Source organism: Clarias gariepinus, chromosome 15, assembly GCF_024256425.1.
Source record: "Clarias gariepinus isolate MV-2021 ecotype Netherlands chromosome 15, CGAR_prim_01v2, whole genome shotgun sequence".
Classification (NCBI taxonomy): domain Eukaryota; kingdom Metazoa; phylum Chordata; class Actinopteri; order Siluriformes; family Clariidae; genus Clarias; species Clarias gariepinus.
Window position 1 is genome coordinate 4062124 of NC_071114.1, and position 144179 is coordinate 4206302.

The following is a 144179-nucleotide window of genomic DNA, read 5'->3' on the forward strand; positions in this document are numbered from 1 at the left end:
GGATGTCAGCTTTCTGGTCACACTGTAACTCTGGATGTCCTTTATGTTTCATCACGTTAAACAGTAAAAGACATTGGTGTGATTATAGATTACAGTCTTTCTTTTGAAGCTCAGGTAGATAATATTACTAGGTAATAATTTGATGATATGATTCTTTCATCTCAGAAATTTCAGCACATGATGCAGAGAAATTAGTTTATGCTTTTATTACTTTGGATTATTTTAACGCACTACTGTCCAGATGTTTTTCTAGGTGCATAAACAAGCTCCAGTTAGGCCAGAATACAGCAAAGTCCTCACTAGAAACGGAAGATCCGAACACATCACCCCTATCTTATCCACACTGCATTGAAATGTTGCATTGATTTTAAAATACTACTTTTGACCTATAAGGTCACTTTCTATGCTCGCTTCGAGGCTGCAGCTAAAGACGCTAGCGATGCTAATGCTAGCGGCGCTAATGGCTGCAGACAGGAAGTCACTGCCAGCACCGGAAGCGCGTTCATCATCACCGAGCATGACGTAAGGAGAGCCTTCAAGAGAGTGAACACCAGGAAAGCAGCAGGACCAGACGGCATCTCAGGCCGTATTCTCAGAGCCTGCGCAGACCAGCTAGCACCTGTGTTCACTGAGATATTCAACATCTCTTTATCTCAGTCGGTGATCCCCACATGCTTCAAAGAGTCCATCATTGTTTCTGTCCCTAAGAAACCTCATCCTGCTTCCCTCAATGATTATCGCCCTGTAGCCCTCACTTCAGTAGTGATGAAGTGCTTTGAACGCCTGGTCATCATTTCTTCACTACCAGACACACTGGACCCACTACAGTTTGCATACCGTCCAAACCGTTCCACGGACGATGCAATCTCACATCTCCTCCATACATCTCTCACTCACCTGGACACTCGGAGGGGGAATTATGTGAAAATGCTCTTCTACATAGACTACAGCTCTGCATTTAATACCATAATTCCCTCCACACTCACCACCAAGCTGGAGCACCTGGGACTCAGCTCATCCATGTGTCAGTGGATCTCCAATTTTCTGACTGGCAGACCACAGGCAGTAAGGATGGGCGGACATGTCTCAGCCTCCATCACTCTCAGTACTGGAGCCCCCCAGGGTTGTGTTCTGAGCCCCCTGCTGTACTCTTTGTACACCTCTGACTGCGTGGCCACTACCAACTCCACCGCCGTCATCAAGTTTGCTGACGACACTGTCGTGGTGGGCCTGATCACCAACAATGATGAGTCGGCCTACCTAGAGGAGATTGTAAATCTGGAGAACTGGTGCCAGAGAAACAATCTCCTCCTGAACGTCAGCAAAACAAAGGAGCTGATAGTGGACTTCTGTACAAAGCAGGAGAGGAACTACCAGACCCCCATCATCAACAGGAGCCCAGTGGAGAGAGTGGACAGCTTCAGATACCTCGGTGTTCACATCACGCAGGACCTGACATGGTCCTGTCACATCAACACCGTGGTAAAAAAGGCCCGGCAGCGTCTCTACCACCTCAGACTTTAGACTGCCCTCCAAGGTGCTCAGGAATTTCTACTCCTGCACCATAGAGAGCATCCTGACGGGAAACATTACGACCTGGTTCGGGAACTGCACCATGCAGGACAGACAAGCTCTACAGAGGGTGGTGCGATCAGCTAAGCGCATCATCCGCATCGAGCTCCCTGACCTGCACTCAATCTACACCAAGCGGTGCTGGACCAAGGCCAGGAAGGTCGTGAAGGATCTCAGCCACCCCAACAACGGACTGTTTACTCTGTTGCGGTCTGGGAAGCGATTCCGCTCCCTGAGGGCCAACACAGACAGACTGAGGAGGAGCTTCTTCCCGCAGGCGATGAGGTCTCTCAACCACAACCACACCACTATGCAAAACTAACACAATATTTTCACAATTCTCACAATCAATCAATCAATCTTTATACATCCATGGACACTATGGACAACTCCACGCACATCACATCTACACTACATGTTTACGTATACATTCTGGACCATTGCACAAAGACACTTTAATAACTATTGCACAAAGTCACTTTTTCTATGCATATTTGCACACCATTATAGTTCTATGTGTACAGTATATTTCTATTTTCAGGTTCTATTTTTTCTAGTTAAATTTTATTTTAATTTTTATTTATTAAAATTTTCTATCATATTTCTTCTATTGATATTTATTACTTATAAGTTTTAATTCTCTTTTTAAGGTCACTGGCGGTCGTGTAAGCATTTCACTACATTTCGTACTGTGTATGACTGTGTATGTGACAAATAAAATTTTAATTTTATTTGAATTTGAATTTAAGGCATTTAAAAAAAAAGTTTAAAGAAGTGTACTCTGGAAATCACACTGATCTTTTACTTAAAGTATATTATTCTATAACATATTTTTGGAAAGTGTACAATAATGATGTATGTTTAAAGTTTTTATATTAACTGATGGTACAATTTTTGTTAGTATATTTGCAATGTACTATAAAAGATTTAAATATATTTGGAATACACAAGTGTATTTTCCCTGCTGGCGTTGTTGCATATACTGCATCACTTAAAGCTCCATCATTGGACAGTTAAGAAATTCACAATAAACTGCAGTCAAAACACTGTCTGCCTAAAGATTTCTAAAGTCTTGCTGGCTTCTTGTGAATTGTCTTTGGATAGGAAGTCACCTTGCTTATCATCATCAATACAAAAAAAGTCAGAAAATGTTTTGTGACTTAATGACGAAACAACAAAATTAATAAACAGATTATACAACTGAATTAATCTGAGATTATTGTGCTGTTGATGTAAACAGAGATCAGTGGAGTGAGAAAATGAATCTATGAATCTTACAGAGCTTGAATTAATCAGATGCTGTCTATGATTTTTATATCAGGTGATGTGATTAATTTGGATGATGATCTAAATCACATAAAAGTAATAAACATTTTAAACAACATTTCTTCTTTACAATTTTAGCAGTGCTTTTTCCATCAGTACATTTAAATTATATGGAATAGGAATTAAATCTTTAATTGTATTTTTTCTCTTTTTCACTTTTGGTATAAGGAGACACATGTTGTTTACGGAATAGTAATAGTTTTCAGAACTATAAAGAATAAAAAATGTCATAATTTACAAACAGCTGCAATAGACATATCTAATAGTTATGCTTTAGCACCGTACTGAAATCATGGGAAACCACAGAGAATGTTTCCTAAAGTGATGTGTCTTCCTTCATACTGTATGTGCGCATTTACTGGCAACCTGAACAAATGCACTGAAATTGTTTGGATGATCATCACCATGGTTTCAAGAAGGTAAGCATGCGAGGCACTTCAGTTGTGATGTAACCAGGGTACGAGTAACCACGTTTGTGAGGTGCAGCAGACGTGTTCGTGTGGGTGTAGGGTCATTAAGTACAAAAGCTTTTGATCAGCATTTACATGCAGCTCGTTGTGTCACACAGCTACTGATTCACCGCAGGATGTTTTACCCCTAATGGAAGAAAGTGGAGGATGGATTATTAGAGATGTTAAACAACTCTCTCTTTGTATCTGACTGTATAAACCAGGCGTACTTTGTAAGGCTGAGTAAGTGTTCATACTGTGTCTAAACATTCACTTAACTCACAGTATTAAGATTAGAATTAGATTAGATTACATTAGATTTCTAGTCTTGTAACATCACATGCAGGCATACAGTATGTCTGGCAAACCAATCAGCCTGTAACATACAATTAATAATCAGTGTTAATTAGTAAATCATCATTAAAAATAAGGAGACATTCAGTAAATGCATCTGTCTTAGAGCATCACATTTTCTCTGGGTGTCCTTTAACGATTTAAGATGTTTCTTTATTCATTTATTTAATATTTTGTATAGAACATTTATACCAGTAGACAATGTCAGAAATGACATAAACAGCCCTATGCAGCTGTATTTCATACAGAAATCCAGATCTCTAATTTAATATATATATATATAGTATATAATAAAATTAGGGCAAAAGTCAGTTTTTTTGTACAAAAATTGCTGTTTATTTTAGCACTTTATTATCACTAAATAGTAGTCAGTTATTACTGCAAACAAACAAACAAATAAATAAATAAACCTTCCAAAAAAATATCTGTCAGCCAGAAAAGAAGAAGGGAAAACAGCATACAGTAAAACCTTGGATTGCGAGTAATGCGGTTTGCGAGTGTTCCGCAAGATGAGCAAAGATTTTTAATAAAATTTTGACTTGGAAAACGCATGTGTATAGCGTGCGTGTATTGTTTCTTTGTGTACACATGCATGTAAAGTGAAAGAAAGACTCATTAGAGGTTAAAAATCCATTTTCTCCCTCTGTGTCGTGTGTGTGTGTGTGTGTGTGTTTTCTCTTATGCGCTGCTAAATGTGTGTGTTATGTGTGCGCGCGCGCGTAATTCGACACTGTGCCGGTTCACACTCTCTCTCTCTCTCTCTCTCTCTTGCCTTTGCAGTTTGTGGTTGTGTGTTTTTGTGTGTGTAAAGCACCCCTCTCTGCTTTACAAACACACACACAAAAACACACACATTAAAGGCTAGAGAGAGAAAGAGAGAGTGTGTGTGAACCGGCACGGTGTCAAATTACGCGTGCGCACACACATAACGCACACACTCCGCAGCACAAGAGAGAGAAAACACAGAAAAGACACACACACACACACACACACCTGCGCGCATAAATCTGTCTGGATTTTTTTTACTTTTTTTAAAGGTAAAGTGCAGGTTAATTTGTTAAAAGTGCAGGCTGTGGAATGAATAATTTGAATTTTCATTATTTCCTACGGAAAAATTTGCTTTGGTTTACGAGTGTTAACTAGTGCTTCTAGAATGAATTATGCTCGTAATTCAGGGTTCCACTGTATATGTAAAAGATTGGGTTTTGCTGCATCAAAAAATAAGAAGGTGTGACATACTTCTCACAAGGACTATGTCTGGTTCTTCAGGATGTTCAGTAAAACTAATTAATTTCCTTATAAAACTACATACATTGTATGTGAGACTAAATTTTAAGCACGTCACACCCATTACTGACTCTTTAATTAATTACTGTTTACTGCTTTTTATAGTATTTTTGTAAATGTTGTGGAAGACATTCTTGTTTTACAGCAGTTATTTGCATGTGCCTAAGTTGTTTGCACAGTATACACACGGAGTAAGTCCATAAATCTTGGAACAAAAAGAAGATTTAGAAATTTGGCTTGTGTACACCACCACATTGAAATTAAATGATATATTTTTCAAGGCGTGAGTCAGGACTTTCAGCTTTAATTCAATGGTTTGACAAAGGTGTGACATTACCCATTCAGGAATTACAGCCATTTTTACACATACCCAAACACAGACACACACACACACACACACACACAAACACACACACACACAAACACACACACACACACACACACACAAACACACACACAAACAAACACACATTTTGGGGGGGCTCATAAATTATTAATTGAATTAATGAATAAATAAATAAACAAACAAACATAATTACAAGCATATTGATGGCATTTAATACTTGGATGAAAATTCTTTGCCTGGAGTCTGGAACCCATAGACATGATGCTTTACCGGACCTTTACTGCAGCTGCCTTCGCGGACATGTGTTATTGTTAATATGTTAGTCTCACTGTATGTCATAACAGTGCCTCCATTCAGACAGATGATGTGGTGTTTTGGATCATCATCTGTCCCTTTCTTTCTCCTTACTTTTATCTTCTCTTATAAGTTCATTTTGGTTTCATCAGTTTGAGGAATATATTTTCTGGTAACGTCTAATCTGCCGTTTCTGTTCTTGAGCATTAGCAAAGGTTTTCTTGTTGGAAAGCATCTGTATTCATTTTATGAAGTTGTCTCTTGCCTGTAGAGTTTGACAATGACTTGCCTACCTCTTCATGAGGGTTCTTGGATAGATGTTGTAAAAGAGATCTGGACTAAATGTTGTGGTCCTTCAGGCCTTTTGCTGTTGTGGAATATAATACCTGAATAGTTAACCCACACATTTTTTTCTAAAACGGTACTCAAATCATGAGTATTTCATTTCAAATTCAATGTAGTGGTGTATGTTGGCCAAATGCGAAATATATTTGTTCCAACATTTATGGTACCTGACTGTATATATTAACCTGCCATAAACAGTGCTTAATTTAAAGTTTATTTAAATCATTATTAAATGATGGTCAGAGTGTCAATAGGGAACCAGTACTGTTTCACAGACCTATGTGACTTTTATTTAAGGTTAAACGTAGCTATAAATGTTGTCCTACAACACAAATAAATCAAAGCCTCTGTTGTGTTTCAAGCCTGGGATAGGAAATGGAATATGTATTGTGATTTATTAACACAAATCCACCGAATAAGTGCAATACAGACAATAACAGGACAAAAACAACATTGATATTATAATATGTTTACTGTGACCAAGAATATAAAGAATTATTAGAAAATAAAAAAGAATATTACACAGATCAGTATTGCACACAATTTTAATATTACATTTATTGATATATGATAAAATTATTATATTAATTTAGTATTTGATTTATATAATATAATATAATATAATATAATATAATATAATATAATATTCCTGGAGTGTGTATATATTTTTTGGACTGACTCCGTATATTCTTAAGGTTTTGTAAAAATTATTAATAATTCCTCTGCAACCAACACAACAGCAAGTGTGAAAATGAGACAATTGATAAGGCAGTTCTATTATACTCTAAAGAACAGACCTTTTATGCACATTTCCTTTATATTAATATTAAACAAAACAGGTGCAGGCTTAAAGCTAAAGACACACACACACATCCATAAGGCAGAAGCCTTTCAGAAGCACTGTATGTGTTACTTTATCTGGGTGCCTGTTCAATTCAGCAGCAACACGATGCAAAAACAGAAACGGGAAAAAACAAACAAATACTAATCTCTTAATCTGGAAACAAAATGTAATAAAATTAACATTTCTTTCAATATTTATCATAAGGGTGATAGTTAAATTATTCTAGTTTGGTAAAAAAAAAACTAACAAAAAAAATATGTATATATCTATATATATATAGATATAAAGATATATAGATAGATATTATAATGTAATAAATAACTTTATAAATTGAATAGAAATTAATAAATTGTTTCTAAATGTAATTTATTTATCTTTATATGTATCCAACATTAGAGATTTAATCATGAAACATTTGATGATACAAATGTAAACACGCATTTCAAATGTTTTGTGCTTTGCCATGTGTGCCATGTTCAGGTGGAAAAGTGTTTACGTAGAACTTCCCAGAAGCTCTGCTTTGGTCTGCTGGCCACAGCTGGAGAAGGACCAGAACCTGAACACTCGCTGGTCTCAGGGTTGCTGGTTCCTCTGGAGACCTGACGACTTGCTGTCACTGTAAAGCTCTGCACAGGGAGTGTTCTTTGTGATGAACTGTTCAGGGTTGCTGTGGGCATGTTTTCCTCACCCCTGGCCCAGGACCGGTGTCCTACCTGCAGCAGGAGCTCCTCCTCATTGGCCATTTGAGGGCTCTGGCTGAGGGTCACGAAGCCATAGGGGGTGGTGATTTTGGGCAGGTGAGGCAGGGACAAGGCTCCTCTGGTGGTAGGGTCAGAGCACTGATCACTTTCCATAAAGACGCACCTGACAGATGTCCGTCTGTGGGTGCTGGGGTCTGAGATGCTCCTGCGGGCTTTTCTCCCAAGCACTGGAGATGAGCTGAAGAGTGAGGATGAGGATGACGAAGTTGAAGAGACAGAGGACAGGAGCTGAAAGTCCTGGGTGAGGGTACATGCCGTGTCTCGTCCTGCCTGTGTCCTCCTGTCCCCTGCTAGCTTGGGAATGGTGAACTGCGGGATCGTGTCCGGTGTCACCACGATGCTGCGCAAAATCTCCCGCCTCCCGCAGGCTGCGGGTCCGACAGAGCACGTAAGCGCGCGCAAACCCGCGGAGCTGTCAGGTCGCGGGTGGAAGGAGAGATCCGGGGAGTCAGGCTCGGTACTGAGGGGTACAACCGGGAGGAACCCAGAGCTCAGTCTGCGCCTCACCGTCTCACTCATCGCAGTTCGGACAGAGAGAGAGAGAGAGAGAGAGATGTTAGAGATCAAAGAAAGCGCGCAGTTACAGATCAAAGTAGCGCGGCAGTGAAGCCCAGAGCGCGCGCTCCAGAATCCCCCGCTTATTTTAAACGTGCGCACTCATGACAAGGCGGAAGCCCTGCCCAAGTCCAGACCTGTCCACATTACGTCATCAGTCTGCTGAGTAAAGACGTCTTCCCTGATGACGTCTGAGCTGTTGTTTACGTACACTACTAAAGTACACTACTAAAGTACACTAGTACAGTACAGTACACTACTACACTACTGCTAGACCCTGGATCTCCTCTCCTCGTCCTACAGCGTCAGTATTTAACCATCAGCTTAACCATGCGCTTTCAGAAACTCCACAGTTTGAACATTACTGTGTTTCAGGGCCGTGCAGAGACGTTTAAAGGGGCGCGTGCTCAAAAGAACAGGCTGAATAACAACAACTCACATTCAATCTTATGTGGAATTACATCATACTGTATGACTGTCATCAGGTGGGGACACATGCCTTACGAGGCATGTCTGGAATATTTATTATATTATTAGTAATAATAAAAAAAAATCTATACACATAAAACACACAAACATGCACATGCAGTGCTTATTAAATGTTTAAACTGTAGAGATACAATAATTTTACTGCTGTAAAATCAGCCTTTTATCTAATTTGAAAATAATCTTATATCATCTGTTACTTAATATATTTTCTTTAAAAACAGTGTTTTTTTTTTTTAAATATCATCCATAATATCCATAATTATGCATTTATTTTAATTCATTTGTTGGTATAGACTATAGTGTGCACTGTAAACCCTATTTACTGTTTTGTTGAAGTCTGCTCTGCACCTTTCAATTAATTTGCCTGCTTCTCCTCCAGCTCCGCACCACCAGCCTGTGGGCACTTTGTGAGCTCGTACCCGGCTCGTAACGAGCGCGCTCTGCCCTCAAGGGCGAGCATTGGTTAATAGCAGTCATGTGACTGATGCAAGCCAGATCCTTTTATTTAGCAAAATTGAGATTAATAGTTACATTTTATTGTTGAGGGGCAAAGACAGGGCTCCATACGCACATACACATAAAAAAAATAGTGGAGAAAAGCCCCCCCGCACGTGATCAATAAAAATACCTGTAAAATTTTATCCTGTTTTTTTTTTTTAACACTGATCAGGAATAATATTTTATATTTATATACACATCCAAAACAGTATCGGTGTTGGTTTTATTAATGTTGTACATAAATTACAAGAAAATGTGTGTCAAAAAAAGTTTATGCAACATAGAGTTGAGCAATCTTCCTTTCCTAAAAAATTAAGTTGTTAACTTTAGCTGTTTTGGAGAGAAGATTTTATATATAGTGTCCGTAACCATGTCAAATTCAGGTTGCAATATCTTAACAACTTTTGCATTTTAAAAAAATCCCCTTATTTATTTTGTGTACACATCAAGCGCGTACACAAGAGACTTGTATAGTAGTTATGAGTCTTGTATACTTTAGTTTTGTATTAAATATCGTTTAATTTACAATATGAAAATAAAAAAATCTGCTATGAAAACATAATAAATAAAAAAGGTAATAAATAAATAAATACATAATAATAGTAATAATTAAAAAATACAAATAATATGTATATATTATTTGTATTAATTTTATTTATATATAATATATAAATATAATATACATAAATGTAACATAACAATATATTATAATAATTCTGCTAGAAAGGTCGTGGACATTTTGAACAGTGCACAGTGTGTGGGGTCTTTTATTGGTCTTGGTCACGTGATTAATTAGCGGCTGTGATTACACAGAGCGCGGTGCTGGGTTCTGATTGGCTGGGCGCTTCTGACTTAAGACTACATGTAAGGCGCTACACGTGTGCGTGTGTAGAGTTAGTTTATCCACGTGTAGCAGCAGTATGACTTCTGAGTGTAGCCACACCGTTGAAGCTGACAGCAGTGAGGGCCAAAAGGCAAGTGTGTGTGTGTGTGTTAGTTCTACTTTCAAGAAGTTTATAACTTTGCAGCAGTTGGGTTAAAACTGCATGGTGTGTTGTTGAAGGCTGTCTGAAGTTAATGTGTGTGTGTGTGTGTGTGTGTGTGTGTGTGTGTGTGTTGATGTCCTCTGACAGGGTAAAGCTGTGGTGAAGAGAGAGGGTGTGCTCGCATCAGTCTTCTGTCGAATTTCACAGTTCTGGCCAATCCGTCTTGTGGTAATTCTGCCAGCAGATGTTTCTAGTAGTCACCTGTTGGTCTGATTGTTTATAGTCTTCTATAACCATCCTTTCCACTCTGAGAAGCTGAGGGGTGATCATTACCTGCTCTTTTTCAGGTGCATGGTTTTCGGGCTGTGTGGTGGTTCTTTGGCTTTTCCAATCCGTCTGAAAAACAAAGTTCTCCCAGTGCACGGCAGTGTCGATCGGGACGGAAGCGTCTAGGCCGACCCACACGTTTGCTGCTTGCCATCCTGCCCCGGCAGCTCCAGAGTGCTCTCGGGTACCCGGTGTGCACCAGCATCGGCTGCTCCGTCTCCCCAGGTGTGCTTCAGGTTTTCTGACTTGTTGCCAACTGCAGCAGTGGAGTTACAATTTTGTGCTATGCTTGTAGTAAGACATGGTGTGTAAGTGTTGTAGACCTTCATGTTCATATGGTCCTGGAAATTTGCTTTCTTTTATTGTAATTTTTAGAACTAGTGTTTTATTTATTTTTTTTTTTGTGCCTTTTAGATGTGCGCTGTTCCCCCACTAAGCCCTGTGGGAAAGGCAGTAAAAGGAAGCAGGATGATATGGATGAGGATGATGATGATGAGCTGGAGCAGCAGTCATGGGTGGAGGCGCTCAACCAGGAGCTGAATGATGAGGACCCGTCTGCTGATCCTGACTACGAAGTACGTGCATTTCTAGCCTTTAGTGTGATCAAGAAGTCAGGTGTGATCAGATGTGGGTTAGCAAAGATTTACAGTGAAGCATAAATTTTGGTACATAAAGTAGAATGCTCTTGGGTCGGGGGGGTTAAATGCATAATGGAGGGGTTTAATGCCTATTTTTATTTTTAAAAATTTGCCCCCGCAGCCCAGTGCAGTGGAGACCGATAGTGAGGAGTATCGGACACACAATGATACTGAGAGCGATATCGAAGTGGAGAAAGGTGTTGTCGTGATCCAGGATTTGGAGACTGTACAGGTTAACCACCACCACCTCAATTTCAGATTCCATAATTTGGATTTGCTTTAGTACTTAAAAAAAAAAAAAGAAAAAAAAAGTTTGAATGTGTGTAATGGAATGCTCTAGTTGAATCTAATCACCTTGTTTTTTCATATTTTAGGAAACTGCCACTGAGGCGAAGTGATGGTAGTGTGGAATGTCTTGCATGTATTTATAAAAGTAATGGTTTTCTTGTAAGTAACTAACTGCCCGGTGTCTTCCTGGTCACTTGGGCTTTTTGTCTTGCCGAGGGCCTCCTGGCTCAACGGATGGTCTGTTTTTGTACTTATTCAGTGTCTTGTATTGATTTTTCAAAAATAAATTATGTTTAATCTAACTTCACTGGGACACAGCAGGTGTTTAAATAAATGCATTTGCATATAGTACTTTTACCTGATTTTCCCCACCCCCAATAAGTAGGAGTTTTTTTTTGTTTTTTATTAGAAATGTATAGAATAAAAATAGTTTAGTGCTGATTACATGCTATTGACGGCTTAATGTGCATCTACTATTAAGTGGTACACCGTGGGCAACAGAAAAGTAGCCCACCTCCAATACCATGTACCCCTAGTCTCATTCTCAATGTGGAATCCATCAGCAGGACAAAACCTTGAGCAACTCTACAAGGAATCAATAAAAGCAGATCTATTTGAAAGTGGTTTTGCTTGACTTGGCAGGAAGCATCCAGGTTCAGTGTCCCACCAAACATCAGTGGGTCTAGTCAAAATTGGTGCAATACAAGGTCATGTTGTCTTCATGCCAGCAGAGGGAGCTCTAATCTGGGGACTTACTTGAGAGCAAGACCATGATCAACTTTGTGTTGGTGTGTAATTCTCATTAGACTAAACTCAGATCTGGGTTTTAGTTACAGCATCTCTTATTAAGTAGACCACCCAGGTCGTCTCCTGTTAACAGAACTGTATTCATGTACTTGGATTTGCTCAGACCTTTTGTGCAGTAGTTAAACATTAACACATTTGTCTTGATGTGAAGTGTTTGTATATACAGTACAGCTCATGTAAAGCTGAGACCTCTTGTTTGTGTTTCCTCTTGATTCTATCAGCAGTTGTCATTTGCTGACATTTAGGGTTAAACACTGTCCAGTGTTTCTTAATAATAGGAAGTGAGTCAAAGGGGCTTTTTTTTCCCCGTGTGTGTGTGGGGGGGTGTTGCCTTGGTGGGAAGTTTAAGTTGAACATGGTGTTATGAGCTGTTGTTTCCGGAGTAATGTCATTTGTTGGTAGTTTGAATACTCACATTTCCTCTGTTTTTGATTTGTGTGTATTGTTCTTTGCTCGTTGAGGCCGAAACAATTTGCCATTGAAATTGCCACAAGTATCCATCAGTGGACACATCACGCCCCTTAACTGACTTTATCGAAGAAAAACACACTTCCTGTTAACCAAACTGTTTTCTACTTCATCTATCTGGTATCAACCAAATTAAGGTTTACATTTTGAGTCTTGGTTTCTTAATTTAAGTTCTTTTCTTTGCCATTGTCTCCTCCAGCTTGTTCATTAGTGATAAACTGACCTACCTCATTCTAAATGATACACTAGATTTATACTACCTTACTACTGTCAATCATAAAAGCACATAAATCCCTTTTGTGGATGGGTGCAGTGTGTCATGCCGTGTAATTTTACACTTTTCATTATGATTCTCTTCTCATTTATGATCAGTTACACATTGGGTTTTCATTCATTTGCATTCTTCCACCCGTACACCCAAGTACACTGGAGCATGTGTACACACCACTTTCTTCCATTCCTCCACCTCAGTTTACTTTTGTCTATTTTTGCTTGTCACATGACATGTTAAATGTTTGTTTAAATAAACAAAACACACTGCATTACAACTTCCTTTACAGTCAAAAGTAATGTATATTAGGCAAATTTTTTTTATTGCCCATAGTGTGTAAGTGCTTGTGCCTTGCAGTGAACTTTGCACTCTGTGCTGTGATAAGGTCCGGGTTTCTTTTGACCCTGTATAAATAGCATAAGGGATTTTCTTCACATGCCATAATAGAATACAGCTTGAGCACTTGTGTAGTCTAAACTCTGCAGGTTACAGATTTAGGGTAAATATTCAGTTCTTGCGTTGTCTTGGTTCCAAAGTATTTAAATTAAATTTATTTCAGAGTATAGTGTGTGCCTAAGGGTAAAAGTTACAAAAAAATACAAAAAATACAAAAAAGCTGTATGGTCTAAATAGTCACTGTCACTACACAGCTTGTTGAATGCACTTGCTTTTTGAAAGAGCCTCCTATCACTCTGTTCAGGCTTCTTCAGGACATTATTCTGAGTGAAATAGTATATTATTGATTTAGGACACTGGAACAAGTGTAAGAGGAAGAAGAACTTGTACAACAGTAACAAGAAGCAGCATTAAACCAGGGCACAGGGGTGAGCAAATTTATTCCACACTCTCTTGTAACATGCAGACTAATTCAACTGAATACAGAATACAAACATCAGGAGTCATGCACACATTAAAAGAGAGAGAGAGAGAAAATAAAACAACCAATACACGTGTAAAATAAGAAAGCAAACAAATTTACTTACATTTGTTGCATGGGAATCATAGCTATAAATATTAAAGTCTAAGGAGCAGTGTGTGGGAATGTGATTGCCTAATGATTTAAAGTGGAAACGTGTCTGACTTTACAGCAGCACTTTCATAAAAACCACTAAAGAATTCACAGGAAAACATCGACGCATGTGGCAGGGAAAAGTTTAGGATTATTTTACTGGTGAAAGAAATGAAGCGTGAATGAGCACGAAGCACTGCGGTGAAGGATTAACTGGGGATTATTCATCGTCTCTTTCGATGCTGTAAGCCATGAAGAAAGCGTCAGGGCGGGACGGGACGAGCGAATGACCCGGTCTCACAATCTCAAAGCCCAGGAAACTGAAGGTCCGCAGCAGCGATGCTGTAAGAAACACAGGAACAGTGAGGCTCTGAGGAAACGCCACACACACACACACACACACTGAGCTAAGAGGAGACGTACTGTACCTCTGTCGTCTCGATTTTTCTGGAAGCAAATAAAAACGTGATCCACCTGAAGTTTCTCTTCAGCAAACTCTAGCAAGAGTGCAAAGCTGAAAAGGACAGGAAGATAAACAAGGCTTTACATTTACATCAAACGTGCACGTTATAGCCTCGAACAAACTGTGAACACACGCATTACACACTGATCCTCATCCTGTCCGTGAAGGTGTCCTTAACCTCCCTGTATGAACTGTTACATTCCCTCCACTAAAACATTTTCCTCCATATAAACACAACACATACTGGTGTCATGAGGTTTGCTCCATGTGTTTGGTCAAAAGCTGCAGCTCTTATATTTGATATTAAAATAAATAAATAAATAAATATAATACACACAGCATTTTACAATAAATGAATAGGACAAATTATGAACCGTGACCTCTTCAATTATTGGCACCCCCTATAAAGGTTAGGGAAAAAAATCCACCTTTTGGTGAAGTAGACCTTACAATAGAATTTAAAGGGGCGTCAGTAATTGTGGCATAAATTTATGTTTCTTTGAATGAATTTACAGTCGAATGTACAATGAGCACCTGCGAATTGTGAAAAACTGAGAAATTTGGATGTGGTCAAAACAATCCCTATAAAAGCAGATAAAAAAAAAAAAGAATCTCCTAAAGAATAAAAAAAAAATAATAAATCTCCCAAGCGCCGTAGAGCTCGCTTTGTGTTCTCTCTACAGAACTAAACAGTTTATACAGTATTATATTTTATATGGAAATTTTGCTGAATTTACTTTAATATAAGTTTTAATGTTCTTAATAATTTGGTGCTAAAACACATAAGATTATATATTGCTGTGGAAAAAGTAAAAAAAAAAAAAAAAAGAGTTTTACATGTTAACGTGTGTATTGCTTGTGTGTTAACTTAAAGACACAAGCTGCAGGTTTTCTCCAGGTGTGTACCAGTGTGTGTGTGTGTGTGTAAACCCCCTTGTGTGAGCACACTCAAGGTTTGTAAGCGGACGAGCTTGGATGCATTATTAGGTCAGGATCTCGTCCACATACATTATTATTGTATTATTATTTCTGTAAACGGTGGACTGCCGTAGATCTCAGTGTTTTATTATTAGTAGCCAAGGCGGACGTTTTCATTTTTAGAGATCAATTAGTCTTTCTTAAAAATTACACACAGGTAGTCCCTGACTTATAAGGTCTGTTCTGGGAGCACAATTGTAGGTCGGACTTGTTCTTTCACGCCTTGAATACGAATATATAATGTAAATCATACCAATCCACTTGACTACATCTCTGTCCTCTTCCCCCACACTGCCATCATGTAGCCAAAAACCATAACCACGTCTAAGTAAATGAATCTCATATGTTAAATGTAATAATTGTCTCTCCATTTTTAAATCACGAGGGGAATCCCAGATGCTATTTTGTCTTAGAGCTGTTTTCCACTGTATTGGACTGTGAACTCTGTTTTGTTGAGAATTTTACGAAATTACGATTATTCACCAATCAGAACAGCTTTATTCTCGTGCTCCCGGATTCACTCACTGAAGACTCATTTCTCCCGCGCGCACACAATATACCAGAGTTTGGACATTTTACACATTCATTCACTAACACATTAAGAAAATTGTATATAATTGTAAATATTGGTATCTGGTGCGCTGCAGTGTCTATTTTTTGTACAATACACTTGTTAGCATCTACAAATGTTCGTGGTCCATTCATATCTGCTGAAATTCCAAACTCAAATTTTTTTTTAAGTCAGTAACTACTTGTACATAAAATAATAAATAAGATAAAACATAAATGACACAGCATCATTTGTGTCTCACCTGTCCTTGCTTCCTTCAGGAAGCGCTCCTGGGGGGATCTCGATGTACAGCCTAACTCCAACCAGCGACCCCCTCCAGACTACAGGCTTGATCTCAGAACTACGCCGCTCGAAAAGCAAAAAACGCACACGGCTGTTTAAAGGTGGAGGCTCCTCGAGGACCAGCAACTGAGTGTCCTATTGAATAGAAGGAATAAGAAAAAAATTCTACAGGAGAATAAACTGTGGAGGGGTCAGCACTTTTCTTTGCTTAATCATTTAACAGACCTTTAGAGCTTAATGTATCCGGCACTGAGTAATAATTACCTTGTGTGCACTTTGCACACAAGTTAAAAAAATCTCATTTTACAGTCAAAAAATAATCATCATTTCTGTTTTTATGTAAATCAGTACAAAGATACTTACCGAATAGAATAACTTAGCTGAAAGATTGTGATCCCTCTGATCGTTCCCTCGCCCACCTGGGATCTTTAGGGGTGGGTGAGGGGCATCAGGAACACCACCGAGGCCCCGGACACGGGTTACTGCAACACCGTGGGCACCTGCTGGGACTGCAAAAGGACAGGACAAACTGTTTGACACAGTACCTGTACTGGGTTAATATCTGTACAAAATTTTACTTGTCACATACACAGTACGATATGCAGTGAATTGCTTACACAAGTGACCTTAAAAGTAAAAGCTTATTAATAAGAAATAAATATAAACAAAAAAAGAAATAGAATAGAAAATAAAATTTACCTAGGTAAAATTTTATAAAAATATTTCTGTACAAATAAAATAAAACGTATTAAATATTAATTCCTATTAAACAGTATGCATCGTTAATAACAGTATATAGGGATTATACTTAATGTGGATGTGCTACACACCTACACACACACACACACGCATAAACAGATGTAAAGACTTCTGGCACACCTACAAAGTATATTAAATTTAACATCTTACAGAGTTTGCGCGCACACACACGTATCTAAACCCCTCCAGCACACCTACACTCATGCTTTTGTTTTTAAACCTGTTATTGCTCATTACTACAGAACACCCTGCAACCCATCATCCAGCTGAATGTCTCTGTTCTGTTAAAGCTGCTATAAAATTCACTGTAAAGTGATCACTAATGCATTTAAAGAAAGTTGCTCCTAGTGGAATACTCCTTATAGTCGGCGTGTGTGTGTGGGTGTGTGTGTGTGTGTGTGTGTGTGTGTTAAGCAGTCAGTGGGAGTCATTTTGGGACAGAGAGTAACACTGTTCACTCTAAGTGACTCAGACTGTGTATTGCGTAACCAGAGATAATAGATGGACGGTTACACTGCTGACACGCGGGTATGAAGCAACAGCTGCACAACAGCACGTATCAACCTAACCCCATCATCAGGGTAGACTAATATCAATGAGGACACCTCACACTGCATCATTCAACCTGCTCAGTTGGGCATGCATGATACACACACGTCTTGAATAATTTTACTTTTTTGTATTAATTAATAAAATAGATCTTTACTCTTAGTGATTGGTAGTTTTTCAGGATGCACACATTCTTAAATGCCTATGTGTATTATTTACCTAATAGTGAAGTCCTGAATGAAAACAAATGTTTATTCAGTCTCAGACAAGGAGTCTCAGTTAACGTTCACTCCAAACATCACAGTGGGGAAACATTCAGGCTGATCTTTCCGGATTTTCACACACAGACACGGAATAAATCTCTAGAGTTTACACAGAATGGTGCAATTCGGTTGAAACAGACAGCTCTGGCTCTGAGTTGACAGGAAGTCTACTCTAATAACCACTCTGAGTATCCGTAGTGAGCAGAAAAGCATCTCAGAATGTGCAGGATTCATGAAGATCAGACCATGTTCCACTCCTCTCAGCCAAGAGCTAAAAACAGGCATCTGAAGCCACACACACATTAAGCCAACCTGGAGAGCTAACAATTGGAAAAGACAATCACCTGCTCTTTTAATAACCTTTAAGCATTTGTGATCTAAAGCTGCAGTGAGCACCGGATCCCTGCTGTCGTTTGAACCTTACATTAAAAGTAAACGTTATTAACTATGTATGATTCCAAGTCACAAAGATTCAATTTTCCCCGTTCTGATGTTTGATGTGAACATTAACCCACGTGATTGACCTGTATTCCCATGATCCTTTGCACTGTGCTGCATGTCACATGACTGGCTAATTAGATACCTACATGAAGAAGCAGGTGTACAGGTGTTCCTATTAGCAAAAAGGCAGTATACTGGGTTATACTATATCATGATACATCATCCGGCCATAAGAGTAAGACAGCTCTAGGCTGCAGTTTTAAAGTTATATATCTCTCTTAAATGTGTGTGTGTCAGATCATTTCTTTTCGTTGGATGATGAAACATTTTAACCACTAAAAAGTACCAACTGCTACCCGCTTTCAGTTATGATGAAATAACAGTTTCTGTCCTACATGATATCTAAGTATTGAAATATCTTTAGCATTTGTTTAAATAAATAATTACCCCCTGACTACAATTTTTGCACACAAATCAGACTTTCACTCGGTGTGTGTTTTTGCTTTCTCAAACTCACTCACACACAATTCACGTTGTATTCCCCAGGTTGCCAGTTCACACCAACAATTTCCCCATCCTAAAACCTTCCCCACTTCCCATGGTAACAGTAACAACATCAGTATAAGAACCTGTACAGTTTTATTTATACAGTAGTCTTATTCTAAAGACTAATGAAAGCATATGAACAAAAAACAGGGGACATCTTAAATGTTTATTTTTCTCTTTAATTTAAAACGATGCGCAGACAGATGTTACTAGTGTTTATCTAAAACATAAAGTGAAATTATATGAGTCTTCCTCTTTTATTGTATTAATCTGAGGAGACAATCAGTGACCACAAACGATGCCATACAATTGTGTGACAGTTATCACACGGCTATAACATTTTACCTCAGCTGGGAGGAAAAATCACCACTATAAATTTTACCTCAGGATTGTGTGACAGTGTCAATTAATTGCTGTTAATTAATCACACAATTAATTTTTCCCTCAGTTTGGTGAAAAAGAAAATTTATATTTACGGTTTTTACCTCACAGCTGTAGAATAATATGACCACTACAAAATTTACCTCTAATTTCTGAGACAATAATCACACAGCTATGAATTTTTCATTTTCGCGTTTTATCGAGGTATCAACCTTAAACCCGTTCCCTTGACAAACACACGGTGTCATACTGAGAACACAATGTTCACAAAATGTTTTAAAAATCTTTACGTAATATGAAAAAAAGTCGACCGGTTAAATTTTCCACATGAATACACTCAGTAATCCTGATTAACTCCTAATGTTAATGTGTGACTCTGAGGCACAGGCTCGGTGTATCGCGTTAGCTCGGCTACCTGTTAGCTAACTCGCGCTAGCTACTCGGCTAATTAGCTTTAACGACACAGACAGCCTGTGATGAGGAAAAACTCTCACACATTATATATAACTTCTTAATTAATTCCGTCAACTTTGAGTTAATCGGCTAATCAGGGCCTGTCATGTGTTCCCCTGTTTCTTGCTGACTAAAGGCCGGGCCTCATCGCCCTCCAGGCCGCAGTGCTAGCGCGCTAGCTCGGGTTAGCATTAGCTACATTAATCAGACCTACCTTTTGATCTCAGGTTTATTGTGGTTTACTTCCACAACTGGCATCTTGGGTATATTTCTCTCCTTTTCTCTGGCAAAACAGTGGCTATTCAGGATCGTCTGGAGGTTGGATTTAACCATCCGGACAGCGTCGGAACACGGAGCTTGTTTATTACGCGACTCGGTGTGTGTTGTGGAGAGGAAGAGAGCAACGGTGTTTATTATAGACGTGTTTATTCCGCCTGAGGCGAGTCTCTCAACACACACACACACACACACTGCACTCTGTACCCGAGCACTACACTCTATTACACAATAACTTACACACACACACAAACGGTATTGGCACAGGTGTCTTGAATAAATATATATATATATATATATATATATATATATATATATATATATATATATAAAGATGATCAGGTGTACCTTACATCATCATCATCATCCATAAACATTGTGCCTGACTGTGTGAGGTACATTAATACACTTAACTTACAGGACAATTCCACACACAATAGGAAAGTTCCAGAAGCTTGACACGAATGAACAGAATGTTAAGTATCTCACAATCGTGAGCGTTGCGACAGTGACCATTATTAAAAAAGCTTCATATAAATAAGATAAAATTTAATTATTTAAAAACAATCTTGCAGCTGAGATGCTGATTAACCACATTTTGTTCTCATTTGTAAAATATCGACAAAATCTGCCTTTTTACCTCACAAAGTTGTGAGAAAATATCACCACTATTAACTTTTACCACACAGTTGTGAGCCAGTATCACATACCTATAATTTTTTTTAACTCACAGTTGCAAGAAAATATATATTAAATATACTATAAAACTATCAAATTTCCCTCACAGTTGTGACTGTATCACATAGCTATAGATTTCATTAATTTGCAAGAAAATATCACCACTATAAATTTTATCTCACAGTTGTATGACAGTGTCACAAAACTATATCTTATACCTTACAATCGTGAGATATTGAGATATAATACACAAATATAAAGTTTACTTAAAAATCGTTTACCTCAAAATGGTGACAGTATCACACAAATATAAATTTAGTTTACAGTTGTGTGACCGTATCACACAGCTATAAATTTAACTTTAAAATTGTTTGACAGTATCACATAGCTAAAAATATACCACAGAGTTGTGAGAAAATATCACCACTATATATACTGTATATTACCCCACGCTTGTGTGACAGTATCACACAGCTATAGATTTTACCTCACGGTTGTGTGACAGTATTTTTTTTAAAGCTATACATTTTAACTCACAGTTGTGTGACTGTATCACAAAGCTATAAATTCTGCCTTAAAATTGTGTGACAATATTACACATCTATTGATTTTATCTCAGAGTTGCAAGAAAATACAGGGTGGTATCAAAAACTTTTGAGACTACTTTTGTAACACGCCCACCGATGGCAGTGCATTGTCCTATGTGAGAGCTGAGAGCTGTGCAACAGGTGACGCTTACCACGTCTGCTATTTCATCAGCAAGTTAGAACAAAGAGCGAACATTAAATTCTTTGTAAATCTTGGCAAGAAGCAGAAGTAACATTGCGTCAAAGTCTGCTAAGAATTCTGTTGGCGTGAGGATGACAGGTCCTTCATGTCGAGGATCATTAACGATGACAAAACTTTGGTGAATGGATACTACCCTAAAACTTATTACCTATAAGTTTTAATTCTCTTTTTAAGGTCACTGGCGGTCGTGTAAGCATTTCACTACATTTCGTACTGTGTATGACTGTGTATGTGACAAATAAAATTTGAATTTGAATTTGAATTTGAGATGAAGCAATAGTCTTCCCAGTGGAACAGCCCATCATCTCCATGAACAAAAAAGGGCGAGGCAGGTCCGCAGCACAACCAAGTGCATGCCTATCGTGTTTTTTAACATTCGCGGCATTGAGAAGTTGTTGCCAGTAGCCAGAGCAAATTGACTTCCAGGTTTTCAGGCGTCTGAGGGAGGATATACGGTGAAAAAAACGAGCTTGTAAACTAATCTCAAAACTTTTTTATTCCCCCTTCTATTACCACTAAACTTTTACCTTACAATTGTGTGACTGTTTTACACAGCTATAAATTTCAGTTCAAAATTTAGTCACAGTATAACACAGCTCCGAATTTTCCCGTAAAATTGTGCGACAGTAATACACAGTATACATTTTACCTCACGGTTTCGTGACAGTATCACACATCTATGAAATCTATCTCATAGTTGTTAGAAAATATCACTACTATACATTTATTTTACAGTTTTTACACAACACGCTATAAAGTTGTTGCTATAAACGTTTGACAGTTTTCTTGCTACGTCAACAATTGAAAACTATAAATTTCACCTCACAGTTTTGTGACAGTATCGACACAGCTATAAAATATTTACCTCAAAGTTGTGATAATGCCACATAGCTCTAAATGTTATCTCAAAAATTATATAGCTACAAATTTTACCTCACAGTTGTGAGACATAATCACATAGCTATAATTTTTACATTTCAGCTGTGAGACAATATCACACAGATATTCATGTTACCTCACAGTTGTGTGACAGTAACACACAGCTATAAATTTTACCTTATGTTTTTATATAATCTTTTCATAGTTAAGAATTTTACCTAAAGAACTACCTAAAGAGCTACCAATTTTATCTTGCATTTGCAAAATATCACTCAACTGTGGTTTTTTTCACTTTACAGATATCACACACAATTGTAATGTTTTGCTTCGTTATTGCAAGACCTGCAGTTGTGATTTATCACAGCATAGCATTTAAAAAAAATCTTGCAATTATGAGTTACATAATTGTAAATTTTATGCAACAGCTAGTAAATATTTCACATTCACAAACATTTATCTCAAAATTACATTGGTACAATTGGAATATTAATTCATATCATAATTGGGTGACTTTTCATTTTACAGTTATAATAAACATAACAGTTGTGCACATGTACATAAGTATTCACACCCTTTGCAAAATTGAGCTCTGGCGCATCCTGTTTCCCCTAATCATCCTGTTTCCTTGAGATGTTTCTGCAGCTTAATTGGAGTCCACTTGTTGTAAATTCAGTTGATTGGACATGATTTGGAAAGGCACACACCTGTCTATATAAGGTCCCACAGTTGACAGTTTATGTCAGAGCACAAACCGAGCATAAAGTCAAAGGAATTGTCTGTAGACCTCTGAGGCAGGATTGTCTCGAGGCACAAATCTGGGGAAGGTTACAGAAAAATTTCTGCTGCTTTGAAGATCCCAATGACACAGTGGCCTTCATCATCCGTAACTGGAAGAAGTTCAAAACCACACAGACTCTTCCGCTGGCCGGCCATCTAAACTGAGCGATCGGGGGAGAAGGGCCTTAGTCAGGGAGACCGATGGTCGCTCTGTCAGAGCTCCAGAGGTCCTCTGTGGAGAGAGGAGAACCTTCCAGAAGGACAACCATCACTGCAGCAATCCACTAATCAGGCCTATATGGTAGAGTGGCCAGAGAGTCTCATCAGAATACACATGCTTCTATAAATATAATACTATAGAAATATTTTTTACACAAACCACCATTTTGTTTATGTTTTGTTTTACAATAGCATTAAAACTAGAATGTTGTTAAATAGGAGTAAAACAATAATGTGTTTATTCTGTTTTAAGGAACCTGACCAGCCACATTTTACTAATGTAAGTGTAAAAGATCTGCTTTTATCTGCAGAGGGGCTCCATCTGTCGCAAACGCTCCTGAATATATTCATTACCTAACAGTAAAGTCCTAAATGAGAACAGTTTTCTATTCAGGTGTCACATTGGCTGACGATCCTTATCCTTATTGGCTGATTTACTTATTTAAATAACACATACTATAAAACAAGTAAAACAAGTTGGCTCATGGATTATAAAAATCAAATAGTATTGAACTCCATCACCTTAATTGCTAGAGACTAATAGTAATGAATTTACCTTTCAAGGTCCCATATTATATTATTTTTACACAAGTTAACAAGGTGTGTCTGTTAAAGTGTGTTAATACTCCAGCTGAAATACCCCTCAGATAATGCAGATTTACCCCGATAATCTGAGAAGTACCCCTCAGATATTCATAGCTCAAGCTCCTCCATTAAAAGGAACAATTCAGTGTCTATGTCAATGAGCTACTGCTGAACCATTCCCCACCCTCAAGCAACAAGCTGGTGAAGGGAGTCCTCTTATATGAGGTCACATTAGCAAAAAAAGATTTGAAAAATTAAAAAAAGAAAAAAAAGCAGGATTTTTTTCCTTCATGTTTTTTTTTTGTACACACACTTGAGATATGCCTAAATGTATAAATGTGACTACAAAGTTAATTTTGCACAATAGGCCTAAAAGGCCTTTAAATAGTCAAACAAAACAAAAGAGTAATGAAGTAATTAAATAAATTATAACACACACATAGTTTAATAGTGTAGCTCAAAGTGTGTTTATGAAACAAGTTTCAATTCTAATATCTACCAGATATGTTTTGTTTATAGACTTTATTTTAAATAAGAAGATAAGGATTTGTAGAAAGAACATACTGGAAATAAAAAATTTTATTACTACATCCAATATTTATATAGAGAGGAAAAGATCACATGGGACAAACCTAAATCTCATTAATAACATGAAACTATTTCTGCCCAGCCAAGCCACACATTACTGTGACCTGCCGCCTTTGATTGTTTTTATAATCTACTTTCAGCTGCTCCTGTCAATCAAAGGACCCATTTCTGATACATAACATGAGCCACTGACAGTCCAAGTTTGCAATATCCACCCTTTTCAAGATCATGCCAGGTTAGTAATGAGTAATTTCAGTACCACAGTGATTAGTACTTCATATGATTTGTATCTATACAGATGCAGATTTCTGCATGCATGTATTTGGAAGTTTTTTTTTAGCTCTGTGCGGTTCAGCCTTAAGTCTATTTTAAGCCATGGTAACGTATTGTAGGTCCTATATTACCGGTTTTAACTGCTGAAAGGTTACGACATCCAGACATACAGTTGAATATTACTAACCCTTCTTTTAAAGTAAATGAATTGATTATGGAAATTAGTTAAGATGAGCTCAGTCTGATGTGTTATGCTAACATTTACTGTGATCCTCCAGGATTAGCTTCAAAGTCTTAGCATTGATATTATTTATTAATATGTTGTCCTGATGTTCATGTTTACTTACTTGTGATTTTACTAGATTGCGCATAATACTGAATATGAGCAATAAAAGTTGTAATATTGTAAAATTAATATTAAAGATTGTTTAAGCAGACTTGTTCTCCAACAGTTAATTAATAGAACTAAAACAAAACAATTATTTTAAGGATTATATAGCTATTTATGAACAAGTGTTATGGGTAAAAGTGGCATTTTTTCCTGCTTCTACACTTACTGGCCACTTCAGCAGGTACACCTGTACTGTTGTGCATTAATGCAGTTACCTGTTCAGCCAATCAGGTGGCAGCAGCAGCTTTTGTCAGTTGAGAACTGGAACCTGAGGTTTATAGTTTGCAAATGCTTACTTAAATTGGATAGTTTACGTAGGTAAAGATTTTGTTGCCCTTTTTTTTTTTTTTTTAAATCTTTGACTCTCCTGAGTAGATTAGCTTGTGTCCTGGATGCTTCCTTGTTGTTTTTTCCCACCATTGTGTACTAACTCTACAGACTGTTGTGCTTGAGAATCCCAGATGATCAGCAAGTAATAAAATAGTCAACAGCCATGCTATATTCAAAATGACTGATGTCAAGTTTTCCCCATTCTGAAATTTGATGTCAGCTGATTGACTGAGAACTGTGGTTCAGTGTTTTCCAATAAAATGGAAAATAAGTTTGCCTTATAGAGAAATATCGCCGGATTCTACCTGTTAAGTCTTTGAGTGAGGTGGAAAACCCATGGAAGGGAATCAGTCTGAACCGCTGCATACTGGTGGCCGTGGCCGTTTTAGTGCTTAGCTCTGCGGCTGAACTAGTTCAAGGTGTGTAATTATTAAATGTGCTGTTCAAGACATTTTCTTCAGGTCTGCCAGGTTATAAGATTAATTGATTGAATTATTTCCTTTTTTTTTCTTATCATGTTTTTAGAGACACTGGAGCCCTTGTTTGAAGTGTCAGAAGAGTCAGATGTCCAGGATGAGGTAATACAAAACTTTTAATCAACTAACTTTAAATTTAAATGTTCATTGGAATAAATTCCCTCTTTTTTTCTGTTCTTTTAATTTTTAGTTTGAAGAATCTTGGTGGGATAGTCTTGCATTTTGGAACTGGGGAGGAGAAGAAGACAATGAAAATAATCAGCTTTATAAACCTGGAGAAAGGCCTGCGCCCAAAGGAGTCAGAAAGAAAGAAATACCTGGGAAACTCCTAAAAGAAAGGAATTAAATGTCGTAATAAAACATCAAAGTGAACTGGAAGGGAACAGAAAAGATAAATAAGTACTCATCATGACTTGAATAATAATATTTTTGTTAATTGCTGATTTCTTCAAATATACAAAACCAATAAATAAAAAATGAGACATTTAGATGCATGTTATCTTGGTACAGTTTATTATATATACTTAAAAGTAGAACGCACAAGCACTCATGACTAAATCAAACATTAATTATTTGGAAAAAAAAGTGTCAACATATTTATTAAGGGCTAGCTTCGGATTGTTGTTGCGTTATTATGGTTGACTTATTCTACATGCAAAACTGGCTTAGCTTAAAGTCTAATAAATACATTGAGTTACTGCATTGGAAGAATTACACAATGATATTGCTCTTGTAAGATTTTTTATATCATTGTACACCTCAGAAAGCGGAAAGTCTTTCCATTACAAATCCAAACACACATGATATTTTACATTCAGAAGAGGTATGTGTCAGCACTCTTGGTTTTGCACAGCTGATATGTTGTCTCGACTGACAGATTGAACGTCTGATCTGCATGTCAAACACTGTAGCAGTAGTTTCTGCATTTTGTATTTTTGAAAAAAATCTGTGCACTTGCAAAAATAAATGAAATATAAGGTAAGACTGTGAGACTTGTTTATTATATACTGTATACTGTAGCATATGTATGTGTGTGTATGTCAGTGTTAATATTATCATTAGCGACATCCACACTCCTTGGCTACCATGTTGGTCTTGTAAGAGACCAGGGTGGAGTCTCGGTGGACCTCGATCACGCACAGGTCCTCGTACGCCACGGGCACACAGCAGAGGGGGCGATTTAGAGGCTGTCCGCTCTGCAAGTGGCTGTTCAGCAGGATGGCATGGTTGTTACCGCTGAACAGAGGGAAACCACATGCTCCTTCACAGTTGTTGATATTGGCTGTGGCAGGATCCAACAGGTACTTCTCCAGAGACACAGTGAAACTCTCCAGGTGACAATGATTAATCCTTGCTGGTTCCTGCTGCCCGGCTCGGGCCGCTCTCTGAGCTCTCTCTACGGCCCAAGCATTAAGCACAGCCTGTAAACCCTTCAGAAGTAATAGGGCTCTGTACTGGACCTCACGTTGGTTCTCCAAACCTTAACAAAAAAGAAATAAGAAAGTTATATTTTAATATATCTAGCCACAAACGTAACTGAACATTTTATAACTCTTAAAAAACAAGAATAAGAGTAAACCAAGCACCTGTACCCGGCTCTGCTCCATCATCAGGAAGTGCACTGAGAACACTAAGAGTCTGCAGTTTATCCATCGCACCACGTCCAACGTCCTCCATCTGCACTTTTGCTAAAGCCTCATCTAGTTTCAATTTCAGCACAGACAGCAATGATGGCTTTAGATCCAGCTCCACTCGGTTGCTCCTCAGTTCCAGGCTTTGGTCAGGAAAGTGGAATAGAACTGTGCTTGACGAATTGACCAGCTCATGAAGAAGAGACTCGCTTGAAAACCTCCCAAGAGGTAAAGAAGGAAGAGAGTGAAGAACACTGGGGCTGATCGCCACGACTTCATCTTGTACAGGCAATGGATTTCCTTGAGGTGATACTTCATTTAAGAACTTCTGTAGTTCACACAAAAAGAGGAACGTTCTGGAAAAGGGCACAGGACAACATCTGGTGATGAAACGCTTGAACCAAAGAAATGCATTTACGAACAATTTATAGCTGCGACATTTCTGTGGAACATACCCATTTGAATGGTTGTCAGATTTCTTTGGAAACAAAAGAACTACTGGACTCTTGGATCTGCTGTTCCTCTTATTCATAATGGTCTGAAATTCAGACAAACCTATTTTCTTTCCTAAAAACAGGGCACACATTTACTAACATTGACTATAGTAGCCCCGAATGAATAGAACAACTTACAATAATTATGCACAGAAAGATATATCATCACCACTGTCATGCTGAACTTCCATCCTCAGTTGTATATTCTCATGACTAGAGCTCTCGGGCTGAACTCCTCTAAGAACCAGGAAGCGTGTTGCCTGAGAAATACACACCATCTGGTAGTAAATGAAAAAAAAAGGAGAAGCAAGTGTCAAAACAGAACATCATGACCATATTGTTATAACGATAATGATAATTACCTGGTTGTTTGGCTGAAGGACATGACTGCTGAATGTGATCTTCAACTCATCTGAGTTGTAGGACTCAATGAAAAACAGCAGCATCATGGAAGCCAGTGTGGTTTGTTCGTATGTCCCAGGCTTTGCAAAATGTAGGGTCAGTGTAAAAGTCCCATCCTCGTCAACACCCCAATGTTCTTTAATAATAATAATAATAATAATAATAATAATAATAATAATATAAAAAAGAAAAAGACAATCTCATACCAATGTCCTTGATGTTTTACTAATATATTCAGTTTATATATATATATATATATATATATATACAGTAGGTTTAAATTAGAGCGCTGTTACCTGATTTGCTGTGCAAACATTCTGGGCCATTCTCTTTCTGCTCCATTTGCATTGTTAGTGATGAAACCTGTTCAGCATCATGTGTACAAAATCCAAACTGTGCTAATCCCTGCTTCACCAGATCTCCGTCTTTTCTCCAGACATTTTGCAAAGTGAGGAAGTCCTCACACAGTGCATCAGGGTGACGCTTCTGCTTCTCCTCAACACATGGCACGTCCTGCAAAAGATGGTGCGATGGAGAAAGTGTAGGGCTGGCAGGCCCTGTAAACACCGTTACAGGTAGAAGCAGCATCAGACAAAAGCACATCATCGCAACCATTTCCTCGTAGTCACAACCGTGTCAAGTGCGTGTTTGGGAAAGGTACTACAATGGACACGAGTTTAATACACAACTTCTGCATTCCTAAAGGAAACACGCTGCCAAAATAGCTTCAGTACCGTGTCCTTGAATGGAGGGATTTTAGTGTGTGCCTAAAGGGGGTTGAAGCAGGCGTGTGAACGTTAGAGGCCTCCTGAAGAAAGATAAAACAAGTCAGACAGACAAAGGTTTACTGTGCCGACACCGGGTGTGTTAAATCAGAAGTTGATAGCAGGAGTTGACAACAGAGAGTAGACATTCCAAAAAATAATCAAGTCAAAACAACAGGCCTTTTTTCTCTACAGGTGCATTAGATCCTTCTGTACATATCATTTCTCACATAACAGAAAACAAACTTGATTCCATTGTTCATTCACTGTCTCATGCTTTTAGAAAATAAATGCACGAGCAAGTCTGATTGGTCTAAGTCAATAATAATAATAATAATAATGATAATAATAAGGTGGTACGATGGCTCAATGTTTGGCACCTTGCACCTCCAGGGTCCAGGCTTAATTCCCACCTCTGGTCTGTGTGCATGGAGTTTGCATGTTCTCCCCTGCTTGGTGGGTTTCCTCTGGGTACTTCGGTTTCCTCCCACAGTTTAAAGACATGAAGTTTGGGCATTCCCAAATTGCCCGTAGTGTGTGTGTGTGTTTGTGTATACCCGAATCATGCCCAAAGTCTCCTGGGATAGAAGACCCAAGCAACCCGCGGCCCTGTACAGGTATAGAAGATAATAATAATAATAATAATAATAATAAAAATAAAAGCATCAGGAATTGTGGGGGCACTGATGCACTTGTTCACTTCTTCCTAAATTTGATGGCATTGCATTGAGCTGTTGCTGAGAGTCACTTTCTCACTTCTCATTTTTAGTTTCCTTCCCAAAATAACGCAAAGCTTGCTGGTTACCACCAGGTCATGGGGCTACTTGTGTTATAGATGTTATTGAAGTGTCCTTTATTTTCAGAGGTGTCAAGTAACAAATTAAAATACTTCGTTACCTCACTTAAGTAGAAATTTTGGGAATCTATACTTTACTGGAGTAATTATTTTTCAGCCGACTTTTTACTTCTACTCCTTACATTTTCACACGATTATCTGTATTTTCTACTCCTTACATCTTAAAAATAGCCTCGTTACTCCCCTTCTTCTCCATGAAACATGTTACCGCTCAGTAGTACACATATATGGTTCTTTAATTTTTTTTGCATTGTACTAAAATGCATTCTTTTTCAATTGTCATATACAGTATCCCAAATCACTATGGCTGTTAAAAATACAACAAAAAAACAACACATTTTTCTTCATTTTTTTAATGAGGTGTTAGTGGAGTATATAGGCCCGTGGCACAGCCTAAGCTTTTATCCTTAATGCTTTTTTTTACCCCTCACGTTACTTTTACTTTTATACTTCAAGTAGTTTTGAAACCAGTACTTTTACACTTTTACTTGAGTAAAAAGCTTGAGTTGATACTTCAACTTCTAAAGAAGTCCTTTTAAACCCTAGTATCTATACTTCTATCCAAGTAATGAATGTGAATACTTTTGACACCACTGTTTGTTTTAAAGAAAACAAGTACTTTTTTGCCTGACCTCCCATGAGACACATTTGTTTGTTTATTTAAGAATTAAAATCCACTCCGAAGTTATGGATCTTCACTTTGGTCTGAATGCATCACATGATTTCTGACATTTATCCTCACGTCCTGGTTGTCATCTTTTCAGGACAAATTAGTTTGGATGTTAAGCACAAACACCAAAAAAGAAAGTTCAAGCAGGTCGCATAATGCTGAAATTCAATTTTTGTGATGTTTTGACAAAACTGCTATTAAAAAGTAATAAAAATAAAAATACAAGTTTTCGTCTATACATTGGTCAGAACTCAGTCTTTCAATGATATCATTATGTTTCATACACTGAAGAACCAGAACAAAACTGTCTGGACAGAATTTAATGAAATTTTGGCAGTTCTTCTGTATTTGCTTGAAGTTAAACCCGCACCATAAATTAAATAAGATGGCTTAGCCATTTAATAACAATAACAACAACAATAACAACAACAATAATGATGACTTCATAACAATAGACTAATTGCATGTAAATCAGAGTTAGTCCAGTTATGAAACACACTTTGCACCAGTTGTCAACAGGGCGACTTCGAGACTAGGTATGCCTCTGTACGATCAGTCAACGGACTGCAGAACACACACAGCCGCAAATATTTTGGAATGATTCAAGGTCTTTGTTCTGGCAAGGCTAAAAAAAAAAAAATGAGACAAAGACCCTAAAGGGGGCAAAAACGCTCAGGGCACGTTATGTATTTCTAAAATAAGAAAGTGAGCTTTAACTGACTTAAAATGGTGAACGAATTGAACATGTCTATTTAGTATGTAGAATAATTACAAAATGACAAGTTTTGGGAGTTTTATTGATGCCATTATAGCTTACAGTTTTTCTCCATTGGTTTGGCTCATTCCTTGAAACAGAAATTACATTCTCAAAACAACATGGACAAACCTCCAAACCACTTGCCAATTGTTCACAACAGAATTGAATTTCTCAATTTCTCATTTCATAAATTGCAAATGTCTAAGTACATCTTTGCAAATGATAAAGTACAGATAGCCTACATTTAGCACAATTCCCAAGTGAATAGATCTTATTGATCTAAACTGATTGTTAATTCTCAGTCTCATGGTTGTTCTCTCCAAAATGTGTCAGCGTCATTTCATTATATAAGTCATTACATGCACAATAGTCTGTTCAATTGTCAGTCACCTACTGACACACAATCCTTGGAACATTTGATTACAGTCAGGTGAAACTAGAACTTGACTAATGCAGGAGGAGTTTCACACATCTCAGATGACCAATCAAACAGTACAGTATGTTTAGTTACCTGACAGGTGCTGCCCATGACTGTGAATGCTGCGGCAGGTCGCCGAGTGCAGCCTAATGTGCCTCGCTCTACAGTCTTCCCCATCATCAGGTATGTAGTCAGTGAATGATGGAATTATATGTTGTATAGGACAGAACACTGCACACTGTATCTAGGATTGGAGGACAACCTTGCCTGGGTGGCAGAGAAAAACTTCTCAATGAACAACAAGAACAAGAGATCTGTAACATGGTGATTCACGTTGAGACAGATCCGCGCTGCAATCCTACAAGATAATGCCATATTCCAAAATGTCAACTCTATAACCATCTCCACAATTGACCTGACATAGAAGATGTCAATGAAGCAAATTTACAGGGTACCATTTGAGAGGAACTCTGATAGAGTGAAAGAGCTGTGGTACCAGTATGTACATGTAAGCCAGTTACTTCCATCATTATAACCTTTTTACAATTAAGCAGTGGTTCCCAAAGTGGTTTTTGGCTTCAGTACCCACTTTACCTGATTTGTGTATCCAGGTCATCCAGGATGAAAGTATTTGATTTATCTGACTTCAACATTTTGCCTAAAAACTGCAGCTTACTATATGATGCAGATATCAGTATAATCCTTATTTTGAGGAATATAACATAAAATAAGAAAAAGGGTTAAAGAGCTGCAATTTGGGCCTCCCATGTAAATCTAATACTGTGGGTTTTACTGTAACATTTCAGTAAGCCTATCATTGATGATTTACCCCCTCTCCTTTCTGTCAAATACCCCATATACTACCTCTGCACAGGGGTACATGTACCCCAGATTTGGAGCCACTGGAGCAGTGGCCTGTAGTTCTCTTTTGGAGAACATAGAACATTCCTATATAATTGTCTGTAACTGTAGTGTATGACTCTTCTGTATGACTGATTTGATGTTTTTTTTTTTCACTATTGTGGAGAATAATGGCATTGGAAGGAAACGAGATCCCTCACATCCTTGTGTTTGTGGATGAAGCTGGCTTCAACCTGGCCAAGGGCCGAAGACGTGGCCGTAATATTATTGGCCCCCGGGCCACAGTGGATGTCCCAGGCCAGAGAGGGGGCAATATAACTATGTGTGCTGCCATATCTGAGAATGGTGTGGCCACTCACATCCCCAGTCTTGGCCCATACAATACACAGAAGCCCCTCATCTTCTTGGACCGCCTTCATTTTGATTTGATCTTGAAAATGAGAGAGGTCTTGTAGGGCCTCACCTACCACAATATATCATTGTATGGGACAATGTGAATTTCCACCGTGGCCCGCTCATCAGGGCCTGAGGATGGTCATGGTGTTCCTACCACCTTACTCTCCTTTCCTCAATCCAATTGAGGAGTTTTTCTCTGCTTGGAGGTAGAGAGTGTATGAGCATCGGGCTCAAAATCAGAGGTCCCTGCTCCATGCAATGGACGCTGCATGTGAAGATCTAACAGGAGAACATTGTAGGGGATGGTTGCGACATTCACGCTGTTTCTTCCCTCGTTGCATCACAAGAGACAATATACACTGTGATGTGGACGAGAATCTGTGGCCACACGGACTGCAGCGTGTGGATGGTCAGGAGGGTGAGGACGGCGGGCAGTGAAGAACTGTTATGAAACTCCAGCTTTATTTATAGCACACTAGTTTTTTGTTTGTGTGTTTATATTACTGTTTATTATGCTGTATACAGTTTCTTTATGCTCTGATATATGGAAGTTACTTTGTGTGTGGTTGATTACCATTTCCTTGGCAGTATGAATGCAATGTGTGACGTCAAACCTTGGAGGCTACTCTTACCCTAAAATCCTCTTTATTTTTTTCAGTTTTATACACAATTGTTTTCTGTTAGCTAGACAAAAACAGTACATTAACCATTGTCAATGAAGGACTGGGCTAAGACTGTACATGAGGGATATTTTAGTGGTCCTTTGCCATAGTGACAAAAAAACATCTAAACATTTTAACTTGCAGTGCTTACACAATGCCAAAGGGACGAAGCATTTTGGGAGCACTGACTGTTTAAATGAGAAGGAAATTTAGTTTTGACACATGAGTGAACTGTTTTGGGGAAGGTATGAGCTGTTGCAGGTGAACCATGGTATTGTGCCGAACCATCCACATTATTTTGGCAAAAGCACCAAGAGTGTTGAGAATGTCCGGTCTGTTTCAAGAAATGAGCCAAAGCAATTGAGCAGGATATTTGCCATTTTTGTGGCACTGACTTTTTATATGGGAAAGGAATTTAGTTTTGATGCATGAGTGAACTGTTTTTGGAGAGATATTAGCTTTTGCAAGTGAGCTATAGCGTTGTGCTAAACTGTAACACTGTTTTGCCAAATGATCTTAGAATTTTGAGAATGTAATTTCTGTATTAGAGAAATGAGCCAAACCAATGGAAAAAAACTGTAAAACCCATGCGGCACAGAATCGTGTCGCCAACATCGCAAAAATGTAGAACTCTCCAAATGAGCATATCATTATTAGGTTATAAAAAATTTCGATCATATGATTACGTGTATTTGTGCTATTTTTTAGACCCATTTTTTTCGTTCAGTCATGTTTGTATAGTTGTATAGTACACTGCCTTGGTTGTGCAAAAAGAAAAAAAAGCAATGTCATGCACAATCATGATCACTATATATGTTAAAAAAAACAGCTAAACAAATTATGGTTAATGCTCCGAGTTTTAAGAGCTAAGAGCTACTATGTGTGCGGTACATGTGGGCCAATTACAGAGAAGCACACAAAATCTTGTATGTTTAAAAAAAATACAAGACAAAAAGTTGTATTAAAATGTTTTAATATTGCCATATATCGAGGATGTCATAGTTAATTAACATTCTTGCATGTACGTTCTCCTGTATTTTGTTTGCCATTTTGGGAAATGATTAATAAGATCCTGACCATGGATGTTTCTGGAAGAATGTACCTCCTCAAATTGGTGTTTAGGAGGCAGTTCATTTGAATGTGATCTTTAAGCTAGAACAGGACATGTGTAAGAATGTTGCTCAACATGGAATATAAAACACTATGACAAATCAAGACAGAAACACATCAAGGCGTTGTATTATTTCTTACTTTATTTTATTTTAATTAGAAACACTTCATTAAGCAATAGAACCAGCACCAACAACAGCAATTAGAACATTGGTGAAGACTTATTGCACCATCATCCTATACTGTTCTATGTGGAGAGTGGAAGTTTGGTCGTTCAACATGAAAGCAATGCAACAGAGTTACTTTTCTTTGACATAGAACTACGATCATTCTTTTCTTTATAACTTAGTGTGAAGAGAAAGTACAGGTAGAGAGGTCACACAAACGTGGTGGGGAGAAAGCTGGGAGACATTAGAAAAGGGGAGAAAATCCTTATCATCTACAAAGAATGCAAGAAAGAACATTGTTTCTCAAAACCCACTCATGCGCGATGTTTATAATCTTTCCCTTTTTATTAGAGACAACCTGTGAGGTCGAACCAGTAAGGCATCTTCCTGAGACTACAGATCTAAACGCATCTTTACATTTTTATACCAACATTACAGACCGAAGTTGCCTTGAAATGTACAAGTCTAATCTTCCATGTACCTGAGTAAATACGTATACACTACCCTAATCTACGGTCATGTTAAGGAGAATTACACGAGCACTTCCACGCATGAAGCTTTAGAGAAGTCCGATATCATTTTCACCCTCGAAAGCTGTAAATAAGAAAGAAACAACACACAAAGCACAACGAGCAAACCTTGTATGGGAGTTGATTAAATCTTGTCTGTATGTAAATATTTAGCTGCACTTCACCTTGTTTAAAGTGTAGGAGAGCACCATTATTCACTGGTCTAAAGTCTATTCAAACTATCAGGAGCTTAAAATTCTAATTAAAAGAACTATATCAATCAAAACACAAACTGGTACAACTAACCTGAACAATGACTACATAATATATAGACAGTGCTGGTAAGATCCTAACCGTAAGCTCTGGCTGTTCTACACGACGTCCTGACATCACAGAGAACTTAACATCTGTAATTTATAACTCTGTACTCTATTCAACATCGCTGTGAGGATAACACAAAGAGAGGAGTAAAGACCCGGCTCTCATTCGTTAGAAACGTTAGCCTATATATATATACACCAAGATCATTTGTGAGATCTTCCTCACTCCGGATTACAGGCTCACACTTGGGAATGTCAGGAGAGTGGTTACAGAGTCCTGGGTTAGGTGTTTGTTTATTTATTTTTTCTTATGGACTAAAACAGATTCACAAACAAAGTTGTATTTGAGTGATCCCACGACACCAGTTACAGCCGCTGTACACAAGCAGGGATGGGCGGTACGATTATATAGCACTGATCTCAATAAACTGTTAGAAGAACTTGATTCCTTTTACTTTACAAACCAACAAGAAGCTGCTAATTTAAATTAAACAGACTGACATAAAAAAAAGCTTTTTATTTTATATACACAGAAAGACGCAGAAGTCTGGATCCATAGGCATGATTTCGTACATAAAATTATAACTTTCTTCTTTTAATCTCATACCAAAGATGGCTTTGATTGAAGAAGGGACAGAAACAGACCAAGCACCCTTTAAGGTTTCAGATACTTTGTGAGAATCTAAAGTCAGACTGTCCTAATTGTCAGACAGACATTTCTTTTAATACATATTTTCCTCACATATTTCAAATTAATTTCCCGAAATTTTCGTTTCTAGTCTGTGAAGGACCATTGTTAAAAGCGCTACATAAATTAAAAACTTTATTTTATTTCACATCTGAGCAGTTGAGGGTTCAGGGCCTTGCTCAAGAGCCCAACAGTGGCAACGTGGTGTTTGAACCTGAGATCTTCCGAACCGTAGTCCAATGCCTTAACCACTGAGCTACCCTGGCCCCCAGACCTGATACATTAAGAAACAATCTTGCATTTAGGATATAAACCCATGAAGTCCCATGAAGTCAAAAGAATTTGAAGAATTTGAGCGTTTGCTGTAATTTACACTTCTACATGCATTTCTGCCAACAGATCCAGACCTTTAGGCCTCCCTGGGTGTGTATTTTTATAATTACATTTTTCCATGACATACACAGTGAGGGCTAACAAGCATTCAGACAGTTTCCCATGTTTCTTAAAGCGCAGACGCTCCGATTAATGATCAGGAAGTTCAAGTAAATAAACTGAAGTTTCCAACTTCTGAAATTTGCACACAAGCATTTGAACTAATCAGAAATCTTTAAGAATGAAATAGACAACTCTTTAGCATTTATTCAGCTCATCATGTTGGGAAAAAGTAAAGTATGTTGTGTAATCTCAGGAACGCCATAACCACAGTGAAGTACGGTGGTGGGAGCGGCGTGCATGGCGGTACTGAGACATTAGTCTTAGTGAGGATTTGATCTCATTAGATATCAAATTGAATCTGGGGAGATGATGGAGATTTGAACAAGATAATGACCTGAAACAATATACAATATCTCAGGGACACCCAACATGGCTTAATCAGGGCACTGACTTTGCATACTGTTGGGAGTATTATGAAAATATTATGCAAGTTCATCAAAGCAAATTTTGAGAAACTGAAAAGACATTTGCCCCAAAAAAATTTAACTACTTCTTACTGTAGAAAGATGTAATTGCTAATATCAATGCTTATTAACTGTGTACTGTTATATGTGTGAAGAAAGAGTTTTTTAAGTCGATGGTCCAGTACTATCCTTCCATTCATTTCAGATATCTCTTTAGTTGCTTTGTGTATGCAGACCAAGTTGAAAACCTCAACAAAAAAAAGTTTTTTTTTTTTTTTTACCAGACAGTGTGTATGTGCACTTGATGTATATTAAATAAGAGTCTGAATGCTTGTTCTGTCACTGTACATCCTGTAACACCTACTTTTGTGTATAAGAAATGCTATTGAGAATCATGATACATTTCTGTCATATCGCCCAACCCTGCTGTAAGCTGTGCCTATGAAAGATGACCTTTCACCCCGTGAAAAAGCTCTAAACGCTGGAAGCAGGGTGGACAAAAGGCTTTGGCTGTGAGGAGGCCAAACGCCAGCACCGGTGGAGACAGAACCCCCACTTTACAGCTCAAGTAAGAATTCAGTTGTTAAAAAAAAAAAGAATTATAAATAAACGCTTCGGATCAATGTAGCGTCTGATTGCTTTTCACTTGGTGCTACATAACGCGAGGTCCCGGTCAACAGAAGCACCCAAGAATCTGTCTCTTATACGATGTTCATAATATAAATAGGCACAGTCCAGAGTTAGATTGTAGCACCATGTTTTTTTCTTTCTTTTTTTATCTTTCTTGCCATGTACACACACACACACACACACACACAAACGAGTTAAACTAATTATGCAGTACGTTAACACAAAATGAACAAAAACAATCACAACAGAAATGATAAATATTTGAAATTATATACAATTAAACATTGAGAGTTACTTCCATTCACAGTACAAAACGCTTAAAAATGCGGCAGTTGCACAGTAGATTTTTTTTGTTTTTGTTTTTTTGCAATGTTACATTTTTACCAGTGTTTGAAGATTTTTTTTTCAATTATGCGTGTATGTGTGGTTTTCCTACTTGCAGAGAGCACCACGACATTAATGATGTGCATTATCCAAAAGCAGATACTAGCACCTTTCTGAGCAAAAGTGTTTTTCAGCACCACGAATCTTTATTTGTCTCAGAAGAAAAAGGAAAAAAAAAAAAAAAAAAAAAAAAATCACCTGATTTAATTAAATCATGTCCAACTCTGAGCTCTAACTTTACAGGTCTAGGCATCGTTAAGAAATATCAGATTAAAAACAATGAAATTATCTCATCTGTTGTTTTTTTGTTCTTAAATGATAACCTATTCTATTATACATTAATACACTTCTCTTTAAAAGCCTTATTGAGGTTTTGTTAAATACATTTGTGCTTTTGCCACTGTGTTGATGAGTTTTCATATATAAAAAAAAAAAAACCCAAAACAACGCACGAGTTTCCTCACTTGTTTGTAGTGAACAGTCTTCTACCCAGTGTAAATGTAAAGGAATATATAAGCACATAATGCAGCAAATACTGCAGCTTCAAATGGTTTCAATCATGATGCTATTACAGTTTTCCGTTTTTTTTCATAATCACATTTTCATGTTCAAGTCTATATTCCCACATTTACCTCTAAAAAGAAGGTGAGTCGTAATAATCCAGGCAACGTTCAAAGGCTAAGACACAGTGCTGAGCTTCAGCACTGAGCAAAATGTCCAATAAGTTTAAAGTTTAAATGCTCAGCTGATGCTTTAATTTTACTGGACTAAAAAAAATAAAAAATAAAAAAAAACATTTTTACAGATTCCAAACACAATACGAAAATCGAACCTCCCCATCCGCTAAGGCGTTGTTTAAACACACAATTAAACTGATGATGAAAAGCGTATTCACTTTTGTCAGTGCCTCCCTTTCAGAACTTTAACTGGACTTGTGTTGAGTGGTCCTGACCTGTTTGTTTATTTGTGTGTGTGTATGTGTGTGTGTACACGCATGTGTTTCTGTAAGATGCGCCGGTGTCATGCTCTGACACCGCCGGGTGGCTTTAACTAACGTCGGAGCACCGGTGATGGAGAGTCCAATGGTCTACACCTTCTCCATTGCATAGGTTTGCATTGGGTTGAGGTAGATTAGCTTCAGTTACCTGTAATGATAAAGGGCACATGAGAAGGTGAACGATAAATCGACACGCCAGTAAAAACACACGAACACCCACAGGAACATGCAAATAATCTGACGAGCAGCTTCGACACACAAAAGCAAAAGCACATACCTTGTTCAGACTGCGGCAAAAGCTTGGCAGGTACCATACAGCAGCTCCTAATTATAAATTCCCCCAAAGTTCTGACACCCTCCCTCCCTCCCCGTGTGCTCATGGCACCGCTATCTGGGCCGAGCAGTGTAGGGCACCTGCATACCCAGAGTCCTCCAGGAGGTCACCATCCCACTGCTGCTACCTCCTCCACCACCGCCGCCGCTGCTTGAAGAAGGCAGGTAGGGCAGTGTAAAGGGCCGAGACAAAGAGGAGGCAGCGGGAGTGGTCGTGATACAGGTGACAGGAGCAGGAGAGGGGGATGAAGAGGAGGCAGCGGGCACATGTAGCGTTTGGAGGGAAACGGGTTGCTTCCTTTCTGAGCATGGCGGGGAGGGCTGGAGAGGAGCGGAGGAAGAGGAGGAAGTGTTGAGAAGGGGAGGAGGGGGAGGTAGGGAAAGCGCGGGAGGGGAGGGAGTATGCAGGACAGTCTGCGTGCGGCCATATTGGGCCAGGAACAAGGCCCCGGCTTTGGAGTCCAGATTCCTCTGCTGCGAGGAGGAGTGGCTGTGCTGGGAACTGGGGGGCGCAGACTGTTGAGAGGACACTGAAGGCGTCATGTGGTGAAAAATCCCTGTGGCAGAGTGTCGAGAGGACATAGAGGGAGAGAAAAGATGGAAGCAGAGGATGAGGTAGAGGGGTAGGGAGAGGGCGAGAAAGAGAGAGAGAGAGAGAGACAGAGATTGGGTGGACAAAAAGATGGGATGGGGGAGTGGGTTGGAGTCAGAGACAGGTAATCAGCCAGGCTGTGCATAAGCAGCAAGCAAGTTAAAAACACGCTCAAAGCAATGAGGCATAACACTGCTGACCCAACTCTGATACTTAACATGGAGTCTCCAAAGGGCCTGGGTTCAAAATAGGCGCCTTTGAGTGCAATAAATTAAGAGAGCTGGGCTGCCAGAGGAATGTCTCAAACCAAAACAAGCCATGCAGACATGACAAACACCCCAAGAAAAGTCACGGTCAGGTGAAAATACAGAACTCACAAGAAGAAAGTTTGTGTGCACTTTTTTTTTTTTTAATCAAACCATTTTTAAACCAATGCTTCATTACCTTGAATAGCTTTTAATTACACCATTATAACATTATATTATTTTAATTACCTCCTTATAAGGAGTTTTTTTTAAGTAGTTTTAAAGCAGTTCTGTTTAACACATCTGCTGTGATGTTCTTTGTGGTTTTCTGAGGGTGTGTCACTTTCAACACAATGAGCTAATGGATCAATGGCACACAGAGCAAAGGGGCGAGAACAATACTGCTTGTCTTTCACTTACCTCATAACCTTTAAGGGCCTGCAAAACTATTAGGACAAATCAAACTCCCTGGGGGGAAAAACAAAACAAACACAAAGAACAGCTCACCTCCTGCAGCGCCCCCTGCCAGTCCAGCACTAGAAAAGCTGCCCAGCACAGAGTGACCGTTGACCAATCGTGGAGGTCCGCTGGTGGCCGGGTTGGGAGCCTGCGCTCCGAATAAAGACTGCAAGACCGAGGTTCCGCCCAGAGGGAAATACTGCCCCACGGAGGACGCAGAGGAAACTGCAGTGGCTCTACCCGCTTTCCCACACAGGAGGCCTCCGCCAGCTGCAGCAGAGATGAAGAGGTTCTGGCTGGTTAGACTACCGATGGCCTTCAGCTCCCACTCCCGTGCCTTTTGTTTAGGAAACGATTCCCTGGATTTGTCCAGACCCAGGAAGGGTTTAGGGTTCCCGTAATGCTCGCTCCGGTCCCGGTCTGCTCTCCTCTGCGGTTTCTGCTCAGAGTCGGAGTCTGGGCCACAGGACATGCCACCACAGAAAGGAGAGCTGCTTTGGCGGAGGTCTGGAGGCGTGGGCTTGGGGTCAGAGATGGGTGAAAAGGTCGACTTCCATTTACTGGAGGAAGATGAGACATCACTGCTCACGCTACTGGCTCCTGATTTACGGCCTTGTGAACCTGAAAACGGAGATCATAGACAAGGCAGGATAACGTTTCGTGAACATGGAAGATAAACCCGAAAAGATTTAAATCTAAATGTATGAAACAGCACCAGTGCTACAAGTTAATACATTTTATTTATTTTAGCTATTAGCTTTTTATTTTTTCCTTCATAGAATCTTGTGTAATACAGTCAACTCCCAAAATTGACGGGGTTATGTTGCCGGAGCACCTGCAAATTGTAAAAAAGCGCAAATTTTGGATGTGTGCCTATTTTTTAAGTTTAAACCCTAAATATGCTCCTCAAACATTTAAATATATATATTTTTAAAGCGGCATGTAAAGGTAAACAGATGTTACCGCTACTGTATATGTACTGTAATTCGTACAAGCGTGCTTTCTTTGGTATGTGCGGTCGTTATTTAGTTGGTATTAGTACTGTGAGATAAATACTGTAATATTTCACTGTATTTAACCGCATTTTCCTCTACAGTTGTTTTGTGTTCTCTTCACAGTACAAAAAAATGTATACAGAATTATATTTAATATGGAAATGTAGCGGAATTTATGTTAATATTTATGTTACAATAAGTAAATTATATTGTTCTTAATAGTTTAGCGTTAAAACGTATAAAAAGTTATATATTGCAACAAAAAAGCTAAATAAAATTTGCAGAGGATATTTGCAGGTTCCGTGAACAATTATTAGTTATGACTCTGAAACCGTGACTTTGTGGGGGTCGACTGTATTAACGTGTACTATTACAGTACATCAGAGGCTCCCCCCTTACCCCTCTCACCATCTCGGCTCTCCAGAGAAATTGTTGCAATTTTTCTTTCAATTCTAAATAAAAAATAAATAAATAAAAAAAAGAGGAAAAATATGTTCAGTGAAGAAGATCTAACTTTGAGATTGTTAAGAAAAAAATTAATAAAAAATACTCAGCACATCGGTAAATCTTACCGTAAGGAGCTGCTGTCTGCTGGATATCCGGTCTCCTCATCGTCTGAGCTGAGATTGGATAAGTCACGGTTGGAGCCATTGATCTCCAGAGGGCGCTCTCTCTTCAGTACTGGCGGCTGGTCCAGGTCCGTCTCACACGGGCTGCCACCCGTCTGCTCCGGAGACGATATGGCCGAGATTTCCAGAGGCTGATTGATGTTGTTTACCTGGAAGTCAATTAAAGTTTTAATTAATCACCTCACACTGAAACTGGCAATGCAATTCATGGATAAAAATAAATAAATAAAAACTTATAGTGCCCGTTTGAGCCGTCTACTCACCATGGTGTTAATATTAAGTGGGGAACCTGAGGAGTAGTTAATCCCAGGGAATGATCTCTTTTTTGGAGATCCACTTGCTGGAATCAGGCTGGAGGAGCTGCGTTTCCGGCGACCTCTCTTGCGTCCCTCTGAGCCGTGAGAGCCGGGTGAGTGATGGTGGTGGTGGTGATGGTGGTGGCTGTTGTGATGCTTGCCCTGCTTAGATGATCCATGATGAGGACGCGAGCCACCTACGGAAGAGGAGGATGACGACGTCGAGGACGAGGAAGAGAAGAACATGTGGCGACGAGCCTCGCTGTCTAGAGTCTCGGGATCGGATTCAAGGGCGTGATGCTGGTGCCCCTCATCAGGAAGACGAGGCGGTCTGTCTGCGTACTGCAGCACTCCTCCGGTGCTCAGCAGAGGGCTGGAGCCAGATCCACGCGACTGAAGACCCAGCAGGGGGTTGCTGTGGGGTGGAGGGGACATGGAGTTGCAGTCTTGATCACACATCGCAGAGTGGGAGCCGTTCATCAACCCTGAAAACAGACGGAATGATAGATAAGATACATACTCTCACACAAAGTCCAAACAAAAATGAAATAGAAAGAGGAACAAGAGCACACACATACCCGAGTTAGGTGTTAGAGGCTGCTTGTTTTGCCCTGCTGCCTGCTCTCTACTTGACATAGGACTCGGCGTATTCCTCTGTAACAATACATCATTTTAAATATAATTTTATAATATACACACAGACACACACACACACACTTCAGGAAAACATTCCAGTGACTGAATAACTAATTATATTATTATATTAATATATTATTTATCATGCCAATTATAAATGTTAAAAAGGATAAGTATTTTAATACTACATTTATTTCTACATGTTATAAATGGATATACATGATAAAATTATTAATATTATATAAATCATACTATTTTTCTTTTCCTAAAGTGTGTATACATTTTTTGGGTCTGACTCTCGTCCCTTATATAACCATATATTAAACATGCAAAAAGGGCAACTGTGTAAACAAGAACCTGTAAAACTACAAGCAACTTATGAGTACGAGAATAATTTCTAAACTCATTCTAGACATTTAACCAAATGCGCTAAATTGAACTGTATAATGAAAAAAAAAAAGGGATGAAAAAATCTGCTGCGTTATGGACTGACATATTTCACTTGGTAAATTGAGAATATCTTGAGAGACAACTCACATTATATAAGTGTATATTTAATATCAGTAAACTATTTATAAATTAAGATTACACTTAAAACTGCTGAAAATGCTCTTTAATCAGGAGAATTAAATATGAGCAACAGGAGCACAGAGATGTGTTGTCGTGATAGACAGAAGTGAGAACATGCCCTGAATACTGGTGTTTGTACTCCAGATCCTAGTGCAAATGCTTTTTGCTTTACTTGGGAGATGTACACTTTATGGTCTTATTATTATTATTGATATAAGACACACACAAAAAAAACACACCAGCCTCTCTGCACGGCTGGGCAGCACTACACTGGCCAGTGGGATGCTGACAGGAAGTTTGCTGGGATGTACAGTGCTGAGTGGAATGCTGATCGGGAGACTGGTTATACTGTCACCTGGACCAGCTGGGCTCTTGTCCTTATTCACCTGAAAAATTACATAAAACAATATCATCATCAATCTATGAGGATGCACACAGATATGTGTCAAACTCTAACAATCAATCAAAACATTACATTACAGCTGTCAAGCACATTTATAAATGTCAAACATGTCCTGCGAATCCTCTTAGGTAAATCTAGGAGCTGTTTCAAACACTTTAAAAGCATGGTCTGCTAACAAACCATATATAGGAATGAGACAAATGAAGCTATAAAAAGCAGTCGTCTCTGCTGTTAGAGCACCATCTTTATCCTTCAGCCTAGCAGCAGCAGACAACTCTACACTCCAACAGTCTCATAATGAGTATGTATTCTCTGTCTAAGGGACTAATAAATCACTTGTTGCTCTCGAAGATGTACTGAGAAGCATTCGTGTTTACGGAACAAACAAATACGATGTGGTTATAGGCAACCCGGACCACCTCTGAAGGAGGGTGGAGCAAATGGCTCACAAAGCATCTTCCGAGGCGACCTGTACTTTGTGCTCCCTCCTGATCTGATTTCTCTGGTCTAAACAGGAGGTAAGAGTAAGTGCGCACTGCACAGCAAGCAGCCTGTGATGTCGACAACAGCGTCTGGGGAGTTTTAAGGTTGTTTATATGTTGTGAGTACAGGTAGTCCCCGACTTACAAACTTTCTGTTCCGACAAAGTGAGTCTCATACACCTTAGACACGAATATACAATGTAAGGCATAATCCACTTGACTAAATCTGTCCCCCTTTTTCACCACACTGCAATCATGTGGTCAAAAAACATAAATCGCATTTAAGGAAATTAATCTCTCAGTGAAATGTTCTCTCTGCACCTTCCCATCGCCAGGGGAATCCCAAACGCCAATGGACTGCGGACTCTGTTTTGTTGAGGATTTTCCGAAATTAGGATAATTACCATCAGGGCAGCTTTGCAGGACAGACATTTTCCATTATCGCGCTCCTGACCTGATTCATTGAAACTGGTGGGGCCGACTCATTTCTCACGCACACGTACAATATACAGTTTATATTATACGTGATATTGGATTACGAGCATAATTCATTCCAGAAGTGGGCTTAACACACACAAAACACTCGTAAACCAAATAAAATTTTCCCATAAGAAATAATGGAAACAAATTATTCATTACACAGCCCCAAAAAATAAATACATAAACATAATTAACACAAATATTAAGTAAAAATAAAAAGATTAACCTACACTATATAAAAAAAAAAAAAAAAAAGTAAAAATAGATCCCGACAGATAAGTGTTTCTATTTGGGCGCGCAGGCGCTGTATATACATGTGTGTGTGTAGCTTAAGTAAGAAGCCCCTCCGCCACTCTCCCTTCTTGTCTTACATACTTACCCTTTCTCTATTCTTTTCTCACAAACACGTGCACACAACGAAAACACATACACTTAATTGAGCGACACACTAATGGAATCACTGCTGTAAAGTAAAAATAAAACAAATTAACCTGCACTTTACCTTTGAAAAGAATTGCGACAGAGCAGTGTTTCTGTGTAGAGCGGACACAAAGAGCAGGCTGATACAGAGAAAGAAAATGGATCTTTAACCTCTCTAATGAGTCTTGCATTTGTTTTACACGCGCGCTGTACACACACGCATACAGACACAAAATAAAATATGTTTTGACACACACACACACGGTCACAGCGTTATAGGAACCAATCCACGCGTGCATGGATGTTAATTATACCAGTGAGACTCTAAGTCAAAATTTATTAAAAAATCTTTGCTCGTCTTGCAGAACACGCACAAACTGTGTTACTTGCAATCCGAGGTTCCACTGTACAGACTTTAGACATTCTATACATTTACCTACACAGTGAAAATATCGGTATCTGGTGCACTGCTGTGTCTATTTTTTTGTACAATACACATGAGCCACTTCTGTGGTCCGTGCGTATCTGAGGAAAATCGTAACAGAAATGTTCTTAAGTCGGGGACTACCTGTAATCCATAAAGGCTGCAATGTAGCTAAATGGGACTGGATTGTAATGTACATATACCTGCACCAATGGTGTTTGGATGGTGTTTTAACTTCCAAGTGTCCCTTATTTCTTTGTGCACCTGAAGGAAGTGTCGGTTTCATCCAGTTTACAGTATTTGACGAGCAACAGAGCTTTTAACCTGCTTCTTTACCAGCTGCCTCTACACAGCAGTGACTAGTGCGTGTGTTACATAAGCAGTCTATACAATCCCTTATACACACACAACCTGTACACAGACACACTTACTCTCTCTACACCTTTGAGTGCGTTCGTTTGTTGAGTTTCTGGTATACTTGGTGAGGAGCAGCCCAGTTTCAAAGTTGGAGAGGAAACGACACCAGCGTCACCCCTGAAAAGGCAGAACAGGACATTAAACCAGGTAAACCTGATCGCGAACTCGTAACCCCACAGCTACAGCAAAGAAGTGAAATCTGACCTGTGGATGGTGCTGAGCGCCCTGGCCTGGCCTATAGAGGAGTCCTGGTTGAGGTGCCTGCGCAGGGCAATCTTGGCTGGTGAAAAGCGTGTGTAGTCAGGCAGGGGCTGCCCTAAAGGCCTGCTCCGAGGTTCTGGAGTAGGGGGAACAATCTCGTGCTCGGGTGAGATCGGCAGGTAGTGAGAGAGAAGCTCGTTCTTGCCATTGAAGCAGTTGATGGTGCCTCCGCGCTCATAGCTAGGAGACGCTGTGCCGTTCATAGACAGCTCGGGGCTAAGGCCATTCAGCTCAGCCAGTTTGGGGGTGTTAGTGTCAGGTGGGGGGCGGGGCTCTAGACTAGGGATGTTCTTGCGGTATGGAGAGTCTTTACATGGGCTGTAGGAGGACTTGAGCTGCAGAAGCTCCTGTTGTCTTTGGCTTTTCTCCAGCTCAACTATGCTAATCTGTCAGGAAGGAAGAAGTTGTGCAGTGAAGCGCAAGAAATAATAATCAAACATGCCATTTTTTTGTACACATTTTCATCTGGTATTCATGTTTTATTTACTAATTCATTACAGAATTTATACTTAAGCATTTATCGCTGGTGCATATTGTAAATTCTGCATCTACCTGAAGTTCTAGACAGTGGCGCTGCTTCTCAGAGATCTGTCTACGCAGAGCAGCCTTTTCCTTTAAAAGGGACTCGAGACACAGAGACCCCCAGTCCAGTTTCAGTTCTTCACAGCGAGCCTTCAGCTACATCAGAATGAATGAGACAGCATTTCGCAAGAGGGTAAAAATAAATAAATAAATAAATAAAGAGTTTTACAGTGTTTATTATCTAAATCTGACAGAATACAGATGGCTTTTCATAAGCATCACTGTGACTCACGAGTAGCACACTCTGGTCTTTAAGCTCAGTCATATCTTTCTCCAGCTGCTTGGTCTGCTCTTTCAGCTGCATATTATGCGCCAATATCTCTTTCTGCGCCTGCTCCAGGTCCTCGACGGTCACTGCTTTTACCCCCAGCTGTAAGACAAAGTGATAAATACTGAAATGAAAGAATGAAGATTGATATGAGCCACGCTATTAGGCAAAGAGTTAGCAGTGCCTTGGTAAGTTTACATTTTAGGTGTTGTATTCTTACCTCCTCTAATTTGCCCTGAAACTGTTCCCTGATCCTCTCCTTCTCTGCGTCACAGACGCTTGACAGGCGCTGGGCTTGACCCGACAGTTCAGTGTTTCTGAGCTATGAGATATACAGAAAAAAGGAACTTAGTACTGGATTAACGTCAAAATATCATCAGAGCCACAATGTTGAGTTATCGATGAGCTAAAGTATAATATGGGGATCAGTGAAGTGTTGTACCCTCTCTCTCTCCAGAGCTTGCTGTATGCTTGTCTGATACTGTGGTGTCTTCATATAGGACAAAAACTGCATGTACTGGACTTTGAAATTATCTGGAACAGGAAAGATCAGGAACTTGTTAGCTTGTGCACAAGATGATGTACTGCTATACAATTGGAAAGACAATATATACTTATATATAAGGGCCAGGGGTAGCTCAGTGGTTAAGGCATTGGTCTACGGTTCGGTAGATCCCAGGTTCAAACCCCACAACCACCAAGTTGCCACTGTTGGGCCCTTGAGCAAGGCCCTTAATATATGAGCTAAGCTATTGGGCAAAGAGTCTTTCCCTCTGATTATATATATATATATATATATATATATATACACACACACACACATACACATTTATATACGGCTGGGGGGCGTGGCCATGCCAGAGTCAGGTAAGCGGGAAATGATTGACACCTGACAAGAATGTGGATAATTACTGACACTGTGTTGCCGTGAGTCGGGATTTTATTTCCAGTTCTCCTAAATAAACATTGTTTTAATCAAAATTCTCTTTCACACACAAATTTTCCATATTCTCCTCAGGTACCTTTTCCCACTTACCTTAACTTTCCCACTTAACACATCACTTCTCTTGACCACGCCCATTCACCACAGAACATTTCAACAGAACTCCATAACTGCGATTCACCACCCTTAAGCTTTAATTAATAGTTATATTTTACTGCAGTTACTTTGTTACATTGTTTTATCAGAAAATGTCAGTAAAATACATATTTTTAATCATATTTATTGTCTTAACTGTCAATTCCCAAATGCACAAACAACCTCAAGCTCAGAAATTTAAAAGTTGATCGCCAGAGAAGAGCTAATGAGTTAATTGTGCCATTTGTAATCCAGTATGTGTATAATGTAAAAAAAATGTATATATGCACATACAGAGTCAGGCAAAAAATTTATACACTATTTAAAAACTTAAATTATTGCTATACGTTATATACGGATATATGATAATTATGATAATATTATATTAATATAATAAACATCATACTATTTTTCTTTTTTGGTGGAATCTTTATTAAAAAAAAATATTTTTTTAAACTACATATAAAAGGTTTTTACCCAGTAGAGTCTGCAGGCCCGCAGGAACGGAGCTGAGCATCAGCTGGCCAGGTGTGTAATGCTGAACTTTAGGAGGTAGCTGGTAGTAGGGACTTTGAGGCGATTTGTATCCATCTGTAAGAAAACATCACGAGGGAAAACGTCAAGATCAACCTAAATGTTTTGGAGATAAAATGTAGATTGAGGCAGCTGGTGCAAACCTACCCTGAGGAGGTGCTGCTGAGACAGTCTTGGCATGAAGTAGATCTAGAGCACTCTGATTTTTCTTGGTCTTGCGTTCGGTGGCTGCTGCCATGATGGACTTCTTGGGGCGCCCGCGCTTCCTGTTGCTCAGCTTGCGGCCCTTGGCCATCAGCTTGGCACGACGAGGTTTAGGTGATGACTTTACAGGTACCAGTGCCCCCGAGGTGTCCTCCTCACCACCTGACTCCTGTAAGGAAAACCAAAAAAGGAGTTGAGACAGTGTGGACAGTGGGCACAGAAGAATGCGATGACACCCGACCGACAAGGTATCATTTGTGTGATGATGGTGTGAATAATGTGTGGGTTACAAATGTCTGATCTCCTGTTGGTGTAAATAAATACTGAAAACCTATATAAATAAATCCAAAAAAGTATAACAAAGGCATAACTTGTACAATCCTCAGTGTTTGTTCTTGTTACGTTCCCTCGTGTATTTGTTTTTTCTTGTATCTGTTTCTTGTCTCCTCTCTCTAAAGTATACTGTAGGTTCAGCACAGTGGTTGTCCGGGGTTCGCCAATCCTCCAATGAAACCAGACCTGTCGTTATAAAAGAGGCGGGGCTCCCTTGACTTGCCGTCAGTCGTCCTGCTTTCCGGCCAGCGGGCGGCTGTCCATTTTGTGTTGACTGCGCTTTGGTTTTGTGGTGAATTTAAGCCTGCCGTGTTTAGTCTGTATTCTGTCTTCGGTGGCTATCAGTTAGCCTGATCTTGCTTTAGCTTGTTTAAACCTTCGAACACTCGAGACGTATGAAACGCCTGCTACTGAATGACGTTTGTAACGAACCTTAAGCACTGCTTTGCCTTGATTAATCCAGCTTTATTGTTCTTTAAGTCTGGCTAAAATACCCAAGAGAACGGAGACAGGTAAACTGGTAACTTAGGATTTAGTTCTTTGTTAATAGCAGGTAAGGAGTGACCACCATCTTTGTATTTTTGTTTTATTAGTTAGAGTAGTTTAGTTTGGGCGCCGCATGCGCCGAAGCTCCCGGTTTCTTTTCTACATTTTTGTTTGGTAGTTAGAGTATTTGGGTTGGGGTTTAGTTATCAGAATTTCTTTTGCTTTTGATAATTTCTTTGTTTTGGTGTCACTCAGTTTTCTCCTTTCTCTTTAATTTCTTTCGTTTTACATCTTTGAAATTGGTTAAAATAAAATTGCTTTTATCTTTATTCACTTGCCTCACGACTCTCCTTCATGGTTTGCCCCTGTGGCAAAACATCTCACTTAAATGTTACAGATCATCCCCATTAACATCTAACACGTAACATTTAATTGGTGGCAGCGGTGGGATTTCCATTTTTGTGAGGATCTAATAGTCAAGGGATGAATTTTGTGAGATGCATTGTTGCTGGGGTAACAAATGAGTGTCCGTGAGGTAAGCAGGTGAAACGCAGCAGGGCTTAAATTAAATAATAATAATTTTAAGCACGGTTGACTTTGAGCTTGCTTGTTTAAATAAAGTAAGAAAATGGCTGATTTTGATTTAAATAGTTTTATTAGTAAGCCGACGAGTGAGCAACTGAATAGGTGCAGAAAGGACGATTTAATTTGTATTGCTGAGCACTTTAATATCAAGGTTAATCGGCAGCAGCTGAAACGGGAGATTAAAAGTATTGTGAGGAACGGATTGGTGGAGCGCGGTGTCCTTGCGTTGGCTGGTGGAGTAGAGCAAGACTCGCTCAGCGACGACGTGCCCTCTCTTGTTTGTGGCGGGGAGGAAGCGGGCGAAATAGCTGAGGTGGAGGAATTCAAAGCCAAAGCTGTGTTGCCGCCCTTCGATCCACTTTCTCCTGCCCTGTCGGGTTCTGGTGATGGAGCGCGTCTTAAAGTGCGTCTGGCTAGGATCCAGATGGAAGAGCACACAAGGGTAGCTGAACGTCAAGCTGAGCTGGACTTGCAGCTAAATATCCGTCGTCTAGAAATTGAGGCGGACACGCAGATCAAGTTGCGTGAGCTCGAGTTAAGAATGGCCAAGGACGCACAAGCCCCTATACCTGCTGCTCCCATAGTTCCCACTCCGTTACCTGTTTCTCCTGCGCGAGCAGTCTCTTCCGTGCCATTGACTTCTGTGCCGACTGTTTCTTCTGCACCTGTTCAGCCTGCCCCTGTAACAAGCGCTCATGTTGATTTAAGCCTAGGAGTGTCCAGGAGAGCATTCGATGTAAGTAAAAACATTGCTCTCATACCACAGTTTAGAGAGATTGAAGTTGACTCGTATTTTAATGTGTTTGAGCGAATTGCTTCGGCTTTGAATTGGCCTAGAGATGTGTGGTCTTTGTTGCTACAATGTAAATTATCGGGGAAAGCTCAGGAAGTGTGTGCTGTTTTATCGTTAGAGGATAGTTTAGATTATGATGTTGTTAAAACTGCTATCTTAAGAGCTTATGAATTGGTACCCGAAGCATATCGACAGAGATTTAGGGGTTATAAAAAAGGTTCGAGTCAGACTTTCGTTGAGTTTGCCAGGGAAAAATCTTTGCTCTTTGATAAATGGTGTATGGCGAGTAAAGTTACAGAATTTCAGACATTACGTGAATTAATTCTACTTGAAGAATTCAAAACTTGTATACGAATTCGGAACGAATGGCAGTCTATTTAAATGAACAGAAAGTAAGCTCACTGGCAAGCGCGTCTGTTCTCGCTGATGAGTTCGCGTTGACTCATAAAACTGTTTTTATTGCCCGTACTGACAAAATTCCCTCTGTTGCTTCCGTTTCAAAGGATCAGTCAAAAGTTAAACCTTTTGTTACGAAAGGCAGAGAAGAGAGACAATGTTTTTATTGCCACAAGCCCGGTCATGTAATTGCTGATTGCCTTGCGTTAAAACGCAAGTCTCAAATAAATCCTCCTAAAAATGTTGGGTTGGTAAAGACCGTTGACGTGACTAAACATCATGATACCGTAGATGCAGGTTTCCAGCCTTTTTTAATGGAAGGATTAATTTCTGCTGATCAGTTTACGGAGCCGGCTAAAGTGACGATGTTGCGTGATACAGGTGCCATGCAAACCATCGTGGCTAAAAACGCGTTTCCTTTCTCTGATCAGACCTTTTGCGGCAGTTATGTGTTGGTACGAGGTATTGGAATGAACACTGTTAAGGTTCCTTTGCATCAGATCTACTTGCGCTCTGAGTTGTACAACGGAATGATTAAGGTTGGTGTGCGGGAAACCTTGCCTGTGTGTGGGGTACAATTTATCCTCGGTAATGATGTGGCTGGTGGCAAGGTTATTCCTTTCTTAGAAGTGTGTGAAAAACCCGAAATTGTTGATCTGTCTGATGAAATGTTTGAAAAATTTCCGGAAGTTTTTCCTGTCTGTGTCGTGACTCGAGCCCAGGCTCGGAAGCTTGCTGACGCCGACGATTTAGCTAGTACTTTTATGGCATCTTTGGAGCACGGTACTTTAGTGTCTGATGAGGTTAAGTCAGATAAAAAGCCGGAGTTAATGTTGGATGATGTAAAATTGCCGATGACTCGAGAAAATATCGTGGCCGCTCAAAAAGCTGACGTTACGTTGCGTAAATGTTTTTCTTCTGTTGTCTCGTCGGAGATAGCCGGGGAAAGAAAAAGTGCTTACTATATGGATAACGGACTGTTGATGCGTAGGTGGTGCAATGACGTCGCGGAGGATTTTGAATGGTCTACCGTTGAACAGATCGTTGTTCCTGCGTGTTATAGACAAGCGGTACTTTCGTAAGCCCATGACCATGTCTTGTCTGGACACCTAGGCATTAAGAAAACATACCAGCGTATTTTAAAACATTTTGTGTGCCCCAGATTGAGATCTGATGTAACGAAATACTGTAAAACCTGTCACACATGTCAGTTTGCAGGGAAGCCGAATCAAGTCATTCCGCGCGCGCCGCTCGTTCCTATACCTGTGATGGGCGAACCGTTCGAAAGTGTCATCGTCGATTGCGTTGGGCCTTTGCCCAAGACTAGATCGGGCAACCAATATCTGTTGACCATAATGTGTGTCGCAACACGTTTTCCAGAGGCGGTCCCTTTGCGTAAAATCACCGCTCCTGTAATTACTCGTGCACTTGTGAAATTTTTTTCAATGTTTGGATTACCAAGAGTTGTACAGACCGATCGAGGTACCAATTTTTTATCAAAGCTTTTTGCTCAAGTATTAACAACTCTAAAGATTTCACATAAAATTGCAAGTGCCTATCATCCAGAAACCCAAGGGGGTTCTGGAACGATTTCATCAGACACTAAAATCTATGCTTCGTAAGTATTGCATGGAGACTAGCAAAGATTGGGACGAAGGCACACCCTTGGTTTTGTTTGCCGTTAGAGAAGCAGTCCAAGAAAGCTTGGGGTTTAGTCCTGCTGACCTAGTTTTTGGACACACGGTGAGGGGTCCTTTAAAAATGCTTAAGGAAGACATGTGTTCGAAAATCACTTTTACCATGCCGGTGTTGGACTATGTGAGTAAATTTCGTGAACGCTTACATCACGCTTGTGAATTAGCAAATGAGTCTTTAGGTAAGGCTCAAGTCGTCATGAAAAATCAGTTTGATCGTACTGCTGTTGTTCGGCACTTTAAGGAAGGAGACCAAGTGCTTGTTTTTCTGCCTATTGTTGGTTCCACTTTGTCTGCACGTTTTTCAGGTCCCTATGAAGTGATGAAGAAGCTGAGCGACACTGATTATGTAATCCGAACGCCTGATCGCAGGAAAAAATCTCGTGTGTGTCATGTCAATATGCTCAAGGCATACTGTGCTAGAGACTCCTCCCCAACAACCGTGAGTACAAATGACTCTGAAAGTGTCAATCTTTCTAGTGTTGCACTTACGTGTGGTGTCAACATTGATCATCTTGATGACGAAGATGAGGGGGTAATTGTTCGTCACACTTATCAGCAGTGTGCTAGACTTAAAAACTCTGAGGTTTTAGCTAAACTAAGTTCTTCTCTGTTTCATCTTTCAGATTCTCAGAAAGATGATGTTGAACTGTTAATTCATGCATTTCCTTCATTATTCCATGATGTCCCTACTCGTACGACAGTATTGCAACACGATATCGATGTAGGTAGTGCTACCCCGATTAAGCAACATGCTTATAGAGTAAACACAGTGAAACGGGCTGTTATGAAGGATGAAGTTGCATATTTGCTTGATAATAATTTAGCAAAGCCCAGCTGTAGTCCATGGAGTTCACCGTGTTTACTCGTAAGCAAGGGTGATGGGTCTGCTAGATTTTGCACCGATTATCGCAAGGTAAATGCTGTGACTACACCTGATTGTTTTCCGTTGCCTCGCATGGAGGACTGTATTGATACTCTTGGCTCTGCCCAGTTTGTAAGTAAACTAGATCTGCTGAAGGGTTACTGGCAGGTGCCCCTAACAGCTCGTGCTTCCGATATCTCTGCGTTTGTGACACCCGATAGCTTTGCGCAGTATTGTGTAATGGCTTTTGGTATGCGGAATGCTCCCGCAACATTTCAAAGACTTGTAAATATGGTACTTTCTGGGGTTCCAAACTGTAATGCCTACTTGGATGATCTTGTAATTTATTCATCTGATTGGATTGATCACATATCCAGTCTGAAAGAGGTTTTTGCGCGCCTGGCTGATGCTTCCCTTACGTTAAATCTTGCAAAATGTGAGTTTGGGCAGGCTACAATTACATATCTAGGAAGAGAAGTTGGGCAAGGACAAGTCAAACCTGTGGAGGCAAAAGTAACTGCTGTTGCAGAATTTCCCGTCCCTGCTTCACGCAAGGAACTGCGTCGGTTCTTGGGAATGGCGGGTTACTATAGAAATTTTTGTAAAAATTTCTCTACTGTTGTGAATCCGCTTACGTCTCTCCTTAGTCCTTCGTGTCCATTTAGATGGAACGCTGCGTGTCAGAATGCTTTCGACAATGTGAAAGCGATGTTGTGCAACGCACCTGTCCTCATTGCTCCAGAATTTTTCTAAACCCTTTATTTTAGAGATTGATGCAAGCTTGGTTGGAGCGGGTGCTGTACTGATCCAGGAGGATGCTTGTGGAATAGAACATCCTGTGTGTTTCTTCTCACGTAAGTTCAACAAACACCAGTTGAACTACTCCACCATTGAGAAAGAGACACTGGCCCTTCTAATGGCTTTGCAGTATTTCGATGTGTACATTAGCTCAAGCAGCATGCCTGTATCAGTGTTTACAGATCATAATCCTTTGGTGTTTTTGGCGCGTATGTATAACCAAAACCAACGGTTAATGCGCTGGTCGTTAATTGTACAAGGCTACAATTTGGTGATTATACACAAAAGGGGGCCAGAAAACATAATTGCTGACGCCTTATCAAGATCTTGGGTAAGTGCATAAATTGATTTAGTTATAAAAAAAACAAACAAAGAAAAAAAAAAAACACTTTTTGATGATGTGCGTTTGTTTTCTTTGTTTTCTTTAAGGGGGGAGGTGTTACGTTCCCTCGTGTATTTGTTGTTTTTTCTTGTATCTGTTTCTTGTCTCCTCTCTCTAAAGTATACTGTAGGTTCAGCACAGTGGTTGTCCGGGGTTCGCCAATCCTCCAATGAAACCAGACCTGTCGTTATAAAAGAGGCGGGGCTCCCTTGACTTGCCGTCAGTCGTCCTGCTTTCCGGCCAGCGGGCGGCTGTCCATTTTGTGTTGACTGCGCTTTGGTTTTGTGGTGAATTTAAGCCTGCTGTGTTTAGTCTGTATTCTGTCTTCGGTGGCTATCAGTTAGCCTGATCTTGCTTTAGCTTGTTTAAACCTTCGAACACTCGAGACGTATGAAACGCCTGCTACTGAATGACGTTTGTAACGAACCTTAAGCACTGCTTTGCCTTGATTAATCCAGCTTTATTGTTCTTTAAGTCTGGCTAAAATACCCAAGAGAACGGAGACAGGTAAACTGGTAACTTAGGATTTAGTTCTTTGTTAATAGCAGGTAAGGAGTGACCACCATCTTTGTATTTTTGTTTTATTAGTTAGAGTAGTTTAGTTTGGGCGCCGCATGCGCCGAAGCTCCCGGTTTCTTTTCTACATTTTTGTTTGGTAGTTAGAGTATTTGGGTTGGGGTTTAGTTATCAGAATTTCTTTTGCTTTTGATAATTTCTTTGTTTTGGTGTCACTCAGTTTTCTCCTTTCTCTTTAATTTCTTTCGTTTTACATCTTTGAAATTGGTTAAAATAAAATTGCTTTTATCTTTATTCACTTGCCTCACGACTCTCCTTCATGGTTTGCCCCTGTGGCAAAACATCTCACTTAAATGTTACAGATCATCCCCATTAACATCTAACACGTAACAGTTCTTCATTCTGTTGATTATTATTACTGCTTCCCTCTAGAATCTCTAATCTGAAAAAAGACTTTACTCAGGCAGCAGTGATTTGATGACCCACCTTGTGCTCCTTTGGCTTGGTTGGGGTGGTGTTGCTACTTTTACTGTCCTTGTTCTCCTTCTGTTGACGCCGTTTCACTGCTTCTTGCTCCTCCTAGTATCATGTTGGGGGGAAGAAAAAAAAAGATGATCATGTATCATAATTCGTTCACCCATTTGTTTTGCTTTTACTTTCGAAAGAAAACAGATTTATGTTCACTTACCCTGAGTTTAGGATTTTTAAGACTAGAAAAATAGTTTTCAAGCTGTAAACAGAACAAAAACAGCAATCGTTAAAAAAAATTAAATAAACATGTCTACACTACAGATAGTTCCTATCTAATGGTTATACTTAAAACCTTATCTGATGGTTCCACTTAAGACTAGATAAATGTCTAAGAGCAGAACATCAATTAAACAGACAAAATAACAGCACTCACTATGGTACGGTCTATTGTATGCAGATAGTAGGAAACTGGCTTCCCCGTCCAAGACACCGAGCCTCTCAGTGGAGAAAGTTCGACAACGCGCATTATTGTGCCGATATCTGTACGAGAGAACAGCACACAGTCTTGAAGGTGGTGCAGAACGTTGTAGAGTGAAGTGACGGTCTGAATGAGACCGAATTTAAAACATACCGCTCAAGTTTCGACTGTTGATTCTAAAGTTGAGAGGTGCAAAAGGTTTTGAGGATACAATTTTTCCACCTGAAACGGCAGATAAACACAGGGTTAAACACAAACTGACCATCATCTCCAACGGCACAGGGGTAGACAAGGTACATGTTTATTATTTAGACCACAATGTGGGTTTCTGTGCAAACAAAACATGCAAAATAAAGGCAAGTGGTTTCACAGAAACTTAAATGCTAGCTGGATAAATAAGCACAAGGAATACAGCCTGAGCTAAACTTATCTGCTACAACTCGCTAACTAAGACTTAGTAATGCACATTTTAACACACTTTTCTAACACATGGTCTACATTTTGCACATCTGGAACTTTGTACAGACATGTTCTGCTCATGACCGGACATTGTATTCCCATTTCAATTCTATTTTACTTTATTACTTGTACATAGTGTAAATTTTACAGCTAAAAACTTTTCTATATAATTTTTATTATTATATTCTTATCTCATATTCTTTATTTGAATACTCTTTTTATTTTTAGGTCATGCATATCATACTGTGTATTACTGTGTTTTTGATTAAATTTATCCTCGTCTAACGAGCTTTCTTGCTTGGGAAAAAGTCACCAAGGTGTTGTTCAATGTTTCTCTCCTTGGGTCACGTGTAAAAGATAGAGTCTGTCCACCTTGTCTCAGCAGGTTTAACCGAGTTTCACTTGAACCTCGTGGCACAAACCTCTGATTTTTATGTAATATATTAGAGTTACGGCATTGAGTTGTGCCACCGTAAAGTCAGTAAGGTGTTAGTTTTTCTTAAGATTTCAGAAAAACCAGCTTGTCCTGAAGGCTTGGGCTGGTGAGGTGTCCACCACTACTACATTATAGGAAGCAAACAACTCAATCTGTCATTTGTTGTTCCCCTAATCATAAAGGGATAAAGAGTCATTAAAGGATTAAAAACAAGACCAGCCAAGTGAGCCTGTGAGGATCCACCTCCTTTATTACATACCTTCCTTCATGTTGGCAAATCGTTCCTTCAGCTGGTGATCCACCTCTGGACCAAAGGCAAAGTTATTCACAAAAATAACACTGCAAGAGAACAAATGCAATAATTTTACTATAGTGTTACTCTAATTAAAATCACATTTTTAAGAGTTCACAAATATGTTGTAACCTTTAACATTCTATCCATCCATCCATCTTTTTATATCTATCTATCTATCTATCTATCTATCTATCTATCTATCTATATATATATATATATATATATATTTATTTATTTATTTATTTATTTATTTTTAACAGAGACACTTACCTTGTGTTTGCTATCCTTTCCCTCCAGTCTTCAGACAGAAAGTCTCCTCTCTCCAGCTATGGAAAAGCAGAAAAAAAAAGCTTCCTGTGAAATGCCACGAACTGTTTCCATGCAAGGTCGCTTAGATTTCTCATCTTTCACTACAGAATGAGTGGATAAGGAACAATGGACTAGACCTGACAATGAAAATATGGCTTCTGTCTTTGTCTCAAAATGTGTACGACAATCTTGTGATTTTGCTAAAATGGAGTGCTTCTAAAGAAACCTGCCTTAGCCTGGCCAGTGAACCCTGAAAAAAAATCTCATGAAAGAGAGAGAGAAAAAAAATAAATTTAAGTCATGATATGATGTGTAATGAGAAACTCCAGAGCAAGAGCAGAGCAGAAGAGTTTACATGACAAAGAGCAAGTACCTGTGGAGAGCAGAACTCAAAGATAACTATTTGAAAGTTTAATGGTTTGCAGGTTACTGTTAGTGACACCTACTGATGCAATTTTTTGGCAACTGGCAACAAAATTGAATAGAAAACTCAGACTATTCTCAATTGTGCATAATGGTAAGAAAACATGGCACATCAAGTAGGGCTAGGACAAGGTGTAATTTCTTCTATAACCAAAGATTTTAATAAATCATCAAGTGCAAAATGATCCTGCTGCAAAACATCCATGAAACAAGTTAGTTCCTGTTATCATTCATGTTACTTTGTTTATGTTACAACACTTACTTTATCTCAGTCTTAAAAAAAATATATAGCTTTCCATAATACAAAAAGATAATTTGAGCATCCATGGAATGCGCTGGACAAACAACTGGAGGCCCCACATTGTCACTTACAGCAAGTTAAATATCTGCTACTACCCGTCCTGGCACAACCTCTCATTCGTGGTGGAAGGGTTTTGATGTTTGGTGGCACAATCTCAAATGGTTTTAATGTTAACTGTTTTAATAACATTAATGTTATTTCTTTTATACACACTTATGTACTAACTAAATTTAAGTGCTTCATTATACATGAACTGCTTTAGATGGTTATAAATAGCCTGTATACCTCAAAACACATGGCAAAATCTTCGCCTATAAAGTTGTGCCCTTGATTTATATATGTATATGTTTTTGTTTTTTAGAGTTGTGGTTTGGTTCATGCAACACTACCCCTCCATGCATGCTAAACGTGCAAGTGTGAACACAGAGCATATGCTGCCCGGATATGTTGACAAGCACACGGTCGCAGAAGTGTAACTCATTTCCTGAAGCCTGACACCAACTTACTGTATACTCTCCATGCTTTTTCCCGTACCACTTCATCCACCTTTTGAATTCTCGGTCCATTGCCTGCAAGTAAAAATAAATAAATAAACAAATAAATAGGTTAATGTGTCAGTGCATGCCAAAAATATGCACCATTACTACCCCAATACCGCAACTGTCGAGACATGTCAGGCCAGGTTCACAGAAAAATTTCTGGCTCCGCTATACATGGCGCTCCAGAGTTGCCAGAGATCTTGACCCCTTCTGCCCTCCAGACATGTCTGAAACATCTGATGCCCCAATTTTGGTTAGATTTTTCTTTACACGGAGGTCCACTTGACCATAAAGATGGTCTTGGACTTGTTTTATTGTCGCACTGATTCGATAACACCAAATTAACAATGGGTTCCTTGTCGAGGCCGTTTCTTTCATCTCATGAAGTTGTTCCTTAACCACCTTCTCCCTCGGCTTGCTCATCAGGGACAGATCTGATAGTAATAATTTACACTTCCTTTACATTTTCAACTCCTTACATTTTTTCCAATTCATATCCATTTTATAAAAATTTTGTAAAGCTACTTTGCAACAAAGTCCATTGTAAAAAGTGCTATCTAAATAAAAGTGAATTGAACTGAAGATTTACTAGATCACATGACTGTTTTCCAATCCTAAATGAGTCAGGGGTCATGATAACCTCGGATACTTGTTCTTGCAAAAAAAAGGAGAGTAATCTGATGTGGTCTTCTCCTGTTCGATGCTTTTGTGCTCGCCACGACAGTGACGGCGATCGTGTCTTTCCACGTTCTGATACTCCACGTGCCGACTGGATAAGCAGGTGTTCCTTATAAAGTTCCCCAAATAAGCAGGTGTTCCTTATAAAATGGCCGGTGAATGTATAAACTGTCCATCTCACTCTGCCTTTATCCTCCATTTATACACAGTTAAATCTATACAAACAAAATGAAGTTAAAAAACATAGTGCTCTGTACCTCTGCGTACGTTGCTGGAATCTCGGCCTTCTCCACACCATAGTAGTGCTTACAGTTAGTAGCTGCAGCCACCTGAAGGACCACCTGGCCAACACCTGCAAATCAGTCATTTAGTCAGATGGTCTTTCCAGGTAAAAACAATGCAGTACTTCACTCTTTTATGCGTACAGCACGCTGTATGTTACTAACTTAGGAAAAAATAGGAAATTTAAACTGAATTCACATAATTTAAACTATGCACATATACCAAATACCCAAATAACAAAATCTTAGGAATGTTTGGTTTTAAAAGTGACATCACTAGAGCCGACCGCTGCCCACTTTTATGTTTACACCAGCTGAGAAGAGCATAAATATGGACTCGCCATGCTGTGTATTATTTCCACTGGAATGCAAGTTCCTCAAAATATTTGGTAAAACCAAAACCATGGTTGTTTTTCCAGTTTATATACACAGAAGACACTGAATGATATAAATTAGTGCTGTTTAGACTTGGTCTTACTGTCCTAAATATGAACTGACCATAGACATGAATGTGTACCCATCTGTTCGACCATAACTGGTACTACACTACGGCTGTGCGATTAATCGACTTTCAGTGAAACGGATTTTTTTATTTTGTCTTCCAACATTTTAAAAACAAGACAATCAAGATTAAACTATTATTGTGCGACAATCATTTACACAATCATTTTTCTCATTGTTATAAATCTTGCTTTTTCGTTCGTCCCTGGCTGAAAGTTAGTGATGACTGGCTGTGGCTGATCCCTGACCAGTACAGATCTCTCAGCTTCAGTAGGCATGCGTCTAAAGCATGGTTTATTTTATTTAAGGCATCGTAGTGCAAGAGTTTTAGAAATTATTTCCGATATATCCACATGCTCAGACTTGTATTTTCGTGATTGCTCACTCACGCTCTCCTGTCAATCATCAGTGCTTGTCTTAGGTCGCCAAATAATTCTGCGCACTCAGAAATAGCTCCAGCAGGCCGAATATTATCAGTATTAAAACGCACAGTTTAAATAATAGCTTAATTATATAATGAAGACACTTAAATAAAATTTAAGTTAGCCTAGAATTTTATAATCTGCCCCAAATTATTTTTCAGCCAAAAACAAAAAAAAACCCTATTACCATTATTATTATTAGTAGTAGTATTTATTTATTCATTTTATTTACTATTGTTTATGATTAGTACCTGAAACTGTACTTTAAATTAACACTGGCATACAGTATTAAATATTTAATCTGACAATAAAACTCTAAAAATCTGAAGGTTTTTATAAGAAATTATGATCAGTTTTGCTCTCTAAGGCCACGGATGGCTCATCAGGATTCAGAGCAGTGATCTCTCAAACACAGGATTAGACTGTTTTACACTATTAGTTCATCTTTTTAAATTCAGTATCAGTTTTAAACTAAAACACCCTGCACAGTCTAGCTTATAGTTTAGCATGAAACTAACTCACCGCTGCCCAGGTCCACAAAAGTGTCCTCCTCCATCATCTCAATCTCATCAATGATCTGAGCCACCAGGTCGAATGAAGTCTCTCCGTACACCTCCGGAGAGAAGGGCTCATAGTTGTTTAGCTTCTCCGGGTCCGTTACGGAGTGATTGTAGACCTGCTGCAGGATGTGTCGGAGCAGGCCGTTCGAAGGCCTTTTATTCAGTTTCATCGGCTGAGTTGTACCTTTCCACTGCGACCATAAACACACAAAGCTATGACAATTTACACGACCACTGATGAGCTTCTTCACACAGTGCTGACTTGACGATTAGAGCTGTGAATCACTGCTGATTCGATTCAATGTGATTTGTTGTGATTTTTTCGATTCGATTACGTTCAATAGCTTTAAAGTTTGCTGTCTGGTTTATATTTTCTTAAGAATACGTAAGATATCTAATGAGCATGTGATCGCAGTGTAACTTGTGTTGTTTGTTTAAATCTTATGCCTTGGACAAACTGGTAATATTTATTTCTTGCCAATCGTTTGCTCCACACTCCAGTCCAGTAGGGGGCGGTATTGCACCAACAACACACAAAAAAAGACGCAGCAATACTCTGGCAAAACGTTATCTGCTAAACCTGCAGCAAATCTTTGAGGGATTTATAAATTTTAGATCATTTAATGTTTGTATATGACACTTTTTCAATTATTAGTTAATCAATTCAAAATTGAAAACTGACCAAAAAAAGATTGATCAAATTGCGAAATCGATTAAAATCGCACAGCTCTATAAATGATAAAGGAGAAGCTGTGTGTGTGTGTGTGTGTGTGTGTGTGTGTGTGTAAGAAAAGAGACCCTAGGCTAGAGCTGTTGCTTGCTAGGGAAAGGTGGAAAGATTGTTCAGACCGAGGGCTGAGGGACGGCTCGATTATTAGATCAGTATTATCAGATACGTGACATCAGAATCCAAGCTGTCAGGACAGAATATTTAATCGGCCACGTAAACACCTGAGTCAACTCACCAGCTGGTGGATGCTGTCAATAGCTCTGTTGTACTTGTCACATAGTCTCTGCATACTCTCAAAACTACAGAAAAAAAAACAGACTTATTTCAAACACTTTATTCCATTTCACGACTACAGAAATGCTCAAAATCGAAACGAAAGAAAATCCATTTTAAGGTTACATTTAATAAAAATTTGTTAATGTCTATAAAATAAATGAAAGGTTGTAAATGTACAATAATTACAATAATAATTACTCAAAGTTTTTTTTATTTATATATATATATATTTTTTACATGATTCATTCTGAACATACACAGCTTGATGCGAGAACCTGTTTACACACTGAATAATTCAATGTGAAGGTGAAAATCACACCACAAAGCTGCCTCACGATGCAGGGCCATACACTCAATCCTGACTGCCAATGATTACTAATTTTATCTGATCTTTGCCCAATTTTTGCTGCTTCAAATTACTAGCAGTCTCCAAATTTTACTGGATGAACACTCCACCCAGAATCAACCAACCAACACGTTACCTGGAGACTTAAAAACATGAAACTTTCAATAATATTCCAAGATCTTGCCAGTCTAATCTCTCTGCTGTTAACAAATTTAAACTAAAATTTAAAAAAAGGGTGTGGTGCATAAAAAAAAAAAACAATTAATTATGGCAAAACTGTAAACAGCATATATCCAAAGCACCGACCATTCACCTACAGACCCCTTATTAAAAACATTTAATCACACACACTCATGAAATTGTGAATAAATCATGTCAGGACACATGAGTGTGTCGTTTCACCCCTACAGACTTCACACCGTTATAGTTCTGTGTGTGTTATGAACATTACGATTATCATACCTGTTCATCAGACTGTTACCTTAGGCTCTATAATTTCCTTTGTCTTGTTATTATACAGCCCGGTGTAGGACGAGCGCTGTACTGCTGGTGATCCCACCGGGGTGTGAAAAAAGATGTTGGAAAACATGACGAATCATTCCCACTTCATCACCATCATCATCAGGACACACAAATACATCCTTGTGTGTCTCTTTATTTTATTGTATTTTATACCTAATAATAACTTGTGTCCTCAAATGAGTGTTCATGCATACGTTGAACACTGAGATGCAGAGATTTTTTTAATGGCATGAATAAAAAAAAAAAACCCTCACCAGTCACCAGAGTGTGAAATGTGAGCTTTATGTGCGGGAACTTTAAAAGAAACGCAGAGGTCGAAAACTATGAAGACAAACAGAGGAAGCTTTTTGATTAGCGTCGTTTCCACTTCCGACTTTTGTGAAAAAAAAATTTCTTCCTCTTGATGACAGTCTGGCTCACCACTGGATTCACACTCGAACCAGTCACTCCCTGTGTGTCATCTCATGACGCTTACACCGAGTAACACTGCTACAAACTAACTGTTTAAGCTAGGTCCCTAATATTTAAATGACATTGATCACATTACATAAAACCCTCTCACAACAGCGTTATTATATGATTTACTCTTTCACACAGTGCATTTTACACACCACTTAAATTACCAATTGTACAGTGTATGCCCAACTTAATACCATGTAATCACACAAATAGGGGACGTCCCAGGATTAGGGTTAATACCTTTTCGTGTCATAGTCAATGAGCACGTAGTTCTCCATCGCCAGTTTAAGGTCCGGGATCTCCTCACACACCCAACTAGTCATCATAGACATAAACGAGAATTAGTCACACACACAAGCAAGCTGCATCTTAGTTACCTGTTCCATCTGTGCAGGATATGAAAAGATACCTACCGGATGGTTTCGATAATTTCATGTGCAGCATCATGATGTTTATCCTGTAGAGACAGAGAGAAACAGAAAGCAGACAAATGACTAAAAGCTCAAAAACAAAAAAACAAGAGAGAGCAGTGTGTGTACAGTGTGTATTTACACTCTTTACAGGTGCACCAGCTCACTGCTGGAAATATCAACATCTGTATTCGGATTTTGTGTGACATTTTGTTCTCAGTTATGTTTTTATCTGTTGTTAAAATTTTGCAACATTGCCATTCTGTAAGTATCACAGTTTTATAAAAACATCCTGATTACAAAATGATAGCTTTCTTTTCTATTTTGTAGATAAATGTTTTATTGGAGGGGTCAAACATGGGTTAAGACATTGGACTAGTGATCGGAAGGTCACAGGTTCAAACCCCAGCACCACCAAGTCACCACCGTTGAAACCTTTTACCCCCTCTAACTGTTTGGATGTATAAAAAAAGAATATAATTTAATGTCCTATTCGCACATGACAAGTATTATCCAGGAAACAAAAATGAGATACCACCCGGCCAAATCCTGGACAAAATCACAGACATTCTGATTCGTTCTAAACTAAATATTATCACACAATGTTCGGGGAAATTAGGTTGGTCATCTGCGGGGGATTATTTCACAAATTGCAGACATGGCTGATTCGCTGGGGATTAAGATCACAGACAACCTCAGCAATTAGTACAAATTATATGAGGTCCCCAGGTAATACTAATCCCGACAAATGTCGCTCTGGATGAAGGGCGTCTGCCAAATGTTGTAATGTAAACAAGTTATTTTCACTTCCTCTTTAAATGATGACAAAAGACCAATTTGTTTCTTCAATATTTGGTTTAACCACCCCCCCCCCAACCACACACACATAAAACAAACCCTTCCCTACAATGTTTGATAGTAAATAGTTAGTAACCTAGCAACCCAGTGTAAGGATCTATCCAATGACGGAAACTTCAATGCACTCGTTCTTGATAAAGTGTCTGCCTAAATGTTTAGAGAGAAAAAAAAGTTTTCATACCTCAAAAAGCTTTATACCTGGAAAGCTTTATTTAAATCAACGCTTTGCTTTATCTGAACGGCTATCTTTGAATCTTTGTTCAAACTCGTGTCTAGTGCTCATCGTTGACTGCTAGCAAAAGGTTCAGCTTTACCCACTCAGGAAGGTGCCCGTGTGGCTTGACATCGCTCCGAGTGGGTAAAGCTGAAGCTATTACATTATGGAAGCCACAAGATTCCTTCAATAACATTTGATTTAAACTGTGGATAAGTGGCCTGTATCTTTGGAGTCATTTGCCATTATGATCATTTTTAAAAAACTGCTAAAGTGTGAATGGTTCGAATTGCGGTACACGAGGGATTCTAGAGGCGTGGTGGCATTTCACCTCCTCGAATTCAAACACAAAAAAACTATTTTTTAAAACTCAGCGTGGCCCCTAAACCACCACAAACACAATACAAACCTGCAGCAATTAATGTAAATCGCACACATATAATACAGTTACACAAACGTAAGTCACAGTTGGTATTATAGTTTCCGTTATCTGTTACATTTGTGGGAAGGTAACCATCTTCCGCTTTCAAAATTGTAATAACTTCCTACTTTGTCAGCTGACATAACAGCCCACAAATGTAATAAAACAACAAATGTAATGCACACTTGCAGCTTTTAATGTAATCACCCCACAAATGTAATAACTTTACACAAGTGTAATACTACATTTGTCAGTTATTACATTTGTGGGCTGTTATTATTCTAGAAGGAGCAATAAATGAATTGCCAGACAAAAGAATCCTGATGTATAACTGAACTGATCTTTCCACTCATCTCTAAGACCAGGCACAAAGATGAATAAATAAATAAATAAATAAACACTACAGACACCTCAGATGTTAACCAATGTGCTATTTGTCCGACAAGCTTCGTAAAAGGAAACCTCTTTCAACTTTTTGTTGCATCCCAATCAACTCTCAAATCAATCTTGTGTTTTCTGTACAATCATTATAAACACCTTTCACCCTGCACACAGGATAAATCTGTCTTGTGAGAGAAACGGATTTGTACATGGCACGACATGACCCAGTGACCCAGTTTCTGCCATCAAGAGCACAAGAACATGCCTGAGCGCGCCACTGCTGGACCCCACTTCCTCTTCAAACTCCGCCTCATACTCCATGATACTCAAACCCCTGCCTTACACTCACCACCACACCACACCACCACTTCTACATCCTGCAAGGGAACAAACCAGAATCCAAGCAATAGAGACTGACTGACTGAGTGAAGTGTTCCTGTAATTAAAATGTCTGTGTTTTAGAGCTTAGTGATAGACCATGGGTACAAATACCACATCTAAAAAAAAAAAAAAAAAAAAAAAAAAAAGGGGGGGGATTACTGACAAATTAATCACCAACAAGAAAACAATCACTAGAGCACCTGACTAACTGAGTAATCGGAAAAACAACAATCATCATCGAGGTCAAAAAAAGGAAAGTTGTTCACCTTCATGGAAATAGAAATAAAACTCTACTAATTCCATGATTCACACTGTATCAAACTCCATTCCGCATATCGAAGACAACAGCTTAATTTAGAAAACTACCTGACCGTCTGACGTAACCTAGTTGTAGATAACGCCTTATCCGCCTCATCAGAATGTTTTCTATGTACGGTATCTCACACACTAATCGGGAATCTGATATAACACTCATCTCCAGAACATTGCTAACATTTCTAACCCTCTAATGAACCTGCCTCAGAGAGACGATGTCAAAAAGGATTGAAATTCTTGATGGTATTAGAAAAAATATTTTTTTGGTATTGTGACACCACCACATCGGAAACCGTTAACACACATTTATTGCTTCTAAAATAGAATTACAGAACCAAATTAAAAAGAAATCTTCAAGCGTCTGCCTAACACTCTATAAATTATTTGCTCAGTTGACTAAACATACACTGGCCAACAGTAATATTTCTTTCCATCGCCTCATTTCGATAAGCTTATGCAATGTCACAACATTTACAGAGTCTGTTAAATTTCTGCCTAAGATCTTGTACTGATGATGTGAGAGTCAAACTGCTAATTAAACCCTTTTCCATCACGTCCCAAAGATTCTCAATGGGGTTATGGTCTGGACTCTGCAGTAACCAATCCATGTGTGAAAATGATGTCTCCGTGAACCATTTTTTCATCCTGACAGGTTCATCATCTTGGAATATGTCTGGTGGAAGAATCATGGAGGAAACAATAAACTGAGGTGCAAAACCTGGTCATTCAGTACATTCAGGTCGTCAGCTTGCTTTATTTTTTGTACATGTAACACTGCAGAGATTAGACCCCAGATCATCATAACCGCCCTCCTCAGGCATCTGACTTATCTTCTTACCCCTGATGCTCCTATGATGTTGTACATACACAATGTACTACAGTGATAAACTTTCTGATTAATTTGAAAAAGATCTGTTAGACAAACTGACACAGCGATCATGAACATGGAAGTGTGATGTAGTAGTCTAGACTTGAATTTGGCTCTCATTATAACGTTCTCCATTATTTTCCAGTGAACATGTTTATTGATGCATCTAATCATCATTTCTTAACACTTCTTTAAGATTTGGCAACCCTACTTCTAAGGAAATGTGATCATAGAAAGTGACAGGATGCACTTGAGAAACAAAAATACCAGGTGTGAACGGATGGCCATCTCAGCTGTCCGTTTATGACCAATTACCCAAGACGTAAATACGAAATCTGAGCACGGTTTGTGTGTAGGAGGAGTGTGTGCGTGTGTGTGTGTTTGAGCATGTGCAGCAGAAAGGGGGCAGTGTTCCTGTGGGTTCCCACACAGCAACGCCTGCGCAGCAGCTAAAAATAACACCAGATGGGGCATGCAAGGAGAGCTCTCTCTCACACACACATACATACACACAGTGAGAGAGAGAGAACACAGCATAACCCTCTGTCGTGAATGGTAGCGTAAATACGTGACTCACTCACACACTGACATCTCTTGCTTCTACAGTACCACTCACAGTGACTCACATTTATGTCACAGAGTACAAGTTAATTTTCCTGCTGTAACGATGAATAATCTTGAGGTCTATCACCTTTAAGACAGCTCATCGGCCGTGTCATGGCCCAAAGCCATGTCGAATTGAAAAACCACCCACAGGTCATCATCAGCTCACTCCGTCACGTTATGATACAGAGCACAACAGTCACCGTGGCAGAATCGTAAACCAACCCCACCACAACCCCATGCGGGGTAGTTCTCACGATGTCATGGTGAAACATCATAACTACACCTTCAGGAGAGGAACCGCGTCACCTCGATGGAAATTTTTGTTAAGAATTATTCGTGATCTGGGTCCAAGCTTACATCATTCAGTTAGAAAATCTTTTGTGGAAAACGGTCTGCAAGGAAGGAGAGAGAGAGGGAGAGAGAGAGAAAGAGCCAGGGATGAGAGTATGAACTCATCGACCTCACTCTCCCAGTTCTCCTGGAATACAGAGAAGAAAGGGGGAACAGTGCGAGTGTGAGGACGACAAGTCGCTTGGGGCTTTGTGGAAAAATATTCTGTTCAACTTTATCACAGAACTTAACAGATATGAGAACACACTGCAACTTAAGAAAAACAAGCAAAAACACACACAAAACAGGACATACTAGTGCTGGGAGTCGATACCCATTCCATGACCGATTATGGGATGATGATGGATTAATATTTAGCTTAACCATAAACTGCGATGCTTCTTGCACTCGTCGTTTTTCCTGAAAATCAATCCGATTGCCAACCACTATTAAAACAACCCAGAGTACTGTACAACACACACACCCGTACATCAACTACGATTACTCGTGTGAGGATCCATAGCTGAACATGTTTGTAATGTGTAATATGTAACATGTAATATGACACAGCTCTCAAAGCAGAAGCACAGACCAACTAGTATTTATCATTTACACCATTGTACTTCACACAGACCTTTTAACACAATCATTTGAATCTCACTTTTCATGTTAAGATTTTCCTTTGTCTCATCGTTTACTTGTATAATTTTTCCTAAAAAACAAAACCAAAAAAAAAAAAAAAAAAAGTACGCCCACATCTGGGAGCGGTCTCTTTTCAGGAAAATTTTTCACAACTGGTCACCTTGAGAGGCAACATCTGCATTTCACACACCCATGTGTTGGAGAAAAACAAGAAGAAGAAAAAAACTATTGAGGAATTTAAAACATTATTGGCATTTTTCACCCCGGACCTCACCTTCAGACCAGACATTTTTCATTCACACCAGCAGCATATGATTAACGTCTGGGATTCAGTCTTGGCTTTTTGTCACACGCTGCGCCCATGGCAGTGTTTTGCTTTTATCCTTCATTATTTATTTCTCTATGCTGGATCGAGTCAATTGTTTAACGAGTTAACACAGGTGTTACTTCTCCCCCAAAGTGTGTTACTGCTCCAGAGAATCACACCTCAAACTATACACTTCACTCCTCTACCAAATCCATCCCATCTATGTTAATTATGAACTGCTGAGCCATGCCTTACCAGAGTGCTGTGGCACTGAGCAACAAAGCCAGGGGGAGAGGCTCTTCTTATATGAGGTCACATTAGGGGGGGGATTTAATTGGTTTGTTTATACTCTGGTCAGTACAAAAACTGAAAAAGGACAAACTGCAGGAAATGTTTTATCCCTTGTTCTTTTTTTTAATACAGAAGCATCTGAATCCTCACATGGCTTCCTCTCCACTCCAACGCTTGAACAAGTAACAGTAAAAAAAAAAAAAAAAAAAAAGCAAGTCATGACTTTATCTTTGACGTCAAATGGAGCGTTAATGCCTTGTGCTCATGTCAGATAAACACTCATCAGGAACGTACAAACTGAACAATTAAAACGCTCAAGTTCAACTGGTGTAATGGTTTGCCGCAAGCCTCTACCTATTACGCTCTTGACGTGGAAAGGATGGCATACACGATCTCCCCTGTTGATTACTGAGACTACCAATCATGTGAAAGACTGCAGAGATTGAGAGGGTCCTTTCAGAACTAGTTCACGTCTTAAAATTCGTTCTCGGTTGATCCGATCCCTAGTGGACAGCCAACACACTGAGCTGTTCACCCCTGGTATTATTAACGTGTCTCCGGTGGCCACTTGTACTCAGATTCCAAACACTACTGCCTTCCACTGCTTTTATCTTTAGGCAGAAATGTCCCGGGAATCATCTTACAAACTGTAAACGCTGATTCGGACATTTCCATTGAGTGGTTTGCTTACAATTTCAGCTCCCTCCAAAAGTATTGGGACGGCAAGGTCTTCCCTTTTTTCCCCCTATTAAAGTGAATACATTTGGGTTTGAGATAAAAAAAAAAATGGTTATAAGACACAAGAGACATTACTTACAATTAGACTGGATGTACTTCCATGTAAACAAGCAGACAGGATGTTTCTGTAGACTTCTGCTGCCATAATTGTGACACCAGCTCTACTGTGCTCGATCGCTAAGTTTTATACCAGCAGCAGATCCGTTCTTTTTCACACTTTGGCTTTACTTTCAGTTTAGTAGACGCTTTTGTTTTGAGGACTTTTGTAGCTTATTGCAAATTTCAACTTCCACTATTAGGCCCTTAACAACTAACTGCTCAGTTAACATAAGATATATTCACATTACCAGACTGAATTGACTAAAATAAATTAGTTTTTTTTTAACCTTAATGTGACACAGATCTGATTTTAGGGGCTGAACGAACTCTCAGATCTGATGGGTTTTTTTTTGGCATCGGCAGTGCAGGGATTTCATCTCAGCAGCAACAGAGAAATCAGATCCACTGAATTAGCAGATATTTTTGGATTAAGGAATCTGTCTGAGCAAAACTGGAGGGAACCTACAGAAACAGAGCAGTGTTTGGGATAATTTTAATAGAAAATAACTAAATGTGGCCATAAACGAATGAGCTTGGAAAACCCTTACATCCAAGGACACAAACCGTGAGCAAAGTTGTATCTGCATAAGCATTCATACTGTTTCAGAGCACAAACGCGTCTACATAAGAGTCAGATCAAATTCATTTGCATTTATGAATGTGTCTCGTCACAACATGCAAATCCAATCCAACAACGAAATAAATTGGAGCTGAACAATGTGGTTTGGAATGTGAAAGTAGTCTAAGCTGCTCTGGATAAAGACATCTTGTATTTATAGAATTTGTTGATGTTATAATGTCTATGTGAGTAGATATTTAGACATATTAATTACCACTAACAGCACACAGTGACGAGGAAACCAGTTAATCGGGTTCCAATATTTTTTATCAGTTCAAAGGTAGGTGGTTTTGAGCAAATGATCCCTTGTATCATTATTTGTTTAACATATTTAAATGGAAATATGATAAAATGCAAAATAAACTTCTGATGTATTATATCTGCCATTTTAAAAATGCATCTGTACCAAAAAACAACACCCGAAGGATGGATATTGCTGGTTCAATACATTTGGAGAAGACTGCATAAATGAATGAGAGATGAGATGATTAAAAAAGCTATACAGACCAGCTGCTTTCGTCTACGCTGTCTGTGCACGTCTTTTGAGCTCCAGAGAGATCTCTACTGCTTTCCACACTGCCTTATACTCATTAGGTATTTACCAGTTGGAGTAATGACGGTGTTGATTAGTTCACCCTTTCTCTCTGTCCAGGATGCATCGGCCTGCTTGTGTGTTCACACTACAAACATGACATGGTTCCCAGACCACCTCTGAATGAGTGGATTACAATACATCCCTGACCTTGTCCCGTACCTGTGCTGCCAGGTGTAAACATTGCAAGGGAGTGTGATGCATAATGATGTGGTGAGGTTAGGGGAAACATGTTAGCCCTCAGTCTGCGTGATAAAGTTTAGGTTTTGTCTGTACATTGGTCAGAACTCACTTTTTCAATGATATTTTTTATTTTTCATACATTGGAAGACCCAAAACCAGTCTCAGAAAATTTCTGTCCGTCTATCCAGATTTATGTCACAGCATTACGCATACAACCGTCTGGACATGATTTTATGAAACTTTGGCAGTTCTTATGGCGTATTTGCCTGAAGTTAAACCTGCACCATAAAGCAAATCAAAATGTTGAATAGAAGAAACGTTATGCGCAGTTTTGTGCCAGATTATAAACTGCAGGTTTTGACGGCGTACTGCGGATGCGTCAAACTGTGGGAGCATCATCGAGTGGTACAAGTAAATTTTAACACGCTGGAGTTGTTTTAAGACAAAACTTTTTTCCCCAATTTCTCATCTGTGATTCACTCTCTGATTACCGAACACGGAGTGTATCGGGCTGACAACAAAATAAGTACAACTTGGCACAAACAAAGCATAAGATACTCGTTATTTTTCATTGTATTAATAAGTTAGGCAGATAGTTCTGCCCTACAGAAAGACATGTGCATGGGCTTCAACCTGAAATAATAATATCATTGATTACATTCAAGCTGATGAGCTTAAACATTAATTCTTTCTTTCTTTCTCTAAAAGGCTTCTGAAGAACACCAGAGCAGTGCTGCAGGAGACACTGACCGGAAGTGAGAGAACACGACTCTAACATCCAACAAACACACACAACCTTGCTATTGTTAGGCACAGGAATACCACCTGAATATCACCTGTCCTACTCATGCTTCCTTCCATACAAACACACTTTTCTTAGAGCACTTCACACACAGACTTGTATCAGATATTCATCACATTCCTCTCCTTCAGTTATCTCCACCCTCTCATTACTAACGTTACTGTAGACAAAACACCAGCAGCTAGCATTAGCCCGGGTGCTGGCACTGCTCTCACTCTCTCTAACCAGGGTGTTCTGAACCAATGACCTGGTTATTAACTCGATGTTAACCAGCACACACTTAAACCAGCGACTTCACTATGTCTAGCCTAGTCTACATGTTTTTCAACACGTTTTAACAAACTGACAGCCATTCAACCCTTCAAACGTTAGTCCTTGCTAGCTAGCTTGCTTTATTGCTACAAGTCGTGACTATTTAGTTTGCCTTGAAATAATAAATAAAATAAATACCAATGAAAAAAAACTTGTTTACACGACAAAGTCTTCACAAATATCGCAAAAAAATATAAAATTATCACTGCCCGGGAAGTGCTAAGCGTCAAGTCGGGTTCAAAAAGTGTCTTACTTAAGAGCTTCCTCTTTGTCAGGTTTTCAGTGGTTATTAAAAATTTGTGTGCCATGGTTGAACAAACAATCATTCTCACGAACAATACATAACAAATAAGTCAAAAATCAAAAACGTTAGCTTGGTTGCTAACGAAGTCTCCCTCAGAGCTGAGCCACGCTCGAGCGCACTGCTGCTAAGCTAACGCTAATCATGAAGCCATTCATTAGCCGCATACAATAAAAATTATACATTTTTACACCGATATACATACATCTAAATATACTGATTAAAAAATCCCCCAAAATACTTACATATACCGGTAAAGGCCACGGATATCCCGCAGCTTCGGCTCCGACCGGCGACTTGAGCTTCAGCTCGAGCTTCTCTCCCATTATACTTTCCGCCTTGTTCACTCGGACCAGAGTAAAAGATGACTAAAATGTGAACATCCTGACTAAAAAAATATTCAAAACTTAACGAAAGTTGAGAGGTAACTTACAAACCAACAAAACCGTGCTGTTTTCAGCTTTAAGTTACGTATTTGAGTGAGTAAATCGCATGTAAAAGCTGCTCAGACTGAGCAGCTGCTCCACCTCGGCGCTCCCGCCGCCATCTTGCCCGGCGTAGGGGGGAAAACCTGCCGCTCTGCCCCCGAGTCACTGCAGTTACTACACCCACAGAGAGACTCCGAGTGTCAGACTGGTTTATACAACAATTAACAGTAATTACCACAAAAAACACCACATTTTTCCATTACCATAATTATCACTATTACCATGATTATAATAATAATAATCTATCTAATAATCTATGATAATTATTATTAATTAAGATTGTGTTCTTGTCGCTGTTTCCATAGCCACACTACATTCGCATTCATATCTAATGGCATATAAATTGTGTTTAGATTTTTTAATTATTATTCTTATTGTACTATTTTAATATAGTAAGCTGTACACTAACAGTAATGACGGCTACTAACCACCAGAGGTAGTGACGGTCGCCTTGTGCGCATGCGCACCCATGCCGGGTCAAAACGTAATAACTGTTCGTTTGTATTGGCGCCTTTTGAAACCCCTCCCATAGTTAGCTTTATTTTTAACTGAAATGTTTCTTCTTCCTATTAAACTTGACCAGTAGCATAAATTCTGCCCCAAATAAGAACATATAATTTAATGATTTTTATTAAATCTCTACTCAAATAGACATGGCTCCCTTTATATGTATATCATAATCTAATTATGGAAACACATCTATCTATCGGACTGTCTATCTATCTATCTATCGGTCTGTGTCTGTCTGTGTCTATCTATCTGTTGGTGAGTGTCTATCTATCTATCTATCTATCTATCTATCTATCTATCTGTCTATCTGTCTGTCTGTCTGTCTATCTATCTATCTATCTATCGGTCTGTGTCTGTCTGTGTCTATCTATCTGTTGGTGAGTGTCTGTCTATCTATCTATCTATCTATCTATCTATCTATCTATCTATCTATCTATCTATCTAAACCACTAGAATGTTTCATGAGTGACATTGATTATCTCATTAGAATGGCACAATAGCATCTGTCAAGGGGTATATTATGCAGCAACTAATTGATGTATTGAAAGCAGGAAAATTGGACAAACATCAGGATCTGAATGACTTTGTCAATGACCCAACTGTGATGCTAGTCTGATATGCTGATCAACAGCCTAAAGCCAGGGTTAGACTGCATACATTTTGGCTTGAGTTTGCTGTCACAGGCAAAATCCTACATTGTAAAGTAACATATTTCTTCTGGAGTTGAGATAGGTGGTCTTACAATGCATAATGTGACATAATCACCAGCGACTGTGTCCAAAGACAGCTGATAACAAAGATAACACTGATTTTGGCAGTGTCAGAAAAATTGTATTCAAGTCTCAGGATATGAAGCCTGCTTCTACACTTCTAAACGTTACCAAAATGAAGATGGCGTAGGATTACACTAAACATGGGACAGCTACAAATACTGTAGTGGAGGTGGTTAAAAGTAAACTTAATGTGGGAAGAGCGGTTTGTTGAATTTTGGCAACAGTACCCTGTCATTGCTGTATTCTAAACAGGCAAAGCAAAAACAAAGCTGTAGTCATTCGAAATATTGCTTCATTTAAGGTTACTTTAATGTCACTCGCTCCTGCCCTTGTTTTTTGTAAGCCTTCTTCTGATGAGAGTCATTTCAGTCATTTGTAATGCAGGATGTTGTTTCATTGCTATATGAAGAAAAGACGTGTGGTATTGTTGCTAGCCAGATGTTTATTTTGGTTGGAGGTTTGCCCTTTTCAGAGCAATTCTTTTATGCGAAACATTTCTTCTGTAAATAGATCGCTACACAATTAGTTTCTATTCACTGTAGAGCTTTGTGCTCAAGTCAGTCTTAACTCATGGAAGGCATAATATTCATTGTAGGAAATGACACAACTGAAAGTAAAGTTTGACAAGCATCAGATGTTCTGGAGGGTCCTACTGATCGTTCTTTATCAGATGAACTGTCACGTCATCACCCCAGAGTTTCCACCATGCCGCTGTTGACGTAATCATCTCATTGAAGCTCATAAATCATTTAATTAAAAGGAAAGCAGTTCCCAGAAAATTTATGTATGAGGATCAAATAAGGGTTTTGTTTCATATTTCTGCTTTGGCTTTGTCTACCAAATTTTCTGGCCTTTCATGCTGAAACATAAAAGTTTTCAATGATAAAGCCTTTTCTGTTGGGTTGCTAGCCATGCCAGATAGCAGAGTAATAAGCAGGATATTGCTAAGGATTTAGACAGATTATAAAAACTCCAAGTACCCCAGGTTTTTAAATTGGGAAAAAATGTATAATCTGTCTTCTCATTTTTCATGAAAATGAGATCAAAAATTTTATTGCACAATAACACACAACCATACACAGCACGGCGTGCGACATAAAATACATTTACTTGTATACAGGTAGAAAAGAAAAAAATGTAATATAAAAAAAAATAATAATATTATCAATCTAAAAGATAGATGGCAGCAACAGTATGGACTAGAGTGGAATAAACTGCAGATATGTAAACTTGTTTGTGGGGATGAGAATCACCAGGGACCACCCGATATGATAATATCATGATACCTAGGTGCTGATTTGATTTATATTGCAATTACAAGGTTTTACTAATATCCTGATTCAATAATATTTTTGTGAATTTGTTTTTATGCCTAAATAATTTTTTTGTCCTATCTTTAATTGTTTGTGCAATAATGAAATGATGACCAATATCTGGTTAAGGTAGTTGTACTGTAGAGTTGACCTGTTTGAGAGCCTGAATGGTGGGAAGAAGCATCTCCTCGTTATCTTTGCTTCAGTTTTCATGAAGCAGAAGCGTTTTTCCCGACCACAACATGTAGAAAAGTCTATTCAAAACACTGAGGTCCTAAATCCTTAAATTCATTCATTAATTAATTTATTTACTGTCTATACTGCTTTATCCTGTATACAGGGTCTTGGGGGCCCCGAAGCCTATCCAAGGAGACTTTGGACATAAGCGGGGTACATCCTGGACCCTGTGCCACTTAAAGCCTAAAGCCCTAAATTTAATTTTAACTTTAGTCAATAATCTTTTTTCATACCTTTACATACAATGTGTAAGCAAGATGATTATTGATGCTGTTGATTGCAGGGTGCAGTTTTTTTATGACTTAGTTGACATATACAGGTATCTTTATAAATAAAAGAAAGATGATCAGAACTTGTTCTTTCAATTATATCTTTATGTTTCATACATCGGATTCATACAATTTCATACAAGTTCTGTCTGTATGTCTGTCTGTCCAGCTAGATTTTATTTACAGCATTACGCAAAACTGGCTGGACAGAATTTAATGAAACTTTGCCAGTCCTTAGGTATTTGCCTGAAGTTTAACCATAAATAAAATCCAAATGTTGAGTATAATGGCCCAGCACCCACTTACCTCTCTGCGCTAATTACCCCACGCACTGCACCACGTTCCCTCCGATCCTCCAGCACTGCTCGCCTCATCCCACCATCTCTTAGGGCGGCATTCATCCAGGCTCTTTTCTGTTCTGGCACCTAGGTGGTGGAATGAACTTCCTCTAGATGTCCGTACAGCAATGACTTTGACTATCCTTAAACGACGACTCATCTGTTTCTCCAGTACTTCCCAGTTGTGTTGGACTAATAGCACTTAGTTATTAACCTAGTTAACCCAGTGTAAGTATGTATCCAATGATGTAAACATTAAAGCACTTTTTGTAAGTCGTTCTGGATAAGAGTGTCTGCCAAATGCCTAAATGTAAATGTAAATGTATAAGGGAAGTTATGAACTATTATGTGTCAGATGATAAACCATGATAGTTTTGACAGTGTAGTGTAATCTGCATGCTTCAAACTTTGGGTGTGTCCTAAATTAACTGCTGGACTGAAATTACTGTACAGCGCTGAATTGGTATAAGTGGAGTCGATTTAATGATTTAATCTTTATCCAATCAACTTTTTCGATTTCTCATCTGTGATTCACTCTTAGATTACCAAACAGGTAGTGTATGAAAGTGGTACAAAAGAAGTACAACTTAGCGTAAACAAGGTTTAAGATAAGTTATGCTGTACGAATGATCCCGCTTATGTGATTATTTCTTTCTATCTAATGCCATCTGTCACCTATCTCAGGAGACCTGGCTTTTATGATACTGGTATTGGACACTTGAACTATTATGGCTCTCTTATACAATTTAACTCAATTCATTTCAATTCAATTTAATTAATTTTTTTATATAGCACATTTAACAATGGTCATTGTCACAAAGCAGCTTCACGAAAAAAATGTGGAAATTAAGAGTAAGAAAATATGTATACATTATAATGATCAGATTGTCCCTGATGAACAAGCCAAGGGTGATGGTGCAGAGGGAAACACTCCCTGAGATGGCAGTAGGAAGAAACCTTGGGAGGAACCGGACTCAAAAGGGAACGCATCCTCATTTGGGTGATAACGGATAGCAGGGATTGATCTGCACTCATACTGTGTGTTAGGAGGCTGGAAGTTTAGTATAACAGTTTATGTCTTTAACTTAATGTAAAGTCCAGTTTGTTATTGGAGGCTCAGGTACAAAACTGTTTGTAAGAATTTCTGTCCTGCACTATTGAGTCCTCAGAGAGCAGCTGTCTGCATCAGCCGAGGTCAGGAACACGCGTCCTAAACAGACCACATTCTGTGTGACGAGATCTCAGACCAGAAGCGGAGCACCAAGATGAGTCAGACAGGTCCGGAGGGCAGAAGGGGTCTGGATCATCAGCAGGACTAACTGAGACTGCATAACTAACAGGGAGAAGGAGAAGGAAACACAGACATGTGGGAAGTAAAGCAATCAGTTACTCCACCATCAGCATCACTCTTATGAGTGATCAATAAGAGTGGGCAAGACAGCATCTAAACATACCAGTTCAGATGATACGTTTATTGCTGCTAAATGGTCAACGGGACATGGCAGACACATGTCGCACTAGTTTCATAAACTTCTCTGTATTGTGTCACTGCATTGGTTCCCGGGGAACTGTCACAGGTAAAATCAGTATAGATGACAATGAACACTTGACCTGATTTGACTTGATGTGTAAATTACATTCAGTGCATTTCCTTGTGACATGAAGCTAAAGGCAGAGGCTATGTTAAGCAGCAGTTCTGTGGACATTACCACCCACAACAGCTTCTTATTTAAGAGTGTTTTGCTAGAGGCTAGCAGAGCAGTGGGAGTTCACAGACTGCGGTTCTCAGCTGCAGAAACATACCTTTTATAGCACTGAGCTAAACACCTCTTCAAATGAAAAGCAAAACGCTCATGTTTATAAGATTTAACCTGAACCATATGCAAGGGTTAAGTTAGCAAATTATTATACTAGCATGATGATTGAATGCATTATAGGCACAAAATAAATAAAATTCTTTATCTGTTTCCGTCAGTGCTGTTTATAAACTTTGGTGATTTTTATAGCTGCACAATATGCTGTAGACTAAATATGGAAACGCTTGATTACTGCGCCATTATGATACTTTGAGTTCTACTCGGCACAACTGCCTTTTTTTCCTGTAAGAGGTAAACAATCACAGACATTTGAATATATTTATGAATTTCAGGCGATTTTAGGAGGATTCACAGATGCTACTCAGCCACCCACAGAAACCTCTTTTATATCTGAATTTGAATAGTGAGTGGGTGGCTATTGTGTGATATTGTGGCATTAGATGCACAGCTTCCCTCCTCACATGTCCACACACACACACACACACACTCTCTTCTCTGAAATTTCTGTGCTCTCAAATCCATCCTGTTCGCTAATCTTCATAGAGGACAAGGAGAACATATAAAACTCCAATATTTTACCTGACTACATTTAGCTTTAATGAGAAAGCACATTCACTGTAGAATTGTTTCCACAATTGTATGTTACATAACAACATTTATTTCTCTCTTGATTGGCATTCAATTATGCTGAGGATAAAGCTAATCTCAGGATAGGATGAGATCTTGTATGAATAGTGAGAGACTTCAACCACTTCGTAAAAGTCCCCCAGGACATCCCAAAGAATTAGGTGTGAAAACGATTCCTTATGCTCCCAGAATCACTCTTTCACAATCTAAATCATAGAATATGAAAGAATGTTAAAAGATAAATTGAAGCCAATCTCCATAGATATGATACCCTCGTCATTTAGTACATTCAATTCATCAGCTGACTTTATTTTATTGAGTCTAGACCTGAGCAACTGATCAACCTCAGATCATAACACTGCCTTCAGAGGCTTGTACAGTGGACACTATACCGCTTCATGTCCTTCCATTCTTACCCTGACATCTCTCTGGAATAGGCTCGATCTGGACTCATCAGTCTTTATGCTCCCCAACAAACTGAAGCATTTTTTCTTGATGAGTCTCACTAACAAGTGTTTTTTCATGGTCACACAGCTGTTAGTTTTTATGATGCATCTTCACCGGATGTTTAAGTGAGCCCTGATCATGTTCATTCATGATTAGTTTATGACTACATTCCTTCTGAGAAGTTGATGGTTCAGCATTAGTCTTTCAGGTTTTAATATGTGTCAGACAGCTCTTAAACCAATTCCATTATTTCCATTATTCCAGTTATTTCTCAATTTTTCCTTAGTTGTTTTCTTTGCTTGATGCAGGAGAGTCATTTACTCCTTCTTGCCCCATCAAAACGAAGAAATAAAGAATTTTTTTTTGATAGTTTGTGTTGTAAAAAAAAATTTGTTGTTGGACCTGATTCGGCATATAAATTTAATTCATTCCAGAGGCGAGTTCTTAAGGTGAAATGTCGTATTGCGAAACCTATAGCAAATAATGTAAATGCAGATAATCCGTTCCTGCCACCCAAAAATATTACCAATTTCCAACACTGTAATAATATTTTTGCACCTAAAAACAATTAAAACATTTAAAAAGACATGTGAATGAGGTAAAATATGAAATAAATAGACATTAAATCTCACTTAACCTATCCCCTTTTAAACTTAACCTCACTTAAAAGGGCCAGGGGTAGCTCAGTGGTTAAGGCATTGGACTATGGTTCAGAAGATCCCAGGTTTAAACCCCAAAACCACCAAGTTGCCACTGTTGGGACCTTGAGCAAGGCCCTTAACTGCTCAGATGTATATGAGATAAAAAAAAAAAAAAGTCGCTCTGGATAAGAGTGTCTGCCAAATGCCTAAATGTAAATTTATGATTCCTCTTGACACCAGATGCTTTAAAAAACAAACTGAAAGTGGGTCCCTTTTCTTCTTGCTGCAGTCCTTAATAACATTCTTTGGACCCATTGTGGTATGTCTTCACTAAATGATGCACACAATGCAAAATTATAGTAAAAATCCAGTTCTTAAAGCGAAATTCATGAGGCAGGGCATTCGTATGCCGAGGTACCGCTGCATTCTGTAAAAAAATAATTATGATTTTAGCAATGAATTATTTCTACTTGTTACTTAATAGAAGATTTTCTATCAGGATTTACGGCACTATATTACTGTATATTTCAGTGGTAACACCTTTAGTAAGATAAAATTCAGCCAATCAGATTATTTTCTCTCTGCTGTTGCTATGTGATCACTGAACACTAGGGGATTTCTTCGGAGCCTTCCCTGAGGCCCTGATGCTCATGGATGAAAGGCTCCTACCATGAAACTGAACGAAGACATAAATTAAGATTAATTAACCAAATCGGATTTTAAAGTATCGTAAGAGGGAAGGTTCTTTCGATAGATGGGTAAAGAGTTATCTCGTTAGCTTTTATAGTCAGTAATCCGTGTAAGATTTTTCTTTGTAAGCTTATTGAAGATGGACAGCTGACGGAAGAAAATCTGTTGAACTTTTGTTGGATTGATTAAACTTTTGAGAATGTCACGGTGATATTCTCTGCGATTAACGGTTAGGAAATAAAAGGACATGCTGTTGGATTTATTAAAGTCAAGGATCACCTTAATTGGTTTTTATAGTTGTTACTTGTTTGATGAAACTTCTGGGTTAGCGTTTGAGTCATTGGGTTTCGTGAGATGCATTTTTAATTGTTTGTTGTTTTGGTAGGTCGTGTTTTAGGTGTCTGCCTCTGAATTTGAGTACATTAGCAGAAGAAACGACACAACGTCTCTCCAAATCATTTCAGGGTATGAAATAAGATTCTTTTGTTGGAAGACTTATGAAAGCCATTTTGACTCTATGGATTCCTGGAGTAACCTCTGTCTTGCACATTTCCCTAACACTCTAACACACCCACTTCCACTCAGGAAGAGCCGTTAATGATCCGATTAGCTGACTCATGTGTGTTAGAGCAGGGAACCTCCTAAAAGGTATCACGAGACGCTGCCGTTCCCGGGTTTGTGACAATGCCAGAACATTCCTGTTGTATGTTTTCTTCTGCAGTGTAGACTTTTTAGACCATCCCTAAACTCCCTATTAGGCGGCAGAGGGAGTTTAGAAGGCATGCAGCAGTCGAGGTGGAAAGAGGACGAGAGCGTCTGCTTCTGTCATGTACGCACAGGCAGAAAAATGTCTTGTGCTAAAAAACAGCAGTCCCCGTCTTCCATAAACACACACTGTGCACACACTTTTCCAGCAAATGCATATGCTCCCACCCCCCAGCAGCTCTTCAGTGAGGAAGAGTGTGTAGTGTGTGTACCGTGCGTACTGATATCCAGTGGGATCCAGCAGTGAGAAACAAAGGAGCAGGAGGAAGATTAGTCATGCATACACTCTCACTGCACCCTGACTCTGAAACGATCAGCAAACTGTTACTGTGAGACTAAATAGAATACATCCGAAGAGCAAGCGCTTTCTAGCTGCAGCTGGGAGCCTCGTGTGAAGATTCGAGTGGAAACCCAGCAGAGGAACAATTTGACCGGAGACACTTGCACACCTTCTGAGAATTGCTGATGAGGATCTTGTTAAGGGTCAGTTCTGGGTAAGCATCCGTCCATTCTAACGGCGTAGTAATACTGTCAGGGGATTGATGAGTGAATCTGCATGCTCTGCATGAATTTCTTTAATGCAGTTTCTTCATGCGAGCTCTTGCAACAATGCTGCAGGATCATTTATCAACTACTGGGAGCACCAACTATAATGGAAGCACATTAATTATGCCTTAATGGTTTTGAGGGAATCACTTAAAAATATGTAGAAATCATGTTTTCCATCCACTCTGTTTAACAGTCACTGTATTATTCAGCCATACTCTCGGGTACTCAAGCCATGTTTTATTGATTTTGGGACAATTTCCTACTTTAGATTGTTGGAAACTCACATAGACATTCCCTTGAGTTTATTGGTCTTATTATTGCCTTCTAATACATTTCACTTTTATTATACATGTAATTATTGTTACATTATGTAACTGTGGTATATACCACTGGAGACTTTATTTCTAAACAGGTTATTCCATGAAAGTAATTTAAAAAAAAATATATTTACAAAATTTAAATTAGATTATGGTAATGTCTAATACGTTTTTCGACACAGCATCACCAGAATATGCCTTAGAGCAATTTTCACCGCATTAAAAATCAGAGAAATGAAAAATCATAAATTAAAATATCAATATTTTACAGCTACAACAAGTGGGATCCTTGATGTTCAGACTCTTAGAAACATTTAACAATATAAGAGCTGTGCATTAAATGTAGCTCGTTAAATATTGTCAAGCGTTCACTTGGATGCAGGTTTGCTAGGTCTCAGTGAAATGTCCAGGAAAAGACAGTTTGGTGTAAAATCCTAATATAAATAAAAAAGCAACCTGGTGTAAATTAAAATGGGGCATATCTGAAACATGGGCTACTTTGCTTTATTTCACCTTCTGACATTCTCTGTCGGTCAAATGTGTTGTTCCTCACTATACCAAGTTTAGCTGCAGCTTTCATTCCCAGTGATTTCTTTAACCTTGATTGCGTCCACTGGGATTGCCTTGATGTTTCAAAGCAGAGAGAGCACGCACATGAGAGAGTAAAAAAGAGAGAGATATTGGTGCAGGGTAGTATGTTAATACAGTGCTAGACTCTCAGTCATCGCCCCCTTTTTTTAAGAGGACCGTCGGTTGGGTTAAGTTGAAGTGTTGATAGAAGCAATATTTATTTTATGATGAAAGGCTATTTTATTATAAGGCCTGTTCTGTTTAATGTATTGTTTGAGAGAAAAATTGCCTATAGTGGGCTACAGAAATGCTTTAATCTATATGAATAAAAGAAAGATTTTGTCTTTACATTGATCAGAACTCGCTCTTTCAATTATTAAGTATTTATGTTTTTATACATTGAAAGACCTGAAACTAGTCACAGAACATTTCTGTCTGTCTGTAACAGCATCACACAAAACTGGCTAGACAGAATTTAATGAAAGTGGTAGTTCTTAGGAATTTGAGTGAAGTTAAACCTGCACCATAAGTGAAATCAAAATGTTGAGTAAAAGAGTCTTGTTTCTGCGACCATAACGCTGTTAATATTTAAAAACATATGTAACCATGTCTGTAAAAAAGCAAGCTAAAGATTTTTTACATAAAATCCTATGTAGAATGGTTTTATGTTGAAAATAGTGAATCACAAAACAAAAAAAGCTTTTAAATTACTTTAGCTGAACTAAACAGACATATACGGCCTCTATACAGTGTTGGATGGTGTTATGATGAGGCAACAAGAAACAGTAGAAGTACTGCAGTTGCAGGTAAATCAGTGTTTATTAGGCACTTTAACTTGAGCAAACAAATCGGTATACCATGAACAGCAGTCAAACAACAGGCAAAGGTCAGTCGATTTGCGGCTGTCGCCAATTCGAGCTCAATATCAGAATAACAAGCTGGTCCAATCAAAGATCAAAAGGAATGGTAACTTACTGGTCAGGATCACACAGTGGATCCTTCACAGCAAACACTCGCCCCTGAGTCCTTTTCATATGGTGATGCAGTACAAAGCAGTTTAGGTGTGCGTCATTAATGTTGAGCTGCTCTCTCAGAGTTTGGGATCTGACAGATATACATGACCTGTTTGAATGTGGTATGTGAGATATACAGTACTGTAAAAAAGTCTTGATCCACCCCTTATGTCTTTCCACTCAAATAAATTATATGATGTAGTTTAAATTAGGATGGTGGAAACCATTTTTTACCTACAGTCTGCAAAATGTCTAAAGATACAGTTGTGAAGAAACTGGTTGTGAAACTGCTCAGGTACAAGGACTGGACTGAAAATGAGAGACAAACGCTTGCCTTTCAGGAAGCCTGGAGGACCCTCGAGATTCCTCAAAACTGCATTAAAGATACAAGAATGTCTGGCTCGTAGAAGAAATAAGGGGTGTCTCAAGTCAAGCTTAAAGGGGTGCTGCACAGTACTGTATGTTTACTCTTACACTAATTAAATTAACTACATTTAATTAGGTGATATTTTTAATTTGGATTTAATTAAATTCAACTGCATTGGACTACGGTTCAGAAGATCCCAGGTTCAAATCCCACAAGCACCAAGTTGCCACTGTTGGGCCCTTGAGCAAGGCCCTTAACCCTCAACTGCTCAGATGTGTAATGAGATGAAAAAAAAAGTAAGTCGCTCTGGTTAAGAGCGTCTGCCAAATGCCTAAATGTAAATGTAAATGTAAATTTACATTTAGGCATTTGGCAGACGCTGTGATCCAGAGGTACCTACAAAAGTGCTTTGAAGTTTTTTTCATCGGATAGATCCTTACACTGGTTACGAGGTGACTAACTAGAATTACAATCAGTTAAACACTGTTGGGAAGTTTCTTTCTTTCTTTCTTTCTTTCTTTCTTTCTTTTTTTCTTTATTTTGTGGATTAGCCCAAATATCAAAGAAACAGAGCCCTTACATAAAAAAGCAAATCTAATGAAAACTGTGGAAAATGTACCTACTGGGATTTTAGTCCTGTCTGTTTAACTGGGAGAGAACCCGTGTTTACTCTCATTAAGTATTTGTTAACGGTACACAACTTTGTGCTTTACTGATAGAATCAATCATGCTGTGTGGTATTGTTTCCTGTACCTGTTAGAAAACCATTAGCTACATCTATCAGTAAAACGCCATGGCAACCCCGTGACTCATCCCTGGTGCTTGACCCCACTTCGCTGCTTGCAGCTATATTTACATAACTTATTTACATAACTCAGAGAGCTGTTCAGGCCAAAAGACTCTTCCATCAGGTGAAGAAACTGAAACTGACCTTTTCCTTGATTTTGCTTGACATTACTCCATTCATTTTAAAACACTCACTGCATGAAGCCTCTCTACAGCCTCGTTAATATCTTGCATAAGCAGAAATTGAACTTATATAAGACAGCACTATGATTAGCGACAGTCTAAATATAAAAAGCATTTTAACACTTTATGGGTACGCATTAGCATTCTGTTGTCCCATGCAGAAAACGGCAATGATGTGAAAATCCCTCTTCATTGTTATTTTTGGCTTATAGTTGGACATTTAATGCATTGCAGCATAAGAGATGTACTGTAAAGGCATGAAAGACACATCGTTATTCGGCTGATGGCTGGAAAACGCCAGCCCTGTCTCTTATTTTTCATGTAAATGTACCAGTAGGTGGATGACTGAGGAAAGAAATTAACAAAAGTTGCACTAGGCAAATGAAATAAGTCTTATTTACTTAAAATGCATCTCCCCTTGCCCAAAGATGTGTGCACCAAATCCTTAAAGAATATCATCCAGATTTTACACCTGCATTTTAATACAGTTTTATTATACATTTTATCTGCTTTGCATCTTTGAGCCTAGTAGTCAATTAATACTCTGTCAAAACTCAATACGTTTTACTCATGATCACACTTTTTCTTTACTATTGATTCCTGTATACGCATGGTCAGGATTGTGCATAGGAATAATTTAATAAATGTATAGATCCATGCATATGCATCCTTTAAACACTAAACTCTGTACCTTATACACACCGTCGATAAATGAGAACCCTGGTTTAGGTCATCAATGTAAACCTTCCTTAGTGTCATTACCTTTTCTAAAGCATAGAAATTATTTTCTGCTTCGAAAGATTTGACAGAGATAGGCAAAAAGCCATGAAGAAATCTAAATAAGCAAATGTGATGCAGAGCAGACTGAATACAGGCTACGAGGGAATGGCCTCACTCGGGGGGGTGTACTGTGAATGAAATTCAGCCCTGGACTCACACACCGGACCGGCTGCAGGGGGGATACGCATTAACCCCTGATTGGCCCCTGAGCCCAGTCCCGAAACATGCACCTACCACTCTTTCATGAGCAGCCTGGATGACAGATGAATCGGTAAAGAGACAGACAGGCCTGTAAAGAGATATGGATTCGTTTACTTGTTTAGATGTTTTTTTTGCTCTGATTCTGACGGCTGTCAGGGCCACTGATGAATCCCAGTTTGTCCCAGTGTGCCCGATGGCCAGCGCGCCACAGGCCTCACCTCAAGCGAAATACTAGAGCACAGTAACTCTGAGAGGCTTGTTGCTTATTTAAAGCGAGCTTGTGAAACAGATGGTTTCCGTTAGTAATCATGTGATTTTAAAAAGACAACGGTTCTTGTTTATAAGTAATGAGGATCATGCGGTTTATACTGTAGACACGGGCAACCTATAGGTCACATAATAATAGACTGTATTAACAAGTTGTTTACAGAATAGATTTTGTTTAGCAGTTTTTTCTTTAAAGCTTTGGTTATATTAAACTAGGTCTAATCATTGAAAAATCTTTTGGACCTTGATCACCTAGGTGACTCCTGACTTCAACCCTTATCCCATATGACTCTTTCCCTTAACACACTAATGACCCTGAAACCAAATTAAGCATTTCTGTTCATTTTAATACATTAATTTTACATTGCAGCACAATGACCTTCTCATTGACTCCCTGCCAAAACACTGGCAAAACAGCAGACAAGGTAATTTAGCTGGCCATATAAATAATTCATTTTGTCTCATCAGAGTGCAATACTCTGAGCTAAAGTTTGAAAGAGAATATGGAGTAGTTGTTTTCTTCCCTCTCAGATGTAAGCAACTGATGAGCAGGTATCACTAGCAATGTTCTAACCGGTCCTTAAATCTAACTGGGTTAGACTGTGTGAAAGTTACTGGATTACTGAACTCTAGTACATGCATAACTATGCAATGTCTATGTACTTTTATAAAATCTATGCATTTCTGCTTTGTCCTTTAAATCTAATCATCCAACAGTTAGTTCCGACCGAGTAATCTGATTGGATGAGAAGCATTCCATGACAGTATTACTACTCTCACAGGTGTTCTAACAACTTTTAATTCTACTAACTGTGGGTCGCAGCATGGGTGAGAGTAGGTCTGTATGGTCCGCAGTACCGAGGAGAGGGCAGCTGCCTGCCTAAACCCACATTCACAACTGGTCACTTTCAGCAAAAACACACATCTGATAACATTATGTCATTACCGTTTACGCTTGGTAATTGCTTCTAAGTTGTTCCTTTTAAATTATAAGGCTGAATTGAAAAATCCCTCCATAACCCCTGTTCAAGGGCACTACCTAGTGTGTGGCATAAGGGATTGTAATTTACACCCTCCACATAATGAACAGGACAATCCAGAAAAGATGTATAAAAAAAATTTAAACTTGCTTTGGAGCAACATTCCTGAAATCCCTATCACTCTCATGAAGCAACTGTGTTTGATTAAAAAGGAAATGACTAAAAATGATAACTATGAAATGTATTTATTACATCCTTATCATGTATTTGAGTGTAAATATGCCCAATCAGCAGGTGCTGGAACAGGTGTTTCAGAGCTACTGTAGAGATAATTACATGCTCTAATTCTTTCCATCTGCAATTTAGCAACAGTCCCAAACATTTTCAGCAACGCGGGCGCTATTAGTGCACTCAGAGAGAATATTCTACTAACTCTGAATCAGCAGTATCCTGACCTGCTTAAATGGGTGGAGTAGGTCCTGTGTGTGATGTCACACTGAAAACATCTAATGCCATTCGTTTGGCTTGGCCATAATGTGCCGCAGACAGGAAATACCAGAATGTTTGAAAATGAAACTAAACACAGCAGAAAATTTGTACCTCTTCTTCTGTGGTTCCTATTGTGAGAAGCGTTCTTTTTTGTCTATATATACTGTACATACTGTATATACAGTACTGGGCAAAAGTTACTATATAAAAAATAAATGCAATATTTCCAAACATTTCAAAGTTATATACTGTGTATATGACTCTTGACTTTCTTGGCCTGATTTGATTTCAACCTTATTTATATAGCACTCTTAACATTAAAAATGAAAGAATTTAGAAAATGTGTATAAAACAAAATAATCAGATAGTCCCTAATGAACAAGCCGAGGGCGACAGTGCTGATGGGAAAACTCCCTGAGATGGTAATAGGAAGAAGCCTTGAGAGGAACCAGACTTAACAGGAAACCCATCCTCATCTGGGTGATAACAGATAGCAGGGATTGATCTACAGTCATACTGAGTGTTAGGAGGCTGGAAGTTCAATATAACCAAAGGAGTGTTTAATTTAATATGGACTCTAGTTTCATTAATGGAGGCTCAGGTACAAAACTGTTCAGGTACAAAACTGTTACCTGTTTGTTAGAATTTCAGGACTGAACTATTGTGTGTGTTTTTTTTTATATTTAGTTCCATATGTTACTTTCAAAATACAGAAGGAGAACTTCATTATATCTGGGCAGCATGGTGGCTTAGTGGTTAGCACTGTTGCCTTGCACCCCCAGGGTCTAGGTTTGATTCCCGCATCTTTGTGTAGCTCTGCATGTTCTCCGCATGCTTGGTGGGTTTCCCCTTGGTGCTCCGGTTTCCTCCCAAAGACATGTAGATTGGGCTAATTGGTTGGCCCATAGTATGTGAAAGAGTGTGTGTACATGTGTGCCCTGTGATGGGTCTCCTGGGATAGGGTCCAGGCCCCCTGTAATACAGGATAAAGCAGTGTAGAAGACGAGTGAGTGAGTAAGTGACTTATGATATTCTGGCAGGCTAATAATGCAATTCTTTTATTTTACATATTTTTTTGCGCATTTCTAAATTAACATTTCATTCACTTTATTTTTGACTTTCTGATACATTTTCAGTAATGATAATGTATTCTAATGTCTTTTTTCCCCTCAAAATATATCTGAATCAGAAAGAGCTTTATTTCCAAGCACGTTTGCACACATAAGGAATTTGTGTCCAGAGTCGACAACACAAAAGGAAAAAACAAAAACAAAAAACAACAGAATTGCATTCAGAAATTACAGCTCTTTTACTAAATTTACGCAACAAACAATTATTTACACAACTATATGTTTGTATACTCTCTGCATGCTCCATACAAGATTTAGTCCTGATCACATGAATGCCCTGAAAATCTATTGGGGAAAAAATCAGCCAAAAATAATTTACTACTTTGCCAAACGTTGTACAGGATGTCTCAAGAAATCGGTGGTATACTTTTACTGTACTCTATGTAAATCTGCAGATATGAGCAAAAAAAAAAGTATTTTAATTTAAAGAAGGAGTGGGATTTTCATAAGGGTGTATGATGGCTTAGTGGTTAGAACCAAGTTAGGTGCATGGGTGCAATAATAATAATAATAATAATAATAATAATAGTTGCAAGCAATAATGAGTGGGCCCAGGCACCCTGTGCCATCACCACCTGGGAAACCAGAAAGACAACGGGCACAGTGGGCACATGCATTTATAGGGGACATACCAATACCATTATGGCATAATTTTGGAAAAGTGGGAATTTGATGTCAAGTCCTTGATAAATGGTGATGTGACATCACCTCTTTGTGTACAATAGTATAAACTCCCTAGGAGAAGTGTATCAAAATCCATTAAGTGTGTTTTGCAAACAACCCAAAATAACCAACTTCCTGTTGAGTTGAGCCCATGACATGCAATGTGAAAGTTGTTCAGCTCAACGAGATCTAAATGTGTAACTGGTTTCATGTGCAATTGTGCAAGTGTGTGAGCTATGCAGCATAATCTCATGTGAGAGCCCTGAGCCACGCCGGGGTCCCAGACACTCAGGTATTCTAATGGCAGCAGATTCCAACCTTTCTGCCAATTTACATTAATTTATTTTTGACATTTTACACCCCCCAAAAAAGCCCTGGATGGTGGGAAAAAAAAAGTCCTTAGAAGAACAAGAGGGCCCTTTACACACTATGACAACTTGGGGCTGATGTCATAGTGCGTGGGCCCTAATATTAATTACTTATGTAACAATAACATTTTCTCACACCCCTTACAGACGTAACAAGCCTGTGATCATGAAAAGACAGTTAAAGGTCTCATCACTGCTCAATGACATCATGCCCTTCAGAATAACTACGCCTAAAATGGCACTGAGCCACATCACCACAAACACGCTGCTGTGAAGCAGAAGAGGCACTTGAAGCATTATGTGGTGAGCACAGACACACTGCAGTGCCAGCTTGCCCCGGGGTGGTTTGTGCTACAGAGAATCCTGGTCCAAAATAGAAATACAAGAACACTACGTTACAATCCTCTGAGTAAAGCAGTCTTAATGATCCCTGAAGTTATTATTACAGTAAAAGAAAAAGAACAAAGAAGGTAAAACAGACAAAAGAAGAAAAAACACCAGTAAAGCAGAAAGCAGCGAAGCAGAAGCACGGCACACTCCCGACTCTGTCTGTGAAGGACATTACAGGATTCTAGGTTTGGATTTCCCTGTAGGTCACAGCGTGGTTTGCACTGTAGGAAGTTTTACTGTAGCTCCCAGGCATGCATCAGCTTGTTTTTGAAATAAAGGAAAAGAACTTATGGTTGAGATAAAAGCATTATTTTTTTTTTATAAATCGATAGCTACTGCATCGATAGCTGACTGCAGTGTTAGTGAGACAAATAATGCAGGCTATTTAAAGAACCTACTGACTACGCATCATTTTCATGACTTCTGTGTCCTCTGTTTAGCCTGAACACAGATATAGATCTACAGTGGTGTGCTGTATTTCAGGAAAGAGCTGTAATTCGGTGTTTGACCTGGGCCGCTTACCAAAAAGCATTCAAAATAAATCTTTAAAATAATGGACACTCTCCTTTGCCATCCATCAAACCCCAGCCTCTTCTTTTTCTTCTGCCTGGCTGGCTTGTGAAGGATCACCGAGACAATGAGCAAGGTTACTGAAGTGTTCCATAAAATTTATGGAAAAGTGCACAAAAATCAGCGTGACTTTATGGGTAGCTCGGTGTAAAATTCCCACTCAGGGTTAAAACTAATAAGTTTTACCAGTTGACCAGTTATTCATAAAAGTTATGAGTGAGACTATGGAGACTCACATGTGGTGGCAGTGAAGTGTATTTACACCAGTACACACTCAGAGGAAGGTGCTATCCACCCTCTACTACATGAACAAAAAAACCCCATTATTTAAGCTTTTTTTTTGCACTATAATTAAATAATTAAATCAAGCATTGTTTGGATTTTTTCAAATTTGCCTTAAATCAACATTGAGGTGCATATAAATACATTACAAGGCGGCACAGTGGTGTAGTGGTTGGCACTGTTGCCTTGCACCTCCAGGGTTTGGGTTCGATTCCTGGCCATGCATGTTCTCCCCATGCTTGGTTGGTTTCCTCTGCGTACTCTGGTTTCCTCCCACAGTTCAAAGATATGCAGGTTAGGCTAATTGGCGTTCCCAAATTACCTGTAGTGTGTATGCGCGCCCTGTGGTGGATTGGCACCCTGTCCAGGGTGTACCCTGCCTCATGCCCTAAGTCTCCTGGGATAGGCTCCAGGTCCCTGTGACCCTGAAGACAGGATATAGCGGTATACAGTAGAAAATGAGTGAGTGAGTGAGTAATAAATACATTACTATATTTCTAAGTCGTTTTATGTTTTGCTGCTTAAAATGACCATATTGGAATTTTTTTTAATAGTATATCGTTAAAGAAAACAAACTCCTGATTTACACCAACCATGAACTTCTAAGACCTATGATAATGTACTTTTAGGCACCTAAATTTTTGCCGTAGAGCTACTTCCAGTGAGAAGAGTTAAATTTATACTTAATACACCATAACTTTGAGACTAACTCAGTGGATTGCAAATGCTTCATATGAGTCTTAACTGAACATTGGAACACATTTTTGCACAAAGCATGGGTTGTGAAATTTGGCCCTGATTACTTACAATGTAGTCATGTTCTGGGTAACAAACTTCACGGTTTGTGTGCAGAGTGGAAACAAATTATGATGACCAAGACCTAGTGTAATATACTGTACTTACATATACCTCAACTTTGACTATCGCTTTGACTATAGTGCAGTGTTGATGTGGTCAGAAAACAGGTGGGTTGAACCGGCAGGTAGATGATTCTCACCTGAGGTTGCATATGGATGCTTTGTTTGACTTTTCAAGAAATAACAGAACACGGAAAACCAAACAGAACACGGAAAACCAAAGAGAAACAGAGCTAAAAGAGGTCAAACGCTGATTTAGGAGCATTGAAAGTGTTGACCTGTTGACAAGGTAAAAGCCCTAAAATACTGGGTACATGTTTTTTTTCAATAGTGCTGAAAAGTGCACTGAAAAGTGCTAGCTCAAGAAATAACAAAGAAATAATAATAATGTGAGCCCGAAGCGAGCGCTGTCAAAGTCTAACTGCCTACTGAGTCCTCCTTCCCACCCACCTTCACACACACACACACACACACACACACTACAGTAGCGCTAAAACCCAGAACCTGTGCAGTGAACTGATTCAGTACTGCCAGCCTGAGAATTCCCTCGGCATCCTATTCCTCAGGCAACATTCACTGGTGGCAGGAGTCCTTGAGCTGCAGCATTCAGATTAATGAATGTACAGCCAAACTCTGTGAGGTTCAGGACCTGAAATTGTCATTGATATTCCTCTGGGGTCCAACCAATTCGTTGCAGCATTGTATTCCTGGTAGATCAGCTGCTCATGCCATGGACATCAAGGTGAAGAGGTACAGAACACGCTCTTCCTCTGATCATGCCTATTGGAGCTTAACAAAGGTCATCCATGTAGGACGTTTTACTTTAGGGCTTGCTCAAGGTCATCACTTTCCAAGCCCACATTCCATCACGTCTTTTATGTGCGTCCTCTCTCGTCTCTGTAAGTACACATCCTGTGATCTCACCCAGGTGAGAAATATTACATGTTACCTGCGGATCCAGCCGCCTCCTCTTCATCCACCGATGACGCTCGACCACCTCTCACACTGCCACATGGTCTTACACTGACTGCATTTCCTACACGTCTAATAGAACACATTTGCCTATGCGTGAGTGCAAGGACTTTATTTAGTTATACTTTTTTACTTAGCTTTCTCCTCTTCAGGCAGTCAGAGGTGTTCAGTAGGTATAAGATAGAGAAGGCAGGTAGTTGCTCAGCGTTCCCTAATGGCCAACACTCAGGTCTTGAAAATGTCAAATCGCAAAGTATTGTGCAACAATTGTACAATGCCCAACACTATACCAGGAGCTCCCCTAAAGGGTGCCCATCTCACCAGCAGACTAGTACAGGTTTATTTTGAATTGTCTTCCTGTTCATATGAAGAGAGAGCATACTGTACCTGTCTGGAAGGCAGGAAAGAAATAGAAGACAGAAAGAAGAGGAGAAGTGTTGTAAGCTCTGGATGAAATCTAATTACAAAGCAATCTGAGGGTAAAATTGTAAGCATGAAGGCATTATGTAACACATCATCTTGGTATTATTGTGTGCCTGGTTTAAAAGCATGTATTGTTAATTATTTAGCTCATTGTATTGGTATAATTAGTCCTAAAGCTTTATACAAAAGCATAGTTAAATTCACTTACAGTTAAGTGCTTGAAACTGATTAATTAAAAGATGTTTATAAGATAAGATTGGAGTGGTGGTAGTTCAGTGGGTTAAGAGTTACTGATTGGAAGGTGGGTGGTTCGAGCCCCAGCTCTGCCAGGTTGCCGCTGTTGGGCGCTTGAGCAACAACTTGAGTGTACAATGGCTGACCATGCACTCGGACCCCAGACTACTAAGAAAAATGGGATATGCAAAGAATAAAGAATTTCACTGTGCAGTAAGGTATACAGGGTGTATCCATATATACATACTGTATGTGACGAGTAAAGGCTGAACTTAACTTAATTTGCAGACTGTAACATAACTGATGTGGTATTGATGCTGCAGTAACAGATTTTACATACTGTTTGAACACATCACATGATCTAAGGCTAACAATGGAATTTTTTATTTGTATTTTTAAGAAATTAAAACTTTTATTGATTAAATTGATGAAATATTTAACATTTATCAAATTATAACAATCACTGCGGGAGAGAAAGAGGGAGAGAGAAAAGCAGGGGCTGATTGCAGCAATACCCTACTATACAGTAAGTCATAACTGGTACAAACTGTTCTTTTAAAACTACCATTTTCGAGGGGCGTTCATGTCAAACCAGGACTTGTGATGAGCAGCGGGATCATAGCTCAGGTGTACTGAGAAAACTTTCTACCCTGATGGTGTCCAAGCACTAGTAAAACACCGTGTTCAGTCCATTAGTGTAGCAGGGGGATATACTGTATATAGAGAAATAGAGGGACTGCGCAAAAAAAAAAAAAAACATTTGACTGCAGTTTGACTTGAATTGCTAAACCATTAAAAGATATGATGTGTTGTTCATTAATAAAAAATACATTGTACTGTAGGTCTTGGCTAATTGCCGTGCTCCAAGTGGAATTACACACTCCAGACTGTGCTGTTATACCCTTTATGTCTCACCACACAAAGTGTCCGAACACTCACTGCTGAGTGCAGAAGCATGAATGCAAGTGCAGTGCTGACTTTATATAATAATTTCATAACCAATAAATTAATATCAGAATATTTCAGATATAATATGGCCAAATATTTTGTTTATTTATTTATTTTTTGCTTTGTCAATGACAATATTTGATAAAGCATACACAGACAGATGAGTGTTGTCATGGTAACACACAGACTGACTGACAGAGACTAAGTATAGCACCGTTTTCAGTGTAATAAGCCTTTCTGAGAATTTAAATGTTATATAGTGAATGCAGAAAAGTGGAGTGATGCAAAGAGTGAACTGAGCCGGTCAAAATTACATCCGTGCAACTGTCCATGAAGAAAAGAAATCTGGAAAATCAATTAAATTACATTTACTGCATAGAACAGAACTTTAAAATAGAGTCATCACTTAAAAAATAAAATAAAAAAAAGGATGCATTATCATAATAAAATACAAAATTTTGTTAACAAAAATGAGAATATATATACAGTGGGTATGGAAAGTATTCAGACCCCCTGAAATTTTTCACTCTTCGTTATTTGCAGCCATTTGCTAAAATCATTTAAGTTAAATTTTTTTCTCATTAATGTACACACATATTGACAGAAAAACACAGAATTGTTGACATTTTGCAGATTTATTTAAAAAGAAAAACACAAAGAAATATCACATGGCCCTAAGTACTCAGACCCTTTGCTCAGTATTTAGTAGAAGCACCCTTTTAATCTAATACAGCCATGAGTCTTTTGGGGAAAGATGCAACACAAGTTTTTCACACCTGGATTTGGGGATCCTCTGCCATTCCTCCTTGCAGATCCTCTCCAGTTCTCTCAGGTTGGATGGTAAACGTTGGTGGACAGCCATTTTTTGGTCTCTTCGGAGATGCTTAATTGGGTTTTATGTGCACCTTCCAAATACTCAAATAGTGACCTGAGCGGACATTGGCAAAGTACATAAATTGTGTACCTTAAAGTGAAGTAAAAGTACCCTAGGTAAATATTACTCAAGTAAAAGTACAAGTCCCCCATACACTTGTCATGATTCACTTACAGTAGCATGTCATAAGGCTCCGCACTCTCTCTCTCTCTCTCTCTCTCACTCTCTCTCTCTCTTTGTGTATGTGTGAAATTCCAGACTGTAAGCGTACTGTTACACCTGCTATATTGTTATTCGTTTCACGCAGGAAGGCAAATCATGCAGTTACCCATTAAATTCAGCAGGTGGTAATAATGTCACTACTGGTCACTGTGGTTATGTAAAGCCAAGCCTTTCAAAAATATAGTGAAGTAAAAGTACAGAGATTTGCTGTAGGATGTAGTGGAGTAACAAAAATGAGCATAACCTCATGTTCTCATCAGGTTATGTAGAAAGTAAACAACAAACTTTTCACACCTCATTAACTCTGAAAGCTGCTTGACTGAAGTTGGCCTTGTTTTAAAGTAAGGCAGTCTTAAAGAGAAAGACAGTACATTAGGACATGTACGAGGTTTGGTTCGGTTGGATTCACAGGACCTGACAAATATTAGAACTTAACCACGCCCCATTTTGAATAAACGAATTGACCACATTGTTTACAAACCTTAGCATTTTAATTACTACTGATTTATAATAATGATCTCTTAAGTATTTAATATCAAATATAAGGGGAATATTAAGTCGAGTTTTTGTAACATGCCAACAGATGGCAGTACAGCGCTGCATGCACAGTCATAAGTCAGTGTGCCAAAAGACATCGTCCCGTGTACATCGGCCGTGCAATTCTAAACTGAGCTGCTATTTCATCATGGACAGCAAGTTAGAACAAAGTTTGATGTGAAATTCTGTGTGAAACTGGGCAAATCTGTCACAGAGACGTTTGTCATGATTCCAAAAGTTTACGACGATGCTGCAACAAATTGTTCGAGGTGTTTTAGTGACATGCGCTCTTCAAGAGAGGTTTAGTGGTTAAAGCATTGGACTATGGTTTGAAGGTCCCAGGTTTAACCTCTACGGCCACCAAGTTACCACTGTTGGGCTCTTGAGCAAGGCCCTTAAACCTCAACTGCTCAGATGTATAATGAGATAAATATGTTAGTTGCTCCATATAAGAGCATCTGCCAAATGCTAAATGTAAATGTACGAACATCACTGGAAGATGACGAGAGATCAGGAAGGTCTTCAACAAACTCAGATCCAATAAAGGTTGAAATCATTTGGCATCTTGTGCATGAAGATCAGCAGACAACAATCCACAACATTGCTGCAGTTGTCAGTGTGTCATACGGTTCACAATCTCAGAACCTTTTGATACCATGTCGTATGTGAAGATAAGCCAAATATAAAAGATTTGCAAATTTAGGTCCAATATCTCAAAAAGTACTGTAAGTGTTGGAGCTGAATGACTATGGGATCAAAGAAAAAGTGGGTTTGGTTACTGGAGCTTTATGAGGTGGAGAGGAATGTAAAAAGCTGTGCTAAAGCACAACCGTCAGGCTTATCAGGTCTCCCCTGCCTTGAGTACCATCTATTGACCAAGTCTCATGTCTGGATGACCTACAGTTTGCTTGTTTTTAATAAACAAACATAAATTAGACAAAAAAACAATAAAATTCTTGTATAGAAAAATACAATAGTTTGAGTAACAGTAAAAATGAAAAACAATACAGCCAATAATTGCCATTAAAACTTAACATTGCATCACCTGGGTTGTAGACATCTTGAAGAGAACTTTTCATCTTTTGACTTTTAACTCTCATTTGCTTCTGCAGATTTAAATGGCAGAATCCATCAGCGATAAAAAAAACTGTAAACAACTGTTGGTCATTAGTGATTTGTGAGGCAGCACAGTGGCTTAGTGGTTATTACTGTTGCCTTGCACCTCCATGTTTCGGGTTCGATCCCCACTTCAGGTCTTCTGCATGGAATTTGCATGTTCTCCCCGTGCTTGGTGGGTTTCCTTCAGGTACTTCAGTTTCCTCTCACAGTCCATGCAGAGTGGGCTAACTGGCGTTCCCAAATTGCTCGTAAAAGTACAATAAGGGGGGTGAATAAGGGGGTGTGTATGTGTATGTGCCCTGCGATGGATTGGCATCCAAGCCAAGTTGTACCCTGTGTTGTGCCCTAAAACTCCTGGGATAGGCTTCAGCGCGTGCCTCTGTATACAGGATAAAATGGGCTTTACTTTGACTAGCTTGTCAAATGTCTATGGTCTGTATCCACGATAATGCATCCAACAATTCACAGTAATATCTACAGTAATATCTACAGTAAAACTTGATTTTTTTTATGGCTGCCAGGCTGCTACTTGGCTAGTTTTAGGTCCCAGTAGAGAATAGCAGGTGCTGGCACTCACCCAAGGGCCCCATATGGTGAATACAATGATGTAATTAATTATTAAACTCCCCTTTAATGAATGAAGTTTCAAGGGCTTCTATTACTGACAACCATTTCTCATCAGTCTATTTTAATAAAACAGATAATAAAATTTACACTGAATGTTGGTTGGTGCAAAACAAACTACTAAAAATGTCTTTAATGGCCACATTAGGAGTAGACAGGGAGCTGTAAATGAAAACCATTATTCACCAGCGTTTATGCATTATGCATGTGAGCTCTGAGTTCTGAAAAGTCTTTAAGTCTTTAATATGCTTCAAAGACCAGGAGGTTGAAGAAAGGTAACAGGGTGTAAATTACTTTGACGAGTAATTTACTTTCCGTGCCATAAAAACCTCACTGTGAAACTTAGGAGTCCTGTTCCTCTGGTGGTTGGTTCAAATCCATTGTGTTGCTTCCTACCGTCCAATAACAATCCTGCACTCCAGCAGTTTGTTACAACACAACCAGACCTGTGCTGAGTAGAGGCCCTGGGTGTTATCTGATACAAGGTTAAATGAGAGGCTGGTCTTGTGTTTGTCTTACCAAAGATGGGGGGAGTTGGAAAAGAGGGTCTCTCTGAAGCCTCATTTCTCAAACTTCAAGAAATTCATCGGTGGTTTAGCGTGAGAGGTGGAAACTGATGAAAGTTTGTGAGTTCAGGTGTTTCAGTTCAGGTGGAGACAGGTCCCCGTACCTGAGTTTGTTTGCAGACAGGTGAGTTAAAAACTCATTACCATTATTGTGTCTTATTAAAAACAGTAGTGCTCTGTTTGTTGTTAATTATTTTGCCCTTACAAAATTGTAGATCACTATTTTCTTTCAAGCACTGGGCAAATGTTAACGTCTGATAGCTGGATTTATTAAAAGAAGATTAAATACAGTTAAAATATAGGATTTATAATCGATTTAATGAAGGAAATAAGGGTTAACTCACAGCACTCATGGAAATACAGTCAGAAAAGTGGTGGGTGAGGCAGCATGTGTGATTCAGCTCTCGTGCAGACCCCTGTTCTTCTTTCACTTCCTACGCACACTGAACCACAGCTGTCGAAAATGCAGCTATTTGATTAGCAGCTTATGCAGGTATTCTGTCGTCAAAGGACTCGAAGACTCTTCTGATGTCCTCATAGTTTGCTTGCTGTATCACTAAGTGGAATTGTGCCCATGCAGCATGTGTCCAAATCTTGGAAGCCAAAGGAGCTTTTGGCATTGAGCATCTCCGATCTCTCTTATACTTTGAATAGACCCCTCCAGGGGGCTTTTTTTCTTTCTAAACAGCTTGGTTTAGCAGATTTTTTTTATTAATTGGTATTAAGGGTGATTTGGACAGGCCCCAACTCTCTTGTTCCCAGACTCTTTGTTTTGCATTATTGAATGTGACACACGGCGAAGTGTGCTGCATCATGTTTAATATATCTTTTATCTATTAATTTCCTGCAACGTGTTTCAACATTTTTTAACTACTTGAACTTCCTGCTTGTTTCATTGTACTGCTACTTCATTGGGCGAAAAATAAGAGATACTGGATCAAGTGCTGTAAGCTGTAGAGTAATTAGGATAGAGAGGCATTTTTTTAAATTATGTCACATTTGCAATGAATTACACAATGGTTAGAACTAGGACTATTCACACATACATTGGAGTCCAAACGTCTGTGACGACAAAACAAAGAATAAAAATTATTAAATCTTTTAAATATTCAAGATTTAAACTTAAGCTGATTTGTGTTATTGATCTTGTTAACTTTTTTGTATGAGCTTGAGTTGAGCTTGTACACTTTCCACTGAAGTATGTGCTCAGATGAGACTCCAATGGGATTTGATCTGACATGGGTCAAAAGTTATTACACAAACATTTGAAGTGTGTGTCAGCTCAAGTGCACACTGCCATTAAAACAAAAATGGGACGTGCCAAATGTGCCAAAGTGTAATTTGTGTAAAGCATCTAATTTCGTTGGTCATCCCATAAGTTCCAATGAGTTTCCATAAGTTTTTTTCTAAAAACCAAATTTTTTGCTCATAATATTATTTGTAATAAAAAAACATGTGGTAAATAGAAAAGAAAAACAAACTGAAGAATTTTACTTGCTGTCTCAGACTTCTTTACCCACGGTACATTGATAATATAATAAATACTTTAGATGTTCATGTGGACACTTGCTGTCTTCTTCATACATCATAATACAGAATTTAACACGTGTTACGTGTTTTACAAGTTGCCATTGGATAACCTTTTTAGATGAACTCATTGAAAAATAGGTGATGTTAATATACTTTGTATTTTTGTGTCTAGGTGTTTGGTGCATTGATCCAACCTGAGTAAAGGAAAAGGCCATGGCGGTCTATCCTGGCATGGCCTTACTGGGCCTTCTACTGCTACAGATCACAGCTCCCATCTGCCATGGTCAAGGTTGCCCACAAGTCTGTGACTGTGTTACCCGGAGCAAGTCTGTCAGTTGTCAGAACAAGCACCTGAATTCTTTTCCAAATGGAATTCCAACGGACACAAAGTTGCTGGACCTGAGTAGAAATAAGTTGCGTTGGGTGGAGCATCGTGATTTGGAAGCCTACACACATTTGGAGGACTTGGACCTTAGTGAGAATCTAATCAGTGTGCTTGAGCCCAATGCGTTTTCCAGCTTACTGAAGCTACGTGTGTTACGCCTGCGTGCCAACCAGTTAAAACTGGTGCCAATGGGTGCCTTCTCACATCTTGCCAATCTCACAGTCTTGGACTTGAGTGAAAATAAATTGGTTGTATTGGTGGATTTTACTTTCCAGGATCTGCGGAGGCTCCAAAAATTGGATGTGGGTGACAATGATTTGGTGTATATATCAAACAAGGCATTCCTGGGCTTGACTGGACTACGGGAACTTACTATTGAGAGGTGCAACCTGACCTCTATATCAGGGCAGGCTCTTTCCTATCTTCGTGGCTTGGTATCATTACGGCTACGCTACCTCAATATTGTCTCATTAGAGGAACAGAACTTTCATAAGCTGGGTGGACTGCGGGGTCTAGAGATTGACCACTGGCCATTTTTGGAGTACATTTCCCCATACAGTTTCCAGGGCCTCAATTTATCCTGGCTTTTCATTACCAACACCAACATTACTACTGTCCCTACTGGTGCCCTACGTAACCTTGTCCATTTATGCAGTCTGAATCTCTCACACAACCCTATTTCTGTTCTTGAATCTTGGGCTTTGCGTGATCTGGTCAATTTGAAGGACTTACACCTTGTGGGTACCAACTTGAAATGCGTGCAGCCTTATGGCTTTGGAGGCCTGCAACACATTCGTATACTCAACCTCTCCAACAACAAATTAGTAACACTAGAAGAAAGCTCTTTTCACTCCTTAAACACTCTGGAAATGCTTCGGGTTGATGGTAACCCTCTTTCCTGTGACTGTCGTCTGCTATGGATCTTGCAGCGCCGCAAGACCCTTAACTTTGATGGCAGGTTTCCAGTTTGTGCAGGACCCATTGAGGTGCAAGGTAAAGCTCTCAGCGCATTTTCGGACTCAGCATTCCTTGACCACTTCACGTGCCAGCGGCCAAAAATCCGCAACCGAAAATTACAACAGCTAACCGCACGTGAGGGTCAGGTTGTATCCTTTTTTTGTCAAGCAGATGGAGAACCGACTCCCATTATCTTCTGGATTTCACCTCAGCGCCGCCGCATCACTACTAGAAGCACTGGTCGTCTTACAGTGTTGCCAGAGGGCACATTAGAAATCCAATATGTTCAAGTAACAGATAGTGGAACCTACATATGTATTGCCAGCAATGCAGGTGGCAATGACACCTACTTTGCCACATTAACAGTCAGTGGGCTACCCTTGGATGCTGGAGTGTCAGCAAATCGTTCCTACGTTGGTGACCTCAATGACACTAATCTGAATGACACACGTGTCTTCCTAAAGTTCACATTAGACCTCAAAACCATTTTGATCTCCACAGCAATGGGTTGTATAACCTTTTTGGGTGTAGTCATCTTTTGCTTCTTGCTTTTGTTTGTCTGGAGTCGGGGACGTGGACAGCATAAAAACAACTTTTCAGTGGAGTACTCCTTCAGAAAGGTGGATGGCCCTGCAACCAGTGGGGGGCAAGGAGGAGCTCGAAAATTCAATATGAAAATGATATAAATCTGATGTCTCTGTGTCTTAAATATACAGTATGACTGTACGGTACTGCACAAAAGACGTATTTGCAATATGTGTTTTCTCTGTATTCCGTTTTTTTCTTAATTGTATGTTTTATATACAGTTTGTCTACAAAAAGCACAACATGGTGGCTATAATAATAATAATAATAATAATAATAATAAAAAAACTCATACCAGCAATATATTTATGCCCTGACTTGATAAGACCTCAAATAAAAAGTTTATATGTGTGCATTTTGATAACTTATGTCCGTGTATTGTGGTGGGAATGTCACAGGTGATTTAAAAGCAATACTTACAGTAATACACATAGAGTAGAGTAGGTGGAGCGGGCAATGTGTGAATAAAATTTAAGCAAGCCACAAATAAAATTTCTAGGTTGTCTTCAGACTTAAACGTCCTCTGGAAGAATATACTTGTCACATCTACAGTATGCATGACTTTGAGGATTATAGGTGTCAGAAATCCTTAGAAAATCACTGGGAATGCAAAAAAGGAGACATAATTGTAAGGTTTGTGAATAATGTTTTTTTTTGTCACATGCAAAAATATTAAACTTTCTGTTAACTGCTAAAACCGTGCTCCACAAAAAGTTTATGAAGCATTCTTACATCTGAGCAGCGGTGAACAAAATACACAAAACCAGTACTTGAGTAAAAGTAGAGATATCTCATGTAAAAAATGACACAAGAAATGTTCTGCTTAAGAAACAGCAAAAAAAAACAACTTATCTTCAATATTACTTCGTTATCAAAAATTCTTAGCTCGTATTAGCTCCCTAGAGTTTATAAGTCATAGTAAGAAGATCTCTCTCCCTTCAAACTGTGAACATGCTGATTTTAAACACCTGCTACATGACAGTTTTATGGTAAGGCAAGTCAAGTCAAGTTAACAGGTGCCGATATTACCTCTTCAAATGCTACACTTCACTGTGGAAATGTAACACCAGAGCCGGTCCTGAAAGGCCCTAGAGCCGGGGTCGGCAACCATAAACACTCAAAGAGCCATTTGGACCCGTTTCCCACAGAAAAAAACAAACAAACGCGGAGCCACATTTGCCACATTTGACATCTAAAATGATGATAACACTGCTTATATCTTTTTATATATATCTCAATGTCTGTTTGAGACCTCTTCGTATTTATGAAATAAAAAGCCGAACCTAGATGATCCGACCTGCAGCAAACCAAAAATGCTGTCTGCTTCTGTGTACCGTCATCTTTTTATAGCGTGTACTGGAGCGGCTGTCACCCTGAATTAAACAGGGGTTCAAAATCCTCAATAAATCGGGTGTTGCACATCGGCGAACGTGACGCATATTCTGAGCGACAAAAACCTAAAAAAAGCTTTTATTTTAATATTAAAATATCAGCATAATCTTCAAATTTAGAATTAAATTTAAAAACTGAAAATAAATAAATAAATAAAATGCATATAAATGAAATACTCATCATTTATTTTCCAAAGACACAGAGGGGGATGAAGAAGCCACATGGAGCTCTGGAGCCGCGGGTTGCCGACCCCTGACCTAGAGCATTTTTGCAGGTTTGGTGGCAGGTCATGAAGTTAGTCCAACAAAGTCTGTTTAAAAAATTTTGACTCTATTGACATGAGGTAAGACGTAACTGGCCCATACTGGCTTGCAATTTATTTTTGGTTTTTCTAGTTATTTCATTTAGCATTTCATGGGTCACTTTAATGCAAAAATGCCACTGGCCCCAGACTACGGTTCACTTACCCTGAAACTTCAGGGTACTTCACGACTGTGGCTGAGGCTTTTTGTGAGAATTGGAATGGTAGGTACTTAAGTGGGTTGCTCCAGAAAGCCTAAGACGACAACTGTAAAAGCCACAGGCAAGACCCTATGAAGTCAGAAAATCTCAAATCATCACTGGGAGCCTCTGATCTTCAGTGGCCTCGGGAGGGGATGTGGCCCCAGGGACTGTCCCTGCTGGTCCGGGCCATAAACCAGCACTGTGTAACACAATGCCATAACAAAGTACTTAAGTAGAAGGTATAGAAGTTTCTTGTAGGATATAGTGAAGTAAAAGGAAAAAAAAAAAATCTGCTAATAAAGTACATAAAATACATGTATACATGAAAGATTTACCTGGCTTTGTTACCTGCATGTTCCTTTAATCATCACTGGAACTGTAAACATATTGTATTCATCTAATGATCTAATGATCGAATATTTAATATTTGTGATGAGTGCTCTTACTGCTATCTGACATTCAGACAAAAGCATGAGCATGTGTAACAGTACGTCACCATGTTGAAGATCACAGAGTTTCTTTCGTATCATCTATCTGCTGTGCTTCAGCACCTTACGCACCAACGTTTTAGACCAGGGGTCTCCAAATCCAGTCCTGGAGGGCCAGTGACCAGCACAGTTTGTAATTCACCTAAACACACCCACTGAACCTAGTAATTAACAGATTAGTTAAATCAGCTGTGTTTGAGAAGAAGAATCACCAAACTGTGTTGGACACTGGCCCTCCAGGACTGGATTTGGAGACCCCTGTTTTAGACCAAGAGTGGATAAACTGGAAACTGGTATTAAAAACGCAGGTGGGGCTGGCCTCTGGTGTTCAGAGGAGGAATTACCATCAGCATCATTTGACAGCAGGGTTGCCACCTTTGGCTTAAAGACAGGAAGGCAGAAAAGACTTACAGATAAAAAAAGACCGTCCCCTGGACACCTGATTTTATGAGACTTACACACTGTAGGCATATGATTCCTGGATGTCAAGTAGCTGTCATCATACTTTTTCTTTTACATTTGGATTGATGTCCTACAGAACTTATTGGCATGCTGCATGCAACCACATGCACGTCTCCCATGGCCAGTTAAAGCCAGTCCATATATTTCCCCCCTTTTAGCCATATATTGTTAAACAAAGTAAAAAAAGGTTCTTTTAAGCACCTGTTTCAATGGTTTATGTTATTGAATTGGCTTAAATTTTACAAAAAATTATCCAGTGATTTTGTTAACAACTAGCCAAATATGATTATTGACTGACTGTTGGAAAGAAGTTGATAAGTCAGAATGATCATGAATGTACAGTACATAATGATTAAAGCCTGCTAGAACATTGCAGTGTTGCATTTATTGTCATTGGTATCCGGTTCAGGATATTGCGTGTGAGAGTTATGCAATTTACAGTAGATGCATAAGGTACAGCTGTTTAAATATAGCTGTATAAAAAAGGAGGACATGATGTATCCTGGGAGGTGAATATTCTTGGAGAGATAGGTTAAAAAGAATGCTTCAGCAGCTTCCCAGTTTTGCCTCAAAAGGTCATTCTTCAGAAGAAAAGTTAACTCCAAAATAACACTAGCTAAATATCTTTAGCCAAATATAGCCAATTAATGTTAGGAAATTAACAAATTTTTCATTTACATTCACACACTACGGGCAATTTTGGAATGGCAATTAGCCTTGCCTGCGTGTCTTTGGAATGTGCAAGGAAACTGGAGAGGAAACCCACCAAGCACGGGAAGAACTTGCAAACTCCATGCACACAAACCCCAAGGTGGGAATCGACAATGACCCAGAAGGTTTAGTAGTAACTCCTACTCTGATCATTAGTTTAGCTCAAACTCCTGCACTACTCATTGGTTTAGCTGTAACTCGTACACTTATCATTTGTTCAGTAGGAACTTCTACACTGATAATTGGTTTAGCACTAACTCCCATTGGATCAGCAGGAACTCCTAGACCGATCAGTGGTTTAGCAGAAACTTCTACACAGATCAATCGATCAGCAGTAACTCCTACATTGATTATTGATTTAGCACTAACTTCTACACTGATCGTTAGTTTAGCACTAACACCTAGACTGATCATTGGATCAGCACTAACTTCTACACTGATCATTGGTTTAGCAGTAACTCCTAGACTGATAATTTGTTTAGCAGTAACTCCTACATTGATCATTATTTTAGCACTAACTCCTACACTGATTGTTGATTTAGCACTAACTCCTAGACTGATCATTGGATCAGCAGTAACTCCTACACTGATCGTTGATTTAGCACTAACTCCTAGACTGATGATTTGTTTAGCAGTAACTCCTACACTAATCGCTGGTTTAGCAGTAACTCCTAGACTGATGATTTGTTTAGCAGTAACTCCTACACTAATCGCTGGTTTAGCAGTAACTCCTAGACTGATCATTGGATCAGCAGTAACTGCTACACTGATCATTGGTTTAGCAGTAACTTCTAGACTGATCATTGATCATTGGTTTAGCATCAATTCCTACTGTGTAGGAGTTACTGCCAAACCAGTGATACCCAGAAGGACATCTAATAGCATGCTAAAATATGTTATTTTGTATTAAAAATAAAGTAGTTCCGCTGAAGATTATACATAGATTGCATATGTCTCTTATATGACAAAATGTTTTCAGTTCCTCATTGTCACCTTTCTGTTTGCAATGTTAAGCTGAATTTGACTCTGCCACATACTCTTTAGTCTCACCTTATAATACAGAACTACCGGTTTAGCATTATTAGTAAATGATAATTATCTTTGGTTAATTTTTTCATTTGGGTTGATTCTCTTTGATATTATTCAGAATAAGTAAAGTAGGCTCCAAAACTGAAAACACTAAATACCAGCTTGCTTAAGTCCATCACTTATGTCAAGCATTCAGTTACACACTTGATTAACATTACATGCATTAATAACTATGTATTGTAACTCGTAACTGTTACACACACAGTATGCTTAATATGTAACATTATGCCCCAGGCCTTGCCCTAACCAAGTTGAGGCCCTTTAACGCATGAGTCAGAAAATATATTATTTGCAGGTTACTTATTTTATTCCTGAAAATTTTTAAATTGGCAAAAAAATATAGATATATATTCCTCCCCTGTTCCCCTGAGTTATTTAAAGTTTTTTACTGCTTATTTATCAAGTAAGAATGTTGATCTTAAACACATAAACTTGAACTTAACCACAGCCATAGCTTGTATTGCATGACTAAGTGGGATAAATCTACAGACTAGTAATTTTGAATCTCTAGCAAAAAGAAAAATATGAAAAATAGATAAGAATATAAAGAATACTCAGGACGTACCAGAGAATTAGTGTGAAAAAAAATTATTTCAAGAGAATAGCAGGTTGGATGGTGGTAACTTGGCTTGCTAATTTGGCCTTGTTAAACCATAGTATCATAAAGCATAGTAATATAAATAACATAAAGCACCATCCTTTTGTGTTCCTCTTATGTGCATTAAGATAAATTCACACAGCTAGCACTAAAAATGTTGGTGTTAAATGAGGTGTTTGAAACTGGAATGAAAAAGGGATTATACAGTTTCCTAAGATGTTACAAACTTTCCTATGCCTTAGTGCCCATAAAACAACCCACTTATTGCACTTCCTGCATCCTTATGTGGCAGCAATTCTTATATCCCATGTTCAGATGGATATACATTCAAACAGCTTGTGTGTGCAGTAACCCTTTAATTTAACGGGAAAAGGCTAATGTATTTACTATTGTCCACCTTCTCCCAAGCCAGTGTGGAGATATAATCTCTCCACCTAGTCCTTGGTCTGCCCCGTGGTCTCCTTCCAACAGGACCTGCCAAGAACACCTTCCTAGAGAGATATCCTGGTGACATCCTTACTAGATGCCCGAACCACCTCAACTGACTCCTTTTTACACCAAGAAGCAGCGGTTTCACTCCGAGTTTCTTATGGATGACCCAGCATCTTATCTTATGTCCGAAGGGAAAATTTCAGCTACCCTTCTGAGAAAATCCATTTCGGCCAACACCCATTGGAACCAAGTCCGACTTACTGCCGAGAATCCAAAAACAGCTGTCACTTTGGGGATTGGATGGCTCTGAGAACCACCACCCTAGTCTGCCACTCTTTAAGCACCATCCCAGATTTCCACACAATGTTAAAGAGGTGTGTTAAACAGGACAGCCCCTCTACACTCACAGATCTCATATCACGGACGGATCTCAACAAAGCCAGGGGCTTTGCCACTGTGGAGTTGTTTAAATACCTCAGTGATCTCACCCAGGGAAATCAACGTCAACCCTCCCCAGACCAACTTTGGGGCAGACCAACTCTGCCTCTGCAGTAGAGGGTGGATTAATCGGTTTAGGATTCCTTAAAGTGCCCTTTCCACCAATCCCTGCTGTCCACAGTTTTGGAGGTTTTCTGTTTCCCCCTCCTGATGTGCCGGCCTTTCCAGGGGCACCTTGGTGCCACCCAAAATTCTTTTTCCATGGCTTCTCTGAGCTTTCCCACACTTGCTGCTTTGCCTTTGCTACCACTGCAACTGCCATCCTTCGAGCCTGCTGGTACCTTGCAACGGCCTCCAACTTTCCCCGGGATAGCATATCTCTAAACACCCCTTTTTTCAGTCGAAAAAACTTGTTTGAGCTTACCCGATCTGTCCAGGGGCCTCGTCTGCCACCTAACCCAACTCACCACTAGATGTTGATCAGCTGACAGCCTCACCCCTCTCTTTACCTGAGTGTCCAAGACATACGGCCTCAGGTAAGATGATACGATCACTAAATCGATCAATGGCCTTCGGCCTAGGGCACCTAAATACCATGTTCAAGCATAGGAATGCTCATAAATGTACTACAGTAAGTACACTTATGAGCATTCCTATGCTTGAACATGGTATTTGTTATGGACAATCCATGACTAGCCCAGAAATCCAGTAACTACGTGCTCTGGTTTAAACCGAGTGAGGCTGTTCCTCCCAATCATGCTTTTCCAAGTATTTACATTATTGCATACATGTGCTTTGAAGTACCCTACTTGGGCCCGGTGCAGGACTCCTTTCAGTGTCCCCAAGAAGGCCAATATTTTCCCAAAAGAAAACCATACCCACAGTGAAGCATGCTGGTGGCAGTATCATACCTTGGGGCTGTTCAGTTGGAACTGAGGCCTTAGTAAGTTGGAGGGAATGATGGATTCACTGGTTCCAAATACGATTTAATGTTGACAAGATGTTCAGGCTTCTGCTAGAAAGCTGAAGATGAAGAGGAACTTAATCTTTCAGCATGACAATGACGCGAAGCATACATATCATGAAGACAAGAATGGCGTCACCAGAAAAAGATTAAAGTTGTGAAATGCCGAGCCAGAGCCCAGACCTGAATCTGGCTGAAAGTGATCTGAAGAGATCTGTGCACAGGAGACAAATTTACAGTAGAGCGTTTTTGCAAAGTAGGGTAAGTAAATACTGCCAAGTCAAGATGTGCCATGACATACTCCTACCCAAAATCTCAACCCAAAAAAGAACGAGTGCTGTAATAAAATCAAAAGGTGCGTCAACAAACTATTAGTTTAAGGGTATGCATATTTATGCAACCACATTATTTTCTTTTTTTTTTTCACTCCAAAAAAATCTACTTAAGTTGATTTATTAATTGAGTTGTACAGGATAAGGGGGAAAAAATATTTTTACAACACAAAAACCTGGCATTTTAACAGGGATGCGTAGACTTTTAAAATCCACTGTATATATATAGATAAGTGTGTGTGTGTGTGTGTGTGTGCGTGTGTATGGTACTGTGCCTGGCTAATAAACTGGCCTGACATATGTTTTTATGTCCAGACCTTATGTCTAATGGACCAGCACTAATGTAGTACCCTGATATATGGACTAAAGCCAGTGGCTCCTCAGGGGAAGTGAAAGACTCTGTGTAGCCCTTATAGCTCCAAGCATTTTATAGGGCTCAGGATGGTGCGGAGTGGCATATCCTTTTTTCCAGCACAAAATAGGCAACATACTGTAATGTACTAAATTTTAGTTCATTTTAACCAACTATACAAGCATGACTGAGCAAAGAAGTGGGTGACATAGGCAAAGAAATAGCACAAATACACATGATCATGTGTTTTTATGATTGTTTTTATATGACCAAAAAATAAAAATATAAATAAAATAATTTCCTTATTTTGAGAGGAAGCATGGTGGTGCGGTGGTTAGCACTGTCGCTTAGCACCTCAAGGGTCTGTACTTGATTACCTCTGGTTCCTTCCACATTTTAAAGATATGCAGATTAGTTTAATTGGCGTTTCCAAATTGCCAGTTGTATGTAAATAAGTGGGTGAGTGTGTGTATGTGTGTGAGCCCTGCAATGGAATGGCACCCTATCCAGAGTGTACCCCGCCTCCCAGGATGCCAGGCGGGTATAGACTCCAGACCCTGTATATAGGATAATGCTAATGTTTAGAGTTCAATATCGTCCCCGTATTCAAGTAGTGGTAAAATGTACATGTAACAATAATAAAATAATGATAATAAAAGTAACAATAACTTTTGTTTTACTTGACATACCCATAAACACCAAATGCAGTTTGATGTCTGAAGCCTCCCTGTTAACATACTCCGGCAAGGCTTCCATATAAGCATACACATATATATATATATATATATATATATATATATATATATATATATATATATATATATATATATAATTTTAATCATCATTGACCTATTCTATGTTGCCAGCATTAACATTCTTGACATACTAAAGGAACGGCAGTAATGTGCAAAAGACTCATTCGTTCCTGCCTAGTTCTCACATAATCATAGAATCGTGCTTTAAATATATCTGACCCTAGTGCCTATTTCATGTTTGAAGTGACACTTTGACATCAAATTTAAAACACAACTTGTCTGGCCACAGGATCGATCTAATCAGTTTGCATTACGAAACAGCACATCCTGCCATAACAATGTACTTATAATCACAATGATTAAGTCACCTTCGAAATAAATCAAAGACCTCCTGAGGGAAGCCTAAGTTAGTTGAGACTGCCTGCTTTTTTGTTAGTATGTAGTATGTTGTTTTGGTGGCTGGTGACTCATAACTGCTGAGAACCCCTCAAAGTACCCCCCTCTCCAGCCCTCCCCCTGCAGCACACACATGCACAGACGAACAGACGCACACACACGTACACACACCTCTTCATGCCACTGAAACTTCACTTGTAGCCACTCTCTTAACACTACCAAACCACAACATAGCCTGTTGATTCCTGTTGCTTTATTACTGCTAGCAAGAACTACTGCTTTACCCTAACTTCCTCATAGACAAGTCTGTGAAAAACGGCGTAGAAATAAAAGTAAAGATAGCGCAAATACATTATGAAGCATACAACCAACAGTAAACAGTCCACCACATCTAATAAGAGTCAATCTGTCAGTGCATCTCTAATACTTCCGTCCAAATTTCCTGAATACTGCAATTAAAACTAGGAGTCTAATAGGTTTTTATTTTTGCACATTTATTATATATTTCAGACCAACAACAGACACACATTTCATATGGATCAGGGATTAAAAAACATAATGGGATAAACATGAACAATTTCTATTCGAATAGCAGATTAAATTATGTTGTTGTTTTTTTTGTAATGAAAAAAAGAAAAGAAAAAATCAGCATCTTCCGTTGAAGGTTAGTAGATGATAAAAGGTTCAGTGGATCTGATGATGAACTGCAACTTTCCATTTGCAACCACAAATGCGCCAGAAAATACTTTGTCTGTCCTTCAGTATCTGTCAAAAACCTTTATTTCTCAGGCGGTTGATTCATTATAAGCACCAAAATCCTCTATGGCCTAATGGCCAAAATCGCCTAATGCACTTCTAAAAGACAGGTGCACTTCAAAGGGAAAACCGTTACGCATATAGATAAATGACTCATAGACAGTATTAATGGTTCAACATAATTCATTTGTTTCTACCCAATTAGACTGACAATAATATTATAATTATGATATAGAAACTCGCATTTTTATATGTTTATTACAACATACTTAGTATAACAGACAATACTTATATTATAATAAGTATGTTGTAATAAAAATGTAAAAAAGTATATTTAAACAAGATAATAAAATGGTGTTTTAAAAACTTTAACTTGACTGGCAGCGGATGTAAAAGTCTAAGAATAAGATCACACTTGAGATAAGATAAGATCACAGTTCCTTATCTTGAACCTCAGGCCAGACCACTGGTTATCTTCTTACAGAGCAATATTATCCAAATGTTAATTCATTTGTTTGACATTCTAGTTGAAGTTTAAGTGAATCATGCAGGATTACACCCTGGAAAAAATGAGATCTCTCTCTCTCTCTCTCTCTCTCGCTTTCTCTCGCTTTCTCTCTCTCCCACACACACTTATTCGAAGTATTCGAAACTATGTGGAAAGTCCAAACAGACACTGATCTTAACTCAGGATTGAGCAGAGAACCGCCGTATGACACTGAACATTATTACACTGTGACAAGTATATTTTTAAGTATATTTAAATTCTCTCATCTGCATTCATATTCTTTTCTTTTTTTTTCTTTACATTTTATTATAATTGTTTTATTGAAATTTAAAACTAAACGATAGGTTCATTTATTTTATTTGTTACCATGTAGCAAGCATCTTTCTTTAGCTGGACACATATATTGGGAGTGGAGACGGAGTTGAGTTTCTATCTTCTTTTTTCTTTGATGATCTCGGATTCTTTAGCCTCAGCTTGTGCGGCAGCATGGCACTGCCGTTGGCTTGTGGCTGCTGCTCAACCTCCTTGTGTATCGTTGTTCTCTGACCCACTGGATTTAGCCCTGGAATTTCGGGGAAAGAGGCAGCCAGTTGTGGGAACACAGGAGCTAAGACCATGGGCGTGCTTGTAGAGGGAATTAAACTAGGAACATCTGGAACATAGGAATAGGACCTGTTGATGGGGAAGGAGTGTGTGGCAACAAAGTTAGAGCCGTAATGTGCTGCAAGGGCTTCAGTTGCTTGTTGGTATCCAGGCCACTGAGAAGACTCATGACTCATTTTGTCCCTTTCCCAAAGCTCTCTGTCTGGGTAGGTGTTTGATGCTTGAGCTAAATAAGAATGCATCTGCAGGATGCTCCTCTGATGAGACGTGTAAGGACAGTTAGAGCCGAGCAGGCCATACCGGAGGTTCATCGCCAGTAGCTCAGCTCGTAGCGCCGCGTTTTCCTCGCTCAGTGCTACTAGCCGGGTCTCCAGCATGAAGTCATTTGCTCTGCGCTTCTCCCGCGAACGTTTGGCTGCCTCATTGTTCTTGCGACGTTTTTCCCAGTAGGAGGCATCCTTTTTCTCTTCTGGTGTAAATTCTCGTTTGCGACGCAAGCCGTGACCTCTCTGCGATGGCTCGTCGGATTCTTTCTCAGCATCCCTGCTGTGACACGAGAATGCAGACTGCATCGTTCCTGACAGTGGCAGACCAAAGAACCCCTCTGCTTCAGAAGTGCTTGCTACCTGTCAGTACATTTGCAAGGGGTAGATGCTCAGCCAACTTTTTTATAGGCAAACCTACAACAAAAACACATATAAACATACTGTTTTTAAAAATAAAAGTATGTGTATTATGAACAGTTAGCAATGGTACAGGAGTCCAATCATGCAGAAATGTTTCAAACACACATTTTTTTGGGTTTGCTCTGCACAAGAATAATACACTAATGTGAGCAATGCCTCGCCAAAAAAACCTCTCAGAGAATCTATGGTCAATAATTGTTGATTTACATAAAGCTGGAAAGGATTCCAAAGTGATTTAAAATACATTAGAAATTCACCTACAGTTAGACACATGGGGACACTTTGGGACTGTGGCTTCTCTACCCAAAAGTGGGCGTCCAGTCAAATTAACCCGAAGAGCACAGAAGACTCAATGAGGTGAAGAAACAACCCAGAGTGATGGGCAAAGATTTAAAGGCATCATTGGAACTGGCTCATGTCTGTGTTCATGAGTCTACAGTACGTAAGCTGCTGCTTACTAAAAAGAGACGTTTTAAAAAAGCACGCCTGAAGTTTGTGAAAGAGCACACTGAGACTTCACAGTGATACTGGCAAAATGTTTTATGCACTGATGAAACTAAGATTGAACTATTTGGAAAGAACATGCAGCACCACATCTGGCTCAAAAGGGTACTGCATAATCATCATAAAAACATCATCCCAACTGTAAAGTATGGTGGAGAAAACATCATGGCCAGCTTTTGGTCATACAGGGGAAGATGAATTCCCATCATTTACTTTTTTTCACTACCATATTGAATGTTGAATGAGTGTGTTCAATAAAGACATGAAAGATCAGAAATGTTTTTGCCTTATTATTATAAGTACATTATATTTGTCAATACTCTTGACTCTTGATGAAGATCAGATCAAATCGACAAATTAATGCAAAAAAAACCCCACGAAATTCCAAAAGGTTCAGCCACCCTTTATTGCCACTGTACATACTGTAGGAGGACATTTCTGGTGAATGAAGGAATAATAATAAATAACATTCGACGACTTCCAGAACAGTATGACAGTTTTGTGGTTCCCTGTGCAGTCCTGACCTTTGCACCAAGCCATTTCCAAATGTTTGGGCCATTAAAGGAGTTCCTGGCAGGCCAGGCAGTCTGATCGTGACTCCGGCGTACTGAGAAAACTTTCTACCTCCATGGTGTCCAAACACTAGTGAAACATTGAGATAAGTGCATCAGTCTATCAGGAGATTATTTAGAGAAATAAAGTGATTTGTTTAACTCTCATACTCAGAGCATCTAAAAAAAAAAAAAAGGCGTTTTTTTTTCCAATTCAAAAGAGAACAGCTCATATACTTTACATTCATTTAATTATGGCTTCATATGATTTAGATTTTTAAGGTTTATAAGGTTTATAAAGTCTAAACTTCCCGTAATGCTCCTTCATAAGCAACAAGAAATACAATGAAAAAAAGAAGAGAAATTCCCCTTTGTGGTTTGAGACAGTGCATGACAAGTCATCAAACCTGTCAGAGCTTCACAGCTTTTTTGTGAATACAGGTTACAGTGACTAGTGTGTACTGCGCCAGCACCTTGTGAACAACGTCAAGTTGAATTATTAATGCAGCTGATTAATGCTTTGCTTAAACAAACCTAAAACACACAAATATTTCATCAATCACAGACCGAATCACGTCACCTAAACAAGACAAGAAGGAACGCCTAGATTTTTTAGACTATGCAGAAGTACACGTCCTTCTATTCTGTATGTCCCTCATTTTGAAATACTGTCTCAGATTTGGAACAGCTTATGACTGTGTTGTCTGTCACACTAAACAGGTAGCATGAAGTACAGTTCTCTTTTGTCGGTTTAATCAAATAAGCATGATGCGCCGGAAACCATTACTCATGGAACCTGTGAAAGACTTGTTAAACCACTTTAGAATTCCCTGGGTTCACCCTCAACCCTCTGAAACAGAAGACAGATAATGATTGTGTAATGTGGATTACACAGAGACGACACCAATTCAAGTCTCTCTTCATTAAAAAAAATTAATAAAAAAATCTCATAATTTATGTAAACAAACTTTAAATAACTTATAATAGAAGATCACCAAGAAGCAAGGATATGATACCATCTTCATATCTATCTGGAGATCAAAAATGAGAATTTAAAAATTCTTAAAATAAATTAAAATTATTGGTAAGAATTTATTACTAATTACTAATTAACTGGAGTTCCTCTGCTTCATCTTGCTTGCGCTTGTTGGTGTAATTAAATGACAACTATAAAAGCTAAGATGATCAGGAAATGATGAGCAGTTTGTCTGTTTAGTTCAAACCTTCATGAAAAAATTAAAAATTTTCCAGGTGATGTAAGAAAACATGTGGCGGCCTCGTCAGTGTTAGAACTAACTGAGACTGATTTCGGTTTAAATCAACCCAAATTTGATATGCATGTATTTGTAACAATGTAAACCCGGCTCATTTCCACCAGTCATGTCTGAATTACAGTATGTTAGTTTGTGTAAAGGTTCATTCATGAAAGCAGAAATTGTTCATGTGCACTGCAATTTATTTTATTTATGTTCTTCATATGACATAAATATTCATCTTTTTCAAAAAGAGATTTAATTAATTGTATTTATACTTCTGAATGGAATTCTCTGATAATGTGTAAATTCGATATACTGTAATGTATTTACTCTTTCGTAGTCCATTCATTCTGTTTATTCTCTCATATGAAACATGCCAGAGTAAGCTGTCATTGAGGACCTCTGGATTCATAATTTGAACTTGTCAACCTATATGCTTTCTATGATGTAAACTGAAACTAGAACATTTCTAGAATTTGTTACACAACTGGCTAATTAGTTGGCCATAGGGTCATCAGTTAACTGTGTTTTGGTGTTTGGTGTTTCAGTACGTCTTGATCTGGCCTGACATGAAGCAAAGTAGTTGTTAATTCTTTAAAGTGATACTATCCATCATACTAGCTAAAACATTAGCTACTGACAATATGGCATCTCAGGGAGATTTTGTACAGTATTATTTTATCTATTTATGTCTGTTAGGGGTGTTACATCATGCCGGTTTCCGAATGTGTAACTGTTTAGTGCTTCAGGTTTCAAAGCAACGCCCTTCCCAAACCAGAGAGCTGCTCTTTATATTTGATGACAATAAAAAAACTTTGTTATTTGATCAAATTTATGTTTTGATTTATGTATATTTGTTTATGATAATTACTCCCAAATGTTATATATATATAAAGATACAAGTCATTTTCTTAAATGAGGAAGTAACTGATTACTTTCTGTACAGCCATAATTTAAAGCATAATTGCAAAGACTGAAACAAAGATAAGGCAAATTTCAAGTCTTGTTTGTGGTTTTTTGAGTTGTAATTGTTGTTGTTGTTGTTGTTGTTGTTGTTGTTGTTTTGCAATCTTTAAACCTTAAAGGTTAAAAACCTCAACTTCTTATGTTGCATCATGTGGGATTCCAGAACCAATGCACATGCGTCCTAGTCTGCAGCTTTCTGTGAAAAAGTTAAATATAAAACAATACAAGCAAGTATTTGTATTTTTTGGTAGATACTAATTGTTATATTGTTTATTTTTTACGTGTGTAACACAATGCCAAACATAATGTCTGTCTATCTGCTTTCATTTTTAATATAAGAGGTAAGGTCTATAACAGTTTTTTTCCCTTTTAAATAATGTTGACCTTACGATCCTGCCACTGACTATATTATATTATATTATATTATATTATATTATATTATATTATATTATATTATATTATATTATATTATATTATATTATATTATATTATATTATATTATTTGATTTTTATTATTTTATTTATTTTTCTTTTATTTATTTTTTTTGGGTAGAGCCACAGTATATGGAATGACAAAATAAAGTATGAGATGTGACAATATGAGTGTTGAAAGAATATGAAAGAAGCATGGTTTCACTGTGCAGTGCAGTAAGGTAGATTTTAAGTTAGGTTATTTTTGAACCAAACAGCTCTTGTACTTATTAATATAGTGATAATTAACCTATTGGTATAATGTTAATGTAACATATTTGTTCCATGAGCAGGTTTAAAAGGTTTGGTGTATAATGTTAGATACAGTAGATTATGTACATATAAAATGACAGCCACTGTTAACTTGTTTTGTTGAAAATACAAAAAAAAAAAAATAGAAAAAGTACATGTACTGTATTTTTACATTTGTCTTAACATAGTTTTTGAAATAGGATTTTTAATTTTTTTTTTGTAATCTTGCTTCCAGAAGCCATTCTATGAGCTAAGTACGAATCTTTCTGGCAAGCCTTATGAGAAATGATTGAATAAATGAATAATTAAAATAAATGATTGTAAAAAATATAATTGTTGGGATTTTTATTCAATTTAAATTCATGTCTAATCCAAACAGTGCATTTATATGCAGTTACATTCCGACAATGATTTAGATTTGTAGTATTTTTGTATTGACATTTTCCCAACAATCTGTAATACAGAACAAGATTTCTTAGGGCCCACGTAAAGAGCACATCTAAACAGTACATGAGCTAATGCTAAAAAGTCCATAGTCAGTGTAATGAATGCCATAGAGTTGTTTTATATAGGCTGCATTACAAATTTTCCATTTCCTATTACACGATTGACTAACTACTGTCAGTTAGAATATAAATAAGAAAATCTGCGCTTCTTTGAGTGTGTGTGTGTGTGTGTGTGTGTGTGTGTGTGAGGGTCAGTTTTATAGTAATACAAATCGAATTCCTCCCAGTCTGTAACTCTTAAGAACTTTGTCACTACGAAATGCATAATAACCACATACTTCGCTGTCAGTAAAACTTATTGTAATTAAAACTCGGTGAAGAAATGTGTTAGCTTTGTTTCCTTTTTATATGGGCCCTGCTAACCACAGTAAAATGCATTACCCCCCTATGTGTCACTTACACACGAAATGAGTCACTTTATTTAGCAGCATGACTGAAGGGGGGGTCTTGAAGTGGTTATGAAAGCCATAAAATGGTCTGTACCCACTATTTAAATGACTTTTTACTTTGTTGATTCACTGTTTTAATACAGGATTTACTGAAAAAAATCTGTTCTCGTAGTTATATAACAAATCTTCCGAAAAACTCTTGTAAGACTGAGCGACTGGAAAAGGAGGAGAGGCGATGCCTTTTCTAATCACAGTTTGCATTACGAGGCAGCTTTATGGACCTTTATAACCGCTCTTATTCATATGTTTTTCTCCAGTTAGAATTTCTTTATTTTCGCTTCGATTTCCAGATGTACTGTATCAGACGTCTCACTATAGCACATAGGATCACTCTACACCCTTAATGCACCGTATAGCATAAAACATTTATAGTAACACGCTATTTAACGTATAGTGTAATACATTTTTAGTTTATTTTAATTTTTTAAAGATCTTCTTTAACTTCATTATAATGGTTCATAATCTTTTTTTTTTTTTTTTTTTGGGCCTGAGTGTTTTTGGTAGCTGCTTTTTTTTTTCTGCAGCAGCATCAGCTTGGTTATTTCTATGAACAGTATCTAGTTGATAAACCTTCACACTTTTCACACATTTCCATGATGTCATGCTTTTGCATGCTATTGCATGTATGCTGAGATGTGAACTGTATTAAATAGCTCTCAGTTTTTGGACTATCATCACTATATGCAGTTTTTTTCATGTTTTGGACAGGATAACTAAACATAACCGCTGTCTGTATGATAGCACGACACTTGATGAAGCCATGTTGAGAGACTTAGCATTCCGCAAGGCCTGTTGGTCCATAGTGCACCAAAAGTTTGTGTGCTAACTTCGCCAAGCCAGCTGGGATTGAAGTGTGTGAAATGCATATGTTTTTGCGTATATATGCAAGTGTGTGATTTCATTTCTTTTTAGAAGAAAATACTAAATAATTAAAACCATTTTATTTATACTGTATAGCATTCTAACAATGGCCGGTGTTGCAAAGCAGCTTTACAGAACTAAAAATTAACAAAACTTTTTCAAAAAATTAAATAAAACAGAGTTTAGTAAGTAAATTATAACGGCTGTACGCATGTTTCATCCAAACAGCATATTAGTGTTAAAAAAGTACTGCGGTGGTGTTTTACGACACCTCCACCCCCCATACACAAGTTGTGCCTTATTCTGCTACTTACCAGCCGATTAAGTAAAAAGTCTTAATACTGAAGATATGAAATGCTGAAGTGCTAAAAATACATGCTGACACCAACTCTACCACACAGTGCCAGCTTCAAAAGAGCCTCTTTTTGCCCGTCTCTTTCACTTTCCTGTCCTTCCTGTACAGCCATGATGAGCCGTATGTTACAGCCAACATGAGATTTTTGTTGATTATTAACAAGTATTAATTGAATGCTATTATTATAATAATAATAATAATAATTATTATTATTATTATACGAGGGGTGTTCAACATAGAACTACACAGTGGAACACAGTACTATACATTGGTATGAGGAGTGTTTAAGTCAAACTGTGCAAATTAACAGAACATCGTGATGAAAGTAAAAACTCCTTTAATTCTCTATATAATCCCCTGCTACACTAATGCACTTATCACAGTGTTTCACTGGTGCTTGGACACCATCAAGGTAGAACGTTTTCTCAGACTGCCAGAGCCGTATAAGTTCACATTGGCCTCCCAGGAACTCCTTTGTGGAAATGGCTTGGTTGCGAGGTCAAGATAGGGGATGTGGCAATAACTCCCAGCCAAGGCCAAGTGGTGCCGGTGAATAATTGTGTGCACAGTTGTGTGTCCCACATGTTGTTGAGAAGTTTACAATCAGGCATTCCACTTGCTGAATGTTCATTCTTGGACATACGAACTTCTTTAAAACGTTTGTTGCCATTCAAATGTTTTACTGCGACTACGAGCCTCATCACCGTACTGTGCTTAAGGCCTTGCTTAATTTTATTCACCTGAATTTTCATCATAAGTCCCTGTTTGACTTGAACGCCCCTCGTGGTAGTAACCATTTCTTTGCTACCGGACAGATCTATACAGTATGTTAGAAGTTGCGTAACACAACAGTGAAGCTGCAAAGCACAAAATACCACTTATTATACCCGAACAGTTCATTTCTTACTTATTTAAATACATTTTATTTTGCTTGTCATCCTCTAGATGAAGATGAAGATTAAGATGGCACAGCTTTATTTTTCTGTACATCTACACAACCGTGTTGTGCTTCGGTGAAACAGCATGTTCTATATTACAAAAGTTGGGGTTGAACAACAATAAAAACATCCTGTAGCTAGAAAGTGGCGATGGTACAGTATCTCTTCCTTCAAAGTGTGTCATGAATTAAGCATAGATTGATTATCGGTTAATGGACAAGTAATGGATTCTGTGAGATTACGTTTGCTTTGTACCTTCTGTGACTGATATTAACAAACTTTATATATCATTATAGGAAGATACAAATTGAATATAAAAGCTTAATGTAAACCAATTGAAAAAAAAAAAAACTATAAATCTGTCTATAAATCAAAATATTCAGATAGTTACATAATGTTATTGTCAGCAGATTGAGACATCAAAGTCAATCAAATCAGCGATGTGCATCAGTGAAGTGTCAGTTTTTATCTTTTTGTCCCTTATTTATCTCTAAACTTTATCATGAATTATATCTGAAGTCATTGCTTTACATGAAAGACATGCAATTTCTAAAAAAAACTCTAAAGCAACTTAACAATAAGAAGATTTATTGGGATTTTTTAAAATAATGCATAAAATAACAATATCATGCATGTCATTTTTGAAAAATATGTTACTATTTGATTAAATAAAAAAATTAAAAATAGACGCTTACCTTGTGTGCACAAAACTTTTGAGTTTGAAACATCGACGTGAAGCTGGATGCTCTTCAGCCAACTAATGCCAATTGCCACTGGCCCTGCACCCTCTCTTAACAACAAGTGACCCGTGTGTTGCTCCTGACAGAGAGTGTAAAAGGGGTAATGGGCTTACTAGCATGTGGCTTCTTTGGTGTTATTCTTTCTATGAGTTCTATGTATCTGCCTGTCCGCCTCTTACGTGATATTAATGCAACCCACAAGCCCTTCTATCACTCAACTTCTCCTGTACAATCAGTGTGTGTGTGTGTGTGTGTATGCATCTGTGAATGTGTGCGTGTGTGAGAAAGAGAAAGAGAGCGAGAGAGAGAGAGAGAGAGAGAGAGCCCACAAAAGGAGGGGAAAGGTGTCAGGGTACTCATCATGTCTACAATGAAAATCTTTCAACATTAAAAATAAAGCTTAGATAATAGGCTTAGATAAAGCTTAGATAAAAAGGTTCCCAAATGACATAAAAGGCTCTTGGTCCCTTTGTCCATCTTTGTTATATGTATATATGTATATATAAAAGTTAAGCAATGCAAATGAATTTTACTGATTTCTGATTTTCCTTTGTGAAGTGAAAAGATTTCTCAACATTTCCTTTCCTTATTTTCTAATGAGAATTTGCCATTTCTTTTATGCAACTAATTAGAAAATGCAACTTTTGCAATACAATCCTCAAACAATTTACAGCGCAGCTTGATTTGTAGGTCCAGTTTCTAAAAAGATGACATTAAAGGAGTGAAAGAAAAAAAGAGCACTTTTGCATGTCTAATACGCCCTCTAGGGACACAAATCTCACCATTATGGCTGTTATGTTATGTTATGTTATGTTATATATATTTAATTAAATGCCTCAGATAACTCATGCACCCTCAAGCCAGGCTAGCATGAAGAACTAGAGTGTAATTCAGTAGGGTTGGTAGATATGGATCTACCAACACTAGCAACTCAACTTCCCCTTACAGCAATCATGGCTGGTGTCGTCATAGGACACGGCAGCTGACTATCACTCATGTTAATAACTTATAGATAGATAGATAGATAGATAGATAGATATAAATATATATATATATATATATATATATATATATATATATATATATATATATATATAATTACATGCAACAAATGTTTTAACATCAACGGTTCAGTTAGATAGGTTACGTATTTAAAATAATAATGAAATGCCAGATAACTCAGAATAATGCACCCTTAAGCCAGGCTGGTGTTAAGGACTAGAGTGTAATTCAGTAGTGTTGGTAGAATTTCCTCTAATTTTATTTTGAGTTTAACAGTTCTGTTTTTTTTCTTTTTCTTTTACAGAATCAGCCAAACCCACAGAGTATTCAGAGTGTGTCAGTGTCACTCGAGCTGACTGAGAGCTGTTGCATTAGGAATATTAGGGCAAATTTTGGCCTAATAAGTGAAAGTCATTACTTATGTAACATCTATCTATCTATCTATCTATCTATCTATCTATCTATCTATCTATCTGTCTGTCTGTCTGTCTGTCTGTCTGTCTGTCTGTCTATTTATCTATCGATCTACCTATTCAAACCGTTATCATGAACGATGGTTGGCTGCAGTGACCTATGACCACCACGGCCATAATTGCTGTAAGGGGAAGTTAAGTTGCTTGATAAAAATAACATGACTTAATGCATGTGACTTTATATAAGAGGATATGATCAGCATTAAACAGGAAGTCGACCCTTAAATGATATATGCCAATGGCTGGCTATCTTTTAAAAAATATATTATGTAAATTCACATAAGATGTACTATTGTAAAAGAACGAGCATAAAGTAAATCATGTGCACATGACACACACACACACACACACACACACACACACACACACACACACACAACCTATGCAGTACAATAACTGGAAATCCCAGACTATTCAGCTATTATGAGTCAGGAAACAGAAACAGGGTGAAACTGTAATATCTACTAGAACGATCATGCTCGTAAACTATTTGGCAGAAGGTAACACAGAGAGTCCATATGAACGTAGTAGTAAGTGTGAGTTTACACCGAGGCTGTATGTGAGGCGGAACAGTCACACTGAGGTGCTCCTGTCAGCTTCCAAGCTCCAGTGGGAATGAAGCAGGCTGCCGAGTAAGCAAAGACTTTACTAGCTGTACCGTAGTTATTTTATTTTAGAGATTTGTGTTTTTTAAATCTGTGCTGATTTTTTTGTGAATTTAGCTTAACATGTCCATACTGAATTTAGGACAATTATTTGGAAAATACTGAATGTTTTGTGTTACCAGTAACCTCAACACCCCCTTTTTCTGCTGCGAGTTTGGAGACACGTGTGCGCTCGATGGGGTTTTGAGACAAAAGCAGACGTGATGCGCTTTTTCACTCGCATGACTTTGAATAATGTTAGATTCTGGTTTGTTTGTATCTTGATGGTATGAGGCTGAAGACATGAAGGTTTTTTTTTAAAACATGAAAAGTTAATTTAACAGTTTGCTTAACACGAGCATAGAGTTAGTAACAAAGATCAAAGAGAGTATTGCTCTAGAATTTTTGTCACATACTGCCAATCTGATAATTTATTTATTTATTTATACATTCAGGACCGTTCCGGCCCACTTTAAGCCCCGAGGACGGCCCACACCTGGTCCTCACAGGGTTTACATTCGTACACAGTTCTTCTAACTACAGAACGGTGAATTTGAAGCACCGCCGCCGGCATTATAACCCGTCCCAGATTAATGCACAGCTACATTGGCTTCTCTGAGGTCGTGGCTGACGTGTAAATGTTCATTCACACCGAACTGGTCATTAATGATTTCACTCATCCAAGGATTTTTTAAAATTTATTTAGCAAAAGGACAAAAAAAATGAAAGAAGGCCTGCTCTGGGGAAGCAGACGGGACACGTTATTTAGCTGTTTTCTTTACCAGCTGCTTTTATTCATTCATTTTCTCATACACTGACTATCAGATCGACGTCATCGCGCAGCAATAAAGGCTACCAGAAGTGAAATGCAGCCATCAGGAGTCTGATTAGCAGGAAAATTTTGTGCCAGTTTGTTTTGGTTGTTATGACTCACTGACTATGTCCTACTTTTTATAATATGTGGCTAAACACCTACAACACTTAAAGAAAAGTTCCATAGGTTTTCACTTTCTATTTGTTCAGATACTTTCAGTGGTGGAGGTGTGACTATTACAGAGAATGTTATTGTGTTCCAGGAATAAGAAACACAACAGAAAAAATGCAAAGTGCTTTTCAACAGGCACGCCAGGCCACTGCTTGGGGCCCTAGGGAGTCTGACAAACGTATTTATTATTTGTAGTCGTTTAGAGGTCACGCGTACGGCAGAAGTATTGCTAACTGATATTAGCCTACCATGTATTTTACTTCATAATTATGTTCGAGATGTATTTCAGTGACACAAATAACATTAGCATCACATGAATTCCTACAGAATTACTTGAGGCTTTGTCACACAGATACAGTGCCTTGCAAAAGTATTCATACCCCTTTAACTTTTCCATATTTTGTCACATTACAGCCACAAATGTAAATGTACAGTATTTTATTGGTATTTTATGTGACAGACCAACACAAAGTGGCACATAATTGTGAAGTGGAGGGAAAATGATAAATGGTTTCAAAATGTTTTGCAAATAAAAATCTGAAGACTGTGTTGTGCATTTATATTCGGCCCCCTTTACTCTGATCCCCCTAACTAACATCCAGTGAAACCTGAAGTGTCTTCAGAAGTCACGGAATTAGTCCACCTGTGGTCTCTGTACAGCTGTTCCTCAGCCTTGTTAGAGAACTTTAGTGAACAAACAGCATCATAAAGCCCAAGGAACACAGCAGACAGGTCAGGGATAAAGTTTAAAGCAGGGTTAGGTTATAACAAAACATCCCAAGCTTTGAACATCTCACGGAGCGCTGTTCAAATCCATCATCTGAAAATGGAAAGTGCGTGGCACAAATGCAAACCTACCAAGACATGGGCGTCCACCTAAACTGAGGATCAGAGAAGCAGCCAAGAGGCCATTCTGGTGGTAACTCTGGAGGAGCTGCAGAGATCCACAGCTCAGGTGGGAGAATCTGTCCACAGGAAACTATTAGTCGTGCACTCAACAAATCCTGCACATCAAAAAAAGAAAGTCATAGGAAGTTCTGTTGGCTTTTCACAAACTGCAAACAGAACATCTTATGACTTTCTGACTTTTGGACTGTGAAAGTGTAACCTTACAACTGATAACTTCTGTTCTGCTGACTATTTTCATATGTGGCATGTTGCGGTGGACAAAAGAAGTGTTTAAAACAGAAACGAGCGTGTGAAACTGGATGAAGAAGGTAATAAGTGTATTAATTTGCAAAAGTTGGATATGTTATCATAATGTGATTACTTCAGACATATATATGTACAAATATATGATTCCTCTTGGGTTTTTAGCATTTACTAGCATTGCTGTTACCGCATTCTGTGCTTCTGCTGCAAATGAGATGATGTAATAAAATATGTTGAACTCAACGCTACATAAAATGATGTGCAGGTAATACTGACATTTCAGGCTTTCTAATTAATAGCTAACTAACGGTTACGAGGTTAAACCCCAAATAGCATATACTGTAATGGAACGCAAGTGCACTATGGTAGTGTGTATAAATTGTTGCTCCACAAAAGTGCTTTTGCGACTGGATTATTGGCTTTGGCACTGGCATCCTTAAAGTAACATCCCTTTTGTCATCCAGAAATGGGCAGAACCGTTGTAGACAGAGGCCATCATGTCCAGTGGACCAGGTCTATAATATAATGGTGTTTGCTGACTGGAGAGGCCTCCTGCAAATTTGTACCTACAGCTTCAACAGACTCTAGAATCGCCTCAAAGTCATGTTCAGCTATGTTTTTATCATCTTAACCAACATATTCAGGTACCGTATTAGGAATTTTCAATCTCATTGGTTATTCCAGATCAAATCAGTTAAGTGAGATGTACTGTATTGTAAATCCTTCAGAATATTGGGTCTTGTGGAACATGTGGAGATAATGTTCTTCAGAAGGTTCATTAGGTGGGCTCATCATTTTATGCTCTTGTGATGTTATCATTTATTTCCCATTATACAACAGTTAGCTCTGACCGAGTAATCTGAGAAGCAATCCCAAGTGGTGATAAGTGTTTAACTATGACTAGCTTAACTATTGTTTAACTATGACTAGTTACCTCAAAACTAACAAGTTTCTAACACAAGACTGAATTTGAAATCTCTCCCTAACCCCTGATCAAGCAAACCACGTGTTGTGTGAAACACAGAATTCTACACCTTACATAGTGCCCTGGAACCCGGAAGTTAACGGAGATGATGTTTTTAAGTGTTTCAGGACTGTTCATCACCTCTATGGTTTATCCCCCTCTTTTTGGTCATACAGTACGGGTAAGTATTTAAAAGAGCTCCGTCAGTCACGGTTAGGTAGTTAGAATGATGTTAGTAAGTACCAACACCTTATACTTCCACAACTAAGCTACTTACAGTACTTACGTCATTCAAACTTATACTAAGTATAAGTGGTGGTGGTACTTATGTTTTGTAAATCTAAATGGTGGAGCAAACTAACTAATAAATAAACTAACAAATAATAATCTATTGATAATAAATGGTATTTGTGGAACTTTTGTATATAAAAAAAAACTCTAAAGGTCAGACTGTTGTGCTGAATATCAGCACACCTGTGATGTCTTCAGTGCTCATGCCAGTGCTTGCATAAGTCTAATGGGACCTTGATTGCCATCAGCTCATAGGTTTTCACAACATAGTTATTTCAGCCAGAACTGAAAGCAAAGAGTGTAATTTGGGGTATTTCCCTATGGTCCCCCATACCATTTTCAAAATCATCCACTGAAGCTACAAATGACAGTGAGGAGTCTGGGTAATGATAAACTGGAAAATGTCTCCAAGAAATTTTTGAAATTCAAAATTTGAAAGAATGTGGGTGTTGCTTCTTTCCACTTTAATTTAATTGATTTTCCTTGTGAGTATTGGGGTGAAGCGGCTGTCACTCAACTAAAGCTTTTAAAAACATATCTAAAAATTAGAAAAAGTTGGAAAAAAATAGAAAAAGTTACATAAGACACTTTAGAGTATTATTCTGTGTACATAAAAGTTTATTATAGATAAAAAATATACAGTAAAATAGCAACTTAACAGTTATAACCATATAGGCAAAATCTATAAACCCAATTATCCACACGAAGCAAAGACAAAGCAGTACTACAGAAACAGTTCAAAACAAGCATTACAAAAATGAAACACACAGCACTGATCAAGAAGACTAAATAGACTCAAGGATAAAACTTTATATATGTATGTGACCCTGTCTGTGACCCCAGCTAATCCCAGTCTTTGTTTTCCCCGAATTCACTGGCTTATAGAAATCATTCCCAATATGATTTTATGTTGAAAATATTGCATAACAACAAGAAAAAAATACTTTAGCTACATTTGGCAGAAAGGGTCACATGTAGTATAAAAACAAACAAACAGGAAACAATCAGGAAATACATGACAGAGGTCACGCTAGAACTTTGAGCTCTTGTTCTTGTACTGTGCAAAAGTCATACACCAGCCCTCTATTCTTCATAATGCATTAAATTAAAAGATGTAGATTCAATTAAAGAAATAGGAACAAATGTTTTACCGTGACAGGCTGGAAAGTGTCTAAAGATACAATAAAAAAAAACTGGTTTCTTGATGTAACAACCTCATTTCCCTTCTTGTCTGTTCCGAACACTCAGCATTCAGCATCAGCCGTATACTAATCACCATCTGGCTAATAAAATAAAATATAAAATGAGAAAGTCTGGCTAAAATACGTAGAAATGGGGGTAAGGGGCTCAAGACTTTATTATTTCTAGTATAAGTGGTGCATTTTTTTACACATTGGCATGTTAAGCTATTATTTTATTGTGCCATATACATTATATATTAGATCATACATTATATACATCAAACATTATAATACAAACCCATCCTACTAAACATCAATCAGGGTTTTTTTCTGCCCTAATATTGTTTATCACAATGTGATATGTTTGAGCTTCTCCTTTAATGAAAGTTACATTCATCCAGATTCAACAGCCACAATAACACAGTCACATTAATGTTATTATCTCATCACTAGTTTTTAATATTTCTTACTTTGACTTATTACCAGCATGAGTTGCACAAACTAGGATTTTATGAAAGGTTTGTTGATCTAATTTGAGTTGTGTTGATTTTATTATAAGGTGTGTTGCAGTGATCATGGCTTATTGGATCATGTATTACATTAACATTAAACTCTGATTAAAATCCTAAATTTCAATCAAAGTATTGACTAAATCTGCTTTTAAATCTCAACTTAATACACAAACTTGTGAGAATATTTACAGTTAAAACAGTGCTGTAATTTGTACACCTGATTCAGATTTTAATATTCTTAAATTAAGCAAGATTGGAAGTCATATGTATTCATGTATTTTAACTACATAGCTAATATTACGGTAACGTGTAACTGTTGCATTACGTCCGTTCTGCAACATCCCCTGTAGTTGTTAAGTGGTTCTCCTGACACTCTGACAATCCCGGTTTCTTTCCATGTTGACTTTCTGGCTTGTTTATTAATATTTAGATTTCCATAAAGCTGGATTGTGCTGTATTTTCTACTGTGCAAAAGTCTTGACCCCCATTTCTTCATACGTTGCTTCCAAAGAGCCAGAGTTTATTGCATTTTAACGTCCTGTAGTCTTGTGGAATAGTTCTCCAGGCTTCATGAAGGACTTTTGTCTCCCATTTTCAGTCCAGTGACTGTTTGTTTGTTTGTTATGAATCATATAAGCATGAGCCATAAAGAAACAGGCGCAGGTGTTGACAGACGACCAGGCCGGTGATTAGTATACTGCTGATGCTGAACGCTGAGTGGTTGGAACAAACGAGAGGGGAAATGAAGCCTGTCGCAATAAAACATTTGTTCCTATTTTTTTTATTTAAGAAAATGCATCATTCAATTTAATTTGATATAAAGAATTGATGGCTGTATCATGACTTTTGCACAGTACTTCTACTTTTACTTCACTTTACATAATATTACATATAACATAATACATATTATATAATTAATTAAAAGTGTCCATATAAATGCATCATCATCATCATCATCCTCATCATCATCATCGCTTTTATGCAAAAATCTTCAACCCTCTGATGTCATCAGATAACGGCATTTAAATTTTGGACATTGTTGCTTCTTAGAAGTATCAGTATGCAGATTTATATCCAGGTGTCTAATAAGCCAGTCATATGTAACAGCGACAAAGAAAAATGAATCTCTCAGATGACATAAAAAAGAAACCTGGACAGGGATCTTAGTCATTATAGAAAACCCTGGTAGTTAAAGATTCTGCCACCTTCACCCCAGGATTCCAAGCTGCACTTTTCTTTAAACCCTAAATGACTTAGACTATTATTCAATGTCTGATTCATATGGAACGTTTATTACGCCATATATTTAGATTGAGATAAGAATTGCTGACTGTTTAGTTGGATGGAATTCAGTTAAATGATTCAACTGATAAATAACGGTTTGCTGAATGATAGCGGTCAACATTTTTCATCAGAAGACTGTGATGAAGAGGGGATAAACAGAGTAAAAAAGGGGGGGGGGGCGGGTTATAAGCATGAAATATTTGTGTGGTAATTGTGGGGGAGTCCAATCTACATCCTCAGAATAGGGGTAACTTGCTGTGGTTTATGTGTGTGAGAGGGGGTATGACACAGTGACTCATCAAAGCGATGTTTTTCTGTGATTGTTTGCACTGCTTCCAGTGAGTCATGCATGCACCGTAAAATTCCTCAGAACCGAATGGTTTTACAGGGGTAACCGGATCAAAGACGTATTACAGTAGGCACACTGAGGGGTACACGGGCCGTGAGAGTGGCCATACACACCTACACTTTCACATGACTTTTCACTTAGTCCTGCGTATGCGGTGTGTGTGCATGTGTGGTGTAGTGAGTGTGAAAGCATGATTGCAGTAGTGTTGCACACACCACTGCGTACAGTAAAACCAATCATACCTTGCTTCTTTTTCAAGAAAATAGAAACCACTTCCTGTTTTGGAAGCTCCCACCACTCTTTTAGACGACCTCATTTCATAAGATTCTCATTCTTTTCATTCGCATTCTTTTATACTTTAAAACAGAAGGTGAAGAAGATTGTACCGTAATGAGGGTTAATAAGAACAACCTTTTTTTTGAAACCTTTTTTTCTTTCGTTAATCAATGCATTTTGTGACACGCATAGTTTTACTAGAAAATATAAATGGTCAGGTGGAAAATCATCCAGTTGGTGTCTAGAGTGGAATCCTGGATCTGGCACTGCCTGATGTTAGCTAGCTAGAGAGATACTGTATTTACCCTAATATCTCTAACAAACTTGATCTGGCATCATGTGCTGTATGTCTGCTTATGTCTTAAGCAAAAAAAAAAAAAGAAAAAAAATATCTGTGTCAGTGTTCCATATTTTTTTAATAAAATATCACTTTATTGTACACTTGCTAGTCACTTTAATGCGATCCAGCCAATCACACTGCAGCAACACAATGCATAGTACCGTGCAGATACAGCTCCATTCAGCTTCAGTTAATATTCACATCAAACCATCAGAATGGGGTAGAAATGTGACCTCAGTGACATTGAAACTACACAGCTGTGGATTTTGAAAAAAACAAACTAACAAACAAAAAAACACTTTGTCATTTTTCCAGAGTGTTTAACTTTGCAGTGTCGGTGAGTCTGTGTTCACTGTAGTTTCAGATTCCCGATGTGATCTGCTGTTGTAACCAGGCTCCAGTTTCTGAGAAGCTTTTCTGTTTACCATCAACTGACACCAACAATCACGCCACAGTCAAAGTGGCACAGACAATATTTTACCTTATTTGGATGTTTGATATGAACTTTAAGACCTGGATTTTTTCTGACTACAGTGTGATTGGCTGATTATTGGGATTCCTTCATAAATGGCAAATGTGCATATAAACATATTACAACAGTATACTGATGTCGGTGTCATTCCATCCAAACGATGTTTATGTTTTGTGCCTTTAATTGCCACCTGGGGATGAATAAAGTGTTTTTGAATTTAACATAGTTTGAAAAAAAAAAAAAAAAAAGGCAAATCAGCTTTTCTGGTACAGCATTAGCGCTATGCATATTTACGCCTCTGAATATTGTGGATTAATGCATTATTATCTGATAAAACTTATCATCTTCAGCAATGACAATATCTGTTTTTAGATAAATTGCTCCTATTATACAGTAGATTACTAGAAACCAAAATAATAGTATTAATCCTATTTTCTAATAGTTTTCCTTCTGCAATATGTTGTAAAGGTGTCATAAAGCATCTAAAACATAATTAATCATATTATTGCATGATCACAATAAATATAAGATTAATTTTCCTATACGCAACACATTAATTGCCAAACATATAACGTTCTAGGCACAGCCCCCCTTATTCCTTTCTAAGGTTTACTAAGATTACAAATCAGGATTTTTTTTTTTTTTTGCATGATTATGGCTTAGTGCAGTATATAGATCAATTATTTCCCTATATTTTTTAGATAGTTAATAACATTTTTTATTTGTTATATGTTTTTGGTTATTATGTACCTCTAGTTAATAATACACTGATGTGTAAAATATTTACCTTTCCAACAAGAACCAACCAAACTATTAAGAGGCCAGATAATCTTATAATAATCAATTAATCCGAATAAACATATTTAAACCCTAAACAAACGCAATTTTAACCCTTTTAACATTTTAGGGATAGAAGTACCAAGTGCTGTTGCAGTACTTTTTTTTTTATATCTGAAATCTTCTTTCCTGGCTAACTGTCAACAAATTATCAGCCTGAGTTGCCCTGAGCAACTGTTGGGCTGTTTGTGGAGATTGTCTGGTTGCAGAGCGAGATATGCGTGCAGTGCGGTTTAGCAGGTTGTGAAGAGCAGTTAAACTGAAGTGGAAACATTAGCGGAAGGCAGCCAGGTCGAATGGTCACTACCTGAAGGCCTGGAACTACCTGCCACCAGCCACCGCTCATCTCGCAAACCACTCAGTGAGTGAAAGCCCATATTTAAAAATAGATGGGCCTCACAGGTTTTTACACGATTTATCTCCATGTCACACATGCACACTTCTCTTGTTCACACACATTGTGTTAACTGCAGGTCATCAGGTGGCAGGGATATGGCTCGAGACAGACGAAACACTGTCAGAGCACGCACACACAAAAACAGTTACAGTATGTTTGCATCATCTGGATGTAATGAGGATGCAATGTGAGTAAATAACCACTAGATGGATGTAAAGTTGGGTGACAAGCACGAGACAGCATAATTATTTATTTTTTTATTTTTTTGCAGCTCTGATACTAAATAAGAAAATGTACAGATTCGCATGGAATTATCGTTTTTGTAACTAAAATTGAAAGTCAACAATATGCACATCTGTGCGTTCAAAACATCTGTGTTGGTTTCATTCATCAGAATGCAATTTTTAACAAATCCCTAAAAGAAAGACATTGCTAGGGTGTGATATGGATATTGGTACCTTCGTGCCCAATCCTCCTCTTTATTAATCATAGGCTATCAGGACCTCATGTGACAGTATTAAAATTTAGAAAAAACATAATTTTAAAATGTGTCAACGCTCATATTTCTACATCTAATTTATTTATAAACTCCTAAAATGGTCTTTAAAAGTTTAAAAGATCATTTTTAGACTATTTGCTGTACATTTTACGTTTTATTTTATTTTTTTTGATACACCTGGGTTCGGTTTTCAGCCGATAACTAAACTCCATGTGCTGGATACGGTGCTGCCCCCAAGCTTTCATAAAATGAGAGGGTTATGTCAGAAAGGATTTATTAACAAAGATTTATTTAACTTTGTTATCAATAAATGCCTAAGAGAATTAAGTAAGAGATCTGATATTGTAATTTGCGACACAATATGGTGTTTACGGTAGGACTCGATTTCAATATGATGCAGTTGAGTAAAATCAATGCTTGACTGGGAAATACCTGTGATTTCTTATATAATAGGGGCGTTCAGGTCCAAGTGTGCAGAATAACAGAATACAGTTATGAGAGTATAATATGTCTTGTTTAATGTGGGTGTAATGGCTTTCCATTACACCCACTTTAAACAAGACATATTATACTCTCATAACTGTATTCTGTATACTATCCCACCCAATTAGCATATTGCTACATGGGTTTTTACCTTTGCTTCTTTTCACACCTCTACAAAGTTAATCTGAATAACCTCTGACTCCTGTAGCTCCAACAGGAATAACTATCTTTAAAACCTGTTACGCTACACGCTATGTGTGGTGCCCTGCACCTGTAAAGACCTAGTTAATATTAAGTGCATTCAGATAGAATATCCTATAACCAGAGCTCCTTCAGATTTGTTAGCAGGTAAATCACTGGCAAGAGTAAACCTGTCTGTCACATGAAGCGGAAAGGACTGTGAAGCGGATGGATGAGTGGTCGTGTTAGCTTTAGTTCGTTTAGTTTGTTAGTTACCCTACTGTGAGGGCTCAAATGTAATGGGACAGAATACCATTCATTTATTTATCTTCTACTGTATGCCACTTCTCCTGTGCACAGCGACGCTGGGGGCCTGGGGCCTATGTAAAGAAAACTTAAGGGCATGAGGTGGGTACACCCTGGACAGGGTGCCGCTACATTGCAGTGCACAGGGTACATACTGTACACGTATACGCTAGGGGCACTTCGGGAATGGCAATTAACTTGTGACATGTCTTTGGACTGCTGGAGGAAAGCCACCAAGCATAGTTAGAAAACGCAAAGTCCACACACACAGACCTGAAGTGGGAATAGAACAATCAGCCCTGGACAGTGCTAACCATTATGCCACCACTATGCCACCATACCATAATTTAATAACCTTGGGTTAGTAAAAACCTATTTTTTTTGTGATGCCATTCTGCTTCTAATGGAGCATTCTGTTCCCGGGTTTTCTGCTATTAGAAGTAAAAAAAAACTGGTTATTACTATTAGATAATTATTAGCGTATTATATAACAAATAGTTGGTAAGTTCGCACTACTGTACATACTGTATTGAGAGAGTAGGAAACATAACAGGTTCAAGTCATGAACCACATTATCAGTAACCAGGGGGTTATTAACATACAGTACCAGGGACTCTGATGGCTAAAGGCGGGAAATGCACAGGGCCATTTGGCAACTTTTTTCCTCTTTATGCTTCATCCATGAAAGCCAGAGTGCATTGTGTGTTACCATGCAATACACAAACTGATCAACTTCATGTAAAAATGTAGTAATGTTTCCACTGTAACAGCCTCTAGCAAACACAAACAAGTGGAGTGAACTATAAACTATAGAATTATGAAATGTCCTTGAGTGATTATACTAAACACAAGCACTTGTCCAATCCAATTATTAGACTTTTAACATGTTTCTCTTATTTAATGCCTTTTCCACCACCATAACACCATTTTTTTTATCGCTGTAGATTTTACCTAAAGCTCAACCTTTTGACGCTCTCTAGTCTGACTTTAAACCTGTACAAATGTAATGTGACCCGCCAGCCGATTAACAGGTCTATTATTTAGGACATGTTTTGTTTGTTTTGCACAATATTTCTCAGGTGCTCACATATCTATTAACCTGTAGGCCACAAGAGGCACTTGCAATTTATGCAGTGTGTGATATATGTTGGACATCCGTTGTAAAGTGAAAGGGCCGGGATAATGTGTTGTAAAATTAATCTGTGGAAATAACCTGGTGTAAAATGAATGAGCAGAGATATTCTATGGTAAAGAGAATGGGTGGAGCTATCCTAATATATACAAAACGGGTGGGGCTAACATACTCTAAAGTGAACAGGCAAACTGGGGAATGAGTTTATAGTAAAACACGTGTACGTCATCCACGACCTCTCTTAGGTTCATGCTGGCTACCTGAAAACCCCATACCCACCGCAACCAACCGACTAAATATAAACCTGTCTGTCTCCATTTTAGTTAAATAATTAGACAGTTGGTTTGATAATCAGAGACATTGGTTCAGTTCCAAAGGGCTTTTTTGGGGTTTTTAGAGAACTACAGCATAAACATTGCAGAATATTCAGTGAGTGTTGCTGAGATCTAAAGCCCCTCTTAGGACCTACAGAGTTCTTGTCATCTGTTCATGAAAATGGAACAAAGTAAGCTTACATATTTTCATCATACAGGGAATTTTCTATTTCTATATAAGTTGCAGTTTTAGATACAAATAAAAAAATATATATTATGTAAAATATATTATGTTTTGGTATGTTTGAATAAAAAATTACATTACATTATAATTAATGGGTAATATTTTATTTGCATATGTTTTATAATGTGTGGTGAGAGCCGGAGTAAATGAAACTGCAACCCCTTTCACTCTCTGAGTTTCACCACCATGCACTTTACACTTTAAACGCTGTGAGTATCAGTGGTTAAAAGCTTATCCACCTTGTGTCAGTCTGTATCATCACACCATCCTGCTGTGGATAAGGTTCCTATAACAGCATGGTCAGTTACGTGTTATTTCTTACTGACCAGCAGCGTTCCCTTGGGTTTGCTGGCGGTGGAGTGGCTGGCCACTTTATATCACAGAGCACCTTCATGTCTCAATTTTAAGATTTTTGGCTCAACTGTTTGGGGGTAAAAAATAAGACGCATCTCATTTATAGGAAACCTCCAAGCATGATATTATACTGCATTTGGCAGATACCCTTATCCAGAGCAATGTACATTTTATCTCATTATATCATATCACTGGACACTCATTCACACTCCAACGCCAACTAGTCTGATCTGCATGTCTTTCGACAGTGGGAGAAAACTGGTGTACCTGGAGGAAACTCACCAAGCACGGGGAGAACATGCAAACTCTATGCACACAGAGACTTGAGGTGGGAATCGAATCCTTAGCCCTGGAGGTGTGAGGCCGCAGTGCTCACCTCTATGCCACTACTGCAATAAATATTACTGCCATATTGTTTTAACAGTAAAATACTTACAACCACAGCTGCCAATTTGTAAATAAAAAATTTTAATATTCAAAAATAAAACATTTTTTAGGAACTGGCTATGGAGATACCCAAATGTTGCACGGGAAAGTATTTAGGATAAAATTAGGAGTGTTTTTTAGAATAAATGTGGGACTGATTATCAAGTGTTAACCTTTTTTCAAATGTCTTGAAATTGATTGTTGTTGAACTGAGCACAACACTACCGCCAGTGCTTATAAGAAAACAAAACAAAACACAGAATGGTATGAAGCGATGCTTAGTGATGACTAATGAGCCCACCACAGGAGATACACAAAGCTTGTTAGTGACAGGTGTGTCATGAGATTACACAGAGTAAAACATTTCCTACAATTAGTGTGCATTGATGTTAATATGTTTCCAACCACCTTCAGTGATGAATACATTACAGGTCATCAGCCGTCTGGTTAGGGATCAAGTGTAATATTTACTGTCACCCTCTTCATGTGAAATGTGTTTGGAGGAAAACCTGAAAGATGATTATACATTATATAAACAAAATATAAATTACTCAAAAGAGCATAAAACATATCGCAGCATAAAGCCAAAGCCAGTACTGCATTAAGGGCTTAAGGCATTAATATATTACAGTACTGTACAAAAGTCTTAGGAACATGCTGTAAATAAATAAATACAAATAAAACCCCGTAAATAATAATTAATGAAAAAAGTCAGTAGTTGCCATGATGCCACTTCGAGGACTCTTTAGTCTCGAATTTTTTAAAGAAAATTAGTTTTATTCAGCATCCTCCAGAACCTCCAGAACTGAAGCGTGGTCACTGATATAATACGCTGCTGCTTTCTTTTCTGGCATACAAATGTTTTTCTTTAACTTTTGATTTTGTGGTGGAATATCGATGTTTGAGAATGTTAAATGTAAAATGTTTTTAAACTGACTTAATATTAATGTCCAAAAATAATAATAAAATAAAAAAATGTAAAAAGTCCATAGAAAAGTTAAAAAATAAAAAAGATCAAAGAGGGACCAAGACTTTTGTACAGTAGGGTGCATTTAAATAAATTGCAGTTACTGAGTTGACTGTGAACTCCACTGTATTCCAGAATATTCTACTCTAGAGGTAAATGTGAGGCCTCCAGTCTGACAGCTAAAGTTTATTAAAAATAGGATCATGCAACAGGACAATGATCCAATCTCACCAGTAAATATACATTCGAATGGCTGAAAAAGAAAAGAATTAAGGTTTTGGCATGGTCTAGTCAAAGCCCTAACTGAAATGCCTTGGCAGGACTTGAGAGCTGACCTTGACCCATGTCAGCTGTTCCATTACAGGCTGATATCAAACCACCCCTTTATCTCTAAGATTCTGGAAAAGGTAATAGCGCAGCAGCTATGTTCGTATTTACATACAGATAGCATAAATGAACTGTATCAGTTTTAGGCCAGAACAGGATTTAGGCCTCATCACAGCACAGAGACAGCACGTGTTAAAGTACCTCCTGTTGGCCTCTGATCAGGGTTGCGTCACTATACTTATGTTACTCGACCTCAGTGCAGCTTTTGACACCATTGATCATACTCTCCTTTACAGATTAGAAAAATGTAGTTTTAAGAATTAATAATATACAATTAAAGGAGCGTCCCTCTACTGACTCAGATCTTTTTTGACTGATCATTATCAGTTCGTAGATTTAAATGGTGACTATTCTCCATGTCAAGTAGTTTGGTGTTCCACAGGGTTCAGTTTTAGACCCACTGCTTTTTTCTCTTTACATGCTTCTTCTGGGCAACATAATTCATAAGCATGGTATTAGTTTTCATTGTCATACTGGTGACACAGGATTAAACATCTGAGCAAAACCAGCTTACTAAAGTTGAGCAATATGAGGACATAAAAGACTGGATGTTAATTAACTTCCTTCTGCTTAATTCTGATAAGACCGAATTTCTAGTCATAGGACCATAAGGAGCTAGAAGCAAGCTCTTTGATCACATTGTAACTTTAAATTCAAACAGGCCTCGGTGTGATTATAGATTCCAGCCTTTCCTAAAGACCTATTTATTTAGCCAAGCATTTTTGTAAATATATTTCCCCTTAGGTAAAGGGGCAGATCTGGGGGACTCATGGATGTAGAGTATTATGGTGAACTGGTATGTTTAGATGCTGTCTTCCCCACTCTCACTCACGTTTTTTGATGGTGAAGTGATTGGTCACTTTGCATCTCAGTTCCCCCTGATGTCTGTGTTTCCTTCTGGCTTTCCCTTTAAGTTAAGCTGTCATAGTTAGTCCTGCCTGAGTCCCTGCTTCCACTCTACACTTAATATACATTCACATTATACATTGTGTGACTGTGACCATACCTAACTGCCATCTCTCCTTCTCTTCTGCTCTCTCCTCTTCTCCTCTCTCCATCTCTTTCTTTCCCTCTCCCTGCCTCTCTGTCGGGGTATACTGTACATGTCGCTTCTGAGCTGCCAGTGATCCAGACCCCCTTAGCCCTCTGGAGCTGTCTGACTCGTCCTGGTGTCCCGCTCATGGTTGGAGAATTCCAACTTCAGGGTGAATTTCCTGGTCTCGACTGATGCTGACAGCTGTTCTCTGAGGACTTGTGACTGCAGTTGTTCACACAGTATAACTGCAGATCTATCCCTGCTATCACCCAGATGAGGATGGGTTCCCTTTTGAGTCTGGTTCCTCTTAAGTTTTCTTCCTACTGACATCTCAGGGAGTTTTTCCTTGCCACTGTCGCCGTCGTCCTCGGCTTGCTCATCAGGGACGATCTTATCATTTTGATTCATACACATTCACATCTCATACAAACTTAAATATGTCTTTTGATTGTGTTAAGCTGCTTTGTGACAATGTAAATAGTTAAAAGCGCTGTACAAATAAAAAAAAAGCCCAAAAACCTCTATTAACTAAAAATGAACTAAAGCAATGTTGTAAAGAAGAATGGACGAATACGATGTGAGAGTCTGATTAAGTCATAGAGGAAACAATTCCTTCAAGTTATTGCTGCTAAAGGCAAAAAAGTTATGTGTTGTTTTTTGTCTGAGGTTGTATTTGCCTAATCCTGAGACCCGCTCTGATTAAATGATTTTTTTAGTAATGTTTTTACATTTTTAAAAAAATTAAGTGGAGGTACTAACTTTTGAACATGACTGTACACTCACTTTTGAACACACTGCACTACAGAGTGTTTACAGGGATGTCACCATTAAATCAATATTGGTGATGAACCATGCAGTGACCATCAGCAGCAACAAAGAGAATTTTCAGTGTGGATTTAAGAGTTGGGTTTAATGATGGAACAAATGCATGGCTTGTGATGGAGACTATGTTGGTCAGTACCTTTTTTATAAAGATAGAGTTACTCTAAATGTACAGTATATGCATCTAATGTATGTATATACAGTACATGCATATATAGATTTTAGCACGCCTATCACTACAGAATTCTTGTTATATTCTTGTATGTTGTGAAAGTTTTTGACTTTAGTTACCTAGTCACCATGTGTTCTTTTCCTTCAAAGATTAAACTTTCATGAGCATGTGATGTTCATGAAGCGACTAAGGAGCTCCTGGGGGTATTAATATGTCATTGTTCTGTCTCTGCACTCTGGGGACATTGAACTGGTGTTTATACGTTTGTTGTGACCTTACGCCACAGATTGTCTCCACACTCCTCCTCTTTTTAACTGTGATGTGTGAAGCCCATCCCTTTTTCCACCTGCAGAAACAATTTTCCAAATGAGTTTAAGAGAGATGAGGAAGGCAGAGAAGGAACAAACTGAATGGCATAAATGTAAGTATAATGCTTTGTGCAACATTTGTTGCTGTATCTCAGTTAATCTGTTTAAATGATCTGGGTGAGACACTGGAGACAGAAAAATGGAAAAATTTTCCTCCGGAGATGTAGCAGGTATGAACAATTTCCAGGTAAGGTGCTTGTTGGCAAATCTCCCCAGTGATTATCACCTAACATGTAATTTTGCTAATTAGATATATGAATGTGTATGGCAGGGGTAACTACATATTTTGGGAAAATAATTAAATGGATCTTGCATCTTGCATAGCCTTGATCACACATTTCTTTTCTTTTAAATTCCAGACTTATAATTAGGGAATATTATACCATTAACTTTTTGTTATTATTATTATTATTATTATTATTATTATTATGACAATAACAGAAGTGATGTGAAAATATTCCTTGTACTGTTTTACCAGTTTAGTGTGAAAAAATGAGCATGCATGTCTTGATAATGTTTTAAAGAGTCAGGGTGCACTCCTCTTTCTGCTGCAATAACCAGCTTGGTTATTATACAGAGCGTGTTAATATAGTTGACATATTTGACATAATCCACGCCATGGATGGATGGTGATGTGATATGTCCTAGGTTGATGCAATGCAGGACCCTGGTTTATACATGAGGCATGAAATTGTGGAATAATGTCAGAGCCAAAAGATTCTTCAGGTCATCTGGCTCACTCTGTCCTTCAAAAAAAAAAAAAAAAAAAAATCAAGCTCTGTTCATTTTTTAAAACTTTCTGCAAATGGTTTGATTGTACGTTCTATCTATCTATCTATCTATCTATCTATCTATCTATCTATCTATCTATCTATCTATCTATTTCAAGGTCCGCTTCTCAAATCTACAATGCTGTGTTTACATGATTAAAGTTAATAATTACTCATTTGGAAAATACAGACATTTGAAGGTAACATTAACATTAAAAGTTAGTCTTTGTATTTAACAAACTATAATACAGTAGGTACTCAATCGGAATGTTGGTTTTATCGCCGTGCCGCACGCCGACATTTGGGTTTGTGCACTTGCCGGCTTTTACCACTGAGTGGCGCTTTATTACTATAGACTGATGGGTCAGGCCTTAGTTTCTCTCAAGGATTAATGAGCTCCTTTAGAGCTGCACGAAGTAGCGGATAAAAGCAAGTGATACATTGTAGTTAAACAAATTCATAATCACAATACTAAACTTACAGTACAAATGTAGAATTCAAATTAAATTAAATCTTATTAGGATCGAATTTAAGCGAAGTGAACGTTAACGCAGTGAGCCTTTAGATTTTATCATGTGTAATTAGAAAAGCTACACATGTAGGGTTTTGTGTCATCTTATATTTTGTGTTCTTTAAATTTGTAGTAGATTTATTAATTGAAATAAATGACCATAAAATTAAAACATTGTCAGGACGTTCTACTGCATCAGCAGATGTTAATGTCATTCACCCCAGCTTGTGTTTTTGCGTTATTATAAAAATGAAATGCAGTAGGCTGTTATGATCATCATAATTTTCTTTAAC

General features: G+C 38.5%; 6 protein-coding genes across 10 annotated transcripts; 2 read left to right on the forward strand and 4 right to left on the reverse strand.

Annotated features, from left to right (window-relative positions):
* Positions 1–10011: 10011 nt before the first annotated feature.
* Positions 10012–11661, forward strand: org (oogenesis-related gene). Its single transcript, XM_053513764.1, has 6 exons — positions 10012–10094; positions 10254–10334; positions 10454–10658; positions 10848–11008; positions 11193–11303; positions 11446–11661. Exons 1-6 carry the CDS (start codon positions 10041–10043, stop codon positions 11467–11469), a joined length of 636 nt encoding a protein of 211 aa, XP_053369739.1. The 5' UTR covers positions 10012–10040; the 3' UTR covers positions 11470–11661.
* A 2063-nt stretch (positions 11662–13724) lies between these two features.
* oaz1a (ornithine decarboxylase antizyme 1a) lies at positions 13725–20039 on the reverse strand. Its single transcript, XM_053513225.1, is given in 6 exon segments — positions 13725–14256; positions 14343–14428; positions 16168–16343; positions 16572–16658; positions 16660–16717; positions 19815–20039. Coding segments are annotated over 6 exon segments (648 nt in total). The 5' UTR covers positions 19934–20039; the 3' UTR covers positions 13725–14134.
* Positions 20040–26504: 6465 nt separating this feature from the next.
* On the reverse strand, positions 26505–29229 carry amh (anti-Mullerian hormone). Of its 2 annotated transcripts, none has more exons than XM_053513224.1 (6): positions 28685–29229; positions 28349–28524; positions 28156–28264; positions 27948–28059; positions 27454–27848; positions 26505–27341 (listed from the first exon to the last, which is right to left on the reverse strand). In XM_053513224.1, exons 1-6 carry the CDS (start codon positions 29001–29003, stop codon positions 26920–26922), a joined length of 1533 nt encoding a protein of 510 aa, XP_053369199.1. In that variant the 5' UTR covers positions 29004–29229; the 3' UTR covers positions 26505–26919. The 2 variants fall into 2 exon arrangements, with proteins under 2 accessions (XP_053369199.1, XP_053369198.1); XM_053513223.1 differs by having other exon boundaries at positions 27448–27848.
* Positions 29230–35007: 5778 nt separating this feature from the next.
* dot1l (DOT1-like histone H3K79 methyltransferase) lies at positions 35008–75362 on the reverse strand. Of its 4 annotated transcripts, none has more exons than XM_053512836.1 (29): positions 75034–75362; positions 65532–65575; positions 65359–65433; positions 63751–63814; positions 62748–62976; positions 61279–61373; positions 60311–60373; positions 59042–59097; positions 58736–58815; positions 57735–57803; positions 57537–57643; positions 57321–57362; positions 57119–57211; positions 49728–49953; positions 49524–49637; positions 48411–48502; positions 48189–48290; positions 47933–48070; positions 47671–47796; positions 47062–47504; positions 46872–46974; positions 44471–44617; positions 43604–43679; positions 42993–43510; positions 42673–42878; positions 42500–42552; positions 41154–41726; positions 39754–40366; positions 35008–39624 (listed from the first exon to the last, which is right to left on the reverse strand). In XM_053512836.1, exons 1-28 carry the CDS (start codon positions 75112–75114, stop codon positions 39864–39866), a joined length of 4518 nt encoding a protein of 1505 aa, XP_053368811.1. In that variant the 5' UTR covers positions 75115–75362; the 3' UTR covers positions 35008–39624; positions 39754–39863. The 4 variants fall into 4 exon arrangements, with proteins under 4 accessions (XP_053368811.1, XP_053368812.1, XP_053368813.1 ...); XM_053512837.1 differs by having other exon boundaries at positions 42509–42552; positions 75034–75361; XM_053512838.1 differs by lacking the exon at positions 39754–40366 and having other exon boundaries at positions 75034–75360.
* Positions 75363–83952: 8590 nt separating this feature from the next.
* lingo3a (leucine rich repeat and Ig domain containing 3a) lies at positions 83953–104592 on the forward strand. Its single transcript, XM_053513623.1, has 2 exons — positions 83953–84197; positions 102687–104592. Exon 2 carries the CDS (start codon positions 102728–102730, stop codon positions 104540–104542), a length of 1815 nt encoding a protein of 604 aa, XP_053369598.1. The 5' UTR covers positions 83953–84197; positions 102687–102727; the 3' UTR covers positions 104543–104592.
* Positions 104593–114898: 10306 nt separating this feature from the next.
* Positions 114899–115865, reverse strand: LOC128543251 (uncharacterized). The gene has a single exon (XM_053513617.1). It carries the CDS (start codon positions 115791–115793, stop codon positions 115005–115007), a length of 789 nt encoding a protein of 262 aa, XP_053369592.1. The 5' UTR covers positions 115794–115865; the 3' UTR covers positions 114899–115004.
* Positions 115866–144179: the final 28314 nt, after the last annotated feature.

What these genes read in the sequence shown, in the direction of transcription:
- org (XM_053513764.1), top strand. Translation starts at nt 10,041, where the DNA reads ATGACTTCTGAGTGTAGCCACACCGTTGAAGCTGACAGCAGTGAGGGC. An exon ending in TCTGGCCAATCCGTCTTGTG is followed by an intron (nt 10,335 to 10,453) that starts GTAATTCTGCCA and finishes GCTCTTTTTCAG; the next exon opens with GTGCATGGTTTTCGGGCTGT. An exon ending in CTGCTGATCCTGACTACGAA is followed by an intron (nt 11,009 to 11,192) that starts GTACGTGCATTT and finishes TTGCCCCCGCAG; the next exon opens with CCCAGTGCAGTGGAGACCGA.
- amh (XM_053513223.1), bottom strand. Translation starts at nt 29,003, where the DNA reads ATGGTTGCGATGATGTGCTTTTGTCTGATGCTGCTTCTACCTGTAACG. An exon ending in ATGTTTGCACAGCAAATCAG is followed by an intron (nt 28,525 to 28,684) that starts GTAACAGCGCTC and finishes TTATTATTAAAG; the next exon opens with AACATTGGGGTGTTGACGAG. An exon ending in TGGAGCAGAGCCGGGTACAG is followed by an intron (nt 27,342 to 27,447) that starts GTGCTTGGTTTA and finishes TTTTTTGTTAAG; the next exon opens with GTTTGGAGAACCAACGTGAG.
- dot1l (XM_053512836.1), bottom strand. Translation starts at nt 75,114, where the DNA reads ATGGGAGAGAAGCTCGAGCTGAAGCTCAAGTCGCCGGTCGGAGCCGAA. An exon ending in CGTGGCCTTTACCGGTATAT is followed by an intron (nt 65,576 to 75,033) that starts GTAAGTATTTTG and finishes CTGTCTCTACAG; the next exon opens with GATAAACATCATGATGCTGC. An exon ending in TTCCAGCAACGTACGCAGAG is followed by an intron (nt 60,374 to 61,278) that starts GTACAGAGCACT and finishes TTTTACTTGCAG; the next exon opens with GCAATGGACCGAGAATTCAA.
- lingo3a (XM_053513623.1), top strand. Translation starts at nt 102,728, where the DNA reads ATGGCGGTCTATCCTGGCATGGCCTTACTGGGCCTTCTACTGCTACAG.
- LOC128543251 (XM_053513617.1), bottom strand. Translation starts at nt 115,793, where the DNA reads ATGCAGTCTGCATTCTCGTGTCACAGCAGGGATGCTGAGAAAGAATCC.